This window comes from Lissotriton vulgaris, chromosome 3_1 (assembly GCF_964263255.1).
Source record: "Lissotriton vulgaris chromosome 3_1, aLisVul1.2, whole genome shotgun sequence".
Taxonomy (NCBI): domain Eukaryota; kingdom Metazoa; phylum Chordata; class Amphibia; order Caudata; family Salamandridae; genus Lissotriton; species Lissotriton vulgaris.
This window is the reverse complement of record NC_141689.1, coordinates 1,547,357,682-1,547,501,860: the sequence shown is the minus strand read 5'-3', so window position 1 is coordinate 1,547,501,860 and position 144,179 is coordinate 1,547,357,682.

The following is a 144,179-nucleotide window of genomic DNA, read 5'->3' as shown; positions in this document are numbered from 1 at the left end:
TGTACAGTTACCGCCTTTGTCAGTGGGCACAGTTGGGATCATGGTGCCCGGCGGGCTGGGAAAGGACTATGCTAAACTAATGCATGTCATTTTAAGGCAGCGGTGGGGGGTGGGAGAACGGGGGAGTGCTGGGTGAGCTGGAAAATGTATTGTGCTATGCCAATAATCTGTGCTTTGATTCAAAATGCCAATAAAAAAAGTTTTTAAAAAAAAAACTCTGCTGCTACATAGATTTTAACTATGAGTGGTGTTGGGATTACCATCTTAATTGATAGTTTTTTCAGGCTCCCTTCCTTTTACTGTAGACTGCTTTTTAGCTAAAAGACCAATAGGTACTGCTGTTATGCTCACTGGACTGGTGCCGCAGATGGGAATGAAAAGGACTGTTTCTGCCCAACGTTGGGCTCAAACTCCTGACCCTCAGACTGAAAATCCCATGCATACTTTAAAGACTGAGCCAACTGCGATTCCCCAGTTTCTAAATGGAGTTCCTATCTGACAATTAATCCAACCAAAATGTTACTTCAGTTTAACCACACCTTATGTCAGGATTATCAAACTTCAACCATCTGAAACCATGGTCATGATATAAAGTCAGGTTTGGGCCAGGCATTAAAGGCTGTGGTCAAGATTCCCTGGCCATAACAAGAGGGTACTACACTGGATCATGGCCTTGCTGTGAAGTCCCAACTATAGGGCCACATTTATTGCTGACCAGTCCCCCATGCCCATGTGGGTCTATAAGTGGCACTCCAGCAGAGGTAGGTGCCACAAGTGTTCCCACCATCGCCATCACTATGGGATTTGCTGAGGCTAAATAATCACAAGAGTGGAGAAGGTGAAGAGACCAAGGTCACCCCTATTCTAACTTCACTCGCTCCTACGCTGTGTGATCTTATTCAATGGGTATTCAGCACAAATCTAGTAACCCTACCTGTGTCCGCTGAAGGGGAATAGTTTACAATTGTGCTCATATTAGCAATCAGGATAAAATGAAAATTACATTTCACAAACACCTTGTGGAAAAAATACCCTCCATGGACTATGAGGGAAAGAGCAGATCACTGAGTTTTGCAGTCTACATAAACTCCATTCTGGGTCACCAAGCCCTCTTTTCTTGCAGCTTCCATAACCGTATAAGTACTTGTTTGCCTCCTTAAGACAACAATGAGGGTGTATACTTGATTTTGAATTTTGGGTAATAACTGCTATTAGATCACATGAGTGAAACATAAATACCCGTCTTCCCCACTTAGTTCAGGTCTCCAGAGACCAAAACAAAGCAAAAAAAGTTATGTGGGTGATCCATCAATTGATTTTCCACCACCTTTTATAAATTCCTTCTCCTCACTTAGGTCTACAAAGGCGGGTCATGTGGGAGATTCTCCAGCATTGTTAGCTGTCACCTCTCCAGTCAACTTCCTGACCAGCAGGTTAGATTCAAGATTGACAGTGGATTTCTGTCTGTGGTTGACATCACTATCAGAACAATGGCTGTACCCTGCTTTCTGATTCAGAGCAGTGGAGTTGAGATATTTTGGACATCAGGTGTTAGTTTGGGGGGTCGGGGGAAGGGTGGATGGATGGTCAGGTGATATTGCTGATGTTTGGAAGGGGGACTGAATGCAAAATCTTGTCTTTCGGTAGCTGCGAAGAGTGTGGCAGCACCTATTGCGTTCAATTACCACAGAGTGTTTTGTGTCAGACCAGTTCAAACCACTGGCTTTCTTGCTTCTGTTCCCTTCAGCAAATAGCTTGAGACATTGTGAATCACATGTTGGCTTGGCCCAGAGAAGCATTAAAGGGCCTGATGTAAAAAGCCATTTTCCAGTCGCAAAGCCTGTGATTCGCAAAATCACGGGGTATGGGACAGCAAAAAGTATTTTTTGAATGTATTAAACCCCTCTTCAAATTCGGTAACATGGTTTTTAGAAATATGTTTTATTGACAGTCTTTTACAGATACATTATAGGAATATAAGATGACAGTTTCGAGACCCCACTTGCAAGTATACGTTTGTGTTAAAAAAAAAACAGGATTGTGGAAGGTCCTCTAGTCCATCTGTCTGCCGGTACATAGCACTGAAGGCAGTTTCCAGGAATGCCTTTTTGGTATACAGAACAAAACACATAAAATGAAGAACTTAATTAGAATGAAAATCAAGCGCTTTCTCCCACTTAAATCCCCCTGCCCCCTCTCCAGGGACATCTCTCCACTTAGAAATGTCTTACTCGTACTCGACAGAAGAGGGGGTTGAGCACTTCAGAAACAACTGGACCCAAGTTACCTCGACCGAGAAGAGAGAGTGCAGTGAAGAAGGGGAGGGTGTGGCGGTTTATAACCAGCTAGAACACTGGGGTTAGAATTTTAACACGGGCAGGAGGGGTGCTTAGGGGGGCCTTGTGTCATCATCGGGATGGAGGTGAAGTCATGTAGAATCGCATCCCTGTGTGTAGCCAGAGAATGTTTCTGCAATCTGCGTTGCTCCTCTTTCTAGGGAGCTCTAGTCTCTGCCTGTGCCCTTTAGTGACCACAGGTCTCCATTGGGCCAAGGATGGGGGTAGAGAAAATTTCCGTCACATCTCCACCACTCATTTTGCAAGCAGCAGGGTGAGGTTTATAAAGCGGGTAGTTGTTTTTTTTAATGTTTGGGGCAGGGGAACAAACTCAGAAGATATTGTTGTACTGTTTCCAGTCTATCTCTTCCAGTCGCTCTTACTAAGTTTGTCAATACCGTGCGACAATAGATTCCAGATCCAAAGCATGGAAGTCGTAGCTGTGGAGACTGTGCTGCAGCAGGGTCATTCATCCAGGACAGAGGGGGTATTTCTACCTGGTGAAGGCGTTTGAGAGTCAAGTAAGCTCTGTGTGAAATATAGAGTTTGTTATATTGAAATTGAGTGTTGAGAGATATTTTACTGAGGTATTCCAAGAGTATGATCTTTTCTGTGTCATGAAATGGTTGACCCAGAGAGTCTTCCTAGGTGGTGCGTGATTTCGGCAATGCTGTTAGCTGGTCCCACCCGAAAGCCTGGGATAACCATGTCACCAGCCTTTTTCCATGTCTCACTGTGTGTGGGGTATGTAATAACAGATGATGGACTGATTCAGGTACTTTATCCCCCCAGGTTCTATGAAGCTTCCCTCCAAGTGCCCCATAGAGTACGAAGGTGCCACAAGCGATGTTATGAAGGTCAAGGAGTTCTCAAAAAGACATCAGAACTCCGTTATTGAATAGGTCGCCCAGCATTGGGATGACAGTCGCCTCCCAGTCCTCCAAGGAATCACTGGAAGTTCACTAAAGTAAAGCATCATAATCAATTGCGGGTCAATTCAAGAACTTTTTTCTGTTAGTGTGCATCATTTACTCCTGAAAATTTACTACAGAGTTATGAATGAGCCAAGAGTAAACCAAGAGTATGTTCCATCCACTGTAGGAAGGTGGATATCTGACTATATGGTTACCCCAACTTTTTGCCTAGTGTTTAGCTGCTCTTTGATTTAGTTGGCCTGGGATCCTGCTAATCAGGGCCCCAGGCTATCTGCTCTCTCTGTAAAATGGACTCCATGTACTTTAGGTACATCTCCAATGGGATATTGGGTCACCTTGTGAGCCCCTGTATAGTGTACCATAGGTACCCAGGGCATAGGTGCATCCAAGGCCTGCCAGGGGCTGCAGCATGTATTATGCCACCCCTGGCTGGCCATCCTCATTGGCACAACTGGCTGATCACTCAGCTGGGGCAAGGTCATGTAATCACCCCTTGCTTAGGTATAGTATCCCTATACCTACCATTACATATAGACACATATATACCTATAAGTCACTCCTATGGCAGGCCTTCACAATCCTGAAGGCAGAGTGCTTTGTTTTTTGTGAGATGGTGCTCTAGCATGAGCTGAGCCTGTCTTTAGCTTTTCGAACCATGTCCTTATAGCTCTTCTAACATATAGCCATACCATATACTCTTAAGTGCATTATAATCCTCGCGGCAAATGCTAACTTTGGTTTGGCTTTATCAAAACATGTCGTGTGCGGTTTCATACGCTTTGGAATACTACCCCCCCCCCTCCCCCCAGTCCTGGCGGCGGGGGTAGCATTCCACCCTTCTAGAGGGAGAAGACATGTAGTTGTAGCTTTACCCGGTTAAAGTTAAACAGAGCCTCAGCATCACAAAATGGATGCCTTTGCCACAGACACAAGTCTGACCTCCTGCAGCTGGGAGGCCTTCCAGCGAGGGAGGCCTGGACAATAGATTTCCTGCCTTGGGGGTGGTAGCACCTCCCCAGACAGGCTATAGTAATTTGGGGCAGGGTGGGTTGAATGAAATGAGACACTGCCTGGGGCACACAAGGTGCTCCATGCATAGCACGGTTCAAACCAGTTGCTGGGGCACTCCAGCCCCAGCTCTGATGCGAAACTGGACAAAGGTAGAGGGGTGTAACCACCCCTTCCTAGGTTCCACCCATAGGAGGGACCTAGCAGGTAATCCAGCCCCTTTGATTAGTATAAAGCTAGGAGCTGAGTCTAGAGACTTTAGATTATCCTGAACTGAAACTCTGAAACAAAACTCTGGACCTTCGACATTCTACTGCAACTAGAAGACTGAGGAATCTCCCTTGTGGTCAAGGAGTGACCATGCTGTGCAAACAGGCACCAACTAGTGAATTGCCAGTTTGCTTTGTCGACGCTCCTGAAGGATCCCGACAACTCTGCTTCACAGGACTGGATTTCCAGACTTCTTGGACCCCGACCCACACTTCCAGCAAAGCTGAGACCCGTGGCAGACACGAGAGACGTGGGAAAGGGCACCTGGCAATTTTGTTCTTTGCTAAACTGTGCAACTCCTACGGCGTCCTCGAAGTTGTGCATTGGGGATTGAGAAGCACAAACCCCGAGTCGTAAGTGCACTGAAGCTTAGCCCTTCACGCTCCACGAGTGCCTCGTGGGGCCCGCTCTTGCATTTCTACTTGATGCATCTTCGCGGTTGCTAGTCCGCTGGCTAGTGGCCCTACTGAAGACACCTTTACAAAACAACACCACTTGTCTAGTTGCTCCGGGCTTGCTCCTGCTTTCCTGTAAAGGGGAAGCTCCCCAGACCCTGCTGGTCTGAACAGAAGCCGATCTTCCCTTCCTGCGTGGGTTGCCTTTGCTAAGGCTTGTTGACTCCAATCCGGAAGACGATACCGCCAACAGCGAGACCCTTTGTGGGCCACTCTGTATTGAGGTCCTGGTCATCGTCGACACCTCCTGGTCCACGTGGCTGCAGAGACAATCTTCACTTCTTCACCTGTTTGCATCTCGATATCGCCTGGTTCCTTTCTGGTCACTGGCTAGTGACCAAGACTCTGTCTCCTCTGCTTTCAGGTTCTTCACTGCTTCGATCCACCCTTGGATCCAACCGGACATGTTCCTCCTGGTGGCCTGCAGCATCTTTATGCAGTTCTCCATAGGATTCGATGACGAAACCCGACATGAAAGAACACCTATGCACCCAGCTTCCCTGGGTGAGGTAGCTCGAGTACTCCGGTGCTCCCATGGGTAATAACTATCCAAGTGTCCTACTTTAACTGGGTTTTCCCGTAGTCCATCCGGAAGTGCCCGAAATCAACTACTTTGTTAACTTTACGTTCCCATTGAAAGTCTATGAGAACCCGTGTGAGTGTTTAGACACTGCACACGCATCCTGTAGAACTCCTACTTCCTGACCTTTGCTTACTCAGTGTAGTCCCAGCGATTCCCTAGGCCCTAGGCCTATTCACTTTTCCTGACTGGTTCTTACCCCACTTACTTAGTATATGGTTCGTGAGGCCCCTAGGGCAGAATTGTATTTGTGGAACTTATAGTATGCTTATTGAGTAACTTGTGCTGTATCTTGAACTCTGACCTCATAAAGAGTGCAGAGGGGTTGTGTTAGTAATAAATACATATATATTTGATATATACCTTGTGTGGAATATATGATTTTACCTCGAATACAAGTTCCACGCATGGCAATACCACGCGAATTTTAGTTCGCAAGTGGCTTTACCACGCTGGAATTTGCAACGAAGGATCATACCACACATTTTTACGTCCTAAACACAAACACAAATGCTAAAGATTATTTTCTTACCTGACACCTTCCTGTCTTTCACCAGCAGCCCGTACCTTCCATCCACCATCGAAACAAGCGTGAAAACACGTCTGCCAAAATTAAAAAAGGACTGCCGTAACGGCACGTCTTTGGGGGAGGCACTTTCCTTTTACCTCAGTGCTACTGAAGTGCGTTTTTTTTAAAAATGTAATTAACCCGCTCCTTTGTTTATTTTTGGGGGGGGAGACCCCCCCAGGCCCCCCCATCCCCTTCCCAGCCAACCCCCGCCAACCCCCCCCCCCCCCCCAATCCCACGCTGAACGACTGGAAAGAATTCCACGCCTCCCCCCTAGCCAGAACGTATATTCGTGGTAAAGACTGTCGTTGAAGGCATACGCGTGGAAAAGACGTTTGCGAGGTAAGTGCCTCGTAGTAAACGTCACGCGTGGAAAAGCCTTCGTTGAAAATGATGTTTCCCCCTTGTGTGGTGTCCTTTCATTTGGTATTCAAGGGGTTATTATTGGTAAAACAATTGGCTTCACATGCTCTCTGAAATATTAGCCTAAGACTTCTTTGTCCATGCTGAAATGAAATGAAATGAAAATTTATAAAGCGCAAACTGTCACTCCTAACGGAGTCTCCTGGCACTATCAACAACAGATCAAGAGGGTGACATAAGCCTAAATAAGCTTTTGGCAGCAATCAACTGATAGACCAAAGATCCATGTTTTTAACTGTTTCCTGAACTGCCCCTCTTGTTTAGTGGCCCTAAGCTCATTGGGCATGCTATTCCAAGCTTTGGCTCCCAGGACAGTCGCTGACCTTCCACCTCCGGAGACTAGCCTAAATGCTGGGACACTGAGTGTGTTGTCTGTGGTTGACCTTAGTGTTCTTGTCGTGGAGTAAGGATTAAATCTTGCTGAGAGATATCCGGGACTTAGATGATGATAAGCTCTGAATGTTATCAATAGGAGTTTGAACAGACTCCTCTTACGAACAGGTAGCCAATGGAGGGTCTTCAGAGCAGCTGAGGCCGACGCCCTGTGTGGTAGTCCCAACACCAGTCTGGCTGCTGCGTTCTGGACTACCTGAAGTCTCCTCAGGATGGTTTTATTAGTTCCTGCAAGGAGACTATTGCAATACGCTACCACTAGGATAGCTGGTCTATAAGGTTGACTTTACAACCATCACCATAAGGGTTGCTTGGACTGATATATCAGGCCAACTTCTCACATCCACCAACATAGAAATCAATGTGAATTTGACTGTTATGCCCAGAAAGCAACAGATCATTTAAAACATTTATGTACATAGATCAAAGAACAACAGATAATCATAATTAATATAAGTTACTACAAGGCTGATATATGAGATTCAGAAGGGTGCATTATTCATTAGCGGATGACAATATAAACTACCGCATTGTAAACAGGTTTCAAGGAAATATTAAGCTCTTTGGGGCAATCATTTATCACGTCCATAAACACTTACTTTTCATTCACAGGGAAGGGATATCTTTGAATTTGTATGACAAGTGTCAGTAAAGACATAAGTAAATGGTCTAAAATACCAAGCCACTAGAACTAAAAACGTAAAAAGCTACAAATGAAAATGAAATGAACAACATCTGGTATTACGCCTCCACAGATGCTACAAATATGTATTTAATAATTATGCAACACATTCAAGGAATATCTCCTGGACATAACTCCAGAGAATGTCATACAAGGGAATTAAAGGAAAATGCATAGGGAGAAGGCAGTATTTCTTCTCAGAACAAATATGTGAATATGGGTCTAAACCATAACATTCTGGGGCTCAATAAAGTCAGCAGCATAGTAAAATATGTCTCAGAGTCTCTTTATATATCAAGTTACAAAACCTTTTGGAACATTTTAAAGTCTTACGGCCTTATTACAAGTATGGTGGTCCATAGCACTGCTGTCCTCGCGGTGGTGGTCTAACCATGGGCACACTGCAGGCCTGCCCGCAGTATTACTACTGGGCCTGTTCAGACTGCCACTCGACCACTGCGTCCACAGGGGATCCAGGATCCCGTGGCGGTCTCGCAGAAATCAGGTGCCGGAATATACTGCTAGTGCCGGCCAATGGGGCACCACCAAGCATATTCTGAGTTGCCCTCTCCCCGCCCTTTTCAAGAAGGTGAGGCTGCCATGAAAGTGACAGATAGGCAGCTTAGCGGGCCCTAACAGGGCACGTGCCGCTCCTGAGTCTGGGGGTGCATGCAAGGGGGTACATGTTGTGCTCCCCTGGAATTGCACCCCTGTCCTGCATGGTGTAGCAGGCATGCTACCCCATGCAGGAACATGCTGTAAGCACTCACAGGGGCAGGCTGCTTGTTAGGCTCTCCTATTTTATTTTTGTATTTTATTTATTTAGGCTTTTTTGAGGTGCACAGCTACCCAAAGGTTTTTCGGCGCCGCCTTGCAGCTTGACAAAAAGAGGAAGGGGAAGCCTATTGATCAAAAAGCCAGGTTTTCAGAGATCTACGGAAATGGGTATAGCAGTTCTCGGTCCAAGTGCAAGAGGAAAGGACTTCCACAGAGTGGGTCCCACTCCCAAGCAGGAAAAAGAACGACCATCCATCCAGGACAAACTGTCCCTAGGGACCAGACCATGAAATTAGCTTGATTAGCTGAGCGAAGGGGGCGGGAAGGAACATATGGTTGAGAAAAGGTGCAAAGTATTGCGGGCCTTGCCTTGATCTTGAACATAATAGTTAGAAATTTAAATTTGATGCGGTTTTCCACTTTAAGCCAGTGGAGTTTACCCAAAGAACCAGAGGCAGGCGTAGTTCTAGGGATACGGCAAAGAAGGCGAAAAGTGGCGTTCTGTACTACCTGTAACTTGCGTATAACATCCTTACTGGATCCCAAAAAGAGGATGTTGCCATAGTCTAGGCGAGAGGTAATCAAGGCCTAGACTATTGTTCTTTGCATAGAATCTGGCAACATCCACAAGATCTTTCTTAGCAACTTAAGGATGCCAAAACAGGTCGCCGCCACCTTTATTGCATGATGTTTCATCAAGAGTTGGTCATCGATGATGACACCCAGATTGCATGCATGGTGGGTAGGCTGGGGAAAGGCACCCAATTCAGGGCCCCAGTGCTGAGGACCCCAAAGTTCTTTATTCTTCCCTAAGATTAGCACCTCAGTCTTCTCCCCATTGAGCTTCAGTGAATTAGCCTGCATCCACTGCGCGATATCGCTTAGACCGGATAAGAGAGAAGAAGATTGTGCAGCTTCTTTAGCAGACAGGGAGAAGATTATTTGGGTGTCGACAGCATAGGAAAAAATTGACAGTTCCACCTCCTCGGTGATATCATCCAAAGGCTTAACGTAATTATTAAATAGCAAAGGGCTGAGTTTAGAGCCCTGTGGTACCCCATGGGGAGAGGCATGAATTTTGGATACTGCCGCTGGGGAAAAGACCTGAAACGTATGGTCCATTAAGAAGTTAGTCAAACATTTCAGGGAAAGTCCGGTTACACCAATGGATTGGAAGGCTTGCAGAAGCACGGTGTCAGATATCGTGTCAAAAGCGTCGCTCAAATCTAATAATATGAGCGCCAAAGTGTCGCCGGCGTCTAAGCGGCTCCGCATCATTTAGGTAAATCCCAGAAGTGTAGTTACTGTAGAGTAGCTTTTCCTAAAGCCCGATTGAGAGGGATGCCAAAACTTATAGGTCTCAACATATCGGGTTAATTGCAAATTCACCTGTTTCTCCAAAATTTAAAAAAAACTGGGAGCAGAGGAATGGGGCGAAAATTGGACATCTGAGCCGGGTCAGCATTAGCCTTCTTCAGGAGTAGAAGAATCATAGCATGTTTCCACTCCGATAGAACCAAGGCTTCCCTTAGGGATGCATTTAGTAGCTCCATAATCAGCTGTAGAGCAGGTGTCTCAAGTTTTTGCAGTGTGGTAACTGGAAGGGGGTCCAGAGGGGACCCCGATTTGAGACTCATAAAACAAGCTCCCCCCAAATGGACAAGGAATATTGCCCAAGTCCCTCAGACCATCCTAGAAGATGAACTAAGTGCGCTCCTCCCGAGCTCAACGGAGCACCTCTCAACCACTGACCTGTCCTCTCTCTACTACTCTAACTTAACGACCACCCTCGACCGTCTGGCGCCCCTGAAACTAAAAAAAAACAGAAACATTCCATCGAGATCATGGTTCACCACGGACATAAATGACGAAAGAAGACTTCTCAGATCCCTTGAAAGAATCTGGAGGTCCAACCCATCCTCTCATCATCGCGATCAACTCAAGTCGGCACGCAGAAACTACAACAATCTCATCAAGGACAATAAATCTTCCTTCTTCTGCTCCGCTCTTGAAAACGCTAAAAACCGCCCCAAAGAGCTCTTCAACATCATCAGAAGTCAAACATCCAAACCCATCAAATCCGTTTCAGTGTCCTCTAAAAACTAATGCGACAACTTCGCCAACTTTTTTAACGAAAAAATCATCAAGATAGACCTCTCTCTTAGCACAAACCCTTCTTTTCCAAGAGGGACCAATACCCCAGAACTGTCTGACAACACCTTATTGATCCCACCCACCCAATGGTCCGTCTTCACGCCGATTCAGGAAACAGAGATCGTCACCCTGATCTCCAACGCCAAACCGTCTTCCCACTCCTTGGATCTCCTTCCTATAAACCTGACCAAAGCTCTGAAACACACCCTAGCCCCAATTTGGTGCAAAATCATCAACAGCTCGCTGAGCACGGGAATTATCCCAGACTGCCTCAAGGTCGGCCAAGTCACGCCGCTACTAAAAAAAACAGGGTTGGACGCTGAAGACATGAACAACTTCAGACCCATGTCAAACCTCCCTCTGTTATCCAAAACACTAGAAAAATGTGTTCTCCCACAGCTAACTCAACACTTAGAGAACATCAAGCTCCTTGACCCTCACCAATCGGGTTTCAAAAAAGGATGCAGCACTGAAACTGCCATCCTTAACGTCATAGACGATTTACACTAATCACTTGACTCCGACCAATGCTGCCTTCTCATTCTTCTTGACCTTTCGGCAGCATTCGATACTGTCGATCACTCGCTGCTCTTAAAAGTCCTTCAAGAAAGAGCAGGCTTGGAATTGACGGTTCTGAACTGGTTCTCCTGCTTTCTTCACAATCGCTCCCAAAGAGTTAAAATCAAAAACTTTGAATCTGACCCCCTACCCATCAGCAGAGGAGTCCCTCAAGGGTCAGTTCTCTCCCCTCAACTCTTCAATATCTGCATGGAACCCCTTACCACAATACTCTGGAATTCCAACATCCCCTTCCACCTCTACGCTGATGACACTCAACTCTATCTGGAAACCACCTGTATGGATGACATTCTCAAACTCAACGACACGCTAAAAGACGTTCAACAATGGCTCTCACAAAACCACTTAAAGCTTAATCAAGAAAAAACTGAAGTTCTACTCATCTCTAACAGAGACGAAAATGCCCAAATTGAAGAATGGCTCAAAGCCATTGACGCCCTCAATGGCACCCTCAAGCCAAAAGACTCAGTCAAATCCCTAGGCATCACCTTAGACCCCAAACTAAACATGAAAAAACAGATCGCTAACTCCGCCAAAAGCGCTTTCCTCAATCTGAAACTTCTTTACAAAATCAAACCATTCCTTCCTCCCAAGGACCTTCAACAGGCCACTCAAACATTGGTGCTCTCCAGAATTGACTGTGGTATCGATGCCCTGACCGGCTCAGCCAAATCACACCTAGGACCCTTGAAAACCACCCTCAATGCCGCAGCCAGAATGGTCACAGGAACCAAGATATTCGAACACATTTCCCCCGCGCTCAAAGACCTGACATGGCTCCCTATTGAACAACGAGCCAACTTTCGAACAGCATGCCTTACACACAAAGCCCTCCACACAGGCAAACCGGAATACTTGGCTGCCAAACTCAAAAGGGCTGGCCAGGCAAGGACCCTCAGAAGTTCCAACACACTTCTTCTCATTCCATTGAAACTGCGGAAACACAAAACTTTAAGTAAATGCTTTTCAGGCAATTGTATTGTATTGTAAGGGGAGCTTGTAAAGCGCACTGACACCGTGGGTTTCCTGGCGCTGGTTGGATGCAGAGGGAACAGAAAAACTTAGCTGGATTGAGGGAAAAGCCATGTTTTTAGGGATTTGCGGAAGAGAATGAGAGAATTAGAGGTTTTGGGAGAGAGGGGGAAAGAGTTCCAGAGTTTAGGGGCCAGGAATGCGAATCTCTGGCCTCCAGATCTGCAAAGTTTGATAGGGGGGATGGACAAGAGGTGGAGGTGAGAAGATCTCAGGTTACGTAATGGGCAGTAGAGCCTGATGAGGGATTTCAGAAAAACGGGACAGGAGCCAGATAGAGATTTAAAGGTGAGGCAGCCGATCTTAAAGGCTGCCCTCGAGATGACAGGGAGCCAGTGAAGCTTAAAGAGAAGGTGTTTGTCGGATTGCCATTTCGGAATCCCAAGGGCCAATCTCGCCGCTTGATTTTGAACAGATTGCAGTCTGGAGAGAGATGTTTTAGGCAGACCGTGGTAAATAGAGTTCGAAAAATCCAAGCGGGAGAGGACGAGGGCCATGATAACTTGCAGAAGGGTTTCAGGAGTGAGGAGATAAGCCACCTTCCTGATCCTGCGCAGCTGGAACATGCAGGAGGAGACCACCGTCCCCACTTGGGGCCCGAGAGAAAGGCCGGAGTCAATAGTGACCCCGAGACTCTTCACCGAGGCCACGGGGGTGGGAGGCGGGCCGAGTTCTGCTGGCCAAAAGTGCGGACCCCAGTGGGTAGTGCTCCTGCCAGGATGAAGGAGCTCCGTCTTTCCGGGGTTCAGTTTGAGCTGGTTTTGACACATCCACTGAAGGATGTGGGACATAGCTGCCTGGAAATTAGGAATAGCAGAGGGGGAATTGAGAGGAAAGATGAGTTGCAGGTCGTCCGTGTAATTAAAAACGGTGACTTCCCACTGCCTCAAAGAAAATAGAAGGGGGCGAAGATACAGGTTGAAGAGAAGAGGGGATAAAGAGGAGCCCTGGGGGACCCCACAGGGCGAGTGCTCCCTAGGGGCTCTGAAAGTGCCCAGGCTGAGGGTCTGAGACCTCCCGGTCAGGAAGGATTTGACCCATGCCAGCGCCAGGCCCTGGATGCCAGCCTGCTCGACACGGTGGAGAAGGATGTTGTGGTCCACCGTGTCGAAAGCAGCTGACAGATCTAATAACACCAAGGCCTGGGGGGTACCCTTGTCAGCGCCGTCTCTCAAGGCATCCAGCACGGCCAAGATCACAGTCTCCGTAGAGTGGCCGGGTCTGAAGCCGGCCTGGTTGGCCTCGAGAAAGTTGGAACTCTCGATGAACTGTGAGAGACAGGCGGTGGTGTGGGCTTCCAGAATTTTGGAGAAGAAGGGCAAGAGGGAGATAGGGCGGTAGTTCGCCGGGACGGCGGGGTCAGCACCAGGCTTCTTCAGGAGAGGCACCAAAACGGCCTCCTTGAAGGAGCTGGGCACCGTGCCGGAAGAAAGAGAGGAGTTCAGCAGGGGAAGGATGCAGTCGGGTAGAGAAAGGCAGATGTCGCGGAGTATGGAAGGGGGACAACAATCGTCTGGAGATCCAGACTTAGTACGGGAGGCCAATGTGGCCAAGGATGTGGGATCTAAAGGAGGAAACTGAGTGAGAGCGAGGGCATTATGGGGGGGAGAGACGAAACCAGCACCAGGTGGGGTGGCCGGGATGGTGTCCTTAATCAAAGCAATTTTCTGAATGAAAAAAGTACCTAGCGCATTGCAAGATTCCTGTGTGGGGGCCTGAGTCGGGAGCGTCCTGGGATCGGAGGTGAATTCGTTAAGAACTTTAAAAATCTCTTTGGACTTGCAGGGAGCCGATAAGATTCTTTCTGAGGCGTAAGCTTTTTTGGCTGCGGAGATGGCTGATTTATACTTATTGCGCGCGGCCACCTATACGTCTCTGCTAGACAAGCAATAGTCTCTCCTCCACTTGCGCTCTAATCGGCGAAGTTCCAAATGAAGGGTTTTGAGTTGGGGGGTAAACCATTTGTGGGAGTTGCTGTGTCGGGATCGGGGGAACTTAATAAGGGGGGCAAAAATATCGCTGGCTGTCGTAAGCCAGTCAGAAATATGCCCGTAAAGCTCATTAGTGCTTATATCGTTGGGAAACAGGGGGCGGGTGAGAGAGAGGTGAGATAGCAATTTAGAGGAATCAGCGGCTCTCCACTTCCGGGCGGTGCCACCCTCCCTCAAGGGGATCCTAATCTGGCCAACAGCCCAGAATGTGGTGTCAATCAGAAAGTGGTCGGACCACACACAGGGTGTTATGAGCGGACTGGAGGACTTGACCCCGTGGACCCAAATGTGGTCAAGGATGTGGCCGCCACTGTGAGTGGCGGACCTGACTAATTGAGTGAAGTTCAGGCTCGAGAAGGCCTCGAACAGTTCAAAGGCATGGGGACCAGCATCCTCGTGCTGGAACCAGTAGTTGAAGTCACCAAAAATGACAGTACGGGGGGAGGAAGTGGCAAGATTGGTCAGCTGTTCGATAAAAGAAGAGGGGAAGGAAGGCATGGGGTGGGGGGGATGGTATAATACCATAAGGGTGACTGCACCCACCTCAGTCCCAAGACGGAGAACCAGGTTGTCCACTTCAGGAAGGGTCATGGAGGCGGAGGCGATAATCTTTAGATTCTTGCGTATTATCGCTGCCACCCCTCCCCCGGAGCGACCCCCAGGACGGTTGGTATTCAGCAAAAAGTAATCTGGGGGTAGCGCAGCGAGGATATCAGGAAGGGAGTCATCGGTGAGCCAGGTCTCAGATAATAAGAGAACGTCTGGCCTCTCAGTCAATGCACCCAGGATTTGGAACGCCATCCCTCCTCACATCAGAATGACCGCCCACTTCCCAAAATTCAAGACTTTACTCAAAGCCCTCTTCCTGGAAGCCACCTGAACTGAAAGGGATACTCATATTACCACCATCCCGTGTATTCACTACGATCTGCATGTACTTTGTTATTTGAAAGCCCCTTGAGTTGTCCAGATATCAATCTTCCATTGCCGATAAGGCACACTCTTGTACCTGGTGTGAAGCGCTCTGATACATTCGGGTCCAGCTAGCGCTATACAAAACTTTTAATAAACTTTTAAAAGTCTGACTGAAGGAGATAATATCTAACGGGATCCAGTGATCAAGTCTACTATGGCAGACCTCCCCCGGTACCTCCGACTGAATTCCAGAGTGAGGTAAAGAAGGTGCGGATGTAGTTAGCTGTGAAGTAATGATCTTGAAGGTGGGAAATTTTAAATGAATTTGCTTCACTTTATTAAGGAAAAACATAGCCAGCACTTCGCATTGTGATTCCAAAAGCATCGGAGGCGGAGTTTGGGTGGCCCCACCAGAAAGTTCCTTAACCAATTTAAAGAGCACCTTAGGACAGTTTTTGGCATGAGAAATTGTGGAACTGACATATTCTGCCCGAGCGGTATTGCAAAAAGAGTGGTATTCTTTAATTGCCTGTTTATAAGTAGTTTTAGATGCAGATGCATAGTCCCTTCTCGAGCGCTTTTCCAGCGCCTTACACTTGCTTTTCTCTTTTTTTAAAGTAGGAGAAAACCAGGGGGCAGGAGAGCGATGGTTTTCCACCTTCTGAGTAGAGATAGGAAGGCAGAAATCAACAGAACTGGAGATCCAGTTTTTTATGGTGTTTTTTATGGTGTCCTAAAGACCTGGATAATGACAGGCACATTATTAGCTAAAAAAAATTTTTTACATTTCCTATCCAGTTTTGCCCAGTTTCTTAAGTTAAACTTACTACCTGGAATGGGAACGCTTAAATTGGATGATTCAATTCCGACACTGAAACCGATTAAAAAATGGTAGAACCAAAGGACGGGAAGAGCTGGGGAACAGCTAATACTGGTGATGTTAGAAAAAATCAGATCTAGTACATGGCCTGCCACATGAGTGGGGCTGGCCATCATAGCTGCCAGATCAGTAATTAAAGTAGTGCTAACAAGGCAGGAGGGGTCATTAAAGTGAAGGTTCAAATTTATTTATTTATTTTTGTTATTTGTAGAGCGCGGCACTCATCCCGAGGGATATCAAGGCGCTGGAACCAAATTAGCTAGTAATTCTGCGGGCCATTGCTTAAAATTTAGGGAATAGGTGTGTTTTTTATTTTTTTGGGAACTGGAGGTAGTTAGAGGTGTGTCGCAGGTCTTGGGGGAGCTCATTCCACTTCTTAGCTGCTAAATCACCTAAAATTGTGACATTGGCTGCACTGAGCAGGTAGGGGGCAACCAAGTCAGGAAGTGTGGAAGCCCAAGGGCCAGCCCGGTAAGGCGGATGATAAAATAAGATTCCTGAAGTAGTGAACTGGAGAGTTATGGCTAGTTGAAATGGCATGGCCTTGCAGTCCTTTAGCTCTAATTAACAAAATAATAATCCCCAATTTAGTGTTGATGAGCAAAAATAAAATTGGATTTAAAAGCAAGTCTAAAACAAGTTCATTTAAAATTCAGTGCAAACAGGCAAACCTTTCGGCGCTGCAGGACCGTCCCGCTCCCTTAAGTAGGATATTGGGTGGGCGGCGTGCAGAAACTAGAGCACTAACCGCCTGAGATGCATGGCTTAGCGATAGTGGGCGTCACGTAAGCCAATCTAGATTTAGAGGCGTATAACACACTCCGTAAACATCCGATAGCAGAGTTAACAAAATAATACCCCCCAATTCAGTGTTGATAAGCAAAAATAAAGTTGGAGTTAAACAGGCAAACCTTTCCTATGAGCCCATCGCTGTGAGACCGCCGCAGCCCCGCCTGCCTGACCAGGATTAAACTCCTAATCGGACAGGTGCAGCACGGGCTTTGGTGGTCCTCCAGTGGACGGTGCATTGGCGGCTCCGCTCGAGGACCTCCAAAATCGTAATAAGGCCTTAAGTATTGCTGAAACAATGGGCTAAAGGAGGCTCCTCTGATCGCAGAATCAAACTTACTTTGGGGGCTCCTGTTCGGAAAAGCTTTTACATTTATGATCCAATATCAGCTCTTTCATGTCCTCTTTGGTCAGGTCACTGACAGTGCAAAAGTACACTCATTGAAATTCTAAATGTGTTTACATCTAATATTCAGGGATAGGGATGTTTGTTTTCAATATTGTAACACAGCAGCAGTTCACTAATATTACTGTAATATTCTCTGTGGCACCCTCCTATTTCTCATAGGTCCCTGTTTTGATCTCAAATAAACTGTTTTTTTATGGATGTTGCATCAATCATAAAGAATATTTCTCTGCAAAATGTCTGCAATATACTCTCAAACATCACCCACAGCAAAAAATAAATAAAGGAAAACGGTATTTAAAACAATCTGTTTAAGAATTATTCAAGGTCATCGGGGAAAGACTCTCTGCAGAACATAACTCGCTGTATGGGGGAGGGAGTGAGGGGCTAAAAGACTGGGGCATGGGCCTGGGCCCACTTTCCCCATGCCTTAAAGCGTCTCTGTAAAAGCTGTAGAAGGAAGGTTCGTGGCTCATGCCAACATGTATTTCTCAAGAGCTGTATCTCTGTCAATCATGGCATAGACGTTCTTTAAAATCAAAGTCACTCCCTCCCTTGAAAAGGAAGAAAGAGACAAGAGTCAGAAGAGAAATAAGAGAGGAAAACCAATCAAAGACCCTCTTTGCACGATGTACCAAAGAGGAACGGTATGCTCCGTATTTAGTTCACGGTCCTTCATGGGTACTGAGTGCAGGCCTCTTTAGAAAGGCCCAATCACATAAATAATGGCGTTCAGGAGAAACCCCGTAATGTTTGCAGAACTATGACTGCAGAGTGGAGCCCAAACACCCAAAGTGAAAACATTTTGTACCCAAATGGCCAATCAATCTACCTTGCTATTCAACACAAGAAAAGCTGCCATTCATTTGCTCGCAGCTTGAAAGAACAAAACATAGGCCCACTGGCGCGATACAGCGATGCGGACTGCTTCATTTCTTAATAGTTTTGTGCAGCAGCAGTATGCATCTTTTTGTATTTACCATCAGCCCTGAAAGTGAACGTCCACGGTGGTGGTTTGTGTGCTCCAATCAGATTTAATGTAAACATGAAATTTGAAAAGTAACGTGTAACAGGCATATGCATCAAAGAAAATACCGGGAGCAAACGGGCAGATTCTCAGAATCTGCCCGTTTGCTCCCGGTATTTTTGCATTTGGGATGCATCATCCCAAATGCAGAAATCGCAATTTAAGGAATCTCTAAATAGAGATTCCTTAAATTGCTCTTGCATTTAAGGAATCCCAAAATGAGATTCCTTAAATGCAATGCATGAAACCCCAAAAAATAGCGATTTCGCTAATAGGGGGAGCAAATTACCATGCAGTTGAACTTCGTGGTAATTTGCTAAAACTTTGAAAAATGCACTTTTGTGCATTTTTCAAAGTTACATGTTGCGCGCACACATGCCCTTAGGGCATGTGTGTGTATAACATTTGTGCACAGGTCCATTTCAGGGGTGCAACAGGGTGTCCTTTGGACACCCTGGCACCCTTGAAATAGCGGAACATTAGCGATTCGGTAATAGCTAATCGCTAATAAGGAATGGCTTTCCCATTCATTCCTATGGGCCTTTAGGCCCATAGGAATGAATGGGGAAGCCATTCCTTATTAGCGATTAGCTATTACCGAATCGCTAATAAGGAATCTTAAGGAATCGCTAATAACATTGCGATTCCTACATGCATCCCATTTTGCGAGTCTTTAATAGCGATTCCTTAAAATTCGCTATTAAGGACTCGCAAAACATTACTTTGATGCATCTGCCAGCAAGAACTTTAATGAGCAAACCACATGGAACTGCTCCAATATTTGTATTCTATCGACCTAAGAAAAAGTTTGAACGTTTCACTAAAGCAAGTTTGCTTGAATACCAGACCTTCTTCGTTAAGGTTGTTCACATCATAAAACCTTCCTTCCTCTCTTTAGCTTTCTTGAAGACTATTTGCATTCTTGCGATAATCGCATGCAAAGCAGTTAATCTTGTCTAGTAGATTTAGGGGCATATTATCAACAGATGGCGATGAATATCGCAAAGCGCGCATAGCGCATTTCCATTCATTGCTGGATGTTGTCGCCTGGTTAGCGCATTATTAACAATGCTAATCTCTGAGGCAATAATTAATCCAGCAGCGAAATGCGGGTATATCGCTGGAAATCCAGCGATAACACTGCAGCGATAGGGAATTCCTTGTTGATAGACCATGGTGGACTTAGCCTGATGATCCATCTTCCTTTATACATATAGCTAAGTTTGTTAGCCCAGCTCCCAGTACCATTGTTAGTGCTACAGTATCAGATAGTAATCCTGTGACGGTGACTGGCCAAGAGAGGTCAGGGGATACTGTCTCTGAGTCTGGCTTGTGTAAGAGCTCGAATTTGATGGTTGGAGGTGGCCCATTAAACACAGGGGGGGCTTCGCAGAGTTTATTGAATGTACAGAATTTAAAGAGTAATGGGCACCCTGTGGCTGATGGGCTAAATGACGCGGAATCTGCAGGCTCAGGTGGAAAATTCTATTCTATGTCCGATCTCTCAAACCTTTCATAGAATGATAACGTAAGTGCGGTTGGTGATTGGGGTGATGAAATTGAATCACACCCAGAGGAGGACAATCCTAGCTCTGAGCACTCAATGAACCAAGAGTCTGTACGAAAAATACAAGACCCTAGTAATCCTCTCTTTAAAGAGACACCGACCTCTGCAGGCCAGCTCATATGGGACAAATCACTCTCATCTCAGCATGATCATGCAGAATCTAGTGCTATTCCTCCCTTAGAGCTGGATGGTGAGATCACATTGAATACTATATATAAGGTGGTTATGGCGCATAGGGAAGAAACAAAGGCTGAAGGGCAGCGCACTCAGGGTGCAGTTCGCAAACTTCAAAACACCGTACGTCGTATAGTTAAATCATGCGCGGAAATAACAACACAGATTATGGAGGCAGAAGAGCATATTTCTGGGGTGGAAGACCAGCTCGCTCACCAGCGGACGGCGATTGTAGCTCTACAAAAAACAAAAGAGGATATTGATTGGAAATTAGCCGATCTTGAAAATTGATCGAGACGGAAGAATCTCTGCGTTTTGGGTGTTCCCGAAAACAGAGAGGGGAAGGATGTTAGATAATTTGTTATTGAAATGTTTAAGGACTGGAACTGGGGGACAGAGATTATCAGGGCACATAGATTTCCATTTGTGCAGCGAGGGAGAAAAGGGGGGTCTGTGGAAAAGCCTAGGGCAATTTTAATATGCCTGAACAACTACCTGCTACGTGAAGCACTAGATGATCTGACTAGGCCAGAGAGGCGTCGCTCTGGTAAGGGGTGTGATTTTTTTGTACGCCCAGATTATTGCCAGGCTACAGTGCAACTAAGATGGAGAATGCGTCAACTGATTTCAGAAGCTCAGGCGAAAGGTGGTCAGGCGTTCCTTTTAAACCCTGCTAAGCCGAAAGTGATATATAAGGAAAAAAAACAGTATTTTGTGTCAGAAATCACTGCACAAGAATTTTTGAAGATAATGTGATGATTAATAGGTATTCATCTAATTATGGTTTTTTTTTCAGGTATTTTTGTTTTTTTCTGTGTGTGCTGATAATGAGTGCGAAATCTAAGAGGACAATTTCTGACGGGTGTGGTGGATCACGGGTGGAAACTGGGGGGGTTGTAGCCCGCAATCACTCCCCATCACTGAGAACATGGTCCTTACACCTCTATTGGGGTGGGGGTAAGCAGGTTGGGTGGTTAAGAGGGTGAGGGGCTAGTTTGTGGGTGGGGGGAAAAATAATCCATGATTGAACTATTGTAAGGAGTGTGGCAATTATTGGTTCTCAGCACATAGGCTATAAGTTTAAAAATACAGGGAAATCTGATGGGGGATAGTGGCACTAAGGGAGGCATCCGGTTCTGTTCGTTGAATGTTAGGGGCCTAAATAATTACAATAAAAGGCAGCAAACTGCATGTGAGCTGCAGATGTTGCAGTGCGACCTGATATGTTTGCAGGAAACCCATATAGCTTGGGCTAAAAGAAAATTATTACTGGATCTGGGCTACACTGTATTGGGTAGCACTGAACAATCTTTTAATTTGCAGGGTGTTTCAATTTTAGCGAAAACACATATTCAAAGTACAGGTAGGGCATTGGCGAATAAACAGGGGAGGTCGGCTATCGTTGAATGCACTATTGGAAATCAGAAATTTACGTTATGCTCTATATACGGGTCAAACTTTGATGAGGCTCTGATTTTAGAATGGCTCAATCTAGAACTGGCCTTATGGTCCACTCCACTAATTATCTGTGGTGACTTAAATCTACACCTTAGCCCTAAATCCCTACAGGATATTAGTTATAGATACACCAGGAGGAAGCCAAGGGTATTTAAAGCTGTTCAATCTCTTCTGAGTGCTCATGGATATGTTGATACCTGGGCCATCTTGAGAGGGGAGGAGCATGGGTACACCTTTTATTCTTGCCCCCATCAGAAACTTGTAAGGTTGGATTATTTTTTGGTTCCAAGTTCGTTATTGGTGGGTGAAGGAATACAGGTGTACCCATGGGTTACTTCAGATCATGGCCCTTTGGTGTTAACTTTACCGCTTAACAGGACTGGGTCTAAACCCCGAGCCTTTTTTTTTATAGGAAATTATTGTTAGACGGTCGGGACTTGGCCCAAACAATCCGTGAATACAATGAGGAAGCGGACACTGAGGTGAAATATCTAGGTAAATATGCCATTGCCAGATCATATGGTGAGGGTGAACGACCAGGGGCAGTCCTAGCGCGCATGGCAAAGCAACGCAGACACAGCACGATGGTGCCCACACTCCGATCCCCACAGGGGAGGAATTAACTGAGGAACTGGCGGCAGCCCGCTTCAGGGATTATTATGCTGCACTATACGCCTCCAGAGGACCCATCCCTGAGGAGCATATTTTAGACTATTTAACACATATCCCATTGCCATGGTTGACCAACACACATCTGGAGTTTCTTGCTCGCCCTTTTGAGAGGGAGGAAGTGGTATGGGCGATATCGTCAATGAAGGCTAGCAGCGCTCTGGGCAGTGACGGCTTCCCAGCCTCTTTTTACAAATCGTATTCAGACTTATTAATACCTAAATTGCTGACATTGGTTGAGCAGATGGCGGAAGCGGAGGAAATGCCCCTACGATGCGGGAAGCCGTTATTGTGGCTATCCTCAAACCAGGGAAGCCGCCAGAGGACTGTGCTTCCTACCGGCCGCTGTCGCTACTTAACGTAGACGCAAAGATATTTGTCAAAATTATAGCTAATCGCCTTGGCCCACTGATTCCAATGCTGGTTGGCCCTGAACAGGCGGGCTTTGTCCCCAACCGCAATCTGAATTATAATTTACGGATGGTGTTTGCGGCCTTTCAGCACATGCGCCCAGATGTTTCAGCGGTAGCGGTATTCCTTGATATGGAAAAGGCCTTCGACTCCGTTGAGTGGCCTTTCCTCTGTTTGGTTCTGCGCTGCATGGGAGTTGGTGACTTGTTCATACAACTTCTTAACACACTTTATGCCTCCCCAACGGCGAGGGTTCGAATAGGCTCGTTAACTACTGTGCCTTTTTCTATCGGCCGTGGTACTAGGCAGGGCTGCCCCCTCCCCCCTTTGTTGCACGCCTTGGTTGCGGAGCCTCTGGCCTGCGCTTTGCGTGAATACCACAGGCATCGTGGTATATGATTCCCTACATACAACCTGATAGTGTCCACATACACAGACGACACTTTACTCTATGTGCAACAACTGGAAGACAATCTCTCGACGGTGCTAAGAGAGGTGTATTGTTCAGCTCGCTTTCAGGGATACATGTGAATTGGGGTAAGACCATAATGTTCCCGCTAACGCCGTGCATTGGGAGAGTGGAATCGGAGTTCCCTATACAGTGGACCACCGACTCAGTCCGCTATTTGGGTATCAAGCTACACACGGACTCGGAGGTAGTCCTCAGGGAGAATTATGGAGTGGCGATTTCCAAGCTTGAGGACGACGTTAATAAATGGATAGGACTCCCCCTGTTCTTGATGGGCCGAATCGCCTTATTGAAAATGATAGTCCTTCCCCGTTTTTTATTCCTTTTCAGCAATGTCCCTATGGTCTTGTCAGGAGCGTTCTTTCGGCAGCTACACACTCTGGTACTGCATCTTCAGTGGGCTGGGAAACAGCCCAGGGTGGCTTGGGATATCCTTATACGTTCCTATGGGGAGGGCGGTCTACATGCTCCGGACCTTGAGCTATAATATCGGGTCACGCAGGGCGCGCATGCATATGGCTGGATACACGGCCCAGCTAATGCGCCACATTTAAGGATCGAGGCAATAGTGGCTGCCCCAACACCGCTGCCGGAGTTGTTGTCTCGGCCTAGAGATCCTGGACTCTATGAACGTTGTGACGCATGCCTGGCATCATCTCATGTACGCTCAGGCTTGCTCGCTTCTGTACGTCCGAGTGCAAAATTGGCCTGGTGCTCGTGGATAGGCCCCTGCATGGATAAAGGCGTGTTGTCCACCCTGGCTGGCTTGAACTTTATCAACATGGGTGACCTCTTTATGGGTGACATTTTAATGTTAGCGTTTTACTGGGAACATTATTCAAGACATGCTTTGCTCTATGATGAATCTGCCCACGAGATTTATTGAGGCAGAAAAAAACGTGCACATCCTATATTGAAGACAGTTCTTCCTACTGTATCAGATAGATGAAATCAGCTAAGAACAATGCTGTACGTTTATACTGTGAAGTATCGTAATGCTGATTTTTAGAATTATCCAACGTAATGGCAGTCACTCTATCAAGCTCAGAAGGATGAAGTTCCAAATATACCAGCCACGATTCAAATCTGTGACAATACGGTCAAATATAGAATTATATAGAGGACACATTAGTACGGTGATCCATCAGAAAAAGCTATTTACTAAAGTACAGGCAGTTTTGCATAGTTGTTTATTTATACCGTCTTATAGCCACTTCAGAATTCACTGTCCTGGACACTTCCAAGCATTTGTTGTCAGATTTGGAAGAAGTTACAAAATAGGTTGATTAGGGAAAAAGTGTGAGTGACGGGAGGGATAAACTCAAACATTTAAATTGGGCATATTAAATGTGTTGAACTAAGTTCCATGCTTCCTGGCGTTCTTAAAATAAAGATGTTTTAAATGTTATTTTAACATTTTATTAACATTTTCATGTGAAAAGATTACAGAAATACAATAAAATAATGTACACAAGAAATAAAGAGAGTACAGTGGTATTTGGCATGTTACATGAGGAGACAATGCAAACATTTTTAGATTTCATACAAAACAATGTGGAAGCACTGCAGATCAAATCAGCAGATCAGTAAAATTATTTTGGTAATATAGCTGTCATGGATAGCTCCCATGGTTAGGTGGTGGTATACATCTCGTGTGAGGAAAAAAAAGATTAAAAGATAGAATTTTTTACAGGGTTGTATGATTTTTTGAGGGAACTCATTGTGGGACAATGTGCTATATTATAATTTCTGTGGCAGTTGAGGTTCCGTGACAATTGTAAGTGGTGTTTTCGACTCGCACGAATATAGTCGAGTCTGGTATCTATGAACCGCAAATGACGAGTTTAGTGAGTGTGCGCAGTTTCGCTGTGCTAACTTAAACCGTTCGTTTGTTATGTGGGTTTTTCATCTGTACCCACGGGTTCCATCTTAGATACGGCATCCATTTTGTCTCTTGCCCTCAAGTAGCCAGCGAACGGACGTTGTCCGCTTCGCGACCCTGGGACTCCCAAGATATTTGCGGAAGACACATGTCCTTTGTAAGTGTCTTTTATGACGAGGGGGATGATACTGTAAGGCAGATGGCCCGCTCGAGGCTCATCTTGCCGTGCCGGCTTATTGTCTCAGCCGTGCATCTCATTAGGCACGTCCCTTTGATGCTTGTATCTCGTGTTTCCCGATACCTCCCCTTTTACACCCTTTCCGATCTCCCCACTGTCTCCATCTTCCTCTGCACCTGTCTTTGTTCCTATTTCGATCTGTTTTACTGTCGATTGGAATGCACTAATGTTGGGAAGATGGGTTTTTACAGTTGGGAACCGCCAAATGTTTCCGCACTTATGTTCCGGACCTTGTGTGTATCAAAGTGACCAAAGCGACCCCTCTGGGGGATAATTGTGGGAACCGGGTTGTAAACCTTTGTGTATCATGTTGTCCTATGGGTAAATTTTGTATAAAAGGAGCGATCCACAGAACCAATTTGAAGCAGTCTCCCCAAGTTGCACGTGTTGTACTTGTCGTGACTTCTGTGTTCCCTGCAGTAAATAAACCTTGAATCTTTGACGCCGAAGGAAGTGTCCCGTGTCTCTGTCACTCGTACGCCGGAACAGGTAACCCACGAAGGTTTCAGGTGTTGTCCCCTGGCACCGCTGGGTCTTAAAGAACCCAGTCCTTCAGTTGGCGCCCAACGTGGGGCTGCATCAGTGGTACCGGTCCAAGCCCGACGATCGTGAGGAACTTCGTGTGAAATCTCCGAGGGAAGGTGCAGTCCGCTTCATCGATCCTGTTGTCGAAACAAGTGGCCCGAAGACTTTTCCCGCGAAGATTCCCGCCTCCTGACGGCTGCGACGGACTGCTGCCCTGACTGTAGACCTGTTTTGGCGCCTGGCGTAGACCTTGGTATAGCGAGACGATTGACGGGCCTTCCTGGTGACGCCATCGATCTTTGAGTTAAGTATTTGTGGGTCGCTCCCAGAGTCCTTAGTTGTTGACACTTTAGCGAGTGTTTTTGTTGTTGACGCTGTGTGAGTGTTTTTGTCGATGACACTTTGCTAGCGTACTTTGTTGTGTTATTTGACGACTGCAGCCGCCAAAAACCGAGGGTTTTTGCTCTTTGCTGGGACTTGGTAAATCCCGTAACCCTTGAAGTTTGTGAAACTCGGCTAGTGTGCAAGATGCCTGGTCGTAGTACTTTGTTCAGTTGTTTTAGACCTTGTGGTATGGATTCCCGACTGGAGGACTCGTGTCCGATACCTCCGGTTGGAACTCCGACTTATGAACTGTACAGTAAACATGGGCTAGGCCCGATTACCTTTAATAAATACTGGATTCGTTATACCGAAAAAGATGGTGCCCTTAGTTGGCCACCTCATGGTAGTTTTGAGACAACGATCTTAGATAACCTAGAGGCTAAATTGTTCGAGAAAAAGTCAAGGCCGGCCATGTTTGATGCCTTTCGGTTGTGGCGCAAAGAAGCCCGACAGAAAGAAATCAGACAGACTAAACGAAATCAGAGAGATAATGTTGCTACTATTGTAAAGAAAGCAGAGCAATTTCAGCATGATAAGGAGGTTAAGGAAAAGGAAGTGTTTGATAGATTACAGCGTATGACTATAGATAAATGCTATCCTACTTTGCCTACGGAGTCGGAAAGGAAGGAAGAAGCAGTTGAGGATCCTTTAATGTCTTATCTTATGAAGTCGCCACCTCCGTATGTACAGGGTACCATAGCTCCTGTGATTCCCCCTGTACCTGTTCCTGCACCTATTCTTCCTTTGCCTGTTCCTCAACCTGTACCCGTTCTTCCGACTGTTCCTGCTCCTTTGCCTGTTGCTATCCCTACTGCTCCTCCGCTTCCGCATACTCCTGCTCATGCTACTGCTCCCGCTCTGTTAACTTCTGCTGTTGCTTCTGTTTCTACTCCTTCACTTGTTAGTCCTGTGTCCTATACTTCTCCCTCTACTCGTAGTCGTAATTCTCCTCTTGCGGCTAGCTTCTTTCATTCTCTCGGACCTGTTCTTGGGTCCGCTGGTTCAGACGGTCCTCAGAGACGTAGTCAGCTTCCTGGTAACAGGGAACGCGCTTCGCTGTATAATATGGCGATGGTTTGGATGACACATCCTCTTAGAAATCCACCACGTGTTGTACTCGACACGTTTTGTCAATTCAATATACCAACCCAGAGATTTGTGTTCGAGGAAATGTGTAAGGTTCTTCGTGATCAGATATCGGCCGATGCACCTGACGAGGTGCTGACCGCGCTGTCTGATTTGCAACTTCAGTTCTCAACTGGACTGATAGTGGATACCAACGTTCGACGTGCTGTTGAGCGGTTGCTATCCTTTCGTCCCACCCCTATACCTCAAGCCTTTTTTGTTGAGGATGTCGAAAGGCTGCCAGATGAGTCTGGTCAGTTTCCTATGCGGGAAGTTCCACCAGTGTGGATGCCAGGTAATGCTGCAGCGCAACCCCCGATTTTGCCGTTCTTTCAGAGGGTATGGATACATCTCCCATGGAAACGATCAGAAGTGTTGCAAGTGAAGCAATCTTTGCCTGACCCTCGCAAAAACCCTGCAGGGTATTATAAAGAATTATCGCAGCTCGTAGATGCTACGATAATGAATCTTGCCGATATTGACATGCTGTTTGGCAATGTCGTACCGCAACCGGTATGGGCTAAGATTCGTCAGGAAAACCATCCAAATGAATTAGGTGGTGCTTGGGCTGCCATTGTAGCGGCGGATGCTCGACAAGTTGGTGGTGCTAAGCCCGACCAGCTGATTGCTGATCTTCCTCAAAGAATAATAACGTTAATGAAAACTCTTATGCCAGCTATGAGAGTCAATTGGGACAAATTGTCAGCTTGTAAACAGAAAAAGGACGAGAGTGTCTCCGACTTCTTTACGAGGTTCGAGGAGGCATTCATTGATCATAGTGGTCAGGATATGAGCACTGAGGGTGGTCAACGGTTGTTCGTGGATAAATTTGTTTCGAACTTATTGCCCGATTTGAGCAATAAATTGAAGAATTCAGAAAGTGCGTGGGCCGTTTCTACTTCAGCCCAAATATTGGCTACGGCACAATATTACGAGAATAGAGAGAAAGAAGAAAGCGACCGTGCTGATAAAAAAACGAAAGAGCTTAAAACCAAAGTGTTGTTGCAGCAAGCCTATCCTCCACGTTCGAATCAGAACGCTTCGCAACAAAATCGATCGCAGCCGCAATCGAACCGATCACAATCTCGTAATGACTCCTCTTCCCAAAGATCCTCATTGGGATACAATCAATGTGCTTATTGTAGACAAGAGGGACATATCAAATTCAATTGTCCTGTTCTAAACGAACGTAATAGTGGTAATTCATCTAGAGGAGGTCGTGGTGGTTCACAGCAGGCACCACGTGGTAGAGGTCGTGGTGCTCAGAATAATCGTTCAGATAACTCATCAAATTCTGATAATTGTTTTGATCAACGTGGATCGTCGCAAGGACGCTCTGCGCAGTACAATGTAGACGATTATTACGTCGATCAGGGAACTGACGACAGTAATTACTAGGACAGCCATAGACAAGGAGAGGGAGTAGTATCAGTTCCGGTTGATCAGAGAGGTCCTTACGTCGCAGTTGCTACATCGGGCGTCGTTGAGCCTTTTCTGTTGGACACTGGTGCAGCGAAAAGTTCCATTAAGCATTCAAAACTCCCTGGCGCACCTTTGTCTGGCTTAACAAATGTTTCCGTTGGATTTTCTGGCGCCCCCGTTAGCAATCCAGTTTCGCGCCCTTTGCCCCTTACAATTGGGCCTCGTGAGCTAGAAGCTCCGTTGATTTTGACTACTGGCTGTGGTGAAAATCTTTTGGGCCTGGATTTGCTTAAACATTTGTATGCAACTCTGTATTGTTCTCCTGCGGGTGTAAAGCTTACAATGGGAGAGAGGGTTGTCTCTCCTATGTACTTGTCTCTCGATAAGCTTCCACCGGAATTGAGTTCTCTTCCTGCGTCTTTGTGGGCAACAGGTCCCAATGATGTGGGCCTGCTTGACATCTCCCCTTATGTTGTTCAGTTGAAATCTAATGTGCGGTTGCCACGTATTCCCCAGTATCGTATCTCTCTTGATGGTGAACGAGCATTGTTAGCGATCATCTATGATTTGATCGAGAAAGACGTTATTGAGGAAATACGGGGAAACGTGTGCAACAGTCCTGTACTGCCTATTCTAAAACGTACTGATCCTTCAAAACCACCTGTTTATCGTTTTGTTATCGATTTACGGGAGGTGAATAAAATTGTGATTCCTCAGTTCCCCGTTGTGCCTGACATTACGGCATTACTGACTCTGATTCCAGCTTCTGCATCGTGGTTTTCAGTGATTGATTTGAAGAATGCATTCTTCAGCATTCTCATTGCAGAGGAGAGTAGAGACCTTTTCGGTTTCTCTCTTGGTGGACGCAGCTTCCGATTCAAACGCGCTCCTCAGGGCTACTGTGAAAGTCCGTCGATTTACAGTCAAGCCTTGAAGGGTCAACTGGATGCGTTTAGGTTGCCGGCTGGTGCGGCCTTAATCCAATACGTCGATGACCTATTGGTGGCTGCAGATACTCAGGACATTTGCAAAATTGCTACGGTGTCGTTGCTGCAACATCTCTGCGAGTTAAATCACAAGGTGTCACCTTCTAAACTCCAATATTGTTGTCAAGAAGTGACCTATCTAGGTCACTTATTGTCAAAGGAGGGAAGGCGTTTGACCCCAGAGAGAATTGCGGCAATTGCGCGAATGGCTGTGCCAACAACCCAAAGAGATGTGCGTGCCTTTTTAGGTATTACGTCGTACTGCAGGCAATGGATTCCTAACTTTTCATTGCTAGCGAAACCATTAGTGGCTCTTACGTGCAAGGATGTTTCGACTCCTTTACCATGGACGGAAGAATGTCAGAAAAGTTTTTCTGAATTACGTGATTCATTGTGTTCGGCTCCTGTGTTAGGTACTCCTGACTATAGCAAGCCGTTTACATTATATGTTCACGAGAGAGAAGGTTGTGCGTTGAGTGTCTTAACGCAACCTTTTGGTGGTAAGCAACGTCCATGTGCATATTTTTCCTCGACTTTGGACCCGGTAGCTAGAGCATTGCCGAGATGTTTACGAGCAACGGCGGCAGCTGCGGTCTCCATCCGACAATCAGCAGGATTGGTCATGGATAATATGCTTACGGTAATGGTTCCGCATGCAGTCGACACTCTTTTGAATCGTACGAAAACTCAGCACTTGACGAGTGCGAGGTTGTCTGGGTACGAGTTGACGCTGTTGGCAAGCCACATCCAAATTAAACGTTGTAATGTTCTGAACCCGGCAACTTTGTTACCAATTAGCTCAGAGTCGGATGAAATAACAGAACACGACTGTTATTTGAGGACAGAGGAGGAAACAAAAGGTCGAGTGGACCTTAAAAACACCCCATTGGAAGACCCAGATGGAACATTGTATGTGGATGGCTCATGTTTCAAGTTGCCGAATGGTGATGTGACTACTGCTTATGCTGTTGTAACGTTGAATACTGTTGTTGAGACTGCAAGACTAAATCAGAATTCTGCCCAAGCTGCAGAGTTGATCGCTCTTACTAGAGCATGTGTGTTAGCGAAAGGGAAACGTGTGAATGTGTTTACCGACAGCCAATATGCCTTTGGCGTCGCACATAGTTTTGGACGGTTGTGGAGAGAGAGAGGTTTTCTAACATCGCATGGTACGAAGATTCAGCATGGCCAGCTTGTGAATGATCTTTTGGATGCGCTTACGTTGCCTAAGCAAGTGGCGATTGTTAAATGTAGTGCGCATCGTAAGGTGGCGGATGATGTTGGTCGTGGTAATGCTTTTGCGGATGAGACTGCTAAGGAGACTGCACGAAACCTTAGCGCTCGAATGTATGTGACGAGTCCGGTTAGGTGGCCTACAGAATCGAGTATGTGTGAAGACACTATCGAGAGTGTGAAAGCAATTCAGAATGAGGCCACCGAGACTGAAAAGGCGAAGTGGAAAGAAAGTACGGGAAAGTTGGATGCGAATGGTTGTTGGATTGATTTATCGGATCAGAAAAGATGGATGTTGCCTGATGCGTATGTGCTGGCTGTTGTGACAATGGCGCATGGGTTAGCACATATTAGCGCGAAAGGTATTTGCAAGTTGCTGTCCCCTGTGTGGAAGAATGATGGTATCACGAAATGTGCTGAACGTTTGGTTAAGAACTGTATGGTGTGCATGTTGTACAATCCTGGTAAGGGAACCCCAACTCCTCCTGGTAGTTTTGCTCCCCCTTCATGTCCCTTTGAGGTGATTCAATTGGACTTCATCCATATGGAGAGATGCAATAACCTGAAATACGTTTTAGTTGTGGTTTGCGCGTTCTCCCGATGGATCGAAGCCTACCCTCTTAAGGACAACACTGCTTTGTCAACTGCGAAAATCCTACTGAAGGAATACTTTCCTCGTATGGAATGCCTAGAGTTGTGTGGTCAGATAACGGAAGTGAGTTTGTGGGGAGTGTGATGAAGAGTGTGTGTAAGGGCCTTGGAATTAATCAGAAATTCCATAGCGCCAATCATCCTCAGTCAGCTGGTTTGGTTGAAGGGTACAATGGCACCCTTAAACTAAAACTAGCAAAGATTCAGGCTACGACTGGTCTCTCGTGGCCTGACGCCTTACCCTTAGCATTACTGTCAACAAGGGCAACCGTACACTCCCGAGTAGGGCTTAGCCCCTATGAAATAGTGTTCGGTCGTCCTGCGAATGTTTGGGGGGTTCCTAGGCCAGGTGCCTTTTGTGATCTTGAGTATCCAATGTTGATCGATTATCTTCATGACTTGACTGCTAAACTGAGGTTAATTCACCAACAGGTTCACGAAGCATTGCCGACGCAGACGGAGGGTCCAGGCCACCAGCTCCAGCCCGGAGATTGGGTGGTAACGCGAAACTTTTCACGCAAGAACAACTTGGATCCCAGGTTCACTGGACCCTACCAGGTCCTCCTTGCCACGAGAACTGCAGTTCGTCTTGAGGGACGAAAGAATTGGGTGCATGCCACCCATACCAAAAAGGTTCCTATCCCGTTACCGGCAGACTCGTGGGTGAGGAGAGGCATTGCATCAACTGAAACCGAAGGATTGCCGGCGTTTGTGCCTTTCAGTGACGCACGACCTGTCGGAGAATCCTCAGTGCAGCAAAAAGACACTGTTGAACATTTGTCATCAAAAGACTCAAGACCAGAACATTCAGCTGATCATCAGGACGTTGTCCCTTCAACAGATCCTTTGTTTGACGAGCAGACACGTCCTGGGAAAACCCGATACTTTTTGCGATCTAGCATCAGAGACTAATAAAAGATCCTGTTCTGTCCCTTGACAATTGCATTATCCCGTTTTCCACGATCAATTTGAACATTTTGTATCATTGTAATTATTTTTGTATATATTCATTGAGTTTCGTTCCTTACACTTTTGCTTCCACAGCTGAGAAACATTGTTTTCGCATATATATTTGTGAAATAAAGGCCGTAGGGCCGCGCGCGTACTTCCTTCTGGTTAGTAGGTCTTGACACTAGGTTAAAGACCGTCGGTTCCTGGGAACTCCTGGGGATTGACTACTGCTACACAGAACGAAGTGCGTCAAGAAACGTTGCGGACGGTCGTAGGAAATGGCGTTTTCAAAGCTGACGGACTTGGAAGGAGCTCAAGCGCAAAGATTCAAGCTGCAGCAACTCAGTCGCACCAAATGTTTTAAATTCCAAATATTTGTATTGTTTTTGACTGTTTCTGCATTATTGGCGGGTGGGGTGTATTACACGATGTTTTACTTCTTACCTTCTGATATACCTACTCCTACCCCTGACCCTAAACTCACCTCCACTGCATCTTCTCATTCTTTTCATATCTTACCTGAACACGAGCAGGCTAGACGTGCAGAATTCCGCAACAATTCCTTTATTCAGCTCCTTCACCAGCATCAGTTAGTGGTTAACACTACTAATTGTTGGGTGTGTGGGTTGATGCCACATACTACGGATAAGGGAATTCCATATCTGGTGTTACCGTATAGTTCCCAAGGGTCTGCTCGAGCATTTCAAACAATGTTTCGAAGCGCACTGGGTTTCCACCCCATTCGAGAACCACGTTCCCCCTACTCTGGTCCTACCTCGTACCAAAAACCTTTATCTATAGCAATCGAGGATTTAGATAGTGATATCTATGATCCCTCGCTCATTCCTGAAGAAGAGGTACAAGCCTATAGGGTCCTAAGTAGAGGCGAATATAGTGTGTTCACTAGTGAAAAACAGCTTAAAAGCTCGCCTCCGATATGGGTCGTACCCCACATTGGTAATTTTTGTCTAATAGGTCGTGGCCGAAGATCGAAAGCCCGACTTGGAGAAAGCGCTTGTACTGAAAATTACATTCTGCCGATGGTCTCGTCCCCTGTGTTCCTGGCTGCCAAGGGTACCTACTTTATCTGTCATGATCGTGCGTATGCATGGTTGCCCTCTGACTTCATGGGCTCATGTTTTATCGCAAACTTGTTGCCTCCGACGTTTACTGTAGATGCAGATTATCACAAAACTAGAGTTGTGAGAGGCGTTATTAGCGAAGAGGATACTGCCGGTCAAGAGGCAGGAGACTTTTTCAAGGGTTTCCTCCCGTTTTGGGGACCTATGGTTAATAGTAGGAACCTGAGACAGTTGACTCGAGTGGTAGAATTGACAGCTAATATTACTGCCAGTGCCCTTGGTAATATCACCACTGAACTCCAGGCGGATAGACTTATGACGTTACAAAACCGTATGGTTTTAGACGTGATCTTAGCAGATCGAGGTGGGGTATGTAAGGTGATCCATTCGAGCTGCTGTATTTTCATTCCTGATAACGCTCCGACTGTCTATCAAGCCATCTCGAAGTTGCATAAGATCTCCGAATCCATACACGTGGACGTAGGGGATTGGACGCTGCTTGGATGGTTTTGGGGCCTAATGTCGACTTGGGGTTGGAAGATTCTGATGATCATCGGAGTCGTTGTGGCGTTCCTGTTCACGTGTTGCCTTTGTGTGCAGTGCGGTCCTGCCTTATGTGGCCTCTGTGCTACAACGTGTATGAGACAGCCACCTGTTACTAAGGGGACTCGGTTGGACAGAGCTATGCTACAGCAACATCTAGATGGTCTGATGAATATCGAATATGATTCCGACTAGTGCTTGCCTACATGAGGGCAAAAGGAGCGTCTGAGGTTCCGTGACAATTGTAAGTGGTGTTTTCGACTCGCACGAATATAGTCGAGTCTGGTATCTATGAACCGCAAATGACGAGTTTAGTAAGTGTGCGCAGTTTCGCTGTGCTAACTTAAACCGTTTGTTTGTTATGTGGGTTTTTCATCTGTACCCACGGGTTCCATCTTAGATACGGCATCCATTTTGTCTCTTGCCCTCAAGTAGCCAGCGAACGGACGTTGTCCGCTTCGCGACCCTGGGACTCCCAAGATATTTGCGGAAGACACATGTCCTTTGTAAGTGTCTTTTATGACGAGGGGGATGATACTGTAAGGCAGATGGCCCGCTCGAGGCTCATCTTGCCGTGCCGGCTTATTGTCTCAGCCGTGCATCTCATTAGGCACGTCCCTTTGATGCTTGTATCTCGTGTTTCCCGATACCTCCCCTTTTACACCCTTTCCGATCTCCCCACTGTCTCCATCTTCCTCTGCACCTGTCTTTGTTCCTATTTCGATCTGTTTTACTGTCGATTGGAATGCACTAATGTTGGGAAGATGGGTTTTTACAGTTGGGAACCGCCAAATGTTTCCGCACTTATGTTCCGGACCTTGTGTGTATCAAAGTGACCAAAGCGACCCCTCTGGGGGATAATTGTGGGAACCGGGTTGTAAACCTTTGTGTATCATGTTGTCCTATGGGTAAATTTTGTATAAAAGGAGCGATCCACAGAACCAATTTGAAGCAGTCTCCCCAAGTTGCACGTGTTGTACTTGTCGTGACTTCTGTGTTCCCTGCAGTAAATAAACCTTGAATCTTTGACGCCGAAGGAAGTGTCCCGTGTCTCTGTCACTCGTACGCCGGAACAGGTAACCCACGAAGGTTTCAGGTGTTGTCCCCTGGCACCGCTGGGTCTTAAAGAACCCAGTCCTTCACAGTGATCGCCATATTGTAAAGTATAGGGAAATGTAATACGTTTATTAAGCTTAGAAAAAATACGTAAAATTATGTTAAATTTTAATGTACAATAATTGTATAATTTGTTCTGAAATACAACAGCATTAATAACTTGATTTTGAAAATAAAAATTAAATATAATACATTTTAATAATTTTCCTGAAGTTTAGATTTAAACAAATTCCACCAAACGTAAGCTAGCTTTTTATTATGTATTGATAATTATTAAAAATGATGTATATAATTAATTACACTAGTTCAGTTATCTTTAATAAAAACAATGTTACATTCATATTTAAAACCAAAAGAGCTTATCAAAATATGTGAAAATAAAATAAAACATAGGCTTTCATTTTAGTTTTTTTAACATTAAATTATATTTATATTTTAAATCATTTTAAATACTTTAAGTTAACATTCATTTCTATTTTACGTCCCTACTTCCATTATTTTCATTGAAAGGGTGTTGCAGTGCCTGGGGTTGGTCATGTGTGGCGCTGGACTTACACCAGCTCTGCGCTGGAGAGCATTTAGTACTGATTTGGGTCCTTCTTGTTTTTAGTAACTATAGAAGTGCATTTTGTGAATAGAAGAGGCCTTACTATGTTGTGGGTGGATGCACGTACCTCCCTATAGCCCCTTCATCACCCTCCCTCAACCCCTTTTTACTCCTCTTAAACACTTGGGGCCAGATGTAGGTAGGCGTTTACCGGGTGGTAACGGCCGAATTCGGCCGTTACCGATCCGGTAAGAGCAATTTGACATGTAGGTCCCTGTATTTTACAGACTCGGTAAATTTACCGATAAGTAAATTTACCGAGTATGTAAAATACCGAGTCGGTATCATTACGGATTCCGGTAAATTGGTATGTAGGTGGGACTCTTCTGAGTCCCACAAGCAGTACAAAATCGGTATTTTACCATCAAATACTACTTGATGGTAAAATACCGTTTCTGGTGTGCATGCACATGTGTGCATGCACACCTATGCCATATGACAGGCAGACCTGCCCTTAGGGCAGGTATGCCTGCCACATGGCACCCGAGCCTCTTTTGGGGGTGCCAGAGGGTGTCAAAGTGACACCCCCTGCACCCTTGTGACAGTCGGTATTTTCCGATGTGGTAAATACCGACCGGTAAATGCCCAATCAATCCTATGGGCTTCAAAGCCCATAGGAATGAATGGGCATTAACTGGTCGGTATTTCCCGCATCGGAAAATACCGACTGTTTCCGAATCGGTAATTGCACATCTGCATTTACCTACATCTCGGTACTTTTATTTTCCGACCTCTGAAATACCGAGTCGGTATGACTCGGTATTTAAGAGGTCGGAAAATAAAATTTACCTACATCTGGCCCTTCCCCTTTAGCAGTTAATATTCCCAGTTTTTCAGGCACTCCCCATGTCTCGCCCACATTTACTATGAAAACGTATACCTACTTGTGCGGAGACTCTGCATTTGGGGTGAAGGTCTCCACACAGATGAAGATAGGACAGGTGGGGGTTTAGGCTCTGCACTTAGCTTGTAAAAAGCATTTTGTAGTAAATTTGTAGCACTATTATAGTACTATAAAATGTACAACAAGGTGCATTTTTTGAATAGGCCCCACTGAATCTATCTTTTTCTTCATACCATCTTACTCCAACATCTCATATAGAACCTCCAAAAAAATGTGCAGCAATCTTTATTGCATCTTTTCTACGACCATCTTAAATCAAACAAAAGTCTTCACACTCACCACTGTCTTTTTGTGTACAACGACAACCCAATACCAGTGCCAATCAAAAAGGTAATATATATCAAATCCAGTGGTACCCACTACCCATGGCAAATGAGCCACACACTTTAAGGGTACAGCAACTCCTATCTGATAAAGCCTTCTCTCACTGCTTGTTAGGAGGCATTGAATGTCAAAATGTCAGAATATCAACCACAAAAATATCAACCAACAACAAAATTTACTGATAAAAATATTTATTTGCATAATCCAGCCAATATAAGAGTAGATAAGGGAATTGATTTGCTAATCTATTTCTAAATCTACTTTCTCCGAAAGTTGTTATCTTGTAGTCAATATCAATAGAAAACCCTATAATGAACTAACTCTAATTTCCTTAACACACAATGGCCTATCAAAGCCATCACACACACAAACGATAAAGTAAGTACTTGGTGTCAAACATGATAATGATCTCCATTCTCCAGACATTCCAGGTGGACCAAATGCTTTAGCTTATTGAAACAGTACCCCTAGTGCCTTCTTTAATCACACATGCATATCGCTTACTCCACAGAAGACTACACAAATGTACCCAAAGAACCAGGGGGAGAATTGGCTATTTCTACCTTAGCCGATGATTTTCACTCACCTCAAGCACTACAATAAAACTGACAAGTTCTCCAGCAGCAGTCCTTCACTTGGCTCCAGCCCTATCTGCATTGGCAATGGTTCAGAGCCAGGCAAAAGATACCTGTCATTATAACAATGTGCTCTTCAGTAACCAGGGTGCCGTCTCTTCCCAAATCTCAAACACACAACTAGAGCTCTAAATTATTACCCTACCAAAAACCCTACTCAGTTCAACAAGGAAAGATGATGTCAACTTGAAGAAAACATATGTATGCCCAATATTTGCACCTTGCATCACTATTTTAAGAACTCTGAGTCAGCTGGAGCAGAATTACCTCATGGAATTCCGCTACATCTGATTCTGGATAGTAAGGTTTTTCACACCCATTTTTGTAGATGTGGGTAAACCTCAAATTTACAGGGTCGATAAAAAATAATTACATGAGACTTTGGCTGCTGCAGGTTTTTCTTCCAGGCAGAAAATAATTTTTCCTTCCCTCTTCTAATTTACCCGCCCACCCTGATTTCCCATCCCTCTACCCCCACAGACCAGCATACAATTTGATCTCCTGCTCAGAACAGTTGATCAATGTATTTGGTGACATCGGATAGAATGGTGAATTCTATGTAATTGTATGATTGAAAAATCTCTCCTGCATGGTTATTCTTCATTCCATGGGAAAGTCGTAATTGCATGGTATTGGTGTGAAATTGCCACATACCACCAGTAAAATGACATGCAATTTTAATTTTACCCCAGTAGCATGCACTTTGGAATCATAACTGACTTACATTGCTAGGCCACCTAACAATGTTAATCTTGAGATGCAGAAAAGAGCAAGTATCCATTCCAATTGAAAACATATGTGCTTCAGGACTTTCTCTCACTCCATGAGGCTACATTGGCAATGCTAAACTGTAGTTTATTAACAACCATCAATAGCAGAGCACATGAAGTGATAGTCCCTTCCAAAGGCCTGCGCTGCCGAAAATGTATGTTCGAAGCTATCAAGACGATTGTGCGGCATACATTTTCTAGTTTTTGCATGGTTCTATATACATTTGACAATATTCAGAGTTAGTGAAATCAGCTCGGATGACCTCTTTTTATTCAATCCGTCTCCATAAGTGTTTCACCTTACATGGTGCACGTTAAGTTAATGAAACTAAATCTGCAAATTCAGGGGCATATTACCAAGCAATAGCGATAATTATCGCTATTGCTTGGTTAGAGACAAAAATTTACCGCTGAGCTGCGGCGATTTTTATCGCAGATAAACCTTGGTATTACCAAGGTTTATCGCAAATGCGATAAAAATCGTCCGCAATGCATGAATATCGCTGAAAAGTCAGCGATATTCATGCATTACGGAGCTAATGCTCTTAGCCATGTTATCCACCTCCCATTGGATAACATGGCTAAGAACTGCTCAGGGCAGGTGTTAGCTTTTGGAGATATTCGCGCTTAGCGTGAATATCTCCAAAAGTTGGTAATAGGAGATAGCGATGTTAGCGACTGTTTCCAGTCGCTAACATCTTGGCATGCCCACTTTGCATGTCATTACTGATAAATATCACTGACATGCAAAGTGGGGCCCAAGATGGTCGCTATCTCCTACTAGCTGTCGCTAACTGGAGTTGGCGACAGCTAGGTAATAGGGAGATCATTTTATCTCCGCTTTCTAGGCTTTTAAAGCCAAAAGAGCGGAGATAAACCCCCTTGATAATATGGCCCTCACTTCTCTTTACAAAATTCTCAGTCAAGTTTTTTTCACCTCAATTCTTGGTTTTTACTTCCCTTTTGAGCTCTCTCTGTCTTTTCCAGGAGGGCGATTTCACTAAGACCTTGTCAACATGCTTCAATTGCTTCTTCTATCTAGCCCCATCCGACCACCCACACAACCTCTCGAACAGAAAAAAGCAACCGTTGCTCACTGCTTCCATGCACTACTATCTAAAAATAAAGCAATAATTCGTAGAAATATGGAGTTATATAATTCACTTTGCACACTGTAGATGCATAAAACAGGTGATCGGTCTGTGCTGTGTAAGCAAAGTCCGTCAAGATACAGCTATGGTCCTTTCTTTCATGTGCTGTGTGAAAGGGAATGTATAGTGTTTGTATTTCTAACTTTGCTCTCGTAAGCCTCTCATTGTTAAGGTCCTGTTCTTTCAGGGAAATTAACTCGTATCCATTCAGCTTGAAGCCAAAATGCAGAATGCCTCAGTTTTGTTTTCGATAAGTATACAAAACAGTGATGTTTGGCAGTGGCGGCTGGTGATATTTGAAAGTGGAGTAACGTACATGTTTGGGATGACTGTCATGTGGCGAGCAAGCGTAGTGAACCAGCCTGACCATGATAAGGAGCGCCGGGGGGTCTTCCCCAAGAACTTTTTGCAAAAATAGTTCACAAACTGCATTTTCAAGCAAAGTTGAGAGAGCAAGAAGGCTGATAAAGCAATTGTGAAAGTGTAGTTATGACATCAATAAAGAGATTTCATATGATGACATAGGTAGCTGCTTTTTCAGTATAACCACAGAACTTCATAACAGACTTTGAGGTAATGCATCAGACATGACCTCACTGATAATCTCATATACCACATACCAACCCCACATGTGACATCAGACAAGACCTCACTGATAATATCATATATCACATCAAAATCATTCATGGAACAGCAAACAGCTGCCTATTTCTAAATGTTTTTTCTGACAGTGAAAATACTACATTGTATCTATATGTTTCCTACATGATGGCCTTTGTATGTTAACAGTGACTTGTAGGCAGCCTAACCAATAATACTAGTGAGTGCAGCTGCAACAACACCTGTTCTCTATTTAGTTTTCACAAGGGCTTCTGGTTGGTGAAGCCAGCGCTCAATCCATACATTGGAAATTAAAGCAGTAATGACATCTTTGATGTCAGTGTTGATGTGATGTGCAATCTGTCCACTGTTGTCATAGATTATTTCAGATGTTTTGTGGACATGAACAGAGCACCAGGTGTGACTGGTGGCTGTGCAGCTAACCAAAGCTGGCAAACATCAGTGGTTTATAAGATTTAACAGCATATCAACGTCCATTCCATTTAGTATTTATAAAATTGTGTGTATATATTTTTATAATATGGGTTAGTTAGATATCTCAGTAGATAAGTGCACCTTACTATTGACAGTATCTTTTGTTTAGAGTATGGAAATAGTTCCGAGCATCTGCACTTTGTAGGATTTGCAAGTGGGGAAAAATGATGCAGCTGCTTGCGAAGTTCAAAAGAGGCCCTGCTTTGTAGAATGGTCCAGAAATGGCAGAATAAACAGTCCAATTCGGTGCGTATCGAAAAAAAGTAATACTATATAAATCACTAAGCCCTCACAACATCATGTTCAGATACTATTCAATAGTCAAAGAAGCTGATGAGAAGCACATTTCATTACCAAGCTAAGACGAGACCAGTGCAGTGCAATATAAACTAATGTACATTGGTTCCAATCAATTAGCATTCAAACAAACGTCTACTTCTAACATTGCACATTTGTTAACAATAATATAGCTATGGCCAGCCAAACAAAGTTGCGTAAATATTATATTGTCAAAGTGGATAACTCTGTGGTGTGAGAAACCTATTCCTACTTAGTCACAGTCATTCACATTCAGTACTGTTCGAATTAAATAGAACTGTTGTACGTGAAGAAAACATTTAAAAGGAAGTTTATGTTACATTGGCTGCACATACAAGTAGGGAGTGTCTAAAATAATCAATGCTTTTTGTTTGGATTAACTTCACTCTGAACATGCCCTCTGGAGGAGATGGTGAGTGGAAGGTGCTGGATTAAAGGAGGTGGTGGTGGAATGTGAGCCCTCTTCACTGCCACTTCTATTGGGGGAGGGAAGGTTTCCCTGCATAATTTTTGTCCACGCCTGGCCATGTACAGGGTTCAGTTGCATAGTGACACATGCCACTGACCCGGCCCCGGTAATCTTCTAGGTAGGTACTAGTTAGTAGCTTCTCTTCAAACCTACTCTGTAAATCTCGCTTTTACATCGGCTTTGGGATCAGGTACTGAAAGCCGATGTAAAAGTGAGATTTACTGTGTAGATTTGAAGCTTGGGGAACTTGCAGCTGCTAGTGTCTGGTACCAAGATGACGTACTGGGACTAGGACAGTGATGTGTGTCACTGAACAATGCGGGCATGCCAAGGTTTATAACTACATATCGAATATATATATATATAGAATATATCGAGCACTCAACACATTTGTCCTAATTAATGGTAGCCCCCGAGCCCCAATTCTGGTCTCTGTTACTAGAAAAACAAACCTGGTGTGCGCTCGTTTGATTTCACGGCTGCAGGCGCCTTTCTTTTTCCAACAGCTTGATTTGTGGAGTGTCCCAGAAATACATGCTGCCAAGATCATGCATAAGCTGCAGACCCCACGCTTGCCTTACCCAATTAGGAAGCTTATTAATTTACGGGGACAAAACTTCGAAAGGAGTGCCAGCAATTGTTACCACCCCCTGCACTGTACGCCAGCACTCCCCATTCCCATTATTGTGAATGCAGATTTACTGACCACACCCTGGGCCATTTCATAAGCGCCCCATTGTAAATCCGTACACTGCAGCTTTATACAGACACTCCCACAAAGCTGATGTTTCTGCCTCCACGCTTGTGCCTCGAGGGCGAGGAATAGTCCTCGCCCCGCCCAGCGCCGCCTAGCTAGCACATGTGCAGCCTGCAGGAAGACTTTGCGCACCAAAAAATATGGTAGATCATCTCACGGGGAGCACCAAACTGTGAGCACTTCTTTCAAAGCTGCTCAGTGGTGTTTATCATTTTCTCCCTTTCCCCAAGGCTGGTGAGGCATTGCTCCCTCCGCTCTTTAATACCAGCCGCCACTGATGTTTGAAATGCTTGGATTAATCTCAGCCACTGGTAATTACTTGTGCCGTATCCCAATCTATAGTTATGTTGCAAACCATGCCCACTCAGTTTGGAACCAGTTATTTGCAAATCAGTCTTGACCTTGGTTCAATTGGACCATTACAGCCCGAACTTCAAGGCCAGGTTCTCACTGAACCGGAAGACAGGCAATCCAGGACCATGTTTCCCCCTTGTTATGGGCTCCTCTGCTGGATATAGCTTGATTCCAGTGACACAGTGTGTACAGGACCAACGTCTTGGGCATACTTGTCTCTCTTAGGGCGAAATAATAAGTATACAAAATAGTGATGGTTGGAATACTTGAATTAATCTCAGCCATTGGTAATTACTCGGGCCCCATCCCAATCCATCACTATTTTGCACACCATGGCACCTCAGTTGGACCCAGCTATAGCCAAATCAGTCTTGACCGTGCTCCAATTGGAACAGTCCAACCTATACCGTCAAGCCAGGCTCAGTCCAAACTGGAATGGTGTGGTGAGCAAACAAACAATGTATTTAGGCCGAGATCTCTGAGTGCTTGACATTGTTTAGCATTCCATCCATCATTTGTTCTTTTTGCATTTGTCACCCCAAGTTGGACGGGTAGTCCCATACTCACCATGTCACTGTGTTCAAGCTATCCTGGCTGATGAGGGGTGATACCCCAAAATCAGTCCTAGGATGTTTGTTTCTGGTCCAGGGAGGACCTGGCCTAGGAGTTCGGGATGGACAGTTCCCATGGGGAGCTGGGTCAAGACTGATTTGCATATGACTGGGTCCAAATTGGAATGACGTGGTGAGCAAAAAAAAAACAATGATTTAGAGCCAGATCCCTGACTAGAGATGAGTGTTTGACAATCTTCAGCCTTCCGTCCATTATTTGTTCTTTTTGCATTTGTCACTCCAGAAGGGACAGGTTTGCCTAGATGTAGGTTCTGTGCTTGCCATGCCACTGGATTCAAGCTATCCTGGCTGATGAGGGCTGATACTCCAAAACCAGTCTAAGGATGCTTGATTCCGGTCCAGGGAGTACCTGGCCTTGCAGTTCGGGTTGAACTGTTCCCATGTGGACCAGTGTCAAGACTAATTTGCAAATGGCTGGGTCCAAACTGGAATGGAGTAGTAAACAAAAAAACAATTAATTTAGGCCCAGATCAATGATGGGGTGCGTCGTTGACATTGTTAGGCATTCCATCCATCATTTGTTCTTTTAACATTTGTCACCCCCAAATGGGATGGGTATGCCGAGACATGGGTCCTGTGCTTGCTCGAGACATGGGTCCTATGCTTGCCAGGCCACTGGATTCAAGCTCTCCAGGCTGAGGAGTAAGCATGGGCGGAAAATCCGTTCCGCTCGCGGATTTTCGGTAAATTCGCAATCCGCGAGATTCGCGAATTTCCCGCAAAATCCGCGAGCGGAACGGATTGGGTCAAAAATTCAAGCTGACTTTTGTAATTCTTTTAGAATGGCGCCGGCAAGCTGCCAGAGCCATTCTAAAATAGTTACAAAAGTCAGCTTCAACAGGAAGCTCTAATAGATAAAGTAAAGCAGGTGCTGCTCAAATTCAGTTATACAATCATTAATCACCCCAAACTTGGGGTGATTAATGATTGTGTAACTTAATTTGACCTTCAACTCCAGCACCTGCTTTACTTTATCTATTAGTGCTTCCTGTTGAAGCTATTTGCAGCTATTTTAGAATGGCGCTGGCAGCTTGCCGGCGCCATTCTAAGTGGGGCTGAGGGCAGAAGGGCACGAAAGTGGGACAGAGGGCAGAAGGGGACAAAAAATGAGTGGGGCAGAGGGCAGAAGGGCACAGAAACGAGTGGTACAGAGGGCAGATGGGCATAAAAAACGAGAGGGTGGCAGTGATTAACCAGCAAAAAAAAAACCCCGCGAAAACGCAAAGCGCCTCGCGAACACCCGCGAACACTCAAAGTGCCCCGCGAACACCTGCGAACTCGCAAAAATAAAAAAATCCACAAATTCACGTGAATTCGCGAATTTTGCAGATTGCGAATTCGCAAATCCGCAAATTCGCGGATTGCGAATTCGCAAAATTCGCCTATGCTTACATGAGGTATGATACCCCAAAACCAGTCCCAGGACGCTTGTTCCTGGTCCAGTGAGGACCTGGCATGGTAGTTCAGGCTAGACTGTTCCCATGTAGGGCAGGATCAAGAATGATTTACATATGGCATGGTCCAAACTGGAATGGCATTTTCTTTCAATCATCCTGAAGACCCACCACTAAGATGGAGCAAATGACAAAGGTGTTTTATAATTGTGAAAGACCCTTTGGACCACAACTGGCACCAGAAATGAGACTGTCACTACTGTGGCGCTTCCCTGGAGCTGAGGGAAAAGAAGTCCTTCAGAATATACCAGAGTTGGAACAGAATTCTTCACATGAGCTGAATGCGCATGCCATTTGTGTAAAAAAGTTAAAATGACATTATTTGCCACAAGTAGGTACCATAATAGAGGTGTATCAATCTTGATGTAGAATGTGTGGGGTGGACAAATTGGTCAAGTAATATGTTACTTCTCTGAGGAATTTGGCGGCAATCTGCAGTTTTAAGGGTTGTCTGACGAACACATAGCAGTGAAAAAGTACAAGCAAGAAGAGCTCTGGATGAAGGATGTGCCACCTATGGCTAAGGTTTTGTGATCACAAAAACAGTTGAGCATGATGCTTTATGTTGAGGAAATTTTAAAAATGGATGTCAATGTAGTATGAGCAAGGAAGGATGAGAGGGTTACGGTCAGGGAAGTGAAATTTAGGGACACCACTGGGGACTTGTTAGTCAAATGATTGGCAGCAAAAAATGCCTTTCTGTGAGGGCTACCTGCAATAAGTGTAGGAGCAAAGGCCATTATATGATGTGTTGTAGAAGCAGTGCACAAAGAAAGAAGGTGAAAAATGTGAGACATTTCCGAAGCAATCGTTGTGAAGTAAGAAAGGCGGAAATTCTAATGGCAAGATACAGACAGAAGGAAGGGGGCTTATAATTATGAAAACTGGTGCCGTGTCTCTTTTGTGGTGTGCCTTGGGTGTCGTCTGTGTGTACTGCGTGGATGCTGCACACATGTCCTCAGGACATGTGTGAAGCATCTACGCAGTACACACAGACGACACCCAAGGCATGCCACAAAATAGACACAACACCAGTTTTGGTGAAAAAGAATAACTTTGGTATTGTCTCAAATCTGCAACAGAAATCACAGTAGTCACTATACTGCACCAACTGGCGCCAGGGCAATATATACACAGGGATTATTTACAGGGCAAAGGTAAAGGAAGGAAAAGGTAACTCCATTAGTTCCAAGGATGTACTAAAAACGTAAAGCATTAACTTTCGGCATAACACATTAGATTGGAACATCTGCAATAAAACCTGTTGGCAGGAAATTCACCATAGGCATAAAAGCATTCTCATCCAACATGGAGCTGTGGGCATCAACATTAGCCTAAACACATTTAACATGGGGCATGAAACCTCTGAAGCCTTAGGCCTGAGAACAGCATGGTAGGCCTGGTAGCACCTAGAACATCTGCAATGCACATAACAGGATCTTAGGCATGGACTCAGCCTCCGCACATCTCAGCAGCGTCCACTTTAGGGGAGAAAAACACTAGGCCTACAAATAAAGCTCCATCACCTTAAGCAAGCCAATTAGCATTGGGCCTACTGACACGACATGAGGCAACTTGCCGGAGACGTCTCAATATACCTCAACCATGGGACATCACATTAGGCACTCAACCCCCCCCTGGCGTATGTGCATGAACATGGGGCACCTAAACCATTAGCAGGATAGTTGCACTCAACACCTACATCAGGGGGGAACCATTACCAGTGGCGTAAAAGCACAACAATAGGCAACATTGCTGGCATAGGTCACATTAGGCAAGGTCCTCTTCTCCTGGGCACAGTTGTAGCGCCTTGGCAGCAAGCAGAGCACAGTTAAGTACAAATAAGGCACTCTGGCAGCACTACAATGCAGCACACATGCAGGGGAATTGAAATATAGTGATTTGACAGCACAGCGCTGCAGGCCTCAGCTCCTCCTCCCCTGGCACCCTAAATATAGTGCTTACGATGTGCTCAGCCCCACCAGGGCTTGAGGAACAACAGGTAGCGCTCCTCACCAGCAATGCGAATATAGCGCTCACAAGGCGCTGGGTAGCTGCCACAGATTAAGGCTTCCACCTAAGGACATATGGTCCACGCTCCTCTCTCATCACTGGAAATCTGCATATAGTGCTTGGGCAGTACAGCGCTAGAGTGCAGGCAGGGGGAGGGTACAGGCAGTCCACATAGACGGCTCACGAGGTGCTACGTCCCACCAGTGGACTCAGGGAAAACAGGTCACGCTCCTCACCTCCTTCTGGGCGCAATCAAAGGTGCTCCTTGGCAGTCAGTCAAAGCACTCTCCTTTTCCAGGCGCTAGTGAGCAGTCGGGCCCAGGTGTAGCGCTCACGAGGCGCTAGGGCAGGAGAGCAGGCAGGCAGTGCTAGGCCAGGTCAGAGGTCAGTGGGTACCCATCAGTACAGGACAGCAGCTCCTCGGAACCATCATCCCCTGTAATGTGGCACTTCTCCTGGTACAGCAGCCTGAACACCAGCAGGGATCTCTCACTGGCCCTGTGGACAATGGAGGGGTACAGATGGGCTCAGGGGCCAGCCCACAGGCCCATGCGGCGGCACCCCCTCGCAGCAGGTCCTCTCACTCTCAATTCCACGCTCTTAGCAGATGGCATCTCTACTGCTCTACAAATACCAGAAAGGCTGGAAGCTTCTATAAGGTCCCTAGCATTTCCAGCCTCAACTGTCACTGTGGGGAGTATAGAGCACCTTGTAACTTCAAACACTAGACCGCCAACCCACCTCAGTCAGGCGGCACAAGCAGACAGAAATGGTGTTCATTTTAAAAGTGACATTTTACAAAGGTGCATTTCTACAATGGTGAAAGAACACTAGACCGCCAACCCACTGCAGGCAGGTGGCACAAAGCACACAGCAATGGCGTCCATTTTAAAAGTGACATTTCTTCACAGCAGCCCTCATATAAATCGGCGCACGCCATTGCACAGCATGTGTCACTGCATCTCACACCACACATGGCATATACATTCCTCTACCATGGAGGAGATATCCTAAAATAAGGGGGGTGAAAAGCAAAACATTTTGGGAAAATAGGCCAAGTCCAACACGACTCCCCCCCAGCCACAAGCCAGGTTAGACCAATCATTGCCTTGATTGGCTTCCCTGCTTGGGGCGAGAAAAGGTGGACGCAGGCCCGCAACTGCAGGGGCATCTGCAGGTTCTTCGCCATTCTGGAACCCGATGGTTCCCTCTCTCAACCCTCCCTTGACGAACTACATCACCCCACTGAAACTCTCTAGCGGGATGTAGCCAGGACCGGCCACTAGGCCATTCAGATGTCTCTGGCCCTTGCTCTCTCACAGAGTGGGGGGCTTTAGCCCCAGGCCTGTAGTACCCTTTTACCACTCTCCTCCTACCAAACTGCCACTGGTCCTCCCACTTGGGGTCTGCACCCTCAGGCTGACCAGCCACTAGGGGCGAGGCTCTCCTCCCCCTACCACTACTTCTTGGGTTCCACCCTCTCCTCCTATGTGGGGCACCCTCAGAACACCACTCTCTCGTCAGTCCAGGGCCTTGACCCTGCAACTGATTCCTCAACCCAGAGTTTAAACCCTTAGGTTGAACCGGTGACAGGGGCGAGACCTCCCTCCCCCTGCACCTCCTCCCAGAGTTCCGCACCCTGGAGTAGTACCCCTGGAGGTCAATCCCAGAGGGACACTGTTTACAGACGTCCCACCGGCCAGGTCAGGCAACCCCTGAACCTGGCATCCCAGCCCAGGATCTAAACCCTGTGACTGAGCCGGTGCCAGAGGAGAGACCTTCCTCCCTCTGCACCCCCTCCCAGAGTTCTGCACCCTCCCACCGGGAGAAGTACACCCTGGAAGTCAAACCAGTAGGGACCTTGAGTACAAGTGCCCCTCCCTTCAGGTCAGGCAACCCCTGAATCTGGCACCCCAGCCCAGGATCTAAACTCTGCAGCTGAGCAGACCGCCGAACCTCTGAGCTCCGATTACAGTTGCCTCGGGTGCTCCAGACATGAGGGGATCCCTTTCATTGGATGGCTCATCATGACAGCCTAGGCTCCCAACCTGGGGTTCCCTTCTGAAACTCTCCAGGCCCTGAGACTGCGGTTGGGGCACCTCGGAACACCTCCCCATCTCAATCCTTCTTGTAGATAGGATGCGAGGCCCTACAACCCTCTCACTTCCCTGGGACCTAGCTGGGCTATTCCTCACCTCTCCCACCTCGCTGGGTCGGAAGATCCCTTTACCACTCCCTTTAGGATCGCTCCCCAATGCCCTCTCAGACTCTCTGGCACTTAACCAAAGGTCTGCCTCCCGTGCAAGTTCTCTGGGGTCATAGAACCCACAGAAATGTGTTATTTGTTTTGCTGAAAAATAATTATATAATAAAGATATTCCAGCTAAAACCAGAGTAGCAGAAAAATCAGGAGAATCACAGAAGAGACCGGAAGAGCAGGAACATCAGGAGAATTTGTGGGTATCTAGACTAAGAATTAGAGGAGAAACCCTCCTTTTAAATGTATTTTTTAGGTTATGAAAACATCATAAAAGGAGGGATGGAACGTGTACTGTTCAGCACCAGGTCCCATCCCTTTCAAAAAGGATATTTTCCACTAATCGAGATTTGACTCCCTCACAAGAGGTACGACTTCCACCTTAAGGATGGGGGACATTCGCCCGTGTAAATTTTCATAGTTCAATACCAGCAACTAGCATTCTGGTAAGGGATACACTGACAACATTCCACAAAGCCAGATTTGACTCCCCTCAGAGGAGGTGCAACTTCCGTATTAAGGACAGGAGGCATTTACCCTTGTAAAATTGCTAAATGCATTACCAGCGTTTTTTATCTTAATTTGTGCCCCTATACCGGTTATCATCATTCACATAGATACCCCTACTCATCACGTACGGCAATTAGGCCCCCTTATGACAGTGTGGGCATTCCCAAACTTCTTCCCTCACTCTAAGATGGCCACCAACTATGGTACTGATTAGCATAGTGAGTCAGTTTTCACTGTCGCGACAGGTAACACTATATCACCCCTTCACCTTCAGAACTGTTTGTTTGCCTACATTGCTTCCCTACCTTAGAACTGTCCCTTTACCTACATTGCCTTGGGGCCAAAGTGTTGTTACCATCTAGTAAAGTCATACTCCCCCTTTTTAAGATGGACGCCATCGACAGCCATCACTAGCCTTACAACACTCGCAGATCATACCGCCTATCCTTCGCAGGCAACTTCTGGGTCACCAGCCCCACCCAGATACACAGCACCTGTGCTCCACATATGCTTAAATATATCGGAGCCAGCCCTGATCCACGACTTCCAGGAAGGCGGGGAGAGGGGTAGGTCCGAAGCGAGACTCTGCATACAAGATCATGAGTATGGCCACGATGATGGACAATGGGCATACATGAGTACTGACAAATGTTTGTTTTTTGTTCCAGATTAACAGCAAAAGATGCGCGGTTCTCTGCCTTGACCTAAGGCGTACATAGGCCTACTATTGGGAGTTAGAGATGCTGGCAAACCCTTTTATAAATCGGCAGATATGTCTGATACCACAAGAAACTATGGATTGTGTGTTGTGTATTGTCCTATATATTATTATATGTCAGTCTGTCTTGACACTTCTTAAGAGATACACTCCCCTCTTGTTACTTCACAGAATTGACACCAAGATACGTGGATACAGGTGGCATCTGCTGAGAAACAATTACTGATAATGCTTATAAATTAGAGCATGATATTGCACTATACAATGACATTTTCAGGCAAATTGCCACAGGACACAGAATAATTCCTTCTGCAGTGATTTTCCTCTTTCAGATGTACTAATCCCATTTTAGGAGTCAGTAAAGCGTTTTCTAAGTTCTAAAATGGTATTGAAACTGGGTACTTATTTGGTTATCAGGGGAGGGGGTGTACGCTTCCCTTCCTAGTACCATGTTGGTGTGCTATGTTTTACTGCTTTGTAGTCAAAATCTGGTAACAAAACATTGAAATGTTATAGCGACCTCAAAGGAGGTGGTAACCCATTCACAAAAAGTAACAAGCATTAAAAATGCAATAGGTCTTGCCTTTCATTAAGTTAAAGCTGTTTGATTTGCTAATGGTATTGTATAGCAAAACAAATGGCTTTAACTTAATGAAAGGCGAGGCCTATTGCATTTTCAATGCTTGTTTTTAAAACCAATTGTGAAATTTACGTCAATGTGTTATGCATTTGGCTCTAAAAGTCTAACTTTGTTACATTAAACTTCAAAATGTTCCGATAAACTCCCCCCACACACCTCCCTTTAAAAAAAAAAACAGGCTAATACCCGCAGACACTGGTAATGTGACTTGCGGTGTGAATGTTGGAGCTAGTTAGCGAGGATGACCTGGTGAGGATGGCAGAGATGCGGGACATGCTAGATGAAGGGAAACACGTGAATGAGTGCACAGACTGGTCTGACGAAGGCCTCATTAGTCGCAGCGAGGACCACTTACTGGTAGTGAACAAGAAGCACAACAGGGTGGTTACATTAGTGAGATGCAGCTGTCGGCGGCGAGGAACCTGATTAGGCAAACCCATAAGACAAGTGCATTGCCGGTGACGAGGAATCCCTTCAGAGAGCGCAAAATGTCAAGCAGCCCTGTTGGCTGTAAGCAAGAGGACATGGCGATGTTAGGAGAGGGAGGGGACTAGACAGCAGGTATTGGCAGTGAGGACCCGATTAGGTGAATTGCACAGACGACCCGATTAGGAGAGCTGAGAGCGAGGTGTACCTCAGCAGGAGAAAGCGAAGTGAACAGTGGTGAGGTAGCCCCGTTGGCGGGGTGTACCCAAGTGTGAGGTGCACCTGTCAACGGTGAGGACCTGGATAGGCACGCGCAGCAGTCAGGCACATCTGTTCGCGGCATGGATGACATTGAAGCACTGAGATGCACCTGGCAGTTGTGGAGGGGTCTTCAGAGCTCCACTCATCCCAGGCGTGGCGCGGAGGGAAACAAGCTTCTGTGCTGAACGACAGCCAATTAAAGTCAATCAGAAACAAACGCGGCGTGAAAGTAAAAGTGATTGTAATTAAAAGCACGCCGCCATGCGCGCGCGTGTGATAGCTATTGGCGTGGCTGTGAAATTGAAAGCGATACGCTAATTAAAAGCACACCGCCAGGCACAAGCGTGTGATAGCTATTGGCGCGGCCTTGAAAGTGAAAGCGATACGCTATTTAAAAGCACGCCGCCATGCGCGCATGTGTGAAAGCTATTGGCACAAGCAAAACAAGATGTCGTCAGACTGTCCACTGTCCGCACGTACGCGTGCATGTTTTGCTTTGTGTCAATGGCGAGAGCAGCCATGTTTGTCCATCTGTAAGCTTTGGCTGAATTGATCGCAAAAGGTTCTCGTATGGCGAGTGCAGCACATGCGCGCTGCTAACGCCAGGCGAAACCTAAAAAGGGCCTCTTTTCTTCTTTATAAATTAAACAAAACTGTGTTTAGGAATAGGAAGTGGTTCACTTTCTTTCTAAACACACCCTGTCTCCATTAAGGAAAAATGGGCTTCCTAAAAAACATATTTGAGTTAAAAGTGATTGAAGATATGGTGGTCTGCCGACCCCAGCTGGCCACCATCCCTCTGATGGGCTTAAGTCAGAGCAGGTCATAATTAGGCCATATTTGCGACCTACCTCTTTAACATTCTTGAGGTATAGTTAAATTGCAACCCACTACGATTCATAATTTTACAAACCAACCAATTACTAGATAGGTGCGTTTGGAAAATTATTCACTAGTCGCAAAAATACTGGTTGCTCTTTGCTGTCAAGTGGTTGCCGTTTGCTGGCATTGTTCGAAGTCGATACGATTTAAAGACTTGTTTATTGGGGTGACAGTCTGGTACAGTGACATTGATATTTTCAGGCAAAATATGCACTGTATAAAGGGCGAAATACATTAGGATTCATCCGTTCCAATTGCTCGTCAACAACTAACCAGTGTAAAATAACGCGTCCGCAGATAAACACTCCACCAGAAACTCAGCAGAAAACAGTGTAGGGCGAAGAGCTCACTGAATGGGGCTAGGGCCTTTGTACGTGATCACACACGCCACCCCTTCAAACACCAGGCATGTTTTTACTGAAGATCGTGGTTTTCTCTGAAAATGTGTTCTTATATTCTAACTAGACTCCTTCACCCTCTCACCATGCTTATCGTGTGACTGCTCTGTAATCTTGGGAACGACCAACTCCCCCAACATTCCTTCCACTCCAGCCATTCGGCTCGTCTTCAACCTTCTCTCAAGCAGTGAGGATGCTATGATGCCTTTCAGACAAACAGACTGTGGACACATCGAAAAGCTCATATTTAGCCAAACAGTCTTGTCCGTTTATGAACGAAATATTCTACACCACAACATTATGTGATGTAGAAGTGAAAAAGCCTGCCTTTCCCTTACTTTTATAACGTGCATTTATTTGAAACCTTTGGGGGGCGGTAGAATGCAGGGAAGGCGGCGGCGAGGGTAGCTAAAAATTGAGGGCAGTTAAACATTTTTATTGTTGTTGTTATTTTCGTGTCCCTTTGGTGATGTCTGTGATTTCTGGAGCGTTTTTCATATGGAACAGTTTTGTCTTTCATTCCTAGATTCCTGATAAACAATCCAGCTGGATGACCGTTGATGTGCTGAATCTATTAACCCTACAGGGGTGTTTTAATGCTCTGATTTAAAAAAAAAATGAGTATTGAAAAAGCACACTCTATACAATCTAAGTCCTGGCATAAACAGTGTGTACACGTTCTGTTTTAACAAATATTTTGTCCACGACTTTATTAGAAACAATGTTAGTGTGAATCACATTGTTGCACTAGTCTGTTGGTACTGAGCTTTCAGATTTGACGATGATCTGTATGGGGCTAGCTACCGGCATTACTCGGTGTTTAGGGTATCAACCTTAAAGGGTGTCAGTTAAGTAAAGAGAGAAACTGTTTTCCTAATGAAAGGTGTGGTGTGGTACATGCAAGTTGACATATGTTCACTTAGCCTCATCTGACAAATCAGAAACACTGCATAGACGTTTTATTATAAAAGTTGTACAGGAAGACAAAGAATGCAAAGTTTGCACAAAAAGTACACAGAATCTCTCTCTCTTGCGCACGCACATGTACACATTCACACACACACACATATTCACACAAGCAAACACACTTCCAGGTGCTAGGTATCCTAGCTCAAGAATGCTTTGAGGTGAAATAAGTGGCTAATGGTACACATGCTTGTTTCCGGTCCGGGATGACATGGCTTGGCAGTTCAGCTGAACTGCTCCCATGAGGCACAGGGTCAAGACTGATTTGCTTATAGTTTTGTAGTGTTGTAAATAATATACAGTATAGTTACCAACACCAATTCCATTTTTTGTACAAACTTTAGAAGCATAACAGGTTGAGTCTGGGGACATAATCTAACGAGTAAGTGACAGATTGCCTACATGTCACCAAAGCAAGCATTTTGAACCCACCGACTAAACTTTTTGTTGTATTATCCCTTTCCTTGTTTAGACATTTGCACTCCTGTGTGCACCTGTGTCCGTGAGATTTGGTCAAACTTATGCAATTAGGTTTTCTTTTAAACACGAAGCACTTTTGTATTTATGTGCACCCACACAAATGATATTGTTTTTCTACACACAGACAAATTATCTTTTTTCATATTCTATGCTGCTTTGGGCCTACTTCCACAGCAATGGTTGTTTACATGCTGGAGATTGATGTAAAATGTAATTAGTTTTATTTTTTTAAACATAATCGATCAATACTTTGTTCTATTTCTCATACAAACACAATTCCCATAACTCTAGCCATGGAAATGTTTCTGATGCCTACCTACGAAACTGCAAAGGTTTTCTGTAATAGCGACTATGGGCTCCATAGGTACTAATGTGTACATTTGCCAATGTCACTAAGTTGCTTCAGAATCTCGTATTATATATAGTTCATTGTTCAGGTGATGGCCTATAGCATCTCTGGGACTCTGTGGAAAACAAGCAACCAATATACATTCTAATTATTTATGTTATACACAAGCTTGTCATCAGACCCAGCAGACCAGGAAATGGAAAAACATAGAAGGCAAGACACTGGAGGGCCTTTTGAAATCCTCTATACGGCCCCCCTCAAGAAACGTGGAGGAAGCAGCTACAGATTACACGAGCTGGCTGGAGGCTGCCTGTATGCAACTTGCCCCCCCCCGACTATCCAACATTCCACTCGCACAAGCCCCTCCGCCCCTTGGTTCGCAAAACAAATCAGAGACCATAAAACTCGCTGTAAAAAATTAGAAAGACTTTGGCGGAATAATTACAAGGAAGAGAATAAAAAACTGCTCAATGCAGAGCTGAGAGCTTACAAGGAGATGATCCGCCTGGCTAAAGGTGAGTTTTTTTCCAAACGAATTAAGGAAGCAAATAATACTCCTAAGGAACTATTCAAAACAATCTCCTCCTTGGCAGCCCCCAAATCAGTAGATATACCACCCAGTCGCCAGCTATGCGAAGACCTAGCCAAATTCTTTCTGAATAAAGTAGAGAAGATCTTTCATCCCTTGGACAATTAAATTATGACTAGTGCCTCAAACACACTCACCCCTGAAATGCATCTGGAGATCAATAGGAAATTTGACATAATAGAGAACGTCTTCCCCATTAGTGAGGAAGAGGTATCTAAAGGACTAATGAGGATAAAATCAGGCTCCCCGCATGACCCCTGCCCAACTACAATTGCCAAACTAGCTCCCTCTACCATTGCCTCAGGTCTTACTCCCCTGTTCAATATCATGCCGGACAAGGGGGAATTTCCCTTACGCTGGAAACAGACTTCCATCCTACCCCATTGAAAAAAAAGCAATTTGGACCCGACACACTTAAACAACTTTCGTCCCATCGCCAGGCTACCCCTCCCAGCTGAAATCATGGAGGGCATACTAAATAGACAGCTTAGTTCCTTCCTGAGATCAGGAGAGATACTGGACTCCTCACAACATGGATTCAGGGCGGGACATAGCACAAAACCGGCACTGAATAAATCAGCCGAAGACATAAGAAGGGTGCTGGACACGGGGGGCAGAGCCGCCCTGATCTTGCTGGACTTATCCGCGGCCTTCGATACGGTCCACCATAAAATATTGGTGGACCGTCTGAGGGCCAGTGGGATTCAGGGAAAGGCTCTCGACATCCTGAAAGCCTTCCTATCCGGCAGGACTCAGTCGGTAGCCCTGGGGGACTTCGAATCTGAGCCATTTGTGCTCCCCTGCGGAGTCCCTCAGGGGTCTTCCCTGAGCCCGACTCTTTTTAATGCTTACGTCTCCACCTTGGCGCCAGTGATTAGATCCTTCGGATTCAATCTTACATCCTACGCTGATGACACGCAGATTGTGGTGTCACTGCGACAGGGAGAATTGGACAGCACTGCAGACCGGTTCAGATGCTGCATGCGGGAGGTGAGCAAGTGGATGGCAGGAAACTGCCTTAAGCTCAATTCTGCAAAAACAGAAGTGCTGCTGTTTAGGTCATGTGAGAACTTCTGGTCCCCTCGTTGGTGGCCAGAAGAAATGGAGGCTCCTCCTTCTCGGGTTTCGAAAGTAAAAAATGTGGGTGTCCTGATGGACGACACTTTGTCCTTCAGGCCACATATCAATGCACTGTCTTCGGCTACCCATTACGTCCTTAAAACTATCCGGAAAGTCCTGCCATTTCTTCCGGTGGAACACAAGAAGACAGTATTGACCAGACTGGTGATGTCCCAGTTAGACTACTGCAACGGTCTGCTGCTGAATGCCCAGCAGGGACTTCTAAACAAACTTAAAATCCTGCAGAATGCAGCAGCACGCCTGCTCAATGGCACCCCCAAGTTCACCTCAATAGCTCAGGATCTTGCAAAGCTACACTGGCTGCCTGTTCGGAAAATAATTGTTTTTAAGACACTCTGCGTGATTTTTAAGGCCCTGCACGGCCTGGGCCCCCAATGTATGACCCTTTTCTTCCAGTGGTACAAACCAGTGCGAGATTTAAGATCAGCTGAGCAGGGCCTGGCAGTAGTCTCCACAGTAAGAAAAGCCTGCTGGGGAGGCGAAAGTCTTTCCCTGGGAGCCGCCAAGGCATGGAACTCGCTGCCTCTGAACCTTAGACAGATTACTGACTTGCTCACATTCAGAAGGGCCCTTAAAACCTGGCTCTTCTCACACTAACCTCATCCCCACGCCCGCTAGCGATCAATCAGCGCCAGGACACCTTCGGGTAACAGTGCGCTTTAAAAATGTCCAAAATAAATAAATAAATAAGTAAATAAACCATCCTTCTTTATTTTGAACATTATAAAACTTGTGGAAATTTATATTCATTTTATTTAGTGATTTTCATTAAACTGTAAAAAGATAGATGTCAGTCTTATGTCCCTTGGGCAGAAACATGTCAATGAAGGTAGAGACCCCTTGTATTTATTTTTTTAAATTTTCAGATTGTGTTGAAGTAGGAGGTATTCATTGGTTTTCCATGGGTTTAAAGTAACTTAGGACACTCTTCTGGATGCAGCTTGGTTAAACAGACCATACGTACGAGATGGATGCCCATCATTTTACACAGTACCATTTGCCAGAAGGAACAATGAGCAGAAATACTGGCTCAGAGTTGATATCCTTTTGAAGTGGAAAATTACAACATAATATACTGCGAGGAATGAAGTGGACATTAACAGACTTTCCTTGACATGATGAATGGGACATAAGACTCTGCAAAAAGGCCATTTTGAAATTTTTTGAAAATGTCACTGAAAAAGACACTTCTTTACATCATCACTCACAAAGGAGCATATCTTTAGTAAGGGTGCACACACATACATTCTCCCTTGGGTCTCTTCTGAAGGGCTGCTGACATTTCTAAGTTTTCAATTGGTTTGGGGTGTCCATACTAACTGCATGCGTTGCTGAACAGCTTCAGTGTGTGATTTCTGAACTTGTTAGCTTTGTGTAGAGATAGAAATATCTCAGCTACCTGAAGCCTAACAAGTCGTTGTAACATCTGTTTCACGAGAGCTGTGTAAAACACAAGCAGAGTTTGATTGAACATACGTCATTAATGTTTCCCCCTGCTATCGTCAGAATACAAGTCAGTGCAAGATAACACAGCACTCCCCTTGTGTGAGAACTGTATCACTGTGTGCTACGTCAGTAAGCTAATGTCCTTCCAGTGAAGTTGAATAGGAAATTACTGGTGAAACCTTACTCTGAATCCAAACAATGATTGAGCCCACCTAAAGCAGAATATCTGCTTTGTGCTGAAGTAGGATAAGCTCCCATTGCAAAGGTAGCTGATGGGGAATATACACTGCTCGGTGCACCAGCGTTGAAACCAGAATCATCAGATTTTTGCGTAGTACCCCCCTGAATTCTGCCTCGCCCTTCAAGGCTGGTATGCATATTGCCCTTTTTGATGTAATGAGCTTTAACACTTACAAACAAGTAATCGAGAAAATTTGCCTAATTTCGCCATGGAATTTTGGGAAAATTAGCACAAAATGTTTTCTTAACCGCACAGTTGGACACTTACAACGGTCAAAGCATGTACGATTTAAAGACAAGGGGCCATATTATCAAGAAAGGGCCATACATTATCGCTGCTTTTATCAGCTTTTAATGGGCTTGATAATATGCCCTTGTGAATTCCCATAGAACCCCAGGTGAACACCAGAACCTGGGCTTCTATGGGAATTCACCAGGGCATATTATCAAGCCCATTATCGCCCCTTTAGCTGCAGTTTCCTGCCGATAAAAGCGGCGATAATGTATCGCCCTTTCTTGATAATATGGCCCAAGGTTCACATCTAGTGGGTTTAACATGGTTTCACTGCAACAAGTCTTGGGTTTGGTTAGACCTGGCACCATTGGTGTGGGTCTCACTTCCATTTTTCCTGTTTCCTCATGTATTTTTGCTGGTGCTGTATGCTTTGTGCACTGTGCCACTGCTATTCAGTGCCACAGTGCAAGTGCTCCCTACTTTAAATTGATGTACTAATCAGTGGTTAAATGTTTGGCTATTTGGTTTACTTGTCAGAGCCTAGTCTAGTGCACTGAATGTGCCCAGGGCGTGTAAATCCAAATGCTGCTGCTGGGCCTGCAGCACTGGTTGTGCCACCCACAGAAACAGCTTTGTAAAGTGTGTCTAAAGTCTGCCATTGCAGAGCCTGCGTGCAGTCTGGTACTGTCATGCTGACTGGGCAAGTGCACCCACTTGCCGGTCCCTAAACCTTCCCTTTCCTTCATATCAGTCACCCCTATGGTAGGCCCAAGGGCAGGATGCATTGTAAGTATAAGGTAGGACAAGCCCTGATGTGTGTGGCATGCCCTAATAATGAATTACAGCCATTTTCGTTGTTCACTATTGCAAGGCTACCTGTTCTCCATAGGCCAGAATGGGCTCTTGGAGTTATTACACTTTATAATCCTAACTGTCTCAGAGAACATGGTAGAAATTCGAGTTTAGTACGCCTCAACTCAGAATAATAAAATACATTGTTTAGTGAAGTTTATTTTAATATTCTATGTTTGCAAATACCACTTTTAGAAAGTAGGTATTTGCTTGTCTAACCCATTCAAACCTGCCTCTGTTAGTTTGTGTATTCCTATGTCTGGTTTTGTGAGTGACAGGGCTGGGGAATTCCAGGAGACAGGCTGAGTCACCCAGTGGTGAATAGAGAGATCTGCATCTAGATGGGAGGGAGGAGTGCATCTGAACTCTGAATAGGGCTGTGCCTGCCTTCCACAATGCTGGCTCAACCACCTGGAGAGCGGCTGATGTCTTTTTCCTGCACACTGAAAGAAGAGAAGGAGTCCTGTAAACAAAGTGCTCCAGGACTGTACTTGCCTTACACAATGCTGGCTCCACCTGCTGTGGGGCGTCTGATGTGCATGCCCAGCACTGTGAAAGGAAAGGAGAAGTCTTGTAAACAGAGTGCTTCAGAACTTGTTTGGACTGGGCAAAGGCCCCTCTCCCCTCAGAGAACAAAGGATTTCTGGGTATAAATATTGGGACCCTGATCCCATGAAATTAGATCACTTTTGGACTACAAGAAGAAACCTTACTGAGGAGAGGAACCTGAAGAAACTGATGAGAGACTATTCCCAAGCTGAAGTGCTGCTTGGGGGATTGGCCTGCAGTGGTTGCCTTACTGCCAAAGGAAGGAGAAAGGAATTTTGTGCACTTTGCTTTCAACTTGTGAAGGATCTTCAAGGGCTTGGAAAAGAGCTTGCCTCCTGCTGAAGACTCAGGGACAACAGACTTCACCCCCCAGCTCCCCAGAGTTCTTTTGGAAGTGCCTGCTGCTGTTTTGGGCCTTCAGAGAAACTGTGTGTCGCAAGGAGCTGGAAGCGCGACTCAACGAGAAGAAGCATCTCGCCGCCGCTGTGCCTGCCGTCGCAACTCCGAAGGAGGGTGTCGCCGCTGGAACTGTCGCACTGCACCGCATTGGAGAGAAGCGTGCCACAACGAAGAGGAAGCGTGTCGCCGTCGCTGCTGCTGCCGTCGCTACTCCAAAGAAGGAGGGTGTCGCCGCTGGAGCTGTCGCACTGCACCACATCAGAAGAAGAATCTCGCTACAAGGTCAGAGCGTGTCGCAGGCGCTGTGCCTGCCGTCGCAACTCCGAAGGAGGGTGCCGCAGCTGGAACTGTTGCATTGCACCTCATCGACCAAGCGCACCTTGCATCCCCGAGAAACGCACTGCCATCGGAGCTGCTGCGGTCGCATCTTGGATGCCGCTGATGTAGTTGTCGCATTGAGCGGAAGCTTCACGCATCATGGAGAAGAGCATCGCCGCTGGAGCTGTTGCTGTCGCATCGTAAGGGTGTCGCCGCAGCAGTCCACGCATCGAACTGAGAGTTTCTCGCATTCCCGAGAAGCGTGCCGCATCTGGAAGATCTTCACGTCTTTATTTCTTTGCACCTGACTTTGCCGAATTTCCCATCGCTGCAACATTGCTTGTCGTGGAAGTGCAATGCAACTTAAGGTACATTGACGCAGAGTGTTGCATCTAAGAACTGAACTGAACTAAGCTTAAATCTACCATCTTAAAGTAATCATAGTGTGTATATTTTTGTCGTTTATGGTCTTGTGGGAACTTTATATAAAGTTTACTTATTTTTTATATAAAACCTGTGTGGTGTCTATTTGTAGTGTTGTCACTGGGTTACTCTATGTGCTCACAACTGCTTAACTTACAACCCCTCTGAAAGAAGCCTTGACTGCTCGCGCCACACAGCCTAGAGGGTGAGCAGGGGTTATTTTAGGAGTGTAATCCCCTTGTCCTGACTAGAGGAGAGGGTCCCTATTTGCCACAACTACCTAACTGTGCCAACTAGAGACCCTCAAACCTAACAGGTTTGATAACAGAATTGATATCTTTGTCTATGGTGTGATAATGTGCACTATTATTAACATAACTCTGGGTAAAGTCATTTCAAGATGACTTTCTGTTCCCCTAGTTGTTCAACAGCATGCATGTAACTCAACTATGTTATGTATGCTGGAATTGGTCAATATGTATGTAACATAGAGCTGATTTTTGGCAGTGTAAACCAACAGAATCATTGCTCGACTAATTGGCACTCACTTTATCAGAGTCGCGGGAAAAGAAAGGCAGCATAAGGAATCAAACCAGTCATTCAGCCTAACATTTGGGGGCATATATACAAGACCTTATCACCACGGGAAAGTCACTTTTTCTGGTGTTTCCGTGGCGACAGAGGCTTCGCCTTATTTGCAAGGCAGCATTAAGCCACTTAACTTGACTTAACGCGGCCTTGTAAATATGGTCCCCTTTCAAGCTATGCTTAGCGTGAAAGGAGTGAGCAGTGAGTGTTGCAGGGGGCGTTCCACTGCAAGACCCATTGATTTTGACACTGCCCCTATTTACAAGGGCAGTGTAAATAGGAGGCAGCGCTAAAACTAGGACCAGGGAAAACATAGTCTTAACTTGGCAAAACGAGGAGAAATGCTTTATTTCTCCTTGTTTTTGCTTGTTCCATGTGTGCTGCTTTATGCAGCACACATGGGAAAAGCAAAAAGCCTTGAATTGTTTATGTGTTGGAAGGTGACCCAGCCTGCACACAAACAATCCTAAAAAAAATTACATGTTGTAACTTCCATGATATTTCACGATTATGTGCAGGAAGGGACGTCTTCCTACACATAAACAATCATCCCCTGCACACAGACACCCTTGCACTATGGTGCAAGGGTGCCTGCGCTGGCACTACACTTCTAAGTGTAGCGTCATGACGGCTAACACCTCACTCCACCACTTCTTTGTAAATATCCCCCTTAATCTTCTAATCGCTTATGCTACAATGGGGCATATGTACAAGAGAAGTGGTGAAGTGAGGTTAGCCTTCCTGGCTTAACGCATCACTCCGCCACTTCAGAAATGCAGGGCTGCGCCATTTTTGCAAGAATGTGGTGCAGCCCTGTGGTTTCCCCAGCGCTGGTGCTACACTGTACAGCCTAGCGCCAAAACACAGGCATCCTTGGATCATAGTGCAAGGGTGTCTGCATACAGGGAAAGATAGTTTATGTGCAGGAAGGTCCCCCTTCATGCACATAAACAATCTTTAAATGCAGCTTTATAACTTCTGTTCATGTGCGGGAAGGGGGGCCTTCCTGTACAAAAACAATCATTGGCCTTTTGCGGTTTTCATGTGTGCTGCACAACACAGCACATAGGAAAACAGCAAAAACTAGGAGAAATTAAACATTTCTCCTCATTGCTCCATGGTAAGACCAGGTTTTCCCTGGTTTTAATTCTGGCGCTGGCTGCTATTTATGCCTCCCTTGCAAAAAGGAGGCAGTGTCAGAATAAATGGGTGTTGCAGTGGAACGCCTACAGCAACACTTATTGCCCTCCATTTTCACACTAAGCATAGCGTGAAAGGGAGCCTTATTTACAAGGCAGCGTTAAGCCACATTAAATGGCTTAACACTGCCTTGTAAATACGGCGAAGCTCGTATCGCAACAGGAACGTCCTAAAAAGTGATGTTCCCATGGCGATAGGGGCTTGTAAATATTCCCCTAGGTGTGTAGCTATAGAATGAACTGACTTGAAGCTTTTATTTGCACATGAAGAGATATCTACCTGCTGTTTTTTTCATACTCTAGATGTACCTGCCATCGATAAATTACTGAAGAGTTCACTAAAGTCAAGTTTAACACAGATATATTTCTTCTAGTTTAATACATTGTGTTAATGTAGACAAATAAAAGTACTGTTGTGGAGTTTAAAATGTCCTACTTTATTTTTATGATTGCTTCACTGCAAAAAATGAGTCTTCTGTTTTTCCCTTCTTTAATTACTCATATGACATTATTAGGCATTTGCCTTAATCTTTTGTGTGTACTTATCAGACTTGTTTCATAAAACATTGTAACAGCAGACACCCAGCTGCCCTCGCACAATGGTGTGGCCCCAAGTATTTCTGTGCAAACAACCTTGTGGAAAGCGCCACTGGAAGGCAGGAAGGTGGTGGTGGTTTTGCTGGTATGAACCAGTTTAAAATGGCCATCATCCACTGTGTTCTTCCTAAGATCCTGACTAAGTTAAGATGGTAACCATAGCCAAAGTCGCTGTACTCTCAATTCAAGATGGCCTCGATCATTGCCGATATCCCACAAGAATATAAACTCTCTCAAGATGACCCAAATTCAAGTTCAAGTTCAAGAATTTATATAGCGCACTCACCCAGAGGGTCTCAAGGCGCGTTGGGGGGGGATTATTATTTATCGAATAGCCAGGTTTTAAGTTCTTTTCTGAAGGAGATGTAGTTCTGTGTAAGGCGGAGGTGAGTGGGGAGTGAGTTCCAGGTCTTGCCCGCCAAGTAAGAGAAGGATCTACCTCCCATCGTGGATCTTTGGATACGCGGGACTGCGGCGAGGCCTTGATTGGAGGATCTTAGTTGGCGGGTGGGTGTGTAGAAGGATAGTCGAGTGTTGAGGCATTCGGGTCCTAGTTTGTAGAGGGCCTTGTGTGCGTGGGTGAGGAGACGGAATGTTATTCTCTTGTTGACGGGAAGCCAGTGGAGGTCTTTCAGGTGGCCGGTAATGTGATCTTGGCGAGGGATGTCCAAAATGAGTCTCGCTGATGCGTTTTAGATGCATTGGAGTTTTTTCTGTAATTTGGCTGTGATTCCGGCGTAGAGGGTGTTTCCATAGTCCAGTCGGCTGGTGACCAGTGCCTGGGTGACCGTCTTTCTTGTTTCGGCGGGGATCCAATGGAAGATTTTTTTGAGCATACGAAGTACGTTGAAGCTGGAGGATGAGATGGCGTTGACTTGTTTGGTCATCGAGAGTGGGGAGTCTAGGATGAAGCCAAGGTTACATGCGTGGTCTGTGGGAATGGGTGCTGAGCCCAGATCCGAGGGCCACCATGAGTCGTCCCAGGCAGAGGGGGATGAACCTAGGATGAGCACTTCCGTTTTGTCTGAGTTAAGTTTTAGGCGGCTGTTTTTCATCCATACGGCTACTTCTTTCATGCCTTCGTGAAGATTCCTTTTGGCGGTGTTGGGGTCTTTGGTGAGGGAAAGGATCAGCTGGGTGTCGTCAGCGTAGGAGATGATGTTAAGGTTGTGTTGACGTGCGATGGAACCGAGTGGACTGATGTAAACGTTGAAGAGGGTGGGGCTGAGTGATGATCCTTGTGGTACACCGCAGATGACTTTGGTGGCTTCTGATTTGAACGGGGGAAGTCGGACTCTCTGAGTTCTCCCAGCTAGGAACGAGATGATCCAGTCCAAGGCTTTTTCTTTTATGCCGATGTTGCTGAGGCGTTGTATGAGGGTGCTATGACAGACAGTGTCGAAGGCGGCGGAGAGGTCGAGTAGAAGCAGCTAAGTGTCTATAAAAGCAGACTGAGCCTGCACTCTCTCACCTGTCATTTACAAGTTTCCTGGAGAGCAGTAGCAGTGCAGCATCTTCCAGTCCCAAACTTCTGAACAAGGTGCAGTTCCAATTCCTGTAGAAATAAAGTTTGAGTGACGAATGAAGGAGTTTTTGCTACAAACGCGGAGGAAATGGATATTTTACTTGTTGGTTGTTTGTTCAAGTTGAACAAAAATCGTAATACTGGCATCTGAAGTGAAAGGTTTTCTCTGTCTATAAAGAGTAAGAGACACTGGAAAGCTGTTCCTGAACGAATCCAAAATTAGGAGTGAATTTCTGCGGCAGCAACTAGCGTTAAGAATATACAGCGCCATAAGTAGTGTGAAGATAACAAAGACAGTTATACACAGGGAATGAAAAGGACTTATATAGTTGTCAATCAGGAGCTACAAATGTAGGAGCGAAAGGACACTGCATATAGCAAGTACACTCAAGTGAGTGTTTTTTGATGATATGAGACTTTTGTGCATCCTTGCCTGCTAACATAAACCTTGCTGTACACACCATGCTTATTTTCATTACATGGTAATCTTGACTTCACAAAGTATTCTACACACTAATACACAGAAAAAATACATTATTTTTAGTTTAAGGTCCCCCGTCACTTATTGTCTCTACCTTTATTTCAGGTCTCCTTCCCCAAGGCTCCCTTCCCAATTTCCCTTCCTCTCGACTGGCCACTTCGATACTCTGGCATTCCCAATCAAAATTGGTGGTGTCAGAAGGTGAGTCTCTGGGAGAGGTATTGTTCCTGAGGATCCTTGACCTGTCATTTTGTTAATCATAATCAACAGGGTGGTGGAAACCAGTAGACCTGTGACTAAAAAGTCAATGTTAGCCACACAAGGTTCTTTGACAACATGTTATTTAAGAAAGAAAGAACTCAGTGTTTCATTTTCTACCTATACAGTAAACAGTAATGCAGATGTGCAAAGGCTTCTGGTGCCTGGTAGTAGACTATTGTAAAGTGTTCACACTTGTAAGACATAGCATAATATATAGGTAACTCTGAACAAAGCATCATATCATCAACAAAAACCAGTGTGCTACAATGCTAATTGTCTGATCACACATTGGGTGAAACAGTCAGAACTAAATTACTGGGGCCAGAATTACCAATTCGGAACAGAAATGTTTACCCTTTATTGTCCAAATATAAGTTAAACTGGTCGAAAGTGGCTATGACTATGTGTACCATGTTTTTCAGGTCGAAATCCTCACAACTTCTTTGATTGAGGACTGAACAATGCTTCAATTTCCCATCAGAAATAAGCAAGTCATAAATGGGGGTTAGGCGGCCCATGGAGGGTTGCATCGGGGGAACTGGATGGCTGCCAGGGAGTTAATGAAGATCAAATGGAAAACAACAGTCTGGAAAAGGAGAAAAGACTCTTGCCAATCATTGACTACCTTTAAAAAAGAGGTGTAAATATTTGTGGACATTGAGACAGTGTTCAATCCATTCAAGAAAGGATACTGACAAGAACAATATCAATTTCCCTAGTGCTTTCCATTTATAACTTCAAACTGTTGATGAAGATCTGACATGGCGCCATCAATTTGTCCTTCCACGGTAACTTAAAAAAAGGTGGAAAGCAAGGAATGAGATTATCTCTGCAAGCATCAATCTAATGAGAAACAGAATGCTACAGTATGCTACAAATTGCATGTTATGCTATTTTAGTAGCTAGAGCCATCGTGCAAACATAGAACAACATATTTGAGTAATTCCTTTTCTAGAACGTGTGTATGAAGAATCTCTTGGTAAAGAACTACAAGATTGAACAGGGAATGGACTTCGGGTGAAAACTCTCAATACTTCAGAAACATGGCCTGAACTTTGATTCTAACTAAGTACAGAAAAATATATTATGGTTTTGTAATGCTGATGAGTGCTGGGAAACGACCTTTATGTAGATTGTTAAAACATACACTGAAACTTGTTGTAGGACAGCTGTGTGATACCTCTGAAATGTACATAATTATATTTCAAGACCTAAAGATACTTCAATTTTCTTTAAAGCTCTGCAAAGCCGGTTAAAATCCAGGAGAGGAAATGTTTTGCATTGTCAACTATCAATATAAAATTGTTACTTGGGTCATTTGAAATGCACTGGTATAAAAATAGTTTATATAATTATTTAGTTATTAAAGAGTACCACATATCTCTTCCCAAAACATTAGGGCGCCAGATAAAATACAGACAGGGAAGTAAGCGTCCAATTGGTGAGGGAGGCTGCCCGTCTGATATTCTTCAGTGCTTCTCAGGAGCTGTATAGTTTAGCAGAGGACAAACTAAAATAGATCAGTGTTCAGGCCATTTATGAAAAGTTTGCAGTTTGATTCTGCATAGAGGCTTGGGTGCAATACGTTCCAGAGTCTGGTACCCTGGACCCCGGGGAGCTATCTCTATGTTTAATTTCATCAGAAGGCTTGCTCAGAGATAAGGTTTATTATGGCTGATCACAGGTTTCAGATGCCCATGTAGTGGGCAGATAGTCCCTCAGTTATCCTGGGCTTCTGCCTTAATAAGCCTTTGCATAGTTGATAGAACTTTAAGTCAGTTATATCATTATACATGTCACAAAATTTGCTAGCTAGTGTTTTTGCAACAATTATGGAATTTTATGAACCAGCCTCTGTACTAATAGGTCAGTTTGTTAAATTTTGATTCTGAGTCATTCGCAATTCAAACAATCTAATTAAAATTCATTGGGTAGTCTGCAAATTCTGACTCACTCTGATTGGATACAATCAATGGGACAATGGCCTGCAAGCCTCAGGAGACCACCATGTCTGTGATTGCTTTTAAATAAAGAAATAGCAATTTCCTTTAAGTAAAAGGTGCTGCTTTTAAAATAAAATGAAATTTCTTTTTTTTTTAAAGTTCTCTGAGAGTTGACAGTGGATCAGGACCACTGCCTACTCCTCCAGAAACTTCTGTGAAGGATTTTTGACCCCCAACTAGGGAGGCAATGGCTTCCCAATGCTTTGCTATGGGAATTCTAGTGACAAACAATTGGTACATATAGTACAGATTTCGTATTTAGATGCCCAGAACATGCCCGTTTCAAACACTGAAACAGTATCCATTTGTTCCCAAACGTTTATTGACTCCTAAAATGGGTTCAGTAAATAGGAAATACATTTTTGAGGAATCCAATTTTTGAATCACAGAGTTTGTGACCGCAAAATCGGTTGATACATCTGTTTAGTACATCTAACCCTTTGATCTGCATCTTGAAGTATAATGAGAGCCAGTGGAGTACTTTCAAGGCTGGTTTTATTTGATCACAAAGCTACAGATTAGGGTCAGGCAAATTAGGACTGTTCAATTATTGTGCTTCTGCACCTGTTGATGAGTTTAGAAGTCTAGTGTAAACAATGTTGTAGAAGTATGAGCAGGACATTGCAAGAGCTCACATACACTGAACTTGAAAATGGTTCCTGGGCTTCTAGCATTCAATGTAGTGGACGGTGATGCTTCTAAATTGGCAATAGGATGGATTCTTTTCTTTCTGCAAACAGTTCTGTCTTGGCATCGTTCAGACTAACAAAATGCTCCCTGAATGAAAACACAGGGTCCAGACAGGTGATGTTGACCTCATTCACCGGCATGTGTTCTAGTTATATTTGCATTGTAACAACATACATTTAGAAAATCACCTCTTATAGATCTAGTAGTTGCATCAGATGTTTAATATTTCAACATTCACCCCTTTGTGACTAAAAGTGACTTGATATTTCAATTGACATGGTCTCAATGCCTCTCTGAAAGATAAGCACTATAAGCAAATATTGTGAAATATTTTATAATGTACTATTGCTCTCTTCACTCTAAAACATTTTTCTGGAATACTCTTCTCTTTTGCAACTGCATTCCAAACACCCAACATAGACATCATTGAGTGTATAAGACATGTTGAAATTAAACTTGTGATTCGGGAAAGCAGTTTCTAGGTTTAAGAAGGTGAGGTTCCGTGACAATTGTAAGTGGTGTTTTCGACTCGCCCGAATATGGTCGAGCCTGGTATCTATGAACCGCAAATGACGAGTTTAGTGGGTGTACGCGTTTTCGCTGTGCTAGCCTAAACCGTTCGTTTGTTTCGTGGGTTTCTTCATCTGAACCCACAGGTTCCATTTTAGATGTGGCATCCATTTTGTTTCTTGCCCTCAAGTAGCCAGCGAACGGACACTGTCCACTTCGTGACCCTGGGATTCCCAAACTCTTGCGGAAGACACGTGTTCCTTTGAGGGTGTCTTTATGATGAGGGGGATGACACTGTAAGGCAGATGGCCCCGCTCGAGGCTCATCTTGCCGTGCCGGTCTATTGTCTCAGTTGTGCATTCATTAGGCACGTCCCCTTTGATCCCTGCAACCGTGTTTCCTGATACCACCCCTTTTACACTCTCTTCGATCTGTTCGCTACCCTCGTCTTCCTCTGCACCTATTTCTGTCTCTTCCTTGATTCGTTTACAGCCTAATGGAATGCACTAATGGTGGGAAGATGTGCTTTTACAGTTGGGAACCGACAAATGCTACTGTAATTATGTTCCGGGCCTTGAATACATGAAAGTGACCCCCTATGAAATGTACTGTGGGAACCGGGTTGTAATCTTTTGTTTGCCATGTTATCGTATAATGAAAAACTGTATAAAAGGAGCGATCCACAGATACAATTCGAAGCAGTCTCCATGAACCTACATGTTATGTACTTCTCGTGACTTCTGTGTTCCCTGCAGTAAATAAATCTCGAATCTTTGACGCCGAAGGAAGTGTCCCGTGTCTCTGTCATTTGTACGCCGGAACAGGTAACCCACGAAGGTTTCAGGTGTTATACCTGGCACCGCTGGGTCTTAGAAAAACCCAGTCCTTTAGTTGGCGCCCAACGTGGGGCTGCATCAGCGGTACCGGTCCAAAGCCCAACGATCGTGAGGAACTTCGTGTGAAATCTCCGAGGGAAGGTGCACCCCGCTTCATCGATCCTGTTGTCGAAACAAGTGGCCCAAAGACTTTTCCCGCGAAGATCCCCGCCTCCTGACGGCTACAACGGACTGCTGCCCTGACTGTAGACCTGTTTTGGCGCCTGGCGTAGACCTTGGTACAGCGAGACGATTGACGGGCCTTCCTGGTGACGCCATTGTTCTTTGAGTTAAGTATTTGTGGGTCGCTCCCAAAATCCTTTGGTGTTGTGGGTGCTTAGTTGTTGCATGGTTCCATTGCATTTGTGGTCCTTTGTATTTCGTTCTTAGTTGTTCTATTTGACGTCTGCAGTCGCCAAAAACCGAGGGTTTTGCACTTTTGCAGGGACATTGTAATCCAATAACCCTTGACGTTTGTGAAATTTGGTTAGTGTGCACGATGCCTGGCCGTAGTACTTTGTTCAGTTGCTTTAGAGGTTGTGGTGCGGATTCCCGATTGGAGGACTCGTGTCCGATACCTCCGGTTGGAACTCCAATTTACGAATTATATAGTCGACATGGTGTGGGTCCTATCACATTCAATGATTGCTGGGTTCGCTACACCATAGATGACGGTGTCCTTAGTTGGCCACCTCATGGTAGTTTTGAGATCCCGATCTTGGATAATCTTGAAGCTAAATTGTTCCAAAGAAAAGCAAGGCCGGCCATGTTTGATTCCTTTCGGTTATGGCGTAAGGAAGCCAAGCAGAAAGAAATCAAGCAGCTTAAACGTAATAAGAGAGAAGGTATTGTTACAACGATGAGAAATGCAGAGCAGTTTCAGCGAGATAAAGAAGAGAAGGAAAAGGAAGTTTTTGATAGATTACAACGTATGACAGTGGATAAATGTTACCCCGTTTTACCGACGGGTACGGATAAGAAAGGAGAGGACGCAGTAGAGGACCCTTTGTTGTCCTATCTATTGAAGTCGCCGCCACCATATGCACAGGATACCACAGCTCCCGTGGTTCCTCCTGTCCCTCAACCCGCTGTTCCGGCGGCTGTTAATCAGCCTGTCGTTGGCCCTGCCATTGCGAATCCTCTTGTTCCTATTCCTCTACCTGCTCCTGTTCCTACTGCTCCTCCGTCTATACCTTCTCAAGCTGTTGTTCCCGCTACTTCTGCTCTTGTAGCTACTCCTACTGCTCCTGCTGCTTCTGTCTTTAGCCCTCATGTTGTTGCTCCTGTACTTTACTCCTCTTCTCCGTCTGTTCGAAGACGCATTCCTAATACTGTTGCTAATCTTTATTCTCCTTTTGGACCGATTCTTGGGTCTGATGAATCTGATGCTCCCCAAAGACGGAGTCAGCTTCCTGGTGGTAGGGAACCTGATACACTAATCAATATGGCGCGTAATTGGATTAGGTACCCCCTTAAAAATCCTCTGCGCACAATTGTTGAGACTTTCTCTCAATTCAATGTGCCAACACAGAGATTCGTGTTTGACGAAATGTGCAAATTCTTATGTGAAGCAATATCTAATGATGAGGTCAACGAAGTACCGGTTGACGAAACTGAGCTTCAGCTTCAGTTTGCGAGTGGTATACTTGTGGGTAGCAATGTTCGACGTGCTCTTGAGCATCTTCTATCTTTTCGTCCCACTGTGATACCCCGAGCATTGTTTAAAGACGAAACTGAGGAGTGGATGGCGACGCCTGGTCAGTATCCCATGCGCGAAGTTCCACCAGTGTAGATGCCAGGTGATGCGCAGGCCAATCCTATTATTCCACCACATTTCCAGAGAGTGTGGATACACCTTCCATGGAAACGATCGGAAGTCTTGCAGGTTAAGCAGACTTTTCCCGACCCTCGCAAAAATCCTGCAGGGTACTATAAAGAATTGTCACAGTTAGTGGATGCTACGATAATGAATCTTGCCGACATCGATATGTTGTTCGGCAATGTCGTACCGCAACCGGTATGGGCGAAAATTCGTCAGTAAAACCATGTAGCCGAGTTAGGCGGTAACTGGCCTGCTCTTGTGGTGGCTGATGTCCGACAAGTTGGTGGGGCTAAGCCTGAGCAGCTCATTTCCGATCTTCCTCAGAGAATAATTACCCTTATGAAAACGCTTATGCCAGCTATGAAAGTTAACTGGGACAAATTGTCTGCTTGCAAGCAAAAGAAAGACGAGAGTGTCTCCGATTTCTTTACAAGATTTGAGGAGGCATTCATCGATCACAGTGGTCAAGATATGGGCACTGAGGGAGGTCAGAGATTGTTCGTGGACAAATTTGTGTCGAATTTGTTGCCGGACCTAAGCAACAAATTGAGAAATTCAGAGAGTGCGTGGGCTGTTTCCACTTCTGCTCAGATATTGGCTACGGCTCAATATTATGAAAATAGGGAGAAAGAGGAAAATGATCGTGCAGACAAAAAGACGAAAGAACTCAAAACGAAAGTGTTGTTGCAACAAGCGTATCCTCCGCGCTCGAATCAAAATGATTCTCAGCAGCGGAATAGATCGCAATCGCAGTCATCCAGGTCACAATCGCGAAATGACTCTTCTTCGCAGAGATCAATGCTTGGGTACAATCAGTGTGCCTATTGTAGAGGTGAGGGTCATTTGAAATTCGATTGTCCAGTTTTGCGTGATCGAAATAGTGGAAATTCATCTAGAGGAGGCCATAGTGGCCCTCAGCAGGCTTCACGAGGTAGAGGTCGTGGTGTTACGCAGAATCAAAATGATCGTTCTAATAATTCCTCTGATTCTAATAATTGTTTTGATCAGCGTGGGTCATCATCATGTAGATCCGCACAGTACAATGTGGATGATTATTACGTCGATCAGGGTGCTGACAACGGTAATTACTAGGACAGCCATAGACAAGGAGAGGGAGTAGTATCAGTTCCGGTTGATCAGAGAGGGCCTTACGTCGCAGTTGCCACCTCGGGCGTAGTTGAGCCTTTTCTGTTGGACACTGGTACAGCGAAAAGTTCTATCATGCATTCAAAACTCCCTGGCGCACCTTTGTCTGGCTTAACAAATCTTTCCGTTGGATTCTCCGGCGCCCCTGTTAGCAATCCGGTTTCTCGCCCTTTGCCCCTTACAATTGGGCCACGTGAGCTGCAAGCTCCTTTGATTTTGACTACTGGTTGTGGTGAAAATCTTTTGGGCCTGGATTTGCTGAAACGTCTGTATGCGACTTTGTATTGTTCTCCTGCGGGAGTAAAGCTTACATTGGGTGAGAGAGTAATCTCTCCTATGTACTTGTCCATCGATAAGCTCCCACCGGAATTGAGTTCTCTTCCTGCATCTTTGTGGGCAACAGGTCCCAATGACGTGGGCCTGCTTGACATCTCCCCTTATGTTGTTCAACTGAAATCGAATGTGCGATTACCACGTATACCCCAGTATCGTATCTCCCTTGATGGTGGACGAGCGTTGTTAGCGATCATCTATGATTTGATCAAGAAAGATGTTATCGAGGAGACTCGGGGAAACGTGTGCAATAGCCCTGTGCTACCCATTTTGAAACGCACTGATCCATCTAAGCCTCCTGTTTATCGTTTTGTCATTGATTTACGGGAGGTGAATAAAATTGTTGTTCCTCAGTTCCCTGTGGTGCCTGACATTACGGCTTTACTGACTCTGATTCCAGCATCTGCGTCCTGGTTCTCAGTGATCGATCTGAAGAATGCTTTCTTTAGCATTCCGATTGCTGAGGAGAGCAGGGACCTTTTCGGTTTCTCTCTAGGTGGCCGCAGCTTTAGCTTTAAACGCGCTCCTCAGGGCTACTGTGAGAGTCCATCGATATACAGCCAAGCTCGGAAGAGCCAACTAGACGCGTTTGTGTTACCGGCTGGTGTGGCCTTGATCCAATATGTCGATGACTTATTGGTGGCTGCGGACACACGAGAGATCTGCAAAGCTGCTACGGTATCTTTGTTGCAACATCTCTGTGATTTACATCACAAGGTGTCACCTTCTAAACTGCAATATTGTTGCCAAGAAGTAACCTATCTAGGTCACTTATTGTCAAAGGAGGGAAGAAGGTTGACCCCAGAGAGAATTGCAGCGATCGCTCGCATGACTGTGCCAACAACTCAGAGAGATGTGCGTGCCTTTTTAGGTATCACGTCATACTGCAGGCAATGGATTCCAAATTTTTCATTGCTAGCGAAACCATTGGTAGCTCTTACGTGCAAGGATGTTCCAACTCCTTTGCCATGGACGGAAGAGTGTCAGAAAAGTTTTTCTGAACTGCGTGATGCATTGTGTTCGGCCCCTGTGTTAGGTACTCCTGACTACAGCAAGCCGTTTACATTATATGTTCACGAGAGGGAAGGTTGTGCGTTGAGTGTTTTGACGCAACAATTTGGTGGTAAGCAACGTCCATGTGCATATTTTTCCTCGACCTTGGACCCAGTACCTAGAGCATTGCCGAGTTGTTTGAGAGCAACAGCGGCAGCTGTGGTGTCCATCCGACAATCTGCAGGATTGGTCATGGATAATATGCTTACGGTGATGGTTCCGCATGCAGTTGACACTCTCTTGAATCGTACGAAAACCCAACACTTGACGAGCGCAAGGTTGTCTGGTTACGAGTTGACGCTCTTGGCGAGTCACATTCAAATAAAGCGCTGCAATGTCCTAAACCCGGCCACTTTGTTGCCAACAAATATGGAATCAGATGAGGTACCACCACACGATTGTTACTTATGAGCTGAGGAAGAAATGAAGGGTCGTGTTGACCTAAAAAACACTCCATTGGAAGAACCTGATGGTACTTTGTATGTGGATGGTTCGTGTTTTAAGTTGCCGAATGGTGATGTGACGACTGCGTATGCTGTGGTGACGTTGAGTACGGTTGTGGAAACTGCAAGATTGAACCAGAACTCTGCACAGGCGGCAGAGCTGATTGCCTTAACCAGAGTGTGTGTGTTGTCGATAGGGAAACAGGTGAATGTGTTTACTGACAGTCAGTATGCGTTTGGTGTTGCCCATAGCTTTGGACGATTGTGGAGAGAGAGAGGTTTATGACATCGCATGGTACGAAGATCCAGCATGGACAGCTTGTGAATGATCTTTTAGATGCACTTACATTGCCTAAGCAGGTGGCGATTATTAAATGTAGTGCACACCGTAAGGTGACGGATGATGTTGGTCGTGGCAATGCGTTTGCTGATGAGATTGCTAAGGAGACTGCGAGAAACCTTACAACTAGAATGTATGTGACGAGTTCGGTAAGGTGGCCTGCAGAAGCTGGTATGTGTGAAGACACTATTGAAAGTGTGAAAGCGATTCAGAATGAGGCCACCGAGACTGAAAAGACCAAGTGGAAAGAGAGTACGGGAAAGATGGATGCGAATGGCTGTTGGATTGATTTGTCGGAGAATAAAAGGTGGATGTTGCCGGATGCATATGTGCTAGCTGTTGTGACTATGGCACACGGTTTGTCACATATTAGTGCGAAAGCTATTTGCAAGTTGTTGTCCCCCGTATGGAAGAATGATGGTATCGCAAAGTGTGCTGAGAGATTGGTCAAGAATTGCATGATATGTATGATGTACAATCCTGGCAAGGGAACTCCTACACCCCCTGGCCACTTTGCTCCTCCTTCATGTCCCTTTGAGGTAATTCAGTTGGATTTCATCCATATGGAGCGATGCAATAACCTAAAATATGTTTTAGTTGTGGTTTGCGCATTCTCCCGATGGATCGAAGCTTACCCTCTCAAAGACAATACTGCCCTGTCTACAGCGAAAGTCCTACTGAAGGAATACTTTCCTCGGTATGGAATGCCATGGATTGTATAGTCTGATAACGGAAGTGAGTTTGTGGGGAGTGTGATGAAGAGTGTGTGTAAGGGCCTTGGAATTACACAAAAATTCCATAGCGCCAACCATCCCCAGTCAGCAGGTTTGGTTGAGGGGTACAATGGTACTCTTAAACTAAAACTCGCAAAGATTCAGGCTATGACTGGTCTCTCGTGGCCTGACGCTTTGCCCCTGGCTCTTCTGTCAACCAGGGCGACTGTACACTCTCGAGTAGGGCTCAGTCCATATGAGATTGTGTTTGGCCGTCCTGCAAATATTTGGGGGGTTCCTAGACCCAGTGCGTTTACCGATCTTGAGTATCCAATGCTGATTGATTATCTTCATGATCTGACTGCTAAACTGAGGTTAATTCATCAACAGGTCTTTGAAGCACTGCCGGCGCAGACGGAGGGTCCAGGCCACCAGCTTCAACCCGGAGACTGGGTGGTTACGAGGAACTTCGTCCGAAAACGAAACCTCGAGCCGAGGTTCATCGGGCCCTTTCAGGTGCTCCTTGCCACGAGAACTGCTGTTCGTTTAGAGGGCCGCAAGTATTGGGTGCATGCCACCCACACCAAGAAGGTACCAATACCTTTACCAGCGGACTCGTGGGTAAGGACGGGCATCGCCTCATCTGAAACGGAGGTTTTGCCGAACTTTGTGCCATTCAGTGACGCTCAGCCTGTGGGAGATGCCTCAGTGCAGCCGGATAATACTGTTCAACCTTTGCCATTGGAGAATTCAAGATCTGAACTATTGTCTGATTGACAGGACTCTGTTTCGTCATCCGACCAACTGTTTGAAGAGCAGACTCGTCCTGGAAGAAGCAGATATTTTCTCCGTTCCAATACTAGAGACTAATAAAGAAAATTATTTTTGCTTTTTCCTTTTGAAATTCACGTTACTCCCATTATCACTCTGAACATTCTCGAATAACTGTGATTTTTGTATGAATTCTGAGTTTTTTTCCGCATATGTGTATTTGTTTCCACAGCTAGGAGATTTTGTATATATTGTTTAATTAAAAGAACCTTACATCCGGGTGGACCGTAGGGCCGTGCGGGTATTCCTTCTGTTTAGTAGGTCCTGACACTAGGTTGGAGGCCGTTGATTCCTAGGAACTCCTGGGGATTGACCATTGCTACACAGAACGAAGTGCGTCAAGAACGTTGCGGACGGTCTTAGAGGATGGCTTTCTCAAAGCTGTCTGAATTGGAAAAGACTCAATCTCAAAGATTCGAATTGCATAGGATTGTACGTACTAAATGCTTCATGTTTCAGGTGTTCCTTCTATTCCTAACTGTTTCCTTGTTATTGGTGGGTGGAGTGTATTATGCGATACAGTCATTATTGCCTTCTGCTTCACCTACCCCGGCTTCTGAACCTAAACCTACTTCCACTGTTTCCCCTCATTCCTTTCACATCTTACCCCAACACGAGCAGGTTAGACGTGCAGAATTCATGAACAATTCCTTCGTTCAGCTCCTTCATCAGCATCAGTTGGTGATGAACACTACCAATTGTTGGGTGTGTGGGTTAATGCCACATACCACGGATAGGGGAATTCCGTACTTGGTCCTTCCTTACAGTTCCCAGGGTTCAGCTCGAGCATTTCAAACAATGTTTCGTAGCGCACTAGATTCTTACCCCCATCGAGAGCCACGCACTGCAGATCATGGTCCTGGCCCGTACCACAAGCCTTTGGCAAGAGCGATTGCCGATTTAGATAGGGATATCTTCGACGCATCGCTTATCCCAGAGGAAGAGGTGCGAGCATACCGAGATCTGAGTGAGGCTGAGTATAGCATGTCAGTGGGTGATCGGCAGCTTAAAAGCTCGTCTCCGATCTGGATCGTACCCCATCTCTGTAATTTCTGTCTGAAAGGCCTAGGCCGAAGCCCGCGAGCTCAGCTCGGGAGGAGTGCCTGTACCGAAACTTATGTTTTGCCGTCGGCCTCTTCCCCTGTTCTGACTGCCAAGAGTACTTACTTTGTTTGTTACGACCGCGCATATACATGGTTGCCTCATGACTTCTCAGGCACATGTTATATTGCGAACTTGTTGCCGCCGACCTTTACTGTTGGGTCGGATTATCACAAGACCAGAGTTGTGAGAGGCGTAATTAGCGAAGAGGATACTGCCGGTCAAGAGGCAGGAGACTTCTTTAAGGGTTTCTTGCCATTTTGGGGACCTATGATCAATAGTAGGAATCTGAGACAGTTGATTCGAGTGGTGGAATCGACCGCTAATATCACTGCGAGCGCCCTTGGCAACATCACAGCAGAGCTTCAGGCGGACAGGCTTATGACGTTACAAAATCGTATGGTTTTAGACGTTGTCCTAGCAGATAGAGGTGGAGTATGTAAGGTGATCCATTCGAGTTGCTGCATTTTTATTCCTGACAACGCTCCTACTGTCTATCAAGCCAAATCGAAGTTGCATAAGATCTCCGAGTCCATACACGTGGACGTAGGGGATTGGACGCTACTAGGGTGGTTTTGGGGCCTGATGTCGACGTGGGGTTGGAAGATTCTGATGATCATTGGGGTTGTTGTAGCATTTCTGTTCACGTGTTGTCTTTGTGTGCAGTGTGGTCCTGCCTTATGTGGCCTCTGTGCTACGACATGTATAAGGCGGCCGCCTGTTACCAAGGAAGCACTGATGGATAGAATAATGTTGCAGCAACATCTGGATGGTCTGATGAATATCGAGATCGATTCTGATTCCGACTAGTGCTTGCCTACATGAGGGCAAAAGGAGCGTCTGAGGTTCCGTGACAATTGTAAGTGGTGTTTTCGACTCGCCCGAATATGGTCGAGCCTGGTATCTATGAACCGCAAATGACGAGTTTAGTGGGTGTACGCGTTTTCGCTGTGCTAGCCTAAACCATTCGTTTGTTTCGTGGGTTTCTTCATCTGTACCCACGGGTTCCATTTTAGATGTGGCATCCATTTTGTTTCTTGCCCTCAAGTAGCCAGCGAACGGACACTGTCCGCTTCATGACCCTGGGATTCCCAAACTCTTGCGGAAGACACGTGTTCCTTTGAGGGTGTCTTTATGATGAGGGGGATGACACTGTAAGGCAGATGGCCCCGCTCGAGGCTCATCTTGCCATGCCGGTCTATTGTCTCAGTTGTGCATTCATTAGGCACGTCCCCTTTGATCCCTGCAACCGTGTTTCCTGATACCACCCCTTTCACACTCTCTTCGATCTGTTCGCTACCCTCGTCTTCCTCTGCACCTGTTTCTGTCTCTTCCTTGATTCGTTTACAGACGAATGGAATGCCCTAATGGTGGGAAGATGTACTTTTACAGTTGGGAACCGACAAATGCTACTGTAATTATGTTCCGGTGCCTGAATACATGAAAGTGACCCCCGATGAAATGTACTGTGGGAACCGGGTTGTAATCTTTTGTTTGCCATGTTATCGTATAACGAAAAACTGTATAAAAGGAGCGATCCACAGATACAATTCGAAGCAGTCTCCGTGAACCTACATGTTATGTACTTCTCGTGACTTCTGTGTTCCCTGCAGTAAATAAATCTCGAATCTTTGACGCCGAAGGAAGTGTCCCGTGTCTCTGTCATTTGTACGCCGGAACAGGTAACCCACGAAGGTTTCAGGTGTTATCCCTGGCACCGCTGGGTCTTAGAAAAACCCAGTCCTTCAAAGGGATTCATGAGAGCTTTGTACATGCCCCAAGTGCAGCAGACGAAACTCAGGCTGTTTCGCTGATTACTTGAAGACAAATAAAACTAGCTAACTACAAAAACTGTAATTTAGAGACCTACTACCAAATGTCACGTTGGCTACCCTTCACAGATAATTTTGATAATCAGAAAGATTTAGCCAGCATGTGGGCAGAGCTTGCACAATGCCGTTTCTGGTGCCAGAGACACTGTCATCCTGGAGTGTTTCAAATAAATGAGGCAAGCTAAGATCTTGTATGAAGATTACTGTCTTTCCTCATCAAAGCTACATCCGGTAACTGGAACAAGCCGTTCTTCCCTTAATGCAGCATTACACTGACAATAACTGCAAAGGATCTTACACCCCTACCCAATGAGGGTAAATCTTCTCCATGCTAACATTCAATTGAATTCCAAAGGTACACTTATCGACTTACTTTCCTGCGTATTTAACAAAGGAATGACCACAGAGGCATTTGCTCATCTTTTGGCCCTGGCACGTGGTCTATATGGACGATTTTGGAGAGGAAAAACAATTAGCCTTCCATGTGCAATACGCCCCTGACCAAACATATCTCATACTGCAACTCAACCCACACATCACAATGTCTTATCCAGTGTCTCAAAAACCAATTTATCTTGCTATCCATACCATAAATAAGTGCAAAACTGCGAAAAGAATAGCACCAGGCTGAATTTATTTTCTTGCCATCCACAGCAGATGATAGTTGCTCAACGGCTGTCCTGCCTCATGCCTAGATAAAAGTCAATCACCATTTCTCCCAAAGCCTTGTGAAGATCTGAAATGGTTATTAATGGAAACCTTCATAATCAACAGACCGGCTGAATAACACTTCCTGAGTGATGTATGGGTAGTGACATGGTTCATCTACCCATTGAAAGTTGATAAGGGCGTATAATTAACTATGGATTCCTATTCAAACATATGGTGCAAATTGCAAATCTTTTCCACATTGCCAATAGCAAACTCATCTTTAGAGAGGTGCTTCAGTTGTATTTGCAGACTGAACATGAACTTCAGGACTGCAATGGTCCAGAAGTGTAAGTCTGAACCGTGAATAATAGTTACTTCATAAGCACATTGGCCAAGCACACAAACAATTACAGACAAATTGGCAAAAAGTGTGGCTGCCTTGATATATGTTTGGCAAACTTGGTTCTACTGTTCTTTTTGATGAAATCTGTAAAAATAGATTTTCAGTTTTCAATACGTTTAATTAAATTTTCAAAGATTAATGTCAGTAGCCTGCAGTGTAAAATGCCCGCAAATGTATTTGCTGTCCTAAATCCTATCAGCTTTTTTTCCCAATATGTTTAAAGAGCACAATCTGTCATTCTTTATTTCGTAATCAGGGGCGTCTCATCCGCTAAGGCGGAGGAGCGTCACTCTACTGCTTTAAGAGCAGTGCAGAGGAAAAATAAAACGATAATAACTAAACTTAATATAATTTTACTTTTCCGTTTCTCGGTGCGGGCGGGGCACTGCTAGCAAGACGTGAGGCCAAGGGAGCAGTGGTGAGCACACTCAAAAAGTGCGAATGAATGTTTGACCAGCCACCTTGGGCCGGCCAAATATACATGCGCACTTTGCACGCTCCCCAACAGGCTGCATTACACAGCCTGGTGGGGAGAATGCACAGGCTTTCTGTCCGCGTCTGAGCGCCGAACCACGACGCTCAGACCAATCACAATGCTGCAATGCAGCGTTGTGATTGGCTAAAAGGAAATTAGGGGAACCAACCACATCGTTGAATTGCAGCGTTGTCATTGGCTTGGGGAGCCTAAGAGCCCGGGTGCTTCCTGCAACAAAGAAGGGCGGCGGAATGGCAGTGGCTGGCGACACGGCCAGCAGGTAAGCCTTCTTATTTTTTCTTTATTTTTTTTCTTTAATTTTACTTATCCCGTCATATGTTGACTTAAATCACCCCCCATCCCGCCCAGCCCCACTAATCTTACCTGTGCCAGCCGCTACTGTCTCCAGGACAGCAGAAAGAGGGAATGACAGAAAATACGAAAGAGGGTATGGCAGGCACAGGCAAGAGCAGTGACACGGCCAGTTGGCCTTCCTTATTAATAGTGGTTATGACTAGAAACGTGACCACCATGAATTCGGTATTGGAGTATTGTTAAACAATTGGTTTTATGTTTCTCATGCAGTACAAAATTGTCTCATGCTTTCTTTAGGTCTTTTCATCATTTTCAGCTCTTTATGGATAAGTATATTAAACACATGCATCTGGAATGTGGCTGGCACTGTGCAATTACCTGTATAGATGTTTTATGTAGACATTGAATAGTACTGAAGACAGTGATGAGCATTGAGAGATACCACATTACACATATCAATACTGAGAGGCTGGGGATGTCTTTCATAGCATAATATCAGCTCTTCTTAGAAATGCTGCCCTTTCCTATTTAAGCAGCAACATTGACATTTATCGGAAAGCGTGTTCAAAGGCTTGCTACTAGAATTACTCAGCCTTCCCAATATCTTCTAAAAATGTCTGCCATAAATGCATAAAGAAAACAAGCATTGGAAAAGCCAATATGTTGCGCCTTTGGGGCCAACTGGCCAATGGTTTTTAACTATAATGTACAGCATCCCTGATGCCGTGCAGCATGGCTAGAGAAAACTGTTAGTCCTGTCAGTCTTAAGGTGCTATTCCCCCAAACCTTTTAACTACTGACCTCCATTTTTGGTGCGGAAATTCGTTTTTGTTGCCCTTAGGACTCTTTGCACTTGACTACTGCTAAACAGTAATAAAACGCTTGCGCTCACTTCCCTAATCATGGTTTGATTTGCTTACACCTGAGTGGCATAATTAATTTACATAAAAGTCCCTTGTAGAGTGTTATACAATATACCCAATGCCTGTAAATTAAATGCTACCAGGGGGCCTCAGGCACTAATTGACTCCAGGAAGCTTGAGGAGGCATGCCTCTGGGTCACCATCTAAATGTCCAAGAAGGCATCTAGGGGGACTCCTAAAAGGGTGGTCAGGGTTCCCACTAGAAGGAAGGGGGGATAAAAACAAGAAATAGTTCTCTCAAGGCCCTCTAAACAGTTTTCAGTGGAGAGGGTCCCAATCCCAATCTGGTCATCAGAAAAAGAGGCTTATTTGATAAGAACACTGCCAAGTTTGTCTCCAAGTGCTAGGAGAGTTATCAGCTTGGGAACACTGAGGGTAATCCCAAGTGTCCGAAGCGGGCACAGCCCCTCAGTGGTGGGCAGACCCTGGACTTGCCTGGTGTAGCATTTGGGGAGGGGATACCCCAGTTAGTGTGGGGGAGGTCAGTGAGGTTACCCTAGTTTCCCTGAGTGACAAGGACATGTTGCCGAAAGTCCACATGCCTTCCAATACTTCCACGTATAGGCAGTGGGTCAACATTAATGGATGGAAAGTGGAAACTCTGAGGGACACAAGAACCAGTATGACTACTGTCGGGTATTGTTAGACCTGTCAGCCCTAGGGTGGTCTTACCTAGTTTTTTTTGCCATTTTCGCCGCATTTTTGCCACCATCTTTTTGTTGGACCTAGGCCTCTGGGCGCCTTACGCCTGCCAAACAGTGCTGAGGTGCAGGTGCTCTCTTCTAATAACATGGCTGCCACAGGCTCCTGCTACTGTGGACTGGCCATTGAACATACACGCACCAGTAGTTAGGAGCAGGCTGGGACATCCTGATACTGTATCTTTGCCATCCCGCCTTTTTGTCCCATAGACCGACATGTAGCAGCTCCTGGAACCTTCCAGCCTAGGGAGGAGTTATGCTTTGTCGCCTTTACAGGAGGGTCAGCTGACCTATAAGAGGAAAGGAGGGAAACCTGACTAGTCAGTTGGGGCACCACTGGACCTGGGAGAACCTCTGCCGGAGTATAGACGGTTGGGCCTAGAGGGGAACCTACACTACTGAGACTGACTGAGCTTAGGCCCTGCTGTACCCAAGTTAGCTGAGGGACTTTACCTGCCTGCTGAACTTGCCCAGTGAGGGGGAAACCCAGGGGACCAACTCCAGTGTGCTGCAGGGAACCAGCCTGCCCTTTTATGCCTGCCAACTCAACCCCTACCTGTTCCCCTAAGATACTCCAATCAAGAACCTGCCATTAAGATCTGCTGACAACTAGCGCTGTGAACCTGAAACCTGCCATCCTCACAAAGTGCTGGGGACACTGGGAGAGCTGCTGCTGGGGGATTACCAGGTAAAGCGGTGTGCCCACCTAGAGCTATACTGCCAGAACGGTGCCCCTTTCCTATAGCGCTGTGTCCCCCAAGCACTAGACTGTCCCTGGTTACTAGCGCTGTGCCTACTAAGTGCTTTACTGTAAAGTCTGTCCCCTTAAGAATTTGCCAAATCCTGCAAGCGCTGTACCAGGGGCGCTGCAGCGTACTCAGGACCTGCCTGAACTGCTGCCGTGCCCCACGCGCTGTGCCTCCCAAGCACTGGGGGCCTCTAAGCACTAATTACTCAATCACTGCCGCAGCCCGGCCCCGTATTCTAGCGCTGTGCTTCTGGGAGTGCTACCGGTGCTGCTGCAATCTACCTGTTGTAACTCACCGCCGCGACCTCGGGGTCGCTGAAGGAAGAAGCGCTGCGAAGCCCCTTGCACCGCTGCAGCCCCCGAAGCCTGGAGAGGGCCGTCGCAGTATTTATGAAGGCTGCGCTGGGCCTGTGAAGTCAGCGTGGGCTTCACCATGTGGGTGGGGCGCTGGCCGCGTCATCGGCCGCGCCCCTTCCGGAAGACGCGCGCCCAATGGCGGGTGCGGCCGCGGCCCCTAGTGCCGCGTTCCCATTGGCTCCCGGGCTGGATCGAAACCCAGAAGGCCCGGAGCCGAACCAGAACACTGGCAAGGGGGCTCCAAGGAGAGTGAGAGCCCCCAATCTTCCCCCTGGCCAGGGCAGAGCAGCGAGGGCCTAACCGAGGCCTAAAGTACCAGGTAACACCCCTGGGGGAGGGCGGAAACCCCAGTGGGAAAGCAGGGCTGCCGAGGAGCCACATCGAATCAGAGTGGCAGCCCCGTGACCGCCCTTCCCCTCAGGAGACTGTGACAGTCCCCTGAAGGCCCCATTTAACCCTCTATTGATCCTGTCGCCCCTTGGGGCCTAAAGTAAGCGCAGAACTGCTCACCTTAATGATGAATGGGCCTGGGGGAGTGTAGTGTTGCCCAGTTGTGTACACATTGCCTCAGCAATGAACCCTGAATTAACCCTTGCACAGGGTCTGTTTGCTTAAAGTGCACCTACATAGGCAATGTACCTGAGTTAACCCTTGTATAGGGACTGTTCTGCTTGAGAATGCACCGGCATAGGAAATGTTCCTGAAACTGTTTTGACGTTATATGCAGTCTCCTGAAATGGTACTTTGTTGACCCTGCCGACAGAATATATAGCCTTTATTAGGAGGGAAACCTAATGAATGTTGTGCATGTTATTTTGATGTCCTCCTATCTAGGAAATGTTTTGATGATATAGCCATGCCAATGAAGTGTTGCATTTTGATGACCAGGCTCATGCAAAATGTTGCCTAAGATGTCCCTGAATACTGAAAGCGTTATTTTTATGGGATTGATGTTGCCTAGTATATAAGATCTGCCTAGTTATAAGAAGTGTTACCTGCCTGCCTGAGCTAAAAATGGTATAAAGAGTCTTGGTTTCTAAAACAACCTGTTGTGGTGTCATTCCATTGCGTGCAAGTTACTGTCTCAGTGCGAGTGTGTGCTACACCACTGCTTTACACATTGCCTTCGGGTGCCTTCCTGACTCGCGCCAAGCTACCGTGTCGGAATTGGTGACCCCAGTTCTAACAGGTATCATCAGGTGTCCTCAGAGCAAGTGATCTCCAGTACATTCCACCAGGTTGTAATAGCAGAAAACTAGGATAGCCACTACCTTGTGGCTGTGATTCCATTTAAATGGGGGAGGAGGGCTCGGGTCTTTTGAAGGTTGCTGTGAACCCTGTCATGCATGTGGACTGTCCCTTAGAGAATGAGCTAGAGCACACTGCCTTGAAGGAAGTGGAGTTCAAGTCACACCTGGAAATGTTGGGGTTTCCTGAGTGGATCTGTGTGAGCACCAGGTCCATGGCTGCTCAGTAGGTGATTCAAGGATTTATGGAGCCTGGAAAAATGGCCCTGACAACTGCCAAGAGTGGAAAGAGCAATGGACATGGGAAACCAGTCCCTGAAAGTCCCATGCGACAAGTGTATGGGGCGTCAGAGGAGGCCATCCAGGGGCCTACTGGGGAGGACATTGCCTCCGTTGGTGATCTGCATGAGCTTTCTGGATGCCAAGCAGTAGGAGGGCCCACCAGGGAGGAGTTCTGTAAGGCAGAGAAGGAGTGCCCAATCCTGGAGGGCATAAGGTTGCAAACTGAAGCCCACGCAGCTGGTGATACCTTTGGAGATCACCTCACATTATAGAAGAATTACCTCCTGTATAGTGACCCTAAGGCACCTGTGCATGGGGCAACACTGAGGTAGTCCTCCAAAGCTACAGTGCCTTCCTACTGGGGCTGGCTAATGAGATACCACTGGCAGGACATCTAGGGCAGAATACGACCGTTGCCATGCTAGTCTCCCACTTCCATTGACCCTGGATGAGTATCTTCTCGGATGCATTCTGTAGGACTTGTCTAACCTTCCAGGCCAGTGGGAAGACAGGAAAAAAGCTGAAAGCTCCCCTGAATCCCTTACCTGGCATTGGCACCGTCTTTGAAAGGTCGGGCATCGACATTATAGGACAGACATAGGCAACAGGTCTATCCTAGTCTTGGTGGACCATGCCGTCATTCCTCGGAGGGCTGTAACTGCACAAGCAGTGGCTAGGACCCTGATAGGGATCTTTACACGAGTGTGGTTTCCCAAAGAATTGGTGTCTGACAGAGGCACAACTTCATGTCTGCATACTTGAAGTCAATGTGGAAGTGTTTGGAATAACTTACAACCTCTCCACACCCTGCAATCCACAAACAAATGGGCTTGTTGAAATATTTAACAAGACCTTACTAAGCATAATTATAGGCCTGCCTGGGCCCATGAGGCATAAGTGGGATGTACTCTTACCATGCCTGCTCTCTGCCTATAGGGAGGTGCCATAGAAGGGGGATGTCTTCAGCCCCTTTGAACTTATTTATGGTCACCTTGTTAGGGGACCGCTCTGTCTGGTCAAGTAGGGGTGGGAGAAGGCTCCCAAGAAACCCCATCAGGATGTGGTTAGTCAAATGCTAGCCCTCCAGTTTCAGATATCCAGGTTCTGAAGGGAAACTTCTGAGAACTTGAAGGCAAGTCAGGATGTTATGAAGAAGTGGTACGGCCAGACAGCTATCCCTGTGAATTTTTCACCTGGGCAGAAAGTGTAGGTAATGGAGCCTGCAGAGCCCAGGGCCATCCAAGACAATTGGACTACACCTTCTGTGGCAGTTTAGAGGAAAGGTGAGGCACCTACCGGGTGGATCCCAATACTCCCCTTAAGGGTAATCCACATCAACTGCTTCAAGCTATACTATGATGGTCCAGAGGTCATAATGCTGCTGATGACAGATGATGGGGGGAGAGGAGTGTGATCCTCTTCCTGACCTGCTGTCATCAAAATAGAAAGATGGGTCAGTGGAGGGTATCAACCTCTACCCAACGCTGATCCCAGAACAGCAGAGGGACTGTCACCAGCTATTAAGACAGTTTGCCTCTCTGTTTTCCCTCACTCCTAGGCTTACACATCTATGTACTGATGATATAGACACTGGAGACTGCCCCCCTGTCTAAAACAAAATATACATGCTGTCTGACAAAGTGTAGGCAAGCATCAAAGAGGAGTTCTCTAGGATGTTGGAGCTATGGGTGAATGAGTACCCCAGTAGTCCCTGGTCCAGCCCTGTGGTGCTGGTACCAAAAGCTGCCCCACATGGCGCCATCCCACAACTCCAGTTCTGCGTGGACTAGAGGGGGTTCGACTCAGTCACTAAGACTGATGCTCGATTCCAACCCCAGAGCTCACGAGCTCATTGGCAGATTAGGGGCTGCCAAGTTCCTGAGTACTTCTGAGTTAACTTCAGGTACTGTCAGATTGCCCTAACTGAAGGGGATAAAGAGGGGTCAGCCTATTCGACACCGGTGGCCCTCTTTTCAGTTTATAGTGATGCCTTGTGGCCTGAAAAATGCCCCTGCCACCTTTCAGAGGCTAGTACACCAGACATTGGCTGAGATAGAGACCTTCAGTGCTGCTTACTTGGATGATATAGCTTTCTTCACTAGCAGCAGGGAAGATTATCTCTTTCACCTGCAGCAAGTGCTTGAGGCCCTGCAACATTCAAGCCTGACTGTCAAGGCCAATAAGTGCCAGATAGGGCAGGGGTTTGTGGTGTACTTTGTACACTTTGTGGGCATGGGAAAAGTACAGCCCCTCCAGGCCGAAACTGAAACTATTCTGGCCTGGGTGCCTCAGAAATCTCAGACTGAGGTGAGGGCCTCCCTGGGCCTGACAGGATATTACAGGAGGTTTAACATGGTCCCTGTATTACTAGACTTGGGATGCAGACCGATTGAAGATCAGGCACGATTACGGCCCCTGTTGTTATGGGCTTGTTTGTGGAGGGTCCCTGAACTCGCCTCATATGCTGAGGGCCTGTCCGAGGTGATGGCTATGGGGGGTTGGCATAAGATAAAGTGGTTCAGGGATGTCAAAAGCCTTTTGGGGGAGTTGGGATTGGGCGATGCATGGGTTACTCGCTCCGCCCCTCCCAAAGCCACCTTAAAGAAAATGTACTGGGACTGGGTCTCTTCTAAACTTATTATCAACCCACGTCACTGTAATTCCACCACAGCCTTCTTACGAATCAAAGACGTGGTGGCTTACGAACCCTATCTTGATTTGATTTCCATCGCATTCGATAGGGCTCTGTACTTTAGGCTTAGGGTGGGTACTCTACCATTAGGTTATTTGACATTGAGATGGAAATCTACCTCCCAGCACTCCCCCTATTGTGCCCTATGTTCCACGAGGGTGGAGACGGTTGCCCATATCTTTTTTGAATGTCCAGACTATTGTAACCCATGAAAGCGCTGGCTTAAACCTGTGTGCAGATCATTTGGCACCCGCCAATATTCAGTGGCCCTACGCATCTTACTTACAGATACCACCCCCCGTGTAGTGTGTGGCGTTTCAAAATTTTTAAAATGGTCTTGGTTGATCTGATCAAATAGGCTTTCTGTATCCATTTAATTCCTTTTTAACTGTACATACTAATTCCATTCTTTTTAATTGTACATATTCCAATGTTTTATTGTCTTTTTATCTCATGGATGTATACTTATGTATATTTGTTGCATATCTTTTTTAATTTCCATTGTATGTACTGCTTTTCAGATATTTTTATGTATCGAAATAAAGCATATCAACCAACCAACAAGGGTTATGGCACCTTTGTTGCCCTTCTTGACTGAGCTGACTTCCAAGATGCAGTCCAAGAAAGTGATCTGCCAGAAAGCGCATCACTCCCTCAAACCTACCATGTGCACAGCCACTGTGCCCAAGGTCACTGAATTTTCTAAGCAATTCAGAGTCCTAATGGATGCCTCAGAGAATGCCAATGGGGAAGTTCTATCACAGCTCAATGAAGAGGGCCAAGACCAGCCTCTAACTTTCATTTTTGAGGGGTTACTCCCCAGGGAACAGAGGTGGAGTGTTATTGAAAGCGAAGCCTTTGCTGTGGTCTGGGCACTGAAGAAGCTGAGAACTCACTTCCAGGTTCAGACAGATGACATGCCCCTCAGGTCGCCAATGCAAATGAGGGGTGAGAATCAAAAATTGTTGAGGTGTTTCATCCCCCCTCCAGGGAATGGACTTCAGGGTAGAACACCGTCCAGGTTCAGACCACTGCAATGGGGAAGGTCTTTCCAGGTTCTTTCGCCTTAGTGATGACAACTCCCAGGACGTTGTTTAGCTCTCTTTACTCTCAACTGGGGTGGACATGTGTTAGACCTGTCAGCTTTAGGGTGGTCTTCCCCAAAACGTTTTGTTTACTTACCTCCATTGTTGTGCTAAAATGTGTTTTTGTTAGCCTTAGGACTGTGTGCACTTTACCAATGCTAACCAGAACTAAGTTACCTGTGCTCACTCTCCTAAACATGGTTTGATTGGCCTACACCTGATTGGCATATTTAATTTACTTATAGACATATAATATGCCACTATACCCTCATAGAGTGGTATACCATATACCCAAGGCCTGTAAATGAAATGCTACAAGTGGGCCTTCAGCTCTTATTGTGTCAACCACTTAATTAGCACCCTAAGACATGTTCCAGGCCCGCCACTGCAGTCTGAATGCAACTTTAAACTGCCATGTTGATTTGGCTTTTAAACCCCCTTGTCAAGCTTTAAACTCCCCTCTTATTGTAAAGATCACCTCTATGGTAGTCCCTAGGTAACCATTATGGCAGGGTGCTGTGTAATTAAAAGGTAGTATATATCTAACAACAAAGGAGTGACTACTTTTGTGACTAATCGTAGCCAACAAATAAGGACAAAAAAAGAGAGAAAGAAAGGAAAAGGATGTGCAACATGAAAAAAACCAAGGTTTTTATATAAAAAAAAACCACTCACCCGTCTATTGGGTGACATGCTTCATCATCGGGTTTTCACCGGGCGGGCCGAATGCCTACCCGGTGTGCTACAACACCTGCGATTGCAGTGGAGCTGGTTTTATTTCAGAGGGAACAGTGCAAATAAGTGATGATAGTGAAAGTTAAAAGGGTGCTGACTCTAACCAAAACCAAACTTTAATAAAGGTTAGGGTGAGCACACATTAAAAACAGTGCTGGACAGACTTGCCTATAAATTTGAGTCAAAATGTCCCAGAGGTGTATCAAAAGGTCGACATGTTTCTTCTCACGGTTTCTGTACCGGACCACCTTGGAATTCGGGCGGTGGATGTGAACCTCGCTAGGTCACACGCGGGGAGTCATCTGGAGTGAGTACTCTCCGATGTGAAGTAACCCCCGCCACCGGTCCCATGAAGTGAGGCACAATTTGCTTTCACTTTGGACACCTGGAAATTCCAAGGTGGTCCTGTACAGAAACCGTGAGTCTAATATCTCTCTCTTCTCCTGACACTGAGGTTAGGGTGTGCCTTAGTGTGCGCCCACCGCCCAGTGTCTCCACCACTTGTATATCTTGGTCCTGAAGAAAGCTCTGCCGAATTGGCTGTAATGAGAAGAAACATGTCGACCTTTTGATACACCTCTGGGACATTTTGACTCACTCATTTTGCTCACCCTAACCTTTATTAAAGTTTGGTTTCGGTTAGAGTCAGCACCCTTTTAACTTTCACTATCATCACTTATTTGCGCTGTTCCCTCTGAAATAAAACCAGCTCCACTGTAATCGCAGGTGTTGTAGCACACCGGGTAGGCATTCGGCCCACCCGGTGAAAACCCGATGATGAAGCATGTCACCCAATAGACGGGTGAGTGAGGGTTTTATATAAAAACCTTGTTTTTTTCATGTTGCACATCCTTTCCCTCTCTTTCTCTCTTTTTTTGTCCTTATTTGTTGGCTACGATTAGTCACAAAAGTAGTCACTCCTTTGTTGTTAGAAATAACTGATTTGGGGTATAGGAGTGTCCTTTAGCCCTTTCTGTCTTGTTGTTGATCAATAATTAAAAGGTAGTACATGTCCTTTAAGTTTTACATGTTCTGATAGTAACAAACTCCTAAATTTGTTTTTGACTACTGTGAGGCCTATTCCCCACCCATAGGATAAAATTGAGGATTCCTTATTACATTTAATAAGCTGTAATTTCTAATTGGGGAGCAGGTAGCTATGTCATGTTTGGTGTCTATGCAGTTGTAATGATAAATCCTCTTTAATGGTAAAGTCGTATTTTTCATAACAATTTTGAAAATGTCGCTTTTAGAACATTGGGATTTTCCTGCCCTTAACCCTAGGTGCCTGCAGCCTGTCGCAAGTCACATGACTGGGTGTAGCTGATAGTTAGACTGAATTCCTTTAAAAAAAAAGTCACACAATAGAGGTAGTAAGTGTGCCTCAACGGGCCATCTTCTGGCTGGAAAGGTGATGGAGCTGAGCCCATGAAATAAAATGAAACAAGATTTCGAAAGCTCCTGGTTACCCATAGGCATCCCCACTTACAACTGAATGGGTGTGCTTTGCCTCCACACAAAGGGCCTAACGGCCCCACATTGTCACTACAGCCAGCTTAGAGCCAGGGCAGGGGAGTCATGAAATTCCATGTATTTCAAAGAAACTTTCTTAAAGCTCCTTCCAACTTTCAGAGGAAGGGCCCCAGGGTATAAAAAATAGGACCTTCATACCCACTTTTCAGTTCATTAATGGATGCCTGTCTCTGATAGGATCAAGAACAAGTTAACAAGATAAAGATGGTCTGGGCTTAGGGATTGAATTTGAGACTTGTTTGTCAATGGCAGTGAATGTAGAGTAGCCAGGAAGAGAAGTTTCAAAGTTGGTCATTAGACCTGAGATGTGCAAAGCTATCAAGGTGGTACTATACAAGGAGGAAGAAACTAGGTAAACATCAAGGTCTACTGAGTTTTGCACTTACTTAAACGTTCATATCTGTGCTGCAGAAATACCTTTTCAGCTTGTGCTACACCGAAAAACGTATAGCATTGTATGACGTTAATTGCTCCAGGGGCGGCTCTAGGCTCATGGCGGCCCTGGGCAGGGAGCGTGGGTAGGGGGCCCCGGAAGAGGGGGTCCGGGCGGGCGGAGCGCGGAGGCCAATGAAGAAGGGGGGGGTCAGGATGTTTGGAAGTGGAACAGAGCCGGAGGCCGCCAAATCCCTGCCAGGGGCCGCCACGCAAATATGTATCCATCCTCAGAGGGTTATTATATTAAGGATCTATATTGGCGTGGTGGCCCCTGGGGTTTGGTGGCCCTGTGCAGGTGCACAGCTTGCACATGCCTAAGGCCGCCCCTGATTGCTCGTTGTGTCCGGGCAATATATGGGTGTTATGTTTTCTTTTCTCTGATATATTTTCGTATGGTATGTGCGCGTACCAGTATATGTACAAGATTTTCACTTAATATTTTTTCTAATATATGTATAAAAATAAATGCAGGCCCCTGGCTTGAAACATGCTGTCTATCCGGCGCCTGGGAAGATCCATGCTATAAGGAAACCACCCTAAAGAAAATAAACATTACGCCCCCCTACACGGCTGTGGCAGGCTCCAGGCCCTTGAAGAAAGTACTAATGTGCAGAGGGAGGCATGCATGGGAAGCATACACTCGTACAAACATGGGTAAAAAACGTCATAATAAATCAATCTAAATATTCGTGTGTAGAGTTCTGCCCTATTTTTGATCAGTTATTTTATTGCGGATTATATGCATTAAGTCGAAACGACCCAAGCTGCTGTAAAGCACGCACTACCACTTAAGTGCCAGGGGTTTTCTAAACAGAAATAGGGAAGCGAAGATCCTGAAATGAAATGCGGTCTTGTAATGTCAGTCTCCCCCTTCCCTTGACGGCTCGAAATAATGAATCTTGATGTACGTGATGCCCCTCGCCTTCGGCTCAGGACGGATTACTCCCAACGCGCTCCATTATCTGGCCAGCAGAGCCCACGGTATTGCGGGATATCGCCTCAGAAATAACCCTGTGATGTCAAAAGGCCGGCTTTCAGGAGGGGAGAAGGGGCCCGGGGTGTGAAAGGAATAATGCTGCCCGGCCTACTGTCTAATTGCCGAGGATGTCGCCTCTCGCTGAGCTGCGCCTTCAGCTGAACTGGAGCCCCCACCTCCGGCCGACGCACACGCACGCACACAATGCCGTCTTTCATCACGGCGCCAACAATAATAACCGCCCCGCCGTCCATTCTCTGCGAGTGCTGCCACTGAAGGGCCCTGCAATTTCACAAAATCAACCTGCTCTTTATCAGCCCGTCCAAACAGCCTCATCTGCGGGCTGGGCTCATAATAGGAGGGAAATGATTGATTGGAGGTAGGAAGCATGCTGGATCTGCAGAAATAAAAAAAAACCTGCCTTAACGTGCAGTTCGTCTTATTTTCCTCGTTTACTGTAATGCTTTTTTTTTATAACGCTGACTTTCCTGATGTTGCAGTATGCTATGGGTGAAAAAAATAAAAGACAGTTTTGAACAGATGATAAATTACTGGCAACAACTAAGCTCGCAATTGGAATCTATGAAAAATGCAACAAATGTAATCAGTAATCAGATTACTGCACAATTATTGCATTCAAAGTGCCTTTTACACCTCACAAATTATTGGACTCATCTTCCCTCATCAAGGTTTCTCACAGATGCTAGAGGCTACCATAGCCACTTTCCTGGCATATGTACTGGGATCCTAGTCTGTACATATTGGGGCTACTCTTCCCCCTGAGATCATTAAAAGGGTACGAAAAGTGGCAGCACCATGGCCCTTAGCAGTCATGCATTCTTCTAAGTGTCATCCACAACAAGGGCAACAACAATTACATAAAACTGTAACGATATTCACAGAACTAACCCTCTACTCTTGAGTGGTAATCTGGTAACCGCCCCGTCCTTTAGTAGAAGAAACACATTGGTGGAACTTCTTTCTCTGTAGAAGCTGCAAAGTTATGGAATTTCCTCTCAGCAACAAAAATAGAACATTGTAGATCATTTGAAATTCAGGAAGGAAGTAAAGACATAGGGGCATGTTTACAATAAATGGCGCATCCCTGCAAATCAGCAGGGATGCGCCAGTTATTGTGCGCCACTGCTCCACCATAATGAATGCGCCGCATTTACAATGCGGCACACCATGGGTCAAAAACAACACAGATGCGTGACGCATCTGTGCCGTAAAAGTGACGCATTGCTTGAGTTGCGTCGCAAGCGCGACGCAGCTCCAGCAATGCTCTGGGGGCCCTATCTAGTTAATGCTGCGTCAATCCTTACGCCTGCTTCAGGCAGGCGCAGGGTTTTGACGCAGCATGGGCTTAAAAGTGACTGAGTGAAATCTTGTAGATTTCACTCAGCCACTTTTAGGAGGCGTTCCTGCGCCGGAACGAGCACAGGAACACCTACATGTGGCACAGGGCATTGCAACGTGACGCATCTCCCAGATGCGTCACGTTGTAAGTACCCCCGCACCATGGAGCAGGATTTGCGCCGCCGCTGTGTCACAAAAGTGACGCAACGGCGGCGAAAAATGAGCCGCAAGGGGCTTGTAAATCTGCCCCTTAGCTCTTCCCAAACAGTAGATACAGAGTCACGCTGACCAATACTCAGAACCCATCTCCCACATTTGAAGGGAATTGACTTCATGTGACTAAGGCCAAACCCATAGCAAGAACTAACGTCTAATACACCACAAGGATAATAGGCCGGAACACAAGTGCCAGTCTCTCTCACTCTTCTTTGTTATAATAAGGGCTGAAGGACAGCTACATGACCACAGCGACAGAAGGAACAACCCACTACTCATTCAAGCAAAGCACCAAAACACATAAAAAATAGACCATGCTCAGAACTCACTACCTTCCATTTAGGCTGCAAAATAATAATAAAGATAAAGTCTTCTATCCCTTGCTCTTCTCCATTCCATGATACACTTAAGTGCAGCGACATAGGATAGGACAAGAGAAGCAGTCTGGTAATCATGCACAAGAAGAAGACACTTCCCATTATGTCCACTCTACAGAACAGCATCCTTCCAACAAAGGACAACCTGTGGTTTAGCGAGCTAACTATCTGTTAATACGCTATGGCACTTCCTAAAAGATATGAAGTGCTATGCAAATATTAACAATAATTTAAATACATAACAATAATTTGAAGTGGCATTTTGAAGCAAGAAGCTGGTACTAACTGCAACAATAATTTTAGAAGATCTTGTGTAAACTGTACTCCTGCAAGTTATTGCAAATGTAAGTGTAAAAGAGTACAGGTCAGATTTATCAAGGTTTTGCATCGCCCTTGTGCCACCCAAGGGGGCTCTTGTGCCACCTTGCATGGCCCTGCACAGCTTGATAAATCTGAATAAACCAAGGCAGCGCAAAATCACTGCTTTGCATTGCTCTGCCCCAGGGAGGTGCTCCGTGAGTGGAGCAAATATGTTCACATGCATCCACTCATGGATTTTGGGGCATTCCTAGATTTGCCATTAGTCGAAGACCTGGGAATGTGTTGAAATGCTATGCCTCCCGGGTGAGGCATGACGAGGAGAAATATCTTTATTTCTCCTCTTTTTTCCGAAACAGAAAATGCCACTGAGGATTGTTTTTTGTGCAGGAAGGTGTCCCTACCTGCAGAAAAGCAATCCTGCCTACAGCGCTGGTACCCTTGCACCATGACAAAAGGGTGCCTATATTAGTGCTAGACAGCCAAAAGTGTGCCCACGCTAGGAAAGGACAGGAATGCGCCTTATAATGTTAAATACAGCACATTCAAGCCCTTTTACACAGCACAGCGCATCCAGGTGGCTTGCTGTGTGAAAAAATGATAAATATGGGCCTAAATCTGCATTACCTAATATCCTGACTGTTGTAATTTAATTATGACACCTTGATTTAATGGCAGATTTAGCATGACTCTCTCACTAAGGGCCCTAGTAACCACCTGCTTAATTTATTGAGGGATAGTCGTTAATTCATAGAAAAAAATTTTTTTTGCTATCCTTGTCCATCCATTTTTTCCATCTTACGGGAGATGTTTAATTGAGAGATTTTCAGACAGGCCTTGCGGTTTTAATATTATCAGAGTGCCTGTGAGTCAGAATTGGACCTGACTATGTCCTAGTGGTGTGGTTTTAGGGAAACTGACCTGTCTAAATAGTCCTCTTTTTCCCTAATGGCCCGTTGCTTCTAATTGAGAGGTGATAATGGCAAGGTTTACTTTTTTGGACTGTTTTCACAATAATGTGTGATGTTTTCCAAGTATACCTCGAGATAAAGTAGACCCATGATAAAATCATAGACAGTTTTTTGAGGTACGATAAAAATATTACTTACTACATATGATCGTGTTTTATTGAGTGAGTGAATTAGTGTAGTTAGGCTGCATTACACATGCCCTGGGTTTGTTATTGTAGGGATTTTACCTCCAGGATTATAGATACTCGGGTCATTGATAATTCAACTTAGAGCCATTGAAGTGGGAGCCTGAGAAATGGGGTAATGCTTGAAAAACGGGGGAAGTCGGTATTACTGCATTGGTTTTCACAGTTTATTCATCATCCTTGGGTTGTTTTCCACCCAGCCATTTCTGCAGTTTTTTGCAGCTCTAATGTCCGGGGTGCAGAGAGGGTTGGGTGTCGGAAGGGTAGATCACTGTTATGCTGTGTTTGCGCATCTGTTGTAGTCCTGATTCGCCCAAGTAACCCCCATTCGCAAACTGTGCGAATCGCTAAATTTGACCGTTTGCGAATTCAAAATAGCCTTTCAAGATGTATGAAAAACTTTGTAGTCGCAATTTTAGGAAATCTCAGAAAATTGTGATTTTCAAAAATTGCGAATACAAATAGGGAATTCCAATTTGCGATTCCCTAAGCATTTCCTAAATGAAAATTGGGCATTTAGGAAATGCTATTACCATCAACTCCATGTTGTTGGTAACCCTGTGCTATTTTTGAATATGCACAAAAAATGCATTTCTCAAAGTGTCATGTAGCGTACACATGCCCTTAGGGCATGAGTGCACTTTGCTTGCACACGTTTTTTATTTGGGTTGCTTCAGGGGGAGCTTTAGGTACCCTTGGGTTTGCATTACATAATTTGCGATTACCAGTTAGGTAATCTAATATTAGGTAAAAGAAAAACATTCGCACCCATGGGCCTTCAGACTCATAGGAACGAAAGGAGTAGTATTAACTAATAGCGATTACCTAATTGCAATTGTGAAACTTTAGGAACCGCTATTAGGTAATCGCTATTTTCTTACATACCATTTTGCATTCCTTAAATAGCGATTACCTAAAATTCACTATTTAGAGAATGCAAAATTAATTTTGATACATGTGGCCCAATCAATCTTAAAATCATAGAAAGGAACATTTTTGGTACTTGGTGGATAGATTTGATGCTAGTGTTTGTGCGGTTGTAATGGTGAGTTTTTTGACCAGTCAAATCTCAAAAGGACAGTTGGCGACATTGGTACCTCGTGATTCAGTGATTTTGGAAATAGTGGACAGACTGTCTGAAGTCAAGCACTCCAAAGATGCCCCGGAGATTTTCTTGCAGTTGCAGGTGGGCGCATATTTTGTGATTCCAAAAAGGAACAGGCAAACTTAGTAAAGGGACACAAGGTCAGACTAGGACTCTGGTGGCAATGAAGGGGCTGGGCGTCCATCTCTTGTAGGGAAACTCCAACTTACACCCTTATGTCCATCCCAGAACAGCAACAACGTGTTCCTGATGACATGGAGTCATTTGGTAACTTTATCGTAAATAACTTGGGGGCATATTACCAAGCAATAGCGATAATTATCGCTATTGCTTGGTTAGCGTGAAAAATTTACCGCTGAGCTGCGGCGATTTTTATCGCATATAAACCTTGGTATTACCAAGGTTTATCGCAAATGCGATAAAAATCAGCCGCAATGCATGAATATCGCTGAAAAGTCCGCGATATTCATGCATTACCGAGCTAATGCTCTTAACCATGTTATCCACCTCCCATTGGATAACATGGCTAAGAACTGCTCAGGGCAGGTGTTAGCTTTTGGAGATATTCGCGCTTAGCGCGAATATCTCCAAAAGTTGGTAATAGGAGTTAGCGATGTTAGCGACTGTTTCCAGTCGCTAACATCTTGGCACGCCCACTTTGCACGTCATTAGTGATAAATATCACTGACATGCAAAGTGGGGTCCAAGATGGTCGCTATCTCCTACTAGCTGTCGCTAACTGGTGTTAGCGACAGCTAGATAATAGGGAGATAATTTTATCTCCGCTTTCTTGGCTTTTAAAGCCAAAAAAGCGGAGATAAACCCCCTTGATAATATGCCCCTCGGTATCTCAAATGAGAACCTGCATTTTGCCAGATGATGCCTGGAGAGTGATGGAGACAAGTACTGTCCGGCAAATGATGGAGACTCCTTCGAGACGAGGAAAACCAGGCAGCGGGACTCACAAGGCCAAGCATGTTTTTGCCACCCATTCAGGCTGGCACATGTTGCAACATTTTGAGCTGAAATCTGGGACCCATTGCAGGAGGAAATCGTATCCACCTCTTAGCAAGATAGTGAGAAGACCGTTAGTTGCTGGGACAGCAATCCTGGGTACCAAGTCATAGGCAGATGCTGGGTACCATAGCCAAATGAGACTGCCTTGCAGGCACACTCGTTCCTTGTCACAGTTTATCTATTTTGTTAGATGATTCCTCCTTTTCCCCCTGCAGCCGAAATGACAGGATTTACAGAGTCCACGCGCGCTAAATTGGAAAGCAGGTCAAAGGAAAAAAAAACAGAATGAAAAAAGCATCTCGGGCGTGGAAGCTGTTAAACCGTAAAGCAGATCTGCGCAACGCGGCTCTCTTTACACGAGACTTGGGAGGTATTTTCCTGAACTGCCTGTGAAAGAGCCATGTAAAGCCAGGGGACTGAGGGAGTTGAAGCGAGAAGGCACGAAATTGTAATGTTTCCCAGAGTGGTCCGGCTCTGTTCCATCCCGCCCTTCCCCCTGCCCGCTGGTATCCCTCGCTTCCCTGCCTTCGCCCCCCTCCCCCACCCCCTCTAATGAGAACGCATTAAGCTTTTTTTTTCAATGCCCCAATGTGCTCTTACGCCGCCGAATCCTTGCATTGCCATGCACAATGCCGCCTAAGGATTTCCAGCGTTGTAAAGAAAGACAGAATGCTTTCTCGACAGCTCATCCCAACCCTCCTACTGCTCAGCTGGGATTTAAGAGTGTCTGTTTCAAGTCACAGTAAATGCATTTTTTTGCCCCCCCCCCCCCTCCTTGCAAGGGGCGTCTTTTTATGACCCTCCCTGCTCGGACAGGCGTGTGTCTATGTCTTTGCCGCATCTTCCTCCTTTTTTACGCCTCGTACACGTTGGAATATTGAATTGTGGACCACACACAACATATTTCACGCACACGGTTGGTCTCACATTGCCACCTTTCCCACACACTGCCCATTAGCTTCAACTTCTCCAGCACATAAAAGAAATTTGCAAGCCAGCCAGGAAGGCCTCGGTCCAAAGGATTCGATTCAAATATACGCTACAAGGGAGAGGGGCTTTTATCTCGACGTTAGGGCAACCACATGGGAGTCGCAGGCCCAGGGTTCATGCTCTGCAAATTCAGTTCAACTGCTTTGTCTTCTTCTTCTGCCTCATCAGCCCAGAAATGTAAAACATTCCTGTGTCGCTGAAATTGTTTGCCAATTTGACTGTTTTTCGGGAAGGCACCAAATAAATGGTGTGCCTATTCTAAAGTAAACATTATAATGACTGGAGAGGAAAGCATCATCCCCTAGCCAAAAATGTTCAAACCAGCCTCATGCTGCAGGAGACTGTGACTAGAATGGGACTAATATGCAGACCCATAGTTGGATCATGGCACCCCATCCTATTTTGGAAGCAGCCCCGAGTTTGCATGTGTGTATTTGTTTGAGGCCTCTAATGGCCCTCAGCAGACTTCTTACAAGTATTAGGTAATCTGGTGGGTGTGTCTGAGTGGTTAAGAAAGTTTATGACGCAGTGTGTTAAGTTACCGGTTGCATGCTGAAGAATAAAGATATGAAAACCAGAGCTTTGTGTGTGGCGTGGTCTGTTACATGCATCAGAGCTGAGGAGGACGCCACACATACTATCTGAAAAATGCCAGTAGCAGAATGGCCAGTCAAGCTCTGGTAATAGTGATCAATTGTCTGTTTGTCTATTTAACAGTCAGTGCATACGTTCAACAGACATATGGGAAGATGTCTCTCCAGAGAGAGCCCTTTTCATGAGGGCTGCCTTTCAGGAGCACATTCAGGTTGGATGACAAAGGGCCACACTGCCCACACTCTATCCCGACCCCAAAGCTGATACTGCCTTAATTACTTACCAATAACTGCCATTAAGTTAATGGCTACCTTTTATTCTCAGTCCCTTAGTTGCCATTTTCCCCCTAAACATGCAGCCTTCAGCTTGTCTTCAAATTACAAGACACAGTCTTGCCACACCAGTGTTTCTTATCAAGGGTACCCTACAGCCCCTATATCCTAAAACCTCTGTGTCATCTGCCTAAGCCGGGTACTAAGGTTGAATCCAGACATACCAGAATGAAGGAAAAAGAGAGGTAAAGCTTGAGATGTGGCAGATTATAACTCAGAGATATGAGTCTTATAACTAAGTACTGTACTGTAAGTATTTGTTGTACTGTAGCATTTATATGGTACACTTTACCTCTGAGGGGGTCACTTCCCTCTAATTTTAATCAAGATCCTGGTCATGTATTTGTCAATGTGCAACAATCTTGGTTGAATGATCATCTATATGAATTGAAATGAAATTCCAGCATTTGTAAAGTGTACAGCTACCTCTGGAGAGGTGTCCTGGCGCTGGGGGCCGTCGGGAAGATTAAGCGAGCTATTGCCCGAGTCACATGGTGCTGGGCTAACCTGCCACCGGTGCCAGGGATTGAACCGTGAACCCTGTGGGCCGGAGTCAGGCACCCTAGCCGCTGCACCACACCTCTTCCATATTGAAAGCACTGGGTGAGAAGTATGAGGTCTGGACGCATACTCAGAATGTTGTACGCTGTTATCATCCCTCTGCTTAAGCATGAGGTGTTAAGGAGTGGTGTATGAATAGGCACTGTCCATATACCAGCCTATTCATAAATTAGTTATAATGAAAGGCCAGGTTTTGATGATCTCTATTTCTAAACAATTTGAATTGAAATTAGATTTCCACGGTACAAGATTTGTGGAGCTAGCCTAGACTGAAGAGGTCTAGCTTTTCACAAGTACACATGTTTTTGCTGAAGTAAAAAGAGTCATGAGTTGTGGATGGTATTGATGACTATGCACATGGCTTTGAAGGTGGCACATATAAACACACAGCCAGTGTAGGCACTGAAGAGAAGAGGATACATGACCTGGCGCTCTAGTTAAGGAGTTGTCTCACAGCTACACTATAGGAAATTTCAATAACATTTAAGTCACTTGGATGACTGCTCTGAAGTATATACCATCTTCATAGTCCATTTAGAAAATACTATATTGATGGTGGCTTGTACATTCTGGTGGAAAGCTGAGTAAGGGGATTTTCGGTGTTGATAGATCACCGTGTAAAAAAATGCTTTCATAACTTGTTCAATCAGGTAGAGATTTGAATCCATGATCACACATAGGGGCATATGTACAAGCCTCTATCACTTTTACGGGCGTTGTGGTGGCGATAGGGGCTGCACCTTTTCACAAGGCAGCGTTAAGCCACTTAACGTGGCTTAACGCTGCCTTGTACATAAGGCACCTGTAGTACTGGAAAAATATCAAAAGGGCCACACTTACCAATAGCCAATAACGTTATCAAATAACCAGTCAGTTGGCAGTGAAGAAATAGCAATTGTTTATTAACAAAGAACTCTGCGCAGAGGAGCCCCCTCGTTCACACCAAAATCAGTGCATCGAGAAGACTGACGATTTACACATGAGGCAAGTCATTTATACCTTTGTTACATTACATGAAATAACCATATTTGGCAACCTCCCAATAGGTACAGGATCTCAAGGAAGAACCATATATGGCACACAAAGCCTGCTCAGAAGTCTGTTTCTGCTATTATGGGGAAGGTCAGAAAGAGTAACTCCCTTTTGTCTCAGTACATGGGATTAACAGCCTGGCGCCGGTAGGAATGTGCTTATCACCTCTGAAGCCAGATGCGACCTTGGGCCTTAGAGCAAAGAAATACATAGTGAATTCAGCTGTCCTGTAACTCAACTAATTGGGACTCGCTCAGTAACATGGAAAACAACATGTGATCATTACCCAGGCCAGAGTCGACGAATACAAAATGGCGTTAGTATGGTTTCTCTGACTAATGCGTAACTTAACCTATACGAGGAAATGCAAGCTACTCTTCGTTCTCAACACTAAATAATACATAACTATGAATATACATGTATGCAGTTACATCAGGCTACATCAGGCTAACAATGCCATATTAATAATGACAGAAAACGAAAATCTGTACCACAGAACCACCCTTTTAGCGTGATGTAGCTAAATTAATCTTCAAAGATACCCTCATCTATCTGCATCAAATCTCGAATTTCCTGCTGCACCATTTGAGATTTTTCCTCCTTCATCGAGGGGGGTGGTACCAGAGTAGAGGACACCTTCTTGGCACAATAGGAACAACAAACAGGCCAACAATGTATAGTAACAACAGAGCCCCTGCACTGGAGAAAAACAGTAATTTCTGGGTGATTTACAGTTTCAATGAGAAAAGTAAACTGAGCACATCAAGACTTAAGTCAAAGATAGTGATCTGGTCAACACCTTACAGGACATGGAACTAAGATTCGAGAGACGAGGCTATCCTCAAGACACCCTATCCTCAGCCAAAAAGAGACTGACCAAAATCACGAGATCGGAGACACTGAAAATGAACAACTCTAACAAGGCGAAAGACTCTACAGTGAGAATGATCACCGAATTTAATAGTCTACACAAATCAATCCGCAATAGTATGACCAAACATTGGAGTCTGCTAAAAAATGATCCAATACTGAAAGATATAATTCCCTCATCTCCTCAAATAACCTTCCGCAGAGGAAGAACTTTGAGGAATAGACTCAGCCCCACTGTTCCACGAACAGATATGACCCCTGACTGGCTGACACAACGCAGCAAGGGGTTTTACAAATGCGGCTTCTGTGCAATGTGTAAATGGGCCAAACACAAAACCACGAAATTTAATGGACCTAACAGAGACACGTATGACATCAGAGTTAATATTAACTGTACCACCAAATATGTAATATACATAATAGAATGCCAATGTGGGAAACAATACGTGGGCAGCACAATTAGGAGTTTGAAAGACAGAATCTCAGAACACATGAGGGCCATCCAAAAACAAGACCCAAAATATCCTGTTGCCCTACATATAGCCAAATGCCAACCTGCTATTGAAGATTTCCGTATATGTTTCTATGGTATTGAAACGGTGCCAGCACATGTGAGAGGGGGTAACCGTGAACTAGCCCTCAGACGCAAAGAAGCAACTTGGATCATGCGTCTACGCAGTATAGAATTCGGATTAAATTACGACCCTGAGATGCAATATTTCCTGGGGAACTGAACTGAGACTTGTTGTACACTTGTTTTCCCATTATCACATTGCAATATCAGAACAAATAGATTCCTAATGTACACCAACACCAGCAGGATGTACACTTGTTCTTTATGAATGTCACACAATTTCTGGAGAATATATGAATCTAACATGTTGACGTCTGTATATTTTTTACCTATATTTTTTACCTATGTTTTTCACCGATGTTTCTTATCCATGCAATAATTTGCAGTTACAGCGGATATCCATATACATCACCAACACTTTTTCTTCTAACTAAAATACCACATAACCTTTAGGGGCAATCATCCACGAGACCAAAAACTGATCAATCAATTTCTGCTCCCCCCTTTTTGGTTTCCGGAAGTTTAAATAATGTGCCCCCTTTTTGAACACCAACCATTTGGAGCAACATACAATCTTTCCAAAAAACCCCCTCCTTCTACCCCTTTCCTAACCCACACTACGTTATAACATAGTATTTCTTCTAGATATAGACAGGCTTTGTACAAATAGCATACTATACTGTCGGTCTAGTTCTTCTGGTAAATGCAAGCGGAACTAGGTTATAAAAACCGTCCCCACTTCCTGTCAGGTGACCGTCTTTTGAAACACGGCGCCGGGAACTACAGGAGGGGGAATGCGGCTAGTCAGGTAAACTACTCTCGCGTTTTGGCCTTACACTATTAGTATTCACAAGAAGTGCCCTAATACTAAGGATCATATATCTACCTTATTATTTTTTGTTATTCTACTTTATACACAGGTGTATCCGCCTGTCTATGATTTCGAGCGCTACTGCGCTAAATCTTCTCCTCCCGGTTTTGGCCTCCATTGAACACTAATGAGGTAGGATGACCAAACGAGTGGGCTTTCCATCGTGTTTGTTCTCGTACAAAACCGTTGATGTATATACTATCATTAAAACACGCATTATGTATATTTTTAGAGACTGCCAACCACGCGAGCAACGCTTATTCTCTACATATCTTTTCCCATCCGGGTGGCCAAATCACCATTTTCGTTTCATAGCTTATGAGGGTGAGTCCTTTTAGTGCTATAACGTGTTTTTTGGAAACTATCTACAATTTATCTTTTTCCATGGCACGACCTGCCAGGATCATTGTTGCCCCAGTCTTCTAATCACTTAGCAGTTTACCACAACACCGCATACCACGTGGTTAAACATTAACGAGTTTGACTACAGTTGGTGTTCTTTCAGGTGTACTAAATTCTCACTTCCTTGCACCTACTTCCCAGTTATCCTCCTTTGCCATTATGCCATTCCCTTTTCCACTGATTTTCCAGCACTCCTACTGACCAGTAGCGGGCATAATTAATGTCGCTTCAACAACTGTTGACGCTCCCCCCGGACATGAGAACTGAAATCCCACTGGGCTTTGTTTTTTATCCAAGATACCTACAATAGTTTTATTTAACGATTTAACAAGCTCAAACAAGTCAAGTAAGCAATGCTTGATTTTTGACATAGAATGCTATCCGCAAGTGAAATGAATCACGTATTGAGAAAGCTATGCTTAGGTATATTCTATTAAATATAAACATGTTATACAGTATAATTTATATGTATGTTCGGACAGTCACTATAAGTCACACGGGGGATTGCATCCGATATAAATAAATACACAAACACTCACTATTCACTCCGCCACCTTCACGTTTTCTCACACTGGTCAGTGTCAATACAAATGTTCTAGACTCTCAGAATATGGTCACATTTTCACCATCTGTTGATACATGACAGTATCAATTTCACATTTCACTCCCACTACAGTCACCTACTTTGTCAAGTCACAATTGACACAATGTCACTCCATGGCATGCCATTTTTTCACCCTGGTCTCACATACCACTTTAATCTAATTTCGTGTAGAACACCCTTACAAATGCATTTTTTGTATCTATACCCAGCCCTGAAGATTCGCAGTCTGTTCCCTGCGATGAAACACGTGTTGGCCAGTACAGAGGAACATTAAACCGGTGTTACACACCAAGAACTCTACATCTTTTGAACTCTTTTATTGCATCAATTGGTCGACTTACTTAAGTCTTGATGTGCTCAGTTTACTTTTCTCATTGAAACTGTAAATCACCCAGAAATTACTGTTTTTCTCCAGTGCAGGGGCTCTGTTGTTACTGTGCAATTAGTGTGGATCCTCGGGGTCCCACCTAGAGCGGTTACGAGGGATTACCGCCCGCCCTTCTTTGCCTGGACTGCTGTACTCTGTAGTAGCATATACCTTGCGGTTACTCAGGTGTGCGCCTGGTCATTTCTGGAATTACCCCAAACCCTCCCAGTTGAATTCCAGGCCAACAATGTATACATAAACAACATGTGAAAAGGACACTCACTATACCTACTAATACCATTAATATCTTCCATCCCCAGGCTGAAAGTAGGGCCCAAAACCAGCCAGAGAGGGACCAACTTCCTATATCAGTATGTATTTCTGCTGCTAAACGGTGTAATTTCTGAATGGCTAAATGGACAGAGGGGGCAGAGTCAGGAATATATACACAACAAGAGCTGCCGATAACTCGACTAGCTCCTCCTCGATCTGCTAAGATAACGTCTAGCACCATACTATTTTGAAGAGAAACAAGTCTCGTAGCCTGAAGCTCTACGGTCAAAGTCGTTAATATACCAGCAGTGGTATTAATGACTCTTTCAACTACCCTAGATAACCGCCTCACCTCCTTACTTGTTATTATAGGTCCCCAAATGGGAAACGCTCCCTTTAGTATATCCACAAAATGCTGTTCTGGGGTATCAGTTTGATCTACTTCTGACATATCCAATTCTCTTTTGTCACGTCTTATTAGTGACCCTTGTCCATCCAACCGTTGATCCTTATGATAATCCGAGGGCGCTATATATACAGGGGGATACAGGAAGGATAGATAACAACGACCCATCCACCCCCGGGGTAGCCATGTATAAGCGTTCTCTCCACAAATGAAATAAACATTTGGAGGTGTTATCAATGGTGGGCTACTAAAGGTGCGCAATCTATAGGTGTAATTGCACCAACTATTTCCTACCGGGATAGATCCTGCTCCTTGTACACAAAAGGCTGAGGTGCTATTTAATATAGGCACAGGAATTGGTTTGTCATTGGTAACATTCCGATCCTAAAAGTGCTGGAAATACTGTGTGAAATATAAATTCAGCAAAATCCAATATTTCTGTTTTCAACCATGTAACATTCTCATATTCGGTATACATATTCATGCAAGTCTTGGGGTCCAAGGACCCCTCTCCATTGTTTCCGTGTGGGTCAAAACCTTGATGTACTTCTATATAAGTCAAAATCATGTCATAGTCCCTCTCGGTAAATCGAAAGGTATCCACAGTGTAATGCAATTACATCATACTCAATAACTTAAACCAGGCTTCACAGCTTCCTAAATAGGATAATGGCAACAAGATAAAGAGATTGTGTCGATGCATTACAGAGGGTAGCAAGCCGCAAACCCAACAATTTGTCTCATTGGTAGCACTGTGAGTCTGATGCAGCATTTCTACAAATGCATTCTTAACATAGGTCTGGCAATGCCTTTCTTTATGAGGGGCTAACGTAAAGAAATGATGCTCTATCGGCGGGGTAGGAGTCCCTATCACTGTATGCATAGGGTGATGAAATTCTAAATATAAAAACACACTCATTAATATGATAAACAAAATTGCAATGGTTATTACAAAAGCCACCTTCACTCTGGTGGTCCATGATGAAAACATAGGTACAGAAATGGGAATATATCGAGGAGCAAGGGGACGCGCCTCCTCAGGAATAAATTGACCAAAAGGGTACATTCTAACTAGAGTCCAAACTATTCTAAAAATGCAGTTCGTCCTTCCAGAGGGTGCTTCTTTCCTGTGTCCGTCTAGAGCCTCACAGGCAGGCTCCTATCGTTCATCAAAAAGGAACAAACTTCTTTATCGATTATTTTGTTCACTACAACCTGGGCCCTTTTTCCTTTGCTTCTTAGTCTTTCTTTCTGAACAGAGCAACACCAAGTTCCAGCTCTCAACGGGTTCAGTCCAGTGTCTCGCTCAGTACCTCCAAGATTCTCTAGCAAATCCTTACCACTAAAGTCTTTATCTATCTCCTGAAATTATTGGGGATACCGCATCGGTTTCTGGGCAGCAGGTTGTATCGAGTCTGACCTGGTAGTTCTTGCTCACCGAACAAAACAGACGAGGAAGCATCCAAGGTGCCAGATCTTCCATGAACTTTTCGTATAACAACTGGAACAACAGATTCCGAGGCCAACTCAGCCCTTGTTGACGCAGCCTCTCTCGTGCTCTCGGCTCCCCCTTCTTGCCCTTCGATTTCCTGGACGTCAGAAAAGGGAACTATGCAAGGAACACTTTCAACTTCCTGGGTCAATATTCCTTCTGGATCCAGCCGATCACATGGAAGGGGAAGTGGCACCTTTTTAACATGTGCAACATGGAAACAGTGCTTCCGTCCGGTCACATTCACTGCTGTTCGGGTGGCCAGTAAAACTTGCACCGGTTCCGTCCACCTAGGCTCAAGGCTCGATTTCCGCTGATAATTTTTTACCATTACCCACTGGCCGGGCTCCAAATGATGTCCCGAACCCTCCGGCAGGGGCTGCAATACATCAGATACCTGTTGGTGGATAGAACGGAGGTCTTTAGTCAAGGCATACAAATAATCTGACATCATTGGATAATCTATTTCTCTAAAACTTCTCGGACGAGGAACATTAGCCGATCGTCCAAAAATACCCTCATAAGGGGACAGACCTGAACGGGAATAGGGGTCATGCGTAAAGACATCAAAGCCAAGGGCAACGTGTCCGGCCACTGCAACCCGGTACTTTCCTGAATTTTATCCATTTTCAACTTCAAAATCCAATTATATTTCTCGACCAACCCAGCAGACTGAGGATGTCGAGCAGCATGAAATTTCTGTTTTATGTGTAATCCATTACAGATATATTTGATAAGATCAGCATTAAAATGGGTCCCGTTGTCTGACCATATGACCCGAGGGACCCCGTATCTTGGGAAATATTCCTTTATTAGGGCTTTAGCAGTTGCTAGTGCAGTATCTTCCTTGGTAGGGTAAGCTTCTACCCACTTACTGAATGCTCAAACCACTACCAGGATATACTTCAGATTATTCACTCTCTCCAATTGGATATAATCCATTTGGAGTACCTCAAAAGGTAAAGAGGGTGGAGCAAAATTCCCACTAAGAACAGGTTCCCCTCCTCCAGGATTGTATCATAAACAAACCATACAATGTTGGACCAGATGGGTGGCAGATTTCGAGATATTAGGATTATTCCAAACTGGGTCCAACAGCTGACCGATTCCCTTTGCTCCTATATGTGCATTCCCATGGACCATGGTTACTACTGCATTGACAAAAGCATTGGGGAGCATCCATCGTTGCTTCTCACTTAAATCAACCCAGCAGCCATTATCATCTAATCTCCCTATTAAATTTTACCATTGGGACAATTCGGCAGGGGTAGCTTCCTTCTGCATCTCTCGGACACTCTCCATGGTGTTATCGAACATATCCAACTCCTCCACCCACCTGGCTGAATTTACATACATTGGGGACATTTTAGATTTATCAGTGTCCTTTGCCATTTGAGCAGCGAAAGCATTTCCTTTTCCCACAGTATCCACTATGGCTTTATGAGCACTACATTTTACAATTGCCACCTTCCGGGGCAAGGTCAGCGCAGTTAACAATCTCAATATCAAAGGGCCATGTTGTATTCGTTGGCATGAGAAGTGAACAATCCCCTTTCCGCCCACAACTTCCCAAAACTATGAGCCACGCCGAAGGCATACTGGCTATCTGTTTAAATGTTTACCTCCAGTCCCTCACTTAGCTCACATGCCCATAACAAAGCTATTAGCTCAGCTACCTGTGCAAAATGATAGGGAACTCGAGCCGTTTCAACTACAGTATGCAGGGTGGTGATTGCGTATGCAGCTGTCGTTGTGCCATCTGGTAATTTAAAACAAGAACCATCCACATACAACTCCCCTTGGGGGGTCAGATAGGGGCATGTCTGTGAGGTCCCCCCATCCCTTCGTTTCTTCTTCTGTCCGAAATATACAATCAAGTATGTCATTATTTGGTTCATCCGAAGGGAGGGGTAGTAACGTGACCTGATTCAGAGTGGCACATCTTTTTATAGTAATATGAGGAGCAAACAAAGTCAATTCATATCCAGTGAGACGTGCACTCGTAAGGTGCTGTGTCTTTGTTTTATTCAAAAGGGTGTCCACAGTGTGCGGTACCATCAGTGTGAGGTCAGAATTTAGCACGAGTCCTTCCGACTGCCTAATGGCCACCGGCACTGCGGCCGTAGCCCTCAGACAGCTAGGAAGTGCTCTAGCGGCATGGTCCAATACTGGTGAAAAATAAGCACAAGGTCTTTGCGCTTACCACCAAATCCTTGCGTTAACACTGAAAGCGAGCAACCGTCCACCTCGTGCACGTAAAGTACGAAAGGTTTTCGGTAGTCAGGAGTTCCTAAAACAGGTGCAGAACAAAGAGCAGTTTCCAAAGAATCAAAAGCTTTCTGACACTCATCCGTCCAGGGTAAAGGTTCATGCACTTCTTTCATAATTAAGTATAACAGCGGTTTATTGAGAAGAGAAAAATTAGGAATCCACTGGCGACAGTAAGAGGTTATGCCGAGAAATGTACGAACATCTCGCTGAGTATGAGGAACAGGCATGTTAAAAATAGTAGACCCACGTTCAGGAGTCAATTTCCTCCCCTCTTTCGACAGTAGATGACCAAGGTAGGTCACCTCCTGTTGACAATATTGAAATTTAGAAAGGGATACTTTATTTCCATGGGCTGCCAGATAAGACAATTATTTAACCGTAGCTTCCTTGTAGCCCTCCTCCATATCAGACGCCACCAACAGATCGTCTACATACTGGAGAAGGACGTTTCCTGAGGGTAGGGTCAATTCGTCCAAAATTACCTTCAAAGCCTGACTATAAATACTAGGACTTTCTGTATAGCCTTGAGGAGTATTGCAAAATCTAAATCTACGGGCTGATAATGAGAAGCCAAAAATATGTCTGCTTTCAGGATATATAGGCATGCTAAAGAAACATTCTTTAAATCAATAACCGAGAAAAATGTAGCAGTAGGGGGAATCATAGTCAGTACCGTTGTAATATCCAAGACCACTGGATTTTGAGGTACTACCACCTTATTAACCTCCCGGAGGTCAATTACAAAGCGGTACGTATCAGCATAATCAGGACTGCTCTGTATAGGAGCCTTCTTCAAAATCGGTAACATGGGGCTGTTACAAGTGTTAGAAGCTGTCTCTTCCACTACGCCCTTGTCTATTAATTCTTGTATTATCGACAGTAATGCTTTTTCTCCTGCTGGAGATATTTTATACTGTGGAATACGAGGCAACCGAAAATTGGGTTTTAACGTGATGGAAACTGGTGGATTATTCAATAAGCGTACATCAGTATCACCAGTTGCCCACAACGTAGAAGGAATGGCCGCCAGCTCCGGAGGGAGCTGGTCGTTTTTCATGAAATTCTGTTTAGTACATTGTTCTGGTGATTGGACCATCAAATATACCCCATCCGGAGAACAATACATTTTAGTATGCATCTTTTTTAACAGATCCAATCCCATTAAGTTTACCCCACATTGCGACGTCAACAAAAATGGAGAATCTACTGTAACTGGACCTATCGTGAATGAGAGTGGCTTCGCAAAGGAGCTTACCACTGGAATACCAGAAAATCCAACTGAAATATTATTATGCCCGGACAGAGCAGCCCCTGGCACCAATGAACGAGCAATCGAACTATTCATTGCACCTGTATCCACTAAAACGTTTTCAGAAATTCCCATTATTTGTCATTCAACATAAGGCCCCTTTTGGTCAACAGGTACTGACACTTGGCCCCTTCTCTGTCCGTGGCTGTCCTATGCATAAAAATATCCATCTGATTCGTCCATTCCCTAATCATCATTGCAATACTGCCTCCCCTTGCTGGTATCAAAATATTTCCCTCTGGACTCACCTCGTATCACTTTGTGTCTTTTCATGTCGCCTCGATCCACACCACCTCGTCCTCTTCCTCTACCTCTGCCCCTCACTGCTCCACTATGTGCTAAAAGGAAAGGACACTGAGCTCGCCAGTGCCCTTCCTGCTTACAATAAGCACACTGATTCTGGCCCAAAGCAACAGCCGGACCTCTTCCTCCACGTCCTGTCCCGGACCCTCTTGGAACAAACCCCCTTCCTCCTCCTTCATTGCTGCCACGTCCCTGGGCCACCTGTTGTAGTAATACACAGGTTTTAAGATCCTTAGTCTTTTTATCGGACTTGTCTTTACTCTAATATTCCCTATGCTCATAATATTGGGTTTTTAGGGATAAGACTTTGCTTCGTTTACAAGGAGTATATACCCACTGTTCTTGAAACCGTGCTTCAACTCGGGCTTGAATGACTTGATTGGCGTTATCCTTAAATTCCGGGATTTCAGGATGATAAATTGGGTGGACTTCTCGTATGGGATGCTGAAAATCCAATGTGGGGCATTTTGTGAATAATCTTTGCCGATATCGCATGATGGTAACCAAATTTCCGTATACATGCTCAGGTCCTAGTTCAAACTTATGGGCCCAGCCCACTATATCGTATAGGAACTGCGGGGCTCTCCCGTCGTCAAAACATTGTTCCCATAGAGAAATCAACCGATTAGCCATAGTTTCTAAAGTATATTGCTGCATAACCGGTTCATAATCCTTCATGGTTCCCCAAATATCTTCAATATTATAGATAGCATTCCGCACCCACTGGGACGCCTGATCTTTCACCATCTGTTTTTCCTTACATACTACAACAGCACGTGTATATAATCGTCGAACGCCCCTTGTTCCGGGAGCATGAAAGGGGGTCAAATCCCCCCTAGCAGGGGTTGAAGTGGCCGACTGGGAAGGCCAAGCCACCGAAGACGAAGGGGAGATCAATGTCATTGGGCACATGACAGGGGTCGATAGATCATCAGCCAATAAAGTAGCCATAGTAGGTGTCGTAGGGGAAGGAGCAGGAATAGTCCCTGCCGACATAATCGTGGCAGAAGTCGAAGGGGCCGTAGCTAACGCAACGGGTGCACCGGGGGCACTTGCTAGGGGTATCGCAGGATACACTCATTGTGGGGCATAAGGGGGTGGAGGACGCGTGTCTAATATGTCCTCTATTTCATCCTCTACCTCTGGTCGAGCTGTATAACTTTTATCTGCCTGCAGTCGAAACTGTCCGTCTAAACATTCTATCTATTTCTCAGTTTGTTCTTTATCATATGCCATAGCCTTTTGAGTTATGGTCTGACCATTCTGTATTTTTAATAACTTCTCTTCTCTAATTCAATGACGTTTTGCCTCTTTCTGCCATAATCTTAAACAATCAAATATTCCCTGACGGCTTCTTTTGGAGAACAAACGATCCTGTAAGTACTGTATTTTGTTCTCATCAAAAGACCCAGTTACAGGCCATTGTAATACTTCGTTATCTTTGGTGTATTTATGCCATAGGTTGCTAAATAAAATGGGCATAAGACCATGTTTTACATACATATCAAAATTTGGACTGTTTTCTGGTGGGGCAGGCTGACTTTCATCTAATCGTGTATTTTTTCGCTGACAACAACATCCAAAACATATTTTACTAAAACACGACATTTTTAGATGATCCCCCTTCACACTTCGTCACGCACAATCAAAACATGGCCATGTTCCATTCACCTTCAATCTTCGTCGATTCCCCACCACCCATGCACACAAATTTAAACATACAATTTCTCACATTAAGAAAGCAAAAATATTTTTCTTTTCAATTTATTTTTCGAGTGACATAAAACCGCCAAGGAACATAGCCTGTCGACTCCTGTCCATAAAGGAGTTGTGAACCTCCAGCCACCGGACCAAACAGAAACCACAAACAGCCAGTCCAGAGACTACCAAGAGGTCATCAGACAAGCGTTAACCACAAACCGGCCTACAGACCATCCCGCGACCCCCCTGGTTCACCTTCAGGACTATTCTGACTGAGCCCGCTACCTTAGCGCCGCTTTAGATGTGTCCAGAAATCTCCCAGGTATGACCACAGGCTTTTCCGAGGGCAGTCCGGCCGGGTGCGCCCTCAAAAATGCCACACCGAGGTGTCTGATTGCAACCTCTATTATTCACCAAACAGGCCCGTGGAGCATCTGCCTGTGCAGCCTCAATGCTGCCCCGTCAGATCTCCTAAACTCCTCGTGGTACGCCGACCACCAAACTACCAAAATCAGTTAACTGTTTTCTAAAATTTCTTTATAGCACAATCCATAAACAACAAACCAATACACTCACCAGGTGCACTCAAGTAAGATTGCAAGTTCTCCACTGCCCACTCCTGAAGATCAACTCGGATCGGTTCCTCGGTTCCTGGGTTACACCCGTAGGACTCCGGCGAGGGGTCACTAGCAGCTGGGGTTCTCTGATCATCTGAGCGGAGTTCGGCCAAAATCACATATCCATCCACCCCCCAACCAGAGCAGCACCCCCTAATGTCCTTATTTCACCCCGTATTACGGGAAGACGACCCCAAACGCGGAGTCCCGGCGGAGTCGCCAACTGTAGTACTGGAAAAATATCAAAAGGGCCACACTTACAAATAGCTCAATAACGTTATCAAATAACCAGTCAGTTGGCAGTGAAGAAATAGCAATCGTTTATTAACAAAGAACTCTGCGCAGAGGAGCCCCCTCGTTCACACCAAAATCAGTGCGTCGAGAAGACTGACGATTTACACATGAGACAAGTCATTTATACCTTAGTTACATTACATGAAATAACCATATTTGGCAACCTCCCAATAGGTACAGGATCTCAAGGAGTAACCATATATGGCACACAAAGCCTGCTTAGAAGTCTGTTTCTGCTATTATGGGGAAGGTCAGAAAGGGTAACTCCCTTTCGTCTCAGTACATGGGAGTAACAGCCTAGCGCTGGTAGGAATGTGCTTATCACCTCTGAAGCCAGATGCGACCTTGGGCCTTAGAGCAAAGAAATACATAGTGAATTCAGCTGTACTGTAACTCAAGTAATTGGGATTCGCTCAGTAACATGGAAAACAACATGTGATCATTACCCAGGCCCGAGTCGACGAATGCAAAATGGCGTTAGTATGGTTTCTCTGACTAATGCCTAACTTAACCTATACGAGGAAATGCAAGCTACTCTTCGTTCTCAACACTAAATAATACATAACTATGAATATACGTGTATGCAGCTACATCAGGCTAACAATGCCATATTAATAATGACGAAAAACTAAAATCTGTACCACACACCCTTTCACGCTATGTTAGCGTGAAAGGGGCTTGCAGTGGGTGTTGTGGTGGACGTGGCACCACAACACCCATTGTATTTGATACTGCCCCCTATGTACAAGGCTGGAGTACATAAGAGGTAGCGCCAAAACTAATACCAGAAAACCCTGGTCTTAAGTTGGCGAAATGAGGAGAAATGCATGATTTCTCCTCGTTTTTGCTTTTGCCATGTTTTCTGCCTTGTGCAGCCCACATGGAAAAAGCAAAATGCCATGTTTGTTTATGTACAGGAAGGTTTCCCTTCCTGTACATAAACAAAGCTACAAAAAATTCAATGTTGTCACTGGCATTTTAGGACTGTTTATGTGCAGCAAGGGGCACCTTCCTACACATAAACAATCCTCCCCTGCACATAGACACCCTCGCACTCTGGTGCAAGGGTGCTTGCATTGGTGCTAAGTTGATAAACTTAGCGCCATCGCAGGGGGGAATGCAAGGCTGCGCCACATTTTTGTAAATATGGTGCAGCCTTGCGTTTCAGAAGTGGCGGAGCGTGTCATTATGCCAAGGAGGCTAACGACACACTCCATCACTTCCTTGTACATATCCCCCATAGATTTCTCACTTGAAGTAATTGGTTGGTTGGTCGGCTAAGGGATAGCTGGTCCCATTCCCATAGTTAGAATTTTAATTTACTATTTGTTTAGTTTGAGCTAATTTGTTCACAGTCACTGATGTATAGCTAGCAGATATTGGTCAATAGCAAAAGTATCTTAGTAGGTTATCCTTTTCAGTTTTAGAACAAATTATGTTTTCTGCATAGTTGTAGCATTTGAGTTTTAAGGACGAGGTGAGTTATACTTAAAAATAAAGAGTAAGGGGGCGTGGCCAACGGCATGGCTGACTAGACGTGCCTCGCCGGAGCTCCGGCCGAGTTACCCCAAAATCCGACTTTAATCCTTGCCATCGAGCCTAAAATCCACACCACCCTGCAGAAAAACCTCTCCGTTTCGCAGTGTGCTAGTGATCCGGGTGGTTGTGTGGGCTTTCTCGGATTTTTGAGTGCGGAGAGGCTACGCCGCGGAGCGGGTCTCCATGATGGCGGCGGCGAGGTGCGGAGGATGGCGAGATCGCTGACTCACCGCTCGACGAGCGGCTGCCAGGCCGAGGGACAGACCGTGCAGTGCCACCCTCTGACTGATCCGCACCTGGGACGCTGAGCCGGGGAGACATTCCGGACCCGCGTTGGACATTTGGCCGGGAGAGCCGTTGGGCCAAGATGGCGGCGGGCAGTGAGTGCTGCGGCGGGATCCCGCCCCGCCCGGACACTGTGGAGAGCTAGGGGTCGGAAAGGAGAGACACGTCGAGGGAGCTGCACGACATCCGGACTTATCCAGACCACCCCGGCCGGAGCACCTCCCCGATCTACATCAACCGGTGCGAAGCACTCACGGACCGCGAAGGCTGAGAGCGGGGCGAGCCACCCAACGTCTGCTCCCCGCCTGCCCCCTTCGGGACACACGGATCGGGTCTCGCTGTTCCCCCCCCTGTCCGCGTGGGGACCATGGGGAAGAAGGAAATGGCCTCCAGGGCGCTGAAGCAGGGGCCCATGGACAACTTTGCAGCCCGAGGACGATGGCCGAACCACCGGGCTCCCGCCCCGACATGATTGTACTGCTGGAGGCCATCCAGGCATCCAGGACGGACATACAAGCGTCGCGTTCGGCGCTGGAAACAAAGATCGGCGAGGTTGGTACGGAGGTGACTCTGCTCCGCCAGGACTTCCGAAACCTATCTGAAAGGGTGTCGACTGCGGAGGAAAGGCTGAAGGAGGATGGCGAGGCGATCACCGCACTCAGGAGAGACGTGGCGGAACTCCAGGCTTCCCACCGTAACCTTCAATGGAAGGTGGACGATGCGGAAAACAGGTCCAGGCGCAACAACCTCCGTTTTGTGGGGTTCAGAGAAGGAATCGAGGGCAAAGACATGGCGGCCTTCCTAATGAACTGGCTCAAGACCACCTTCCCGAGGGCGCCATTTTCTCCCTGCTTCATTATCGAACGGGCGCACAGGGCGCTCTTGGCTAAGCCTCCGGAGGGGGCCCGACCCCGGCCAGTCATCGCCCGTTTTTTGAACTTTGCAGACAGAGACCTGATCCTGCGAGAAGCCAGAGTTCTGGGGGAGATCCGCCTGGAGAATGCTACGATCATGATCTTCCCTGACTATAGCCAAGAGGTATCGAAGCAACGCCGCGCATACGACTCGGTCAAGGCTAAGTTGAGATCCCTCCAAATTAGGTACATGCTTCTGTTCCCCGCCAAGCTGGAAGTGATTTACAAGGACAAGGCGCTCTTTTTTGCTCATCCGGAGGAAGCATGGCAGTGGCTGGAGGAGCACCCCATCCTGAACAGTAGGGATGTGGCCAGCCGAGAGGCAATGGACAAAACCGCCCGCAACAAGCCACGGTGGGACCTACCCAGGCCCCAGAGACTACGCTCCCGGAGGACCCAAAACAAGACCGCGGCGACTCCGTATAGAACCAGGGGAGCGGAGAACAGGAGGACTGGCGGGTCGGAGTCCCCCGACCCGACGACAGGTGCGAGAGCTAGCGCACCCCGGAGGGGAGCTAGATCGGAAGGGGACGACATGGAGGATTCGGAGGGCCCTTCGTCCGGAGCTGAGAACCTGGAACTTTTGCAAGAATCTTTACACCCGCTGGTCAAGGAGATCCGACACATGGAACTGGAACTGTCGGGGCAAGGCCCGTCAACGGACACACAGGACTCCCACTCATGAACATTGCTAATGTGCGACTCGATGGAGATGGCAACTCGGCGCATTAGGAGCACGCAAGTTGGCACGAAACCCCTCAAGTACTTTACTCTTTCTTCCTCAGAGTTCGCTCTACTGTTGTTTGAGTTGGGGAGGGATGTGCGGGAGGGCGACTGACCTGCTCCCATTGATAGTATGGCCCCATGTTGGGGCGCAGCTAGAAGGGGAGGGAGGTGGGGTGGGGGTGGGGGGGATTTGTTGGAACTGTTATTGCCTCATGTTGGGGTGTTGGTTTGTTGAAGGGGGGGGGACAGCACAACACCAAGCAGCGGAGTCGGGGAGGGTCACACTTACTACCATCCGGGCCCCGGGGCCCGGCCTTGGATGAGCACCGAGCAACACAATGGCAGGTACACTAACTGGACCGACCCGAGACGGCCCCGGGGTGAAGGCGCTCACGTGGAACGTGAACGGCCTGGGCTCCAAAATTAAGAGGGGCCTGGTCACGGCCTACATTAAACGCGCAGCGCCAGACATTATCTTCCTTCAGGAAACACATTTGAGAGGGAACAGATGCGCTTTCCTGGCACGAGGCCAATACGTGGTTCTAGCACATGCGGGGTACACCATGGACTCACGGGGCACGGCCATACTCATTAGAAAAACGACCCCTTTCACTGTAACGCGCACATGGTTAGATCCACAGGAAACATTTGCAGGGGTGCAGGGGACCTGGAGGAGACGCGGGTATACGCTGCTGTCGGTTTATGCCCCACCCAAGCTTCAGGCACGCACAATGCAGGAGGTCACCAACATACTACTGGACACGGCTGACACGGTGCAAATCATAGGGGGGATTTCAATGATGTGATGTGCACGGCACGAGGTAGGTCTAGCAGCTCCCACACAGTAACAGCAGACACGGCGCTTGCACGCCAGATGAACACACTCGGCCTCACTGATGTTTGGAGGTGGCTCCTCCCCGCGCAGGCCGAATATTCTTTTTTCTCCGGGGCACACAAAGTCTTTTCAAGATTGGATTATATCTTCACCTCGAGGCAGGAACTATCATTGGAGGACCAGGCCGAGTATAGGGCGAGGGGCATATCAGATCACTCCCCACTGTTTGCACACATAGGACGAGGTGGGGGGAGAGGACGGCCTCACTGGCATATGTCGGCATGGGACATACAGACTCCTGAGATTCTGGGTGGTATCAGAGCAGATATTCGAGTGTTTGTGGCAGAGAATGAGGGCTCGGTACAGTCTAGGGTTACACTGTGGGAGGCCATGAAAACAGTCCTGAGGGATCGATTCCAATCCAGGGTGGGTGAGGCTAGGAGGAAACGTAATGAGGCTATAGCAACTGAAGAGGCGACCATACTGACTCTAGAGGCCGAATACCACAGGTCAAAGAGGGAGGTAGACCTTAGGAAACTGTTAGATGCTCAAAAAATTTACAAGGAATTAACCACGAATGAGGCACGCACGCAGGCACTGGCCACCCTCCACCGTCTCTACGATGTAGGCGACAAATCAGGGAAACTTATGGCCTGGCTGAGTAGGCGGGAGAGGGCGGCCAGGTGGGTGGACGGGATCGGACTCCCCGGGGGCGTGCGGGCGTCCACGGATGACTCCATAGCGGAGGCCTTTGCGGCCTACTTCGAAGACTTTTATAGGGCTAGAGACCTCGGGGACGCGGAGGTAGTGCAGGCGTTCCTGGGTGATATGGAGGTCCCACAGTTGACCCCCGAAGACAGCGAGGCCCTGGAAGCCGACCTATCCCTCGACGAAATCACGGAGGCGTTAGCGCTATTGAAGCCCGGGAAGGCGCCGGGCCCAAACGGTTTCCCGGCGGAGTTTTTCAAACGGACGGGGGACCTCCTCTCCCGCCACCTGAAGGGATTGTTTGTCGAGGCGTTTGACGCCGGGCGTCTCCCGCCAGATTTGACCCTAGCCACCATAGTCCCGATTTACAAGGAGAATAAACCCAGGGAGGAGTGCTCCTCCTATCGTCCGATCTCTCTCCTTAATATCGAGACCAAACTATTGGCCACCATTTTGACGCGACGCTTGCGACAGGTCATTACAGATCTAGTGCACCCAGACCAATCTGGGTTTCTCCCGGACAGGGCCACCAAACTCAACCTACGGCGTACCCACAATTGGCTCCAGGAAGTTTGTGACAGGGATGAACCCCACTGGTTCCTCTCCTTGGACGCAGAGAAAGCGTTCGACGCGGTGCATTGGCCCTTCCTGATGGGCACCCTTGAACGCTTTGGGATAGGGCCCAAGTTTTTAGGCTGGGTGAAGCTGCTATATTCGAACCCCAGGGCGAAGGTGCGGGTCAATGGAAGGCTTTCCAGGGAGTTTGCGATAGAGCGGGGGACACGGCAGGGGTGCCCGCTCTCCCCGCTCCTTTTCACCCTCACGATTGAGATCCTGGCGATCCGCATTCGGCATAACCGGGATGTAGTGGGGTTTCACTGGGGGGAGTCGGCCGCGGAACAGGAGAAGATCTCCCTTTACGCTGACGACGTTCTGCTGTATATCACGGACCCGGCTAGGACTATCCCTGCGCTATTTGAGGAATTGTGGGACTTCGGGGCAGTAGCTGGACATACCATTAACTGGCACAAATCGGTCATGTATGACCCGCAAGGGGCCCCTAGGGGGGAGTGCCTGCCCGAACACCTCCTACACACCACAGAAGGCTTCCGGTATCTGGGGGTCTTTATCACCCGAGATGCACGTCGATCATATACAGATAACATAGACAGGGTTCTGGTGGCAGCGAAGACGGAGATGGATAGGTGGAGACAGCTTCCACTCACCATCCTGGGCAGGGCCGCCCTGTATAAAATGATCCTCTTGCCGAAGTTTTTATATGCCCTCCAAAACGAATATTACCCTCTGCCAACTCCAACTATGACGAAAATCCACGCTGACCTCCGCTCCTTCTTGTGGCTGGGGAAACAACCCCGAGTGGCACTCACGACCCTGCAGCGCCACCAGTACAGCGGGGGAATCTCGCTACCTAACTTGGAGGCATACTACTGGGCTGAACACCTGGCCCCCATTAATGAGTGGATACATGCCCCTGCAGACCACCCAACTTATGCACTGGAAAAATCCAAATGGGGCGCTAAGACGGTGCTCCACTTCCTCTACGGAGGGAAGGGAGGACGTAAGCTTCTCCCGGCGACTAGAATTACCCTGACAGCATGGCGTAGAGCCACGGTAAAAATGGGATGGCAGGAAAGACCCACCCGTCAAACCCCCCTGTGGTCGTGTGGCTGGCTGGCCGAGCTGCACAAACTACGGGGATTTAAAAAGTGGGATGACATTGGCATCTCTACGATCAGGGATGTCATAGCGAGGGGGGAGCTAAAGACCTTTCAGGCGCTACAGCAGGATTTTGGCCTCCATAACACCCAATACTTCAGATACTTGCAATTACGGCATGCGTGGGGGGCGCAAAACATCTCCCTTACTGACATTCCCCAATATGCGCCACTCGAGGGACGCCTGCTCCAGGAACAGATACACAGGGGGGCGGTGTCCATGACATATAAAACACTGACAAACAATATGTTGGGAGACTTACAGGCTCTGAGGGAGAGATGGGAGGGTGATGTAGGCACACTAGAAAACCTGGATTGGGAACTCATCCTCATGCACCCTCGAGAAGTGGCCATAAAGTCGAGGCTTCGCCTCATCCAGTTCAAGGTTCTACACCGGGCCTACTTTGACAGGACAAGACTCTTCCGGATGGGGAGGGCTACTAATGCCTCCTGCCTAAGATGCCAACATCCACTGGGTGATTTTTTCCACATTATTTGGGGTTGTTCCGTGGTCCAGGAATATTGGAATGAGGTCTTCACTGAATTGTCAGCGGTATTGGAGGTGGACATTCCCAGGGACCCCAGGCTGGCACTCCTGGGCATGTCAACTGAGGTGGATGTCACGCGGCACTCACTCATCTTTTTGTTGCTGGCGTTGGTAGTAGCCAAAAGAGATATAGCGAGAATGTGGGGGGCGCCAGGAAGGCCCAATCTGGATGACTGGAGGCGAGGCCTGGACATGTACATGGCGGCTGAAAGGGTTACGTATAAAGCGCGGGGATGCCCGAGAAAATTCCGCAAAATCTGGGCCAAGTGGCGGCACTATCACGGACACGAGTAGGGGGGTGAACCGGAGGGGGGGGAACACGGGGGGCGAAATTGATCACTGGGGTGGTCTCATGTGTGACTGGTCTGAACCTGTTGAACCTGGAAGGGCTGGGGTGATGAGACGACGTGTGTTCACGACACATGCCTTGAGGAGTGAGGAGGGCACGGGGATTGGGTGGTAGAGTGGAGGTAAAGAGGACGAGCTGCTTGGGGGGGGCAGAGGGCGGGAAGGGGGGCCTCAAATGGAGGTCTCTCAGTTGCCCGGGGGTGTTTACATGGAGGTTGGGGGGGGGGGTTCGGGGTGAAAAGACAAAACACAAATTGATTATGTCATGATAACTGCCATGTATTGATGTGTTCCAAAAGTTGCGCATAATACGGGGGGTGCGGAATGTTGACGCTCCCCCGTGATGGCGTAATGCTTTTATTGATGATCGCATGATGCAACAATAAAAAGAAATTTTCAAAAAAAAATAAAAAATAAAGAGTAAGATAGTAAGTCCTTGAGGGATTCCTGTGTTCGAAGGAAAAGGGTCAAAGCAGATAGGAATGAGAGAGGAAATCAGAGATCTGGTAGGGAGAAATCAGCCCAGTGGAGGATGGTGCACTGAATCCCAAGCAGCTCCAATCTCCAGAACAGCTTAAATGATGGACCATATCAGAGGCAGCAGAAAGATCCATAAGAAGGAGTGCTGTTACTGTATTCAAGTGCACAGATGCTTTGATGTCATGGGTGGAAACCTCATTGGATGGCAGAGAACGGATAATTCTACTTAATTTTGGATGATAATTGTACATAAGCACTGTTTCAATCAGTGTGCCTATGAGAGAGATGTTGCCCGTTGGACAAAGACTATGAGAGCTGGGTCAGAATCCGTTTTTTTTTGGAGTAGGCTTAATCTATACAGTTGTTTGTTCTTCAATTAATATTCCAGACTACAACAAATGGTGGATGATGGCTCTGGATTGATTTGCAGCTGAACTGTAGATGAGAATGCCTTGAATATATGAAATCTGTGAGGGCCCATTGGAAAGTCTGAATGGCATTGTCTTCTCAAAGTAATGATGAATTCATGCATAGAGTTTTATAAGTACAGTATATTGCATGGGGCCCTGTACTGAGGAGTTTAGGGCAACGTGTGAATTAAGTGAGTGAACATATTTGGTATTATCATCAAAGTGATCTGGTGGGTCAAGGTGAGGCTTTCCAGGAAGGATTAGAACCCCAGATAAAACATTTGAACTGAGATTGTTGGGTCACTAGCAATGACAAGTTGAACTGAACTGAGCATGAAAGGTGGTGAGATCAAGTCACCCTCATGGTCTGGTAGATGTTTTAGCAACTGTGGCTGCAAAAGTGAATGTTGGCGAGGAGAACAGGACAAGGATTTTAATTGAGGCATGTCCACTCTAAATCACTTGCTATTTGTCTGTAACAAAGATTAAGCTTCTGCAGAGCCAAATGTACATCCGGGGTAGAAATTTAATGCGATAAAAAAAAGTAGGGGAAGTCAGACAAATAACATTTTGAAATCACGGGTGTTGTAAAGGTAATGTGACTGACACACATATTTTTAACTTGTAGATACTCCTGATGAAGGGTTTTCAAACCGAAATGCATTGAGTAAGATGTGTATCGTACTGAGTGGAGGATTTGAAAATTCGGCCCAAGTTCTTTTGACGTGATGAAAACTAAAAGAAAAGTATTTTTGAAAAAGAAGGAGAAAATAAAACGGATAAAAACTGATTACTCTGGTTGAGGTGTACTACTTTAAGATACCAATGTGTATACGGCTGTGCAACATGACTGTGACCCACTAAACGTTGGTTACCACTTTCAAATGAATTATGCCCAGGTGTGTAGGAACGGCGCACTATTTTAGGTGCTGCACGCTAAAGGGGAATAAAATGCAAGAAAACATGAATTATACAAGAAGAAACTGGGTGTGCTTCAGGATACCTTTTTCTTGTCATCACAACCATTTGAGCCAGGTTCAACATTTCTGTGTTAGATAGCTGGCAATTGGGAATGGGTGTTTCAGATTCATCAATTAAAGTCCCCAAGAATGCTAAGATGGGAATGTTTTAGTCTGGTTTGTAAGACAAAATCTACGAAGAGTTCTGGAAATGTCTGATTGTAAAAGTGAGAGGCCTATAGATGAGAAAAGTGGAAGTGAAGGAGGATGTAGGAAACATTGGATGAACAGTGAATTGCATTCAGGAGCGAGTGTGGATTTTGTAGGTATTAAGCATTTATGGGAAAATGGTACTCCTCCTCCAATTTTCTTAGTGGTGAGATTTCCAATGAAGATAATGTAATCATAAGAATAGCCTGGTCTGAAATCATCACCTAGCCCAGCTTCTATAATAAAAAGCAGTTAAATTCTAGATTCTGAAAGGAAGCCACAGATATTGGTGTGTAGTTTTGTTCAATCCATTTGCATAAATCAGGACTAATCAGGCTGAAGAGTGACATTACAGGATTAGGAGTGCAAGAGCAGGGAGTTGAGGATGCAAAGAGGGAGCATGGTTAAGGAGGGTAAATGTTTGAAGATGAGAGAGGCTAGACAGGGTCAGCTGAATATTGATGCATTTCAGGATGCAGTATGGGCAAGGTAATTCAAACGATGGAAGTAAAAGTGGTTTTGACTGAAGATCAGAACATGGGTGTTTCATACAAGGTCTGGAGGTTTCTGGAGTAAGTGTAAAGAGTTGGAGGATAGGCAAGTTTTAGATGTATAAAACACATTTACAAGCAAGAGTAAAGCTAATGCTAGAGTGGTGGGTGAGGAGCGATGTTGTGCATCCAGAATAGTAAGGTAGGAAGGTATGTCATTGAAGTGGGTGGAAGAATAGAGTCAGAAGTATGAGGGTTGGTGTTAAAGGAAGGCAAGTAGGAGGAATGAAGAATGGATAGGGAGAGAAGTAGGGATGTGGTTGAAGGAGATGAGGTGAGATGGGAAGACCTAGGTGTCATGGGACAAGGAGAAGAAAGCAAAATTAAAATTAGTGGGGCTAAAGATGATAAGGTAGAGGCAGTAGAAAGGTGAAACATGAGTAGAAGAGATAGATTTTGCTAAAACGAGGTGGGAATAGAGAAAGGCTTAGATAGGTGGGGTGTAGGGTTGCCATGAAGGTAAAGAGGGCAGTGCTGATATTGGTAGAGAAAGGTTTGTCAATTGCTCAGCTTAGCAGTCGAGAGTGCTGTCCTTCATTTTAGCATATTTTGTCATGATTTTGACATGGTTGGTTGATGGAGAGATCATCTTTAATGGCCAGATGCTGCGATGAGATTTGATTTCTTCTGGGCATACTGATTAAACACAATTGTGTGTTGCTCTTTTGGTGCCTTCGATATATCAAATATGTTGAATGAATTTATGTGAAAACATATGGCATATAGATTTGGAGCAGTGAAAGCTCAGCTAACAAATCAACAACAATCTGTTGGTTTAACCTAAGTAATGTATTTTTATAGGTAAAAGGTACATTGAATACTATGTTTAACAACAAAATGTATAATATCAAGACTTCTCTCGAGGCGGATGAACTATTAGTCTCCATCAGTGAATTTTCCCACACCCCTAGATGATAAAGAGATTCAGTTAAATAAATAGTAACGGTGTCCCCGGCATCAAAATAAAAAACATATGCAGATATATATTCATATATAAAAGAGTATGCACAACAGCCCAAAAAAAAAAAAAAAAAAGGGGAGGTATTCAGATGAGCACATAATATATGTATCTGTGTAACTAAAAAAGAAGTTAGATAGTCACAAAAAAGGAAAATGAGAAAGTTAAAGAAAGGATTTTCTTCCTCTTTCTCCTCTTACTCCTTTATATGTCCCAATATTATCGACTGATCGATAGACTAGATAAATGGGGCCCCAGGTAGGAGTACGTCGGGGGCGACAACCTGGCCAGCCATCCGGCCAGAGTAAGTAGGGAGGGGTTTTCCAGGGGATGGAGGGGGCGGGAGAGGGGGTAAAAGCACAAAAAAGTCCTCATAACCAAAATTTAAAAAATTGAAAATTCATCTATTCCAGGGCCTATAGCATAAGAGTGGTTAATACCAAACTGATAAAGGACATATACTAAAAGGTCGAATAAAGAGAAAACTAAAATTATTAAAGGGAGAATGGGCAAAGAGAGGCAAGGGATGGGTAAAGAAAAATGAGAGACATTAAATTTCTCTCCTGGAACGTAAACGGTCTGCGCGTACGAGGGAGAAGAAATAAAATCATGCAGTACCTCAGAGATTCGCCCGCGCAGATCATAACGATCCAGGAGACACACCTAAACAAAAAAGAGATTACAGACATCTTTAAAAAAATTAAGATGGGTTGATAAAATCGTTACCACAGACCATAATGCAAGCATTCGTGGATTAGCCATCATATTTAAAAAAGGCGCTAGAGCTCAGATTGACGATCTGAAGGCAGATCAGAATGGGAGGTGGCTAATAGCTAATGTCCAGCTAGATCTAAGGATATTTACCCTAGTAGCTTACTACGGACCTAACCAAGATGACCCCTCTTATATAAATACAATACAAAATCATCTGATAACTATAACCAACCCAATAATATGGACGGGAGATTTCAACTTAGTATTAGATCCTAAATTGGATAAATCCCCTAATTCTAGGGCAATAATCCACAACAAGTCAAGAGATGCACTATTGTGCTGTATGTCCAATTTGGGATTGGAAGACTTCTGGAGACAGAGAGCCGGGAAAACATTGGGGGTCTCTTACCACAACTACAAGTATAAGCATAAATCCCGAATTGATTACGCCCTATTTAGTTTCTCTCTAAAAGACTTGAAAAGGAACATAACATACCTACCACCGCACTTATCGGATCATTCTGCCATCATTTTCTCGCTAACAGTAGATCGCGAACATAACTTTGCCTCATGGTCTTTCGACCGTACTCTATTATTAGAGGAAACGGAAAGAGAACATCTTATATCCGAGACCACTGCCTTCTTAGAGCTGAATTTAGACACTGCCCCTCTGGTTAGTGTGTGGGAGACATGGAAAGCGTACATCAGGGGTTGTATCACCAATAGGGTGTCTTACAGGAAAAAGAAGTACAGAGAGGAACTACTGTCAATAGAGCAAGATCTGGCAAGGCTGGATTTAGTAGATCAAGCACCCTCTACCAACTTAGAAAAGAAAAGAGAGCTAAAAGATAAATTAGAAACATTACTACAGGAGAGACTAAACAAACATTGGCAGGCCAGTAAACTCTCCCACTTTGAATATGGCGAGTCAGCAGGAAAGCTACTAGCCTGGAAAATAAAAGCAGACCAGGTTAGGAAACATATAAAAGAAGTGAGAGTAGATGGAGAATCAAATAGCAGGAAAACTGATACAGAGATTGGTGAAGCTTTCAGCGCCTTCTTCCACAACATTTATACAGACGAAATAATTGATAATATTGACAATACTGAGGAAAGAAATAAATGGCTGGAAAAGATGAACCTTCCTGAGCTAAAAGAACATCAGAGCGAGAATCTAGATAGGGAGATAACCCAGGGGGAAGTCGAAAGTGCCATTGAGAAGCTAAAACAGGGAAAAGCTGCAGGACCGGACGGGATTCCGGGTGAATTATATCGGGTCCTTAATTCCACACTTACCCCGATACTAACAAAGCTATTTGATGACATATTATTAAAAGGAGAGACACCGCCTAGCTCTTGGGGAGAAGCGAACATTGCCTTAATCCTAAAATCAGACAAGGACCCAACGGACTGTGGTTCATATCGTCCAATCTCGCTTCTCAACAATGACTATAAGATCTTTTCGTCAATTTTGGCCGCTCGTTTGGGAAGCGAGATTGGAGATATCATACACCAGGATCAAAAGGGGTTTATAAGAGGCCGACAACTTGCCGACCTAACATACGATCTAGTCGGAGCTATAGACATTGCCTCAACTTTTACTCTACCTCTTGCAATCATGACTCTCGATGCAACAAAAGCATTCAATAGAGTAAACTGGTCTTACTTAAATACCGCTATGGAAAAGTTTAAAATAGGCCCTAAATTCCGTAGAACGGTAGGCTTACTATATAAAAACCCTAAGGCAAGTTTGCTAATTAACGGTACACGCACAAATCCCTTTGAAATTACTAGAGGAACAAGACAGGGGTGCCCTCTTTCCCCCCTATTATTTAACATTTATCTAGAACCATTTGCTCACTCCATAAGAGAAGACCCCAATATTCCCCCCTTTTCGTTTTCAGGGTGGGATAAGAAAGTCGGGATGTATGCTGATGATATTCTTATTTACACTACAGACCCGACACAGGCCTTCCCTATTGTAATCAAAAGCGCGGAGGAATTTGGAAAGCACTGAGGGTATGGAATAAACGCAGGGAAGACAGAGATAATGGTCTGGAACATCACCAATCTTCAGCTTCCCTTAAGAACTTCAATGCGTTACCTTGGCATAAGAATCACCAAAGACCCAAACCTTCTGGCCCAGAATAATTTAGATCGCATCTCACGTGAAGCTAAAACATTAATGAAGTCTTGGTCATTTTTACCTCTCACCATCTACGGAAGGACCAGCTTAGTAAAAATGTCCATTCTCCCGAAATACACATTTCTCTTCAACACAATTCCTTTATTATTCCACACGACCCAATTAAAAAAATCCCAACAAAACATAAATTCATTTGTTTAGTGTTATAAATCATCCAGGCTGGCGTGGAAGAAACTGAGAAGGAGAAGGGAAAAAGGAGGTCTTGCTTTGCCAGACCTGGAATACTATGCGTGGGCCTTCCACCTGACCCACTCCAGGATGCTATTAAAGTCCCCACCAGACAACTCCAACGGCCATATGTTCAAAGCTATGCTACTGGGCTCAGACCTTCCATTGGACGGATTCCTATTTAAATTCGGGCATCAGAGGTTTTTCAAAAAAGTCAGACTAAAGACATTATACTGCCCCATAAAAGAATGGTCTCAAATTAAATCTAAGGCGGGAATTGCATACTTTTCTAATTATGCGCCGATCTGGGACTTTCCTGGGCTTTCACCGTATTTCACTCAGACGGTCAAAACAGTCTTACAAGAAGCAGGAATCATACGATGGGGAGAATTAGTAGAAGATGGCTCTCTTATCGATTGGGAATTATTTTCAGACAGGGTAACCTCGCCGTTATCTTGGTTCGTTTATAGTCAGCTTTCTAGTTGGCTGCGCTCTCAAACAATTAAAAAGATCAAATTTGGAGGAGACAGCTCCTTAGAGAGGAATCTAATTGAAAAATCATACAAAGGCAAGGAGGTTGCTGCACATTACTGGAGCATTTTGGAAGAAAGGGAGGATGAGTTTAATCTTCCGACAAAGCTATGGGGAGGACAGGGAGAACCCCAGGCAGAAGGGAAATGGATAGAGTCCTTTACACTCCTCTATAAGATCATAAAACCAGCTTGGCTGAGGCGTAATCAACTATTTACATTACATCGGGCGTATTATTCCCCTAAAAGGCTTTCTAAGTTTCAACCGGGGAAATGCTGTAGTAAATGTTGCCTGCCAGCTGCCTCAGATCTGCATATGTTCTGGGAATGCCCGAACATCACTATCTTTTGGCAGGAAGGAAAGATATCGCTTGAGTCAATCCTTAAAATCTCCATCCCCCTTTCTTGGTCCCTAGTAATATTTGGACTGAGTGATAACATCAAAGGATTAGAAAGAGAGTTCCTATATTATGCTATACTATTAGCAAGAAGACAAATCTGCAAAAACTGGGTCAACATCAACCCACCAACCCATGCAGAGTGGTTGTCTTCACTTTACATGACATCAAAAGCAGATTTGGCCAGAACATGTAGTCCCCGCACAGTGAAATTATGGAATTTCCTAATTGAGTGGAGTCTGAACAGTTAGGACCCTGGGGTTATTTATTTATTTATTTTTCCCCCCGGGTCCGATGATTAAGCCTGAGTCTCTATGTCCAATGGGAGGCACCCCAAGCCATAACAATATTGGACTATCAGCCCACACCGGGTTTGCACTGGAGGTAGATCGTGAGGGGTTCTATTTCTCAGCTTCGACACCAGACCAGCCTTCCAGGAAAAATTGACGGTACCTTAAAGAGGCTACTGGGTCCTGCGGTAGGAATGCCCCTGGATCGATTAAGTGGCTAATGAGGACAAAAAAAAAAACAATCTGTTGATTTAACCTGAGTAATGTATTTTTATGGGTAAAAGGTACATTGAATTTGAAGTTGGGGGTACTGTTCTATCAGAGGCATCTACAGAACACTATGGCAGATGTAGCATAAGTTACAGGTGTAATTATTAGGCACTGGATGGCATAATCCAGGTGTATGGACGATTCAGGAGATGTAATGGATTTCAGTTTTGAGACAAAATGTTGTTGGCTCTGGGCAGCAGCATCTGAGTCCCAAGACCAAATGGAGGTTTGCAATAACACATCTTATTTCTGGAGGGGCAAATACTCTGCTATCAAAGGCAGCTGAGAAATTGGTAGGGTAGAAAAATGAGTACATTCTCCACACTGTGTAAGTGTCTGTGGAGTTGCAATGGCAGAATTACAGCTCAGCTGTGGAAGAGCGACAAGCCAAAACAATGTTTTGGATCTATGTACAAAATCCAGGAGTAGTACGGCTTGATATATAAATATACACCAAATGGAGGACATATGACTCCAAGTTTATACACCCCATAGTAGTACACTGTGAGGTGAGTCAGGCAGCAGTATGGTACAGTTCTGAAGAATTGAGGAGACACCACAATAGTGGGGTATGAGGTTAGCACAGCTGTAGTAAGGAATGACGAGATTCTTTAATATCATAGACAAAATATTTAGAGGTAAGTGCCCATAGGGTAGTAGATTTACTCTTTCTAACCTCACAACGACATACTCCGAGGAGATATATATATATGTTTATGATGGGCACCTTTTTTGCCCCAATTTATGCCAATTTACGTATTGGCAGATGGGATGAACAGGTGCTCAGGGGCAGTCCCATGGAACAATGGGCTGGACATGTTCTGTTGTGGGTCCGATTTATTGATGATGTCTTTGTGCTGTGGCGCGGAGACCGAGCTTGAGTTGTTCATCAAACATCTAAACAACAATTCCCTAAATTTGGAATTTGTGGGACACCATAGCAGAACATCCATAGATTTCATAGATATTAGGGTCAGCCCCTGCAATGGTAAGTTGGAAACATCTGTATTTCGTAAAACTACCACTGGGAACTCAGTTCTTCATGTGGCAAGTGCTCACCCTGCTGCATTAATAAGGAGTATACCATTTGGGGAGTATTACAGAGCTAAAAGAGCATGCAGCGAACAAAAGGAGTTTGAGGAAATTGAAAATTAAATGACACAGAGGTTCACTCAGAGAGGTTATCTGCCTGAGGTTTTAAAAGGTGCATCAACCAAGGCAAGAAATCTAGAAAGACACAAAAATATTGTTTGAAACATCTAGGACAAAAAATTCAACAAAAGAAAAATGATGCGAATGATCAGAATTCTTCTAGATTTATAACCACTTATAACCACTTTTAATGTGAAACACAAAGAGATCAGCTCCATCCTGAATCATCACTGGCATTTGGTAAAAATTGATCCTGTGATAGGTCCCAAGGATAAGAGGAATCCTGAGATCACCTACAAGAGATCTAAATCCTTGAAGGATTTAATTGTAAAGAGTGAGTTTCAGGAGAAGAGGAAGGGGGGGCCCCCGAATTGGTTGGCACAGAAACCTGGTTTTAAAAAGTGGCTCGACTGTAGCTTGACATTTTTATGACTACCATTCTAGCAACAGAAATCATTTGCAGTATTTTGGCCTAGATTATATACCAGCAGGTATTCGTGGTGGAGACAGGTTACGGAAACTTAGGAGACTAGAGTCTCATTATATTATAGCTCTCTTGACTAAATCACCAAGGGGTCTAAACAGTGGAGAAGAATTGGCATCACATATTGGGCCCTAAGCTGGAACATCTAGGATATCTGTGACATTTGTATCATGTATGGCTAGTGACAACAATATGACATGGAAAAATGTATGTATATACAGGAATTAATTTAGAATTCAATGTATATAGAATCAAGAAGGTGCCACGCTAGTGATCGTGTGTAAACACATGGAAAGAGGGCACTCCAAAAGGCGAGTTATAAAGGGTTATATTCCATTTAACAAACCAATCCATGGTAAAATCTCTATCTCTTTTTGTGTAAATAGAACACGAAGTTTGAAAGACAATAGAGCTGATACTAATATAATTTGCATACAGCGTTTGTATTGGTATGTGTCTATACACGAAAAGTCTATGTAGACATAAGGTGTAAATATGTAAATATAGAAAGTGTAAAGTGTATAAATTTTAGGTGGCAAAAGAAATGCTGCTTAGATTTATTGTCTGTCACTGTAAATAATGTACACTACCTCGTGAATCCCGATAGAACTACAAAGATGGTGTATAACTTAATGATTATAGTCCCCTTTTTGTTTTCAATGCACTATTTTGATGCCTTAAAACAGCCTCTTCCGGTGTGTTCATTGACACAGAAGAGGGCTTTCTGCCAAAACGCGTTTGTCGTTGACTATGGAATAAAGTTTTGTTTGGAAAATGCCTCTGCGAGTGCGATGTTCTTTCTAAAGGTGGAGGAGCAAGAGCAACGATAAATATATATATATAATTTTTTTTACTGAAAAAAACAGGTTTCAGGGACGTTATACTTAACTGGACATTTCACTCGTACAAAACCAGAGAAATTCGGCTATTATAGTTAGTTGAGCTAAGTAGAACTCGCGCCTCCACAATGCACTCCTGATGACATCACATATTACATCATTGATGTCATGGTCAGTGACATCACTGATGATATCACTGATGACATCTCAAATGACATCGCTGATGACATCATCCAGGGACTGTGTGTTTATAAAAAGTTGACAAATGCTATATGTGTGTGTGTGTGTATATATATATATATATATATATATATATATATATATATATATACTTATATATATATATATATATATATACATATATATATATATATATATATATATATATATATATATATATATATATATATATATATATATATATATATATATATATACACATATACGCACTATTAAGTATTGAAGCATGAGTGGGTGTATATCTGCCTCAATAGATGATTTAGTGAGTGTGTGACTGACTGTATAAGTGAGTAATTAAACATGTCTTATAGAATTCATAGGTGAATGACTAATCTGCGTGAATGTTTGTATCAGTCTGTCAGTTGGTCTGTAAGTGGCTGTATGTATGTTTTGGGGAGTAGGTTCATGAGTGTCTATAAGATTTATTGATTAGTAGTCTGAGTACCTGTATAGGTGCCTGAGTGTCTATGTGGGTAGGTGAGGGGGAGTGTGACTCCCTGCATAGATGTATGAGTGAGTAAATCTCTGGGTGTATGGGTTCATGAGTGCATCTGTGAGGTACTGTATGGGTGAATGAGTGTGCATATGGCTATGTCTGTGAGGGAATGGATGTCTCAGTGGTAAGTGTGTGAGTAACTGCATACGTGTAAGGCAGTATATGTGAGTGTTGGAGTATATAAGTGACTATATGTGAGAGTGAGTGATTGTGAGAGTGGCTGTGTGGGTGAGTGTGTGCTTTTATCAGTATAAGAAAGTGGGTATGTGTTAGCATCTGTGTGAATAAGTGAGGTGGTGTGTGTGTATAACTGTATAGGTGAATAAATGGGAGTGTGATTGATTCTTTGAATGACTGACTAGCTGTGTGAGTAACTCTATGGGTGAGTGGCAATGTCTGAGTGTCTGTATGGGTGTATGAGAGAATATAATAGTGGCTATATTGATGAGTGACTGCATGTATGAGTGACTGTATGGGAAAGTGAGTGGATGTGTGTGTAGACCTAGGAATCAGTGATTGGGTATGTAATAATTGGTATTGGTGTGTCTATGGTTTTGAGAATGGTAGTCTGTAATTTGGAGTGGATGTATCAAAGGTTATATTAGGGTGTGAGGAGGTGCATCAAATTATCATGTGGATGATGTCATCAGTAATGTCATTTGATATGTCATCAGGGGCGCGAGTTATACTTAGCTGAACTAACTATAACGGCCGAATTTCTCTGGTTTGTACGAGTGAAATGTCCAACTACCTATAACGTCCCTGAAGTCTGTGGATTTTCCAGTGAATGTCTATAGTTTTTTATATGTTAATTTTTAACTATAACATCCCAAAAACCTATGTTTTTTTCAGTGAATTTCAAAGGTTTTTTTAAATGAGAATTTCTAACTGTAACATCTCTGAAACCTATGTTTTTTCAGTGAATGTCTAAGGTTTTTTAAAAGCTAATTTCTAATTATGCCTACATAGGTAGGACATGTGCAGAAAAAGGAATTAAGGCGCAGAAAGAAGCAGAAAAGAGACAAGAAAGGTTCAGAAAGAGGAACAAAGGTACAAAAAGAAGCAAAATAAATACAGAAAGAGGCAACAGAAGTCCAGAAAGAGGAAGAAAGGTGAAGAAATAAGCAAGAGATGTGCAGAAAGAACCAACAGAGGTGCAGAAAGAGGCCTACTTTGACTGTACCTTATAACAGACTCATACAAAGTAACCTAATCACTAATCCTTCTCTGAAGATGTCTTAAACATCACTTTTCTCTTGAAGGCTCACTATTAATCAACTGCTCAGAATGTTAGGCCTACCAAATATAAAACAGCAATCCTAAGCATATCACTGTTGTAAGTCTGACCAAGTTTGTAACGGTATGCATGCATGTCTATGCTTTTACATAGTGGCATGTTAAATGAAAATAAACATACAAACACTTAAACACCTGTGATTTAAACAGGATACCCTGTAAACGTGTGTAAAAAAAGGTGTATGCATTTCTTTCTGCTCACAATACAGGGCACATGGGTATTCAATAGTATATTTGAGGGGCTCTATAACACAAATATACATAAAACATGCCTGCTTGTGCAACAGAATGACAGAGCAGAACTAACAAGATTTGACCACCTATAAGAGAAGCTACCCGATTTTTAAGCTATAGTCTCCAGATGCATAACATATGTGAGAATATATGTGCAAGTAGATATATACCTCAGGCACGAGAGCACAAAACCTTCAAACTTGACAGCTTGCACTTCCCATTTGAATTAAGAAACATGCGAGAGAAGTACAGAAAGGAGCAAGATAATTGCAGGAAAAAACAAAAGAGGTGCATAAAGAGGAAACAATGGTGCAGAAAGAGGCATGAGAGATGCAGAAAGAAGGAAGAAGGGTGCCGAAAGAAGCAACAGGGGTGTTGAAAGAAGCAAGAGACAAGCAGAAAGTGGCAAAAGAAGTATAGAAAGAAGCCACAGAGGTCCAGAAGGAGGAAAGAGAACTGCAGAAAGAGGGAAGAAAGTTGCAGAAACAGACAAGAGAGGTGCAGAAAGTGGGAAGAGGGGTGCAGAAAGAGAAGAGGGGTGCAGACATTTACAAGAGAGGTACAGAAAGAAGAAATAACAGTGCACAAAGAAATAACCAACAGTGGTGCAAAAAGATGCAAGAGGGGTGCAGAAAGAGGTAGTAGAGGTACAGAAAGAGGCAACAGAGGTGCAATAGGAGTCAAGAGAGTTGCAGGAACCGACAAAAGAGGTGCAGAAAGAGGGAACAGGGGTGCAGAAAGACACAACAAAGGTGGAGGAATAGGGAAGAGGAATGCAGAACGAGGCAAGAGGGATGCAGAAATGTGCAAAAGAGGTGCAGAAAGAAGCAAGAGCAGTGCAGAAAGAACCAACAGAGGTGCAAAAAGTGGCAAGATAGGTGCAGAAAGATGTAGGAGAGGTGTACAAAGATGCAAGAAGGGCATATAAAGAGGCAGGAGGGATGCAGAAAGAAGGAAAAGAAGTGCAGAAAGAAGCAACAGAGTAACAGAAGGAGGCGAGAGGTGCAGAAACAGGCAGGAAAGGTACAGAAAGAGGCTACAGGGCTGTAGAAAGAGGCAAGAGAGGTGCAGAAAGAGGTAAGAGGGGCACAGAAAGAGGTAAGAGGGGTGCAGAAAGAAGCAAGTGAGGTACAGAAAGAGGCAACAGAGGTGCAGAAAAATGCAACAGAGGTGCAGAAACATACAAGAGAATTGCTGAAAGAAGCAACAGAGGTGTAGAAAGAAGCGAGAGAGAGGTACAGAAAGAGGCAAGAGGGGTGCAGAAAATGACAAGAGCACGGCAGAAAGAAGCTAGAGTGATGCAAAAAGGTAAGAAGGGTGCAAAAAGAAGCAAGAGAGGTGCAGAAACAGGGAAGACGAGTACAGAAAGAAACAACAGGGGTGCAGAAAGAAGCAAAAGAGGTGAAGAAAGAGGCAAACAAAGTACAGAAAGAAGCAACAGAGGTGTATAAGGAGCTAAGCCAACTGCAGAAAGAGACAAGAAAGTTGCAGAAACAGGCAAAAGAGGTGCAGAAAAAGGGAACAGGTGTGCAGACAGGCAAGAGAGGTGCAGAAAGTGGGAAGAGGGGTACAGAAAGAGGCAAGAGGGGTGCAGAAATTTTCAAGAGAGGTGCAGAAAGAAGCAAGAACAGTGCAAAAGAACCAACAGAAGAGCAGAAACAGGCAAGAGGGGTACAGAAAGAGGCAAGAGAAGTGCAGAAAGAAGGAACAGCGGTGCACAAAGAGGCAAGAGGGTGCAGAAAGAGGGAAGAGAGGTGTAGAAAGAGGCAAGAAAGTTGCACAAAGAAGGAAGAAGGGTGCAGGATGAGGCAAGAGGGGTGCAGAAAGAAACAACAGAGGTGCGGAAAGAAGCAAGAGAAATGCAGAATGAGGCAAGAGAAGTGCAGAATGAGGCAAGGGAAGTGCAGAAAGAGGCAAGAGAAGTGCAGAAAGAGACAAGAGAGGTGCAGAAACAGGCAGGAGAGGTGCAGAAAGAGTGAAGAAGGATGCAGAAAGAGGACAAAGAGGTACAGAAAGAGGCAAGAGAGGTGCAGAAAAAGGCAATAGAGGTGCAGAAAGAGGCAACAGAAGTGCAGAAAGAGGCAACAGAAGTGCAGAAAGAAGCAACAGAGGTGCAGAATGAGGCAAGAGAAGTGCAGAAAGAAGCAACAGAAGTGCAGAAAGAAGCAACAGAGGTGCAGAATGAGGCAAGAGAAGTGCAGAAAGAGGCAAGAGAAGTACAGAAAGAGGAAAAAGAGGTGCAAAAACAGTCAGGAGAGGTGCATAAAGAGTGAAGAAGGGTGCAGACAGAGGCAACAGAGGTACAGAAAGAGGCAAGAAAGGTGCAGAAAGAGGCAAGAGAGGTGCAGAAAGTGCAAGAGATGAGCAGAACGAGACAAAAGAAGTGCAGAAAAAGAAAGAAAGGTGCAGAATGAAGCAACAGAAATGCAGAAAGAGGCAAGAGAGGGATTTACACACCATTATTACCAATTTAATACCCATATTTAGCAATAAGTAACAGGTGACCATTATAGGTTTGCAAAAGGCCTTCCACCACACTGTAACACTTGTTGCTGCATTTTTTGGTAACGTTCGAGCCGTTTGAGCTAGAAATTCAGTATAGAGTTTGTAATTTGTGGAATTATTTAGGTCATGAGGGAATATGTTCCTGTTATGTAATTGTGTTCCTCTCTATCCCTGACCTTGAAAGTACATTCAGAGGGGGTCCCATATTTATGTAGATACAAATCTTCAGATTTTGCAGCAGATGATAGATTATGTGGCAAATGTGAAAATGTATAATTGTGTAAAAGTCGGTGCAGCCAAACAGTCGCACAATTCCAGAGGCCCTGCTCATACCTCTGAGTAGGTCAAGAACTGCTCCTCAGTAGTTCCTTCTTTTTTTTGTCACATTGAGTTTATAGTTTAGCTGCTATGGAAATGAGGAAGACTAAACCTGAGGTTATCACTCCACAACACAGAGTATCATACAACACAATTACTCTCCATAACACATAATCCCACTCTATATAATTCCTACACACTAAATGCAGGTTTCCTGCTCTCGCTTCCAAGAAGCAAAGCAGTGCTTGCTATGGCAGGGCGGGAGCCACGCTCCTGCCCTGTCATAGCAATCGGCAATGTCCTGAGGGTATGCATACTGGGACACTGCAGGAGCCAGCCCTGGTGGGTGTCGGTCCCCAGGACCACAGAGGGCTCCAGAGGGGGGCCAGGTGGCCCTCTCCCTTCAAGTACAAAGCCCCAGGGAGCTGGTGGTCTTGGAGGGCCAACAAGACCCCTCCCCCCAGTTGGAGGGGCTTGTTCAGAAAAAGAGAATACTTTTATTGTGTTATAAAGGTTCCCTTACCCAGAGTTTTATCTGTGTAATCTTTCATCATAGAGACTGTCACATCTGGGGGTGCTCAACCATGTGTGGGTAGCTCTTAGATATTGTAGGGACTAAAAGGTATAATTCACTTATCTAGAGTTTCTTTATTTGGGATTACCCTGATAAGATTAAAAACATAAGTTGTACTGGTCTTTACCTAATTGACAATTGGACATATTAATGTCCCTAGTGTCCCTGGTTTACCTGTAATGGCCAAAGAATTGCATATGTGGGTCAGTAGGCTTTTTTCCAGATCAACATTACCCCTTAACAGCATTTCACATGAATCTACTAATGATTCACTATTCAAAAGTTATTGTCATCGACACATCACATGCACAATTTCATTCATGCTTACATCCATTTCTTGGGTGACTGTTTTATTAACTTGAAAGCAGGGCAAAGAAACATAAATCAATTGTATCACTGCAAAAAATATGTTATAGTTTAAACTTTAGCTTATAAAGCACGCTGCATAATGAAACTGCACATGTTCACTTGTGAAAGTGCAGTGGTGAAACACAGCACAGAAAAAGCACAAAACAGTGGGACACATATATATGTCAAGTCCCATGTAATTTGGGCTCCTCTAGAATCTTCTTTTTGACCACGCTTTTAGATCTTCTTAGAAGGAAATCTGATCTATCACTTGGTTAAACCCTCTGCAAGAAAGGGCACTGAGTCTCCCATAGGGTGTTGTTGCTGGGACATGAAATACCTTGAAAAAACGAGACAAGAGACATTTGGCAAAACAGGAAGAGTTTGTTTAATTAAACTGTACCGCTGGCTGAACAGTTACAGGCATAGAGTCTGTGGACAGTCTTCACTTAAAACCATCTGAACTGGGTTTTATACAATTCATTGAATGCCATAAAATAGTTTTGTCAATCCTTTTTTGGTAAGGTATGTGAACCACTGTCTTTGGAGCCATAAATTAATGTATTCAATGAGGAATCCAGGTGAGCCTCAACCTTGCGTTGACACAATGCGGCCAGTGGGTAGCCTGTCCAGATGTCCGGCATAGGGAGCACCTGATTACTGCATGTACTGTGTGTGCTGTGTCCCGATTGCCAATGTGTTCCTTACTTTATGTGGCATCTGACTTTATCGTGTTTTGGGAATGCATGAACCCCTCCAGACGTGTGTTTTATTGAGGCCAATCTCCCTGGACCATTGTGGTGTCCCTGCACCTATCTGTGGGACTGATCTGGGATTTCCTGTTTGTGCGTTTGTCTGCCAGCTACGTGCCACCCCATCTGTGACCTGTCAATCAGTGATTTCGGGCCTGGGTCTCAGAGCCTGCCTGACTATATGTTTCTGTGTCAGGGTTGACGCAGAGTTCCTAATGGGCAAATTCATAAATAAAGATGAGACTATGTTTATGTACATGAATTTATTGTTATTCACATTGACATCAATTTTCTCAATATTAGCATTCCCCCCTCAAGTTGAATTTTCAACTACACTATCCAACCCATACTTCATGACGGTTACATTATTGGGTGTCTGTTGTTCTTTAAGCTCGTTCTTGACAATTACTACTTTCCTAGTTACTTGCATTGTACCCAATTTAAGGACCGCATTTTTACAGCTGGAAATCCCCAACTGCATGGAACCACACAAAAACAAGAGCACTATAAAAACTGGCAACAATGACGTGCACAACCTGGAAAGCCACTGGGGCGTACAGGAGAACCAGTTCGAGACCACTCCTGCTCTTGGCCACCTCATGCATGTCTCTTTGTAAACGGTGCAGTGCTTTATCCCTTTATCTATGTTGTTCCCCAGGATAAACGTATACCAATCTTGACGTACACCCCTGTGTCCAACGAGGTCATTAAGTCTAACACACACCAATGCTGCATCACCATGAGGTGGACTGCTCTCAGTTCTCCATTATCGAATTAACGCAAAGCTCTGTGCTATTCATAATTTTAAGCATTTCCCATCTGGTTATCTAAAGCCAGTTGGCATTAGCTTTCATCTGCACGGTGAAGAAGGGTACAGACCCTCCTGGTGATACTTGTGTGTCCGAAAATAGTCTGAATTCTTCAGGAACGTTCTTATAGTGAGTCCAGCAAAAATACTCTGCAGATCTTTTTCACAAGCCTGATGCAGCAAAGTTGTCTTCTTCCTTAGCGGGTGCTGATGCACATCCAATAGTTCTTCACTGGGAATGACCATGGCCAGGGTGTGTTTAGCTACGAGGGAACAAAGTCAGTGCCATCCAAGGATGAGCTTAGTGCAGGCAAACTCGCCGCACTGCCAGTACATCAGCTTGGAGGTGCCCCATTGCATATCCGGAATGTGCAGGATCGTACCGCAGTTTTCATTAATGCCAAGTGGAAGCGTTCCTTTACCCCTGAAACACAAGGAATACGGTATAAGTTTTCATAGAATTAGGGGTTGCCCCTTCCCTTCCAGCCAAGTGTATCCACTCACCTCAGTATTCCATATTGCCTGACATGGGGTGTCTTTGCTTTTGTTCAACCCTCCTGTATGGGACTCATTTCTCTTTGTATCATTGAGCTGAATGGCCCTACACGGGAACTCCATGTCTGGAGTCCACTTGATGTTAAAGAAGACTGCCCCAGATACGCTAAGGGCCAGCGTTGAACCACAGATGGAGGAAGATTTGAATGTGTTTGTCCATTGGGTTGGGGGTTTCACTACCTCCAAGAATCTATTTTCCGGGAGGTCCAGGCCCAAACAGTATCCTCCCCTGTGGTGCCTTCCTGCACATCCTGTCTAGCTCAGTTTGAATATTGCTAGGCTTGGTGAAAAAGTATAGAGCCATTGGGTTGGTCTCATATCGGGTCAGATTCACTACCACTCTGTGGGGCTGTACCTTGTTGGGTTGGATTGGTGGCCCCAATCTGCACAGGCATAAGTGGAGAAGGCATTTTGCCTTTTCGGGGGCCACCTCCTGGGACAAGTAAAGTCTGTCTCTGTGTACAGCATGCAATGTCTGTGAAAAAAAATCAACACGACCTGGCTGATGTCTTATAGACCACGGCAGTCATGTGCTGAGTGCATGTGGCAGGCTAGTGTTTGGGTTGGTGTAATTGTAAGTGACATGGGAGAGGTCCCTGTGCAAGCACTGTGACAGTTTCTGAATGGACTCTATTGACCAGACAGTTCTTTAGCAGTGAATAGGTGCGGCAGCGCCCAAAATAAAAAGAAGGTACATAGAAGTGCAATAATACATAAATTATTGAACATTGAAAATCTGGAATATGGATTCAGGGGAGGTGTCTGTGATACTCTGGTGATTGGGGTTTCTTGTTTAATAGTTCAAAAAAATTTGTGATGCAGTTTGTAATCTTGATTCACACACTTTTATAGTCATGTTGGGATGTTTTCGTGGCAGCTGGAAAGGTGGGGCACTTGGAGGTTTGATTGTTGTCCTAATGGATAAGATCTTGGTTCATTTTGTTAGTTTAGGAAACGTTGCATGTGCCATTGTCAATGATTTATCTTCGGGATTCCTGTACTTCCCTTTCCTGGCCAAGGTCTATCATACTTGCCTTTTCCCTTGGTCCAGCATGCTAGCAGATGGCAAAGGCCATGCAAAGGCCTCGCCTTCCTCTCCGAACACTATTTCCCTTGGGGTCAGTCTATCTATCCCATGCGTTCGGGTGGAGCAGCGTACGTCTTCTTAGCTGCTCCCCTTGTGCATGCGCAAAGCTGTCATCTTGTTTTTCCAATGTCTGGTTTAGCTCAGCACCAGGGTACCTTGGTCTCACATTTCCTGGTCAGCCCCTCTCCTATTTTGAGAATTTGGTGAGGCTCGGATCCCAGCTAGAAGCCTCTTATCTAATTCTACCTCTAATTCTTCCACGATTAGTGTCCTGTGCCTACCCCTGCTCTCTTCTTATGGGGTGACTCTGCTCTGTTTTCTGACCGTGCTTTCTGGGTGCGAGCTCTTTTTCTCTCCCACCTTAGCTTGCGCCTTTCTTCCACATCCCGTCTATGTTACCGCCTTCACTCTGAGCTATGCGCTTTTCTTTTCCGTTGGGCTTTGCCTTCAAATTTGCTCTCTGTTGTTCCCTCGACTACCTGAGCCTGAGCAAATCCTGTATCTCCATTCGTGTCATCGGATCATGGGGGACTGGGGCCCTATTCCTCACTTCTGCTAGCAGTAACACTGTTTAGAACTGCCACAAATCTCCCTGTCACTTGTTCGCCTAAAACAGTGTGAGAGCCACTGGGATTCTATATGTTGGGCACGATGGATGGGGGTTGAACTTCTGGGAGCCCTCACACCATACTGGGATTGCGCTGGGATGCCTGGGCCTGGTGGTCTGTTAGTCTCTCATGCCTGAGTCTAACCATTGGTTGTTTGGTAAAGGGCTTGCCGGATTCCACTATTAGTGGATTAGAATACCCCAAGAGTGGGCGATAGCACCTCCGTATCTGCAATTGATAGTGTAGGTGCTGACACCTTGCTTGCTTACCTGTAGTGCAGAACTGTCGACCTGGGTTCCCTTGAAGATGGCCCATAGTTCTAATAATGCCTCTCATCTGTCTTACCTTTGACCTGTGTATTTGGTTTGTATGTTTATGTTTATGTTTTGGCAACTTGTATAGCGCGCAATTACCCTGGGGTGTCTCGGCGCTTAGTGATTCTTAGGATAGACAAGTGGAGCGCAGTTAATGTGTAAATAGCCAGGTTTTTAGTTGCTTCCTGAAGCTAATTAGGGTGGGACTGGTTTTGATTAGGAGGGGGAGGGAATTCCACCGTTTGGCTGTGGAAATGACAAAACACCAGTTGCCCAAATTAGCTTTTTTTGTTTGTTGGACGTTGGGGAGGTGAGCTAAAGCTGAACGGAGTGTCCTCGATGATACAAGTGGGCGGAATGCATGTTTGAGGAAGTGCGGGCCAGAGTTGGTAATGGCCTTGTAGGCGATACACAGTGCCTTGAACTTAGTCCGGCTCTTGACAGGAAGCCAATGGAGCTGGCGGATAAAAGGGGAAATGGAACTGGATTTGGGGATACCTAGGAGAACTCTCGCTGCGGCGTTCTGTACCAGTTGGAGCTTGTTTAGGACCTTTGCCTGTGCGTTGAGGAGGAGGGCATTACAATAGTCGGTTCTGGAGAAGATTAGGGTAGTGATCAGAGTTTTTCCCGCCGAGGTTGGGAGGTAAGGGAGGAGTTTCTTAATGTGAAAAAGGAGGTGGATACCACCGCATTAACGTGGTGATTAAAGAGCAGTCTGTCGTCAAACACGACCCGAGGTTTCTAACTTTGGTTACGGGTTGAGGTGGAGGGCCAATCTCGCTAGGCCACCAATGAGGGGACCAGCTAGGCGCGAGCTTCCCAAAGGTCATAACCTCTGTTTTTACAGAGTTCAACTTTAGACAGTTAGATGTCATCCAGGCGCTAATGGCTAGCATTCCCTCTCGGAAACTGGCCGCCACTGTATCTCCGTCATGATGAACTGACAAACACTAGCTGGGTGTCATCAGCGTAGGTTGTCAAACTGATGCCGTGTGATATGATCACCCTCGCTAAGTCCGAAACATAGATATTAAACAAGGTCGGACTTAGAGAGGAGCTCTGTGGCACTCCGCAAGGGAGGGAGACAGTGGGAGTGAAAAAAGGGCCTAATTTTACAGATTGGGTACGATTGGTTAGGAAGGAGGCGATGAGATCTTTGGCCTTGTGTTTGATACCCATAGCTGAGACACAGCCGATTAAGGAGGCATGATCGACCGTGTCGAAGGCCGTGGACAGATCATGCAGTATCAGGACTGCCGCCCCGCCTTTGTCTAAGGTCATCCTGATCTTGTCAGCAGCTTTTAAGAGGGCCGTCTCAGTTCCATGTCCCTGCCTGAAACCGAATTGTGTGTCATCCATCAGGTGGTTGGTGTCAATGAATTCAGATAGTTGTCTATTCATTAGATTTTCAAAGATCTTGGAGGGAAATGGGAGACAGGCAATGGGTCTATAGCTGGAAGGTGATGCGGGGTCCAGAGTGGTTTTTTTTAAGAGCGGCTTGATAATAGCGTTTTTCCAGACAGAAGGGTATGAGTCTGTGAGAAACATGGTGTTACAGATGTTGGCTATGGCATGAGAAATGACCTCCGGGATCAGATTGAGAATGGACGGTGGACAAGGGTCCAGGGGTGAACCCGATCTGATGGTAGAAATTAAATGTGAGATCTGTTCGAGGGGAACCTGACTAAAGTTAAGAAAAGTGGGGAGGTCAGTGCTAGGATAGTCATGGGAGGTGTTCTGGGTAGGGCGGGGTTGGGGTACAAAGGCAGAAAAAATGGAAGTGACTTTGTCTGAGAAGAATTCGGCTAAGGAATTGCAGAGGGCTTG